We start from the raw sequence: 135,283 nt of genomic DNA on the forward strand, positions 1-135,283 counted from the left end.
AGCATTTCTGCCAGATATGAACAAAATCTTTAGACTTACACACTATAATCTTTATCGGGCCGTTTTTTTTAAATTGATCCTAATCGGATTTTTTAACAACATTAGTGTGAACCCTTCGGCGAAAATAAATGGTTCGAGTCCAGGGTTAGATTTATTTATATTTTTAATATTCCATTTATTAATATGTGCATAACAAGTAATGTTAAATTTAATTTATAATTTAAATTTTAAATGCTTAATTTAATCGCAGTCTTAATTAGAGGTCTTCATTGGGCGGGATTTTAACCCATAAGCCCGCCCGCCTTGCAGGCCATAGTTTTTAAAAATATACCCGCGGGCCTATTAGTTTAAAATTCTTTTAATTTTCAATATCCCAAAAAAGTTTTATTATATTACCATAAAAGGAAATTTTAATTTTTAATATACAAAAAAAAGTTCATAAGAAACAATTTTTTTTATTCATATTGGCTTAAACGATTTTAAATAACAAAAATTTTAAATATTTTTTACCCGCCCGCCTGCCGTTCTTAAAATTTAACCCGTCCATCAGCTCGCCCACTTAGATTGGCGGGCGGGCCGAAAACCTGCCCAATTAAGATCTCTAGTCTTAATATCATTTATAATAAATTATTATTACCTACACTGCAAAAACATAGAACAGGGGCGTCGCTAGCCTTTTCAAGGGGCTCAACTAAAAAAAAAATTATGGGGGGGGGCGTAGCCCCCCATATCCTCCATTTGCTGGCCGGGTTTTATACCCCCATAACCTCCATTTGCCGGCCGAGTTTTATACCCCCATAACCTCCATTTGCGGGCCGGGTTTTATATTAATATATTATACTTTTTAAAAATTCGCTAACTCTGAATAATTATTCTGAATTTCATATATTGTTATTTATTATATTATGCATACAAAATAAACTAGCATATAAATAATTAAAACAATATAAGACATTTCTAAAAATATTATTTTTTAATTCAAAATCTATTTATTAATGTATAAAATATTTTCGATTGCTAATACAAAAAAAATTTGCGTCTAAAGAATTACAAGTGATAAAAAAGGTTAATTAATACATACATTTACATATGCCTCAATTGATAATGGTTTTTAAAAACTACATATTATAAAATTAGAAACTTAAATTGACAAAATTTAAAAAAAATATAACATTCTGTTACCATTTTTAGACAATGTTTTATAGAATAGACTAATAAGAAAAAATTTAGGCCTAACCAAATCAACAATTCTTGGGAAAGAGAATATAAACGACCAATCTAAATTATAAAACTATATGGTGGTTAGAGATTCCTCTTAAATGACATGATAGAAGCTAGATAAGAAATTGAGAAAAAAATTGAGAGGTATTAAATTTCTAAGATTATCTTCCATTTTTAATGATATATAAATAAACAACTACACAGTTGACCATTATTGCTTATAAAATATGCTCTCAGCAGCTGTAATAATATTCTTAAATTACATAGCCACACAAATAATAGATGCTTGTTAATTTCCAGTCATCGCCATGACACTCACTACATTAACTTATATCAGAATTTATTATGCTAGATAAATTGATAAAACAAAAACACTATAAATCTTTAGAAAAAATTATGCAAATATATTGAAACCTTGAGTTATTTACACGGCAAGGATGTCATATTAGAAATGAGACATTTTGTAATTATAAAATAAGAACAAGAGTGATATCATGAAAGAAATTAAAATTTTATATATTATTGTCGCACCACCTCTAGTTGATATATTATATCTTAAAATAGTAGTAGTTTGTAAAAATATCAAAAATATACTAGTATTAAAAATTTAACTCAAAACTGTTTTTCAAATAATAAAAAAAAATATCTTACCTAAAAACACGTAATAAAGAGAAGAAAAGTTATCTAATTTATAACCTCCATTGTGGGATGAAATAATAAGACGTTTAATAATAAAATTATTTTAAATAAATAGATGGCTTTAAATATTTGAAAACAATTTATTACATATATTTATTATCAAAACCATTTATTAGTAAAATTTATTAAAATATTAACTGTAATATATTATATAACTGCCGTCTGTAAAAGTGGTATTTAACCTAATATTTTATAACCAATTATATCTTATAGAGGATTATAAACTATATGTTTACTTACTTTTTATATTAAATCTCTTATACTTATTTGGATTTGTATCTTGAAAATAATTTTAAGAAGAGGAATGGTAATTAAATTTAAATATCAATAATATAGTTGATTAGTGATTTTGAAATCGGCAAATTACAATATTAAATTTGTTAATTTTCAATTAATATTTATTTAATTAGGGTTATATATTAATTTAAATAATAAAAGTCTGTTGTAATTGTGGTAACATGCAAATTTACTAGATTAAGAAAAACTCCAGACAGGCAAATTACTTTTAAACAAAATTAAGAAGCCCAAATATATCATTGATGAGAGGTGTGTAGGGGGAAATTAATTCCTAATATTCACTTTCTAAAATTATGTATTCCTATCCTATTATATAGTATATTAATAAATTATCATTTATAATAAAATATTATTACCTTCCCTAAATTAAAACAAGATTACCAATAAAATGGAATTATAAAAAACCAAAAATTTTGAAAAATGGGAAGAGAAAAATAAAATTTTCTTTCTACTTTTTAAAAGGGTCCGGGTTTATGTTCAGCCAAAATACCAGGGATCGGGTCTGGGTACCCATTATAATAAAATGGTGCACAGTGGCTGCACATTATTATTAGGCTAATATTTTTTCAGTGAAGATTGATACCTATGTGTGAAAGAAATTGATATTTATTTTAATAACTTTTCCAAACATTTAAAAAAATTTGAGTATTTCTGTCCAGAGCACTTTTGTCATAGTCCTTAGGTTAGCAGAGACATAGTCAAACTGTGGCCTAATATTATATTTTCTTATGGGCCTGAGTTTTTGAAATTTTTTTACAATAGGCTTGGACTTTATTAATGGGCTTTAAATTTTTATAATTTAAATTTAGCCTATTTAAAACAGATGCTTACTAAACAAATATTGCAATTTTTCCTTCTAATGGTAAATTTTCAGTATTGTAAACTAAATGACTGCTAAAAATGCACTTAAATATTGTTTGTGTATAAATTAAATTTTTGGATATAGGCTTGGTTCAGTGGGAAAAATCTTTGAAACTTATTATTGGCTTTGGAATGTTTTCCAATATAAAATATGGGACGAGCCTGAAACTTAATTGTTTTTTTTACTGTGGGCCTAGTTTATGCTTAATCAAAAAATGCCATGAAGGTTTCTGATATCCAGGACACTTCTGACCAGTTACCACTTATTAGGCCTGGACTAAAGTTGGATTTGGCCTTTCTAGCCCTCATTAGACCAAATCTCATTTTTAAAAAATCCAAAACTGGACCCTATTTTATTTTTTTAATGAATTTGAATCTCAACTAAACTGAGCAAAAAAAAATTTTGGGTCTAGCTAGATCCCTAATTTTTATAAAGAATAAAAACTTGTTTATATATATAATATTTTTTTTCAATTTTAACAGATACATAATAGTCTTTATTTGAATTTTAACAAATATATATATTTTTTTTATTATATCAAAAAATGCTTTAATTACATTATTTTCCCAAAGAAACAAGAATAATAATATTTTAAAATAATAATTTCTATTTTTTTTTTCTGTTTGGAAACAACTTTGGATTCTGATGTAATGGATAATTTTGCAACCTAATTCTTTTTTTATTGTAAAGGTCCTCTTAACAAAGGAGATAATGATGTATAAAAATATAATTAGTTAATTTTGAATATTTTTTTTAATATCAATTGAAATAATATTTATTCAAATTTGTCAGGTATATAATAATTTATATTTAATTGCATTGACATAAAAATTACAATACTGAGATCTAATGATTGTATATATTATAAGTAATTATTTAATAAGAGGTCCATCTATATCCTAAATAATAAAGATTATGATAAATATAGGAATAAATAGTTTACAAAATTTATGTTCCTGAGATAACCAAATTTGAAGCGAATCAAATCACCCCAAAGCATTGATGTTTTACAGGAAGGACAACTTCCTTCAATAGGAATTATTTCAATCTCATTATTTTTTAAAAAATATGTTGACAAGCAAGTCAAATGGTTAACACAATCACAATCAGGTATGATACATTCAACTTTATTATCACTCTAAAATTTATATAAAATATATTGAATTTTAAAATTATACAGAAATTTTTTGTTTGCATAAAAAGCACAGAACCAAATCTGAATGGCTTGAAATATTTAGTGAATCTTTAAAATTTTGTTTATTTGATATCACAGGACCTTGAATTATGGGTATATGTAATGGAGGGGCAGAGTTTGAATCAAACTCAACCTGTAAACAAAAATTAAAACTTAATTAATATGAATAGTCACTTTATAATTTTCCTTAAGCCAGCAGACATTTAAGGGTAATCGTTTCCATGGAGGTTGATTTAACATATGACCAAAAACTCTTATATTATAATCATAAAGTTTTTCTCTTTTATTTTTAACTAGGTTAAGAACTTTTAAAGCTCGAGAATTCAAGGGATTTTGCCAGGCCCATTCAAATTTTAATGCAGAGATTTTATTTGGAAATCCAAATACAATTAGCACCATTTCCCATGGTCCTTTATTATTTGTTTTTTTGGCTCCACCAAAATCTATACCTTTATTATGTTGAATAATTCTCTTATTTGGATCATTTGTAAAGCCAATGTAAACTTTACCCTTATATTTGATATTTATATTATATAAAAGATAGCAACCAAAAAAATTTTCTATCACATTTTCCATATGGGTTTAATGTTTACATCTTTTTATAGAAATTATTATCGCGGAAATAGTGATAGAGAAGATTGCAAGCATGCATTATGGATGTGATGTGATTATCAAAATGTATTACTTTATTTAATATATTATATAATGATAGTTTATTTAGCATTAGATGACAATTGTTCTTCAGTGGCATGTCAAAGTTTGTATAAAAAATTCTGATATTTACCTTCATTTTATTATATAAATATTGCTTTTAACTAACATAATTTTTATAATTTATAATTTGGATAGAAAAGCAGTACCAATAAAATTAATTTTATTTTATTTTTAAAAAGTTTATTTTTATCACTCTGTTATATTTTCGTTGAGTTTATATACATTTATTATAATGATTAATATGAATGTACTAAATATGCAAAAGTATAAAAAAACTATACAAGGTTAAACATATTATTTTAAAGTAAAAGAAACTTTTAAACAAATTATTTTAAGGTAAATATTTTTACAAAAAATAAATTATTTTACACTTTGAATAACCTTTAGTGTTTAGTCAAAAAAGATAACCAAAATTTATATTATTTTTAGTTGTTGTCTATCCTAACATTTCCTTTTTTTTCCTCTACTCATAGTATTTGTTTATGCTTGTTCCTTGGATCGTCACTCATTGATTGCTGTTTGATCGTAATTGTTCTAAATTTCCATTATTCGTCAATTGCTATCTCATCATCTATTCGTCAATTTCTATCTTTGATCAGATTTCCAATATTTAGTCAAAATTTTCTTATATATATATTATGTAAGTATTTTATAAAAAAAAAATTATTTAATATTTATTTATAATTAAAAATTATAATATTTTCGATCTTAAACTTGATCTTGATTTTATATTTGCTCTTCACTTCTTCCCCCTCTAATAATTTGTCTACTCGGTCTAGAATTTTTATCTTTATTATAATGATTTATTGCATCCCCACCCTTTTGCCTTTTTGCCTATCTATCCAGTTACTAAATATTTTTTTTTTCGTTGTTGTTGACTAGTCATTATCTTCATCGTTGGTTTGTTCTAATCGCTAGCTTGTTATATCAAGTCATTATGATTATCGTCATATTTATCATCGTTTTTGTTGTTATCATTATTAATTATCATTTATTGTTATTATCATGGTTGTTAATTATTATCAGCATTAATTTATCTCGAATAATTAATTTTGGAATAATTGAAAAGATAATAATGGAATAAGCAATTAATATCGGAATTATGTATAGTATAAGAATAATAATAGTATATTGGTATTGAATCATGGAATATTTCGAATTGAATATCGAATATTAGAATAATTAATTTATATGGAATAATTAATATATATATAGGATCATACGAATTTCGAGTTTTACATCTATTAAATATTTAAGGTTTGAATTTCAATTCATTGTTTTTCAATTTAAAAAGTTTCTTAATATTATAATTCTTCTTCAAATTACGTTTTGTAAAGAAAATTTTAGACTCAAATTTTACGTGATACGTGATAAAACGCATTCGCCCTCTCAACGTTGTGGGAACAACAGAGCTACGCTAAGTTTTTCTCATTTCCATCTAACTGGATTATTAAAGTTATCGGGGAAGAAATTATGAAAAGCACTTTACACGTTTGTGGGCAAGCCGCACGTACTTGTACGCACAATAGTCCGAGGACTATCATTTAAACATCTGTGGGCTGATTAATAGGGAAAGGCCTAAAAAGACAGCTCACACCAATGGCCTCAAATTTTTATAAAATAATCTCCTTATCGCACCGCACTTCTAAATTTAAGATGTTTAATTTTGACATTGTCTCTCTTTATAATATTTTTATTCTTAAAAGTATCATCCTTTATGTATGATTTATTTAAGTTATGTTATCTTCAAAGTTATAGTTTCCTAATTTTTTTTGGTACTTTTAATTTAATTATATGATTTTCTTTAATATTTATATCATTATTTTATTCAATCACAAATATTTCTTTAAATTTTATCACATAATTTATATTTTTTAATTTATAAGAATCTATTTCATTTTGAACATTTGGTAATAAATTATATAATTCATTTTTGTTGAAATTTTTATTATTATGAGATTTATATTTATAATGATAATTTTTTTAATTGCTATATGTCTCTTTATAATATTTATTATTTAAATTTGTACTTTCATGATAATTTTTATTACTAAATTTATTATATTGACTTGTCATAATAATTGTCTGAATTCTTATCATGACAATTATTTGAATTTTTGTAACGATAATGATAATTATTATTTTTATAAGTTTTATATTGAAAATTAATATTAGAATAATTATATGAATTGATTTAGGTTTTCTATTATCTTTTTTAACGGTTTATATTTACATAATAATTTTAATCTAATTATAAGTTGATATTTTATCTCTATGTTCCGTAACTTCTATAGCCAAATATAAATTGTCTTGTAAACTTAATATTAAGTTTAAAATATTTTTACTACGTAATATGTCAAATATTCTTCTATTTAATCAAAAGATTTTTCATATTAATTAGATCCCGCTTTGGGTGATTTATTTTAATTAAATTATAGAATTTAAGTTACTAAATATGTTTTTAAATATTTTTACGACACATTTTTCATTTTTACGTGTTTTAGAATTAAATAAAGATAATCTTTCAGAATCATTTTTCATCTAGTTTTAACATGTTAGTTTCCATTTATGTATCAACTTCACTGCCCATATGATTGTATCCATAGTCATCACCAAATCATTTTGTTACTATATCTAAGAATTTTTATTTTTTATAGAAGAATTAAAAAAAAATTGAAAACATGATGCCACCATATAATTTGGATGGAAAATCACTACCAATAAAATTTAATTTAACACGTTTTATTTAAAAATTTATTTTTATATCACTCTTTTATAAATTTTTGTTGAGTTTATATACATTTTTATAATCATAAATATGAATGTACAAAATATACAAAAGTATAAAAAAACTATAGAAACTTTTAAACAAATTATTTTATGGTAAAACATTTTTACATAAACTAAATTATTTTACTCTTACCTTCAGTGTTTACTCAAAAAAAAGATAACCAAAATTTTATATTATTTTTATTTGTCGTCTATCTTAACATAATTAAACTAATTTACTTATACTAAGCTATACCACAGGTTTATTCAATCTTAAATATGAATGTGATTTTTTCGACAATATTTTATTTTTTCAAATTTAAATCATTTTTTGAGCGCGTTATAGTGTATTAAAATATATTCCTACAATACTACAATAATTATATTCGTAATTTTTATAAATGTGATATTAATTTAATAAATAAGCTATCGCGTGCATATTTGAGAAAAGGTTAAGATTATCAAATTTAAAAAAAAAAATCGAAATTAGAAAAAGGAACATCTAGATCTAAATTAACATTTACTACACCTTCAATTTAAATTATGATCTAGCGTCATACCCCTTCCAGAGTATTTATTTTAGTTAGTTATTAGATAATTAAATTTGAATCATTTAGATATATCACTTATTGATTTTAAAAGTTAAAATATATGAAAATGAAACATAAGGTTTTTATCTAAGTGAAAGAAATTTCCTCTACCATAGCCCATTTATTAAAATTTCTCCTGTCATATTTAACATTCTACGTATGATTGTATTTAATTGGTAGAGATTTTTGATCGTTGCCTTCTCATATCTCTGAACCTATTAATTAACCCTAACTCACATCTCTAACTTTAATTCTATTCTATTACTTAAATTAAATTACTTTGTTGTTTGTTTTTTTTATATTTTTATATAATCTTTCCAATATTAAAAATTCCCAGAAATGAACATCTATTGAGTTGAACTGTGTTAAATTAATGTCAAATATACACTCTTGCTCATGTGTCGCATTTCACATTGATTTAAGTGCAATATGTGGTATAATATGATAACGACATTCTTTTATTTCATTTATGAATTTTCACAAATATTTTTTTGTCTTTAATCATGATCTAATTCTTTTTTTTTTAATTTATATTATATTAATTTTTTGTATATAATACTAATTTCAATTAAAAGAAGGGTAATATAATTAAAAAACCTAACAATAAAATAAAAATTGTGTAATTTTCTAGTGTTTTTAAAAAGCCCGATTTGGGTAGATTTAAAAAAACGGCCAGATTAAGATTTTAGCCAAAATAATATTATGTAAGCCTCGAAATTTGGCGAATAGATGTCCAAACCTTTTTGATAACTATGAGCAAAATCTCCAAAATCACATAATATTATTTTGTTTATAACCTTAATCAGGCCGTTTTCAAAAATAGACTCGAATTGGGCTTTTTATAAACAATATAATTTTCCACATTCGTTCCGTGTATTAATGATTTATAAGTGATTATTTTTACAATAAAAAAGGTAGTCAAATAAAACAGTTTGAAATAGGCTATCCATCCCATAACCCATTTATAAAAAATTTAACGTAGATAGCTCCTCATATAATGTAAGCACCTAAGATTAAGCCAAATTTAAAATATTTAAACTTAAAATAAAAAAAAAATAGCATCTAAATATTTAATAATGTATTATTTTATATAAAGTAAATTATATTGTAAAAAAAATCTTGTGGATGAAGGGCATTGTTCATATGTTCAAATGTAAAAGCAAAAACATATTTAAAAGTAAATTAATAAATTTTTTTGATTTTTATATTTTTAATCAATTGTCTAAGATAAAACATAATTATAGATAAATAACAATAAAAATATTTAATAATATACTATATTCATTATATTTATGGGATTAATTTTCTAATAAAAAGTAAAAATAATATAATAATTAAAATTGATAATGTTATACAAGATATTAATCGTTATATTTACATAGCTAGTGTTGTAAACTAAAATACATTGCAGCCAAGTCAAGCTTTTTGGTCTAAAAATCGATTCAATTTTAGGAACGAGTCTATTCATCTGACTTCAAGTCATAATCGCGACTCGCGAATATTTCTGAGCTCGAGTTGTTGTGGACTCAAGTCATATTATATAATAATTGTTGTGACATTCAAATAAATACCTTTATAAAAAAATATATTTAATACAAATTAGAAGAATTATTACGATATTATATGGGATGTTGGTTAATTTCATATTATAGACTATGTAAATGAGGATGTTTCGAAGATGTTAATTTTAAAGAAAAATTATATATATATATAGTTTATAAAATTTTTACTTTTTAATTTTTTGTGAATAGAATTTTTGACTTTCACTTTCAATTTTTTTTAATTTTTAACATTAATTTTTTACTATAATCTTTTATAATGTTAATTTAATATATTTTTACTCTATAATTTATTATTTTATATTTAATGGAAATGAATAAAGGAAACCATAAATTATGTTATTAACATTTTTTTCATCCTTTATTCCCTTCATTATTCAATCAATCATTTTTTATTTGGATTCAACTATGCTTTTTACAATGATTTCTGTTTTACTTAGAGATAAGTAAAATATATGAAGACACTCAATTTTTTTATATAAAAATTAATCTCTCACAAATAAAAAAATATAATTTATTTTATTCAAAATTATGTAAAATATTGCAAACCTTAAAATTTAATAGTCATATATTGTGAGATTTATTCTAATCGACTCTCTGAATGATTTGATTACCAGCCCATGTTTATAATAATAAAAATGGGAGACCAATATATTAATTTTAGCTTTCTTAATAATATGTCTATAAAAATGTTGAACTGTCTCTTAAGAAGAATAGTTGCTAATATTAATTGTTACATCTCTATAGAACTTAGTCTTTTTAATTTGTTTTATAATCCAATTTTAACTATCTTCCAAAACAGCTTGATGAAATCAAGAACTAAACATTGATAAGATTTTTCAAATATTTTGTGGCTTATAAAATTTTTTATAAGTTGATTAATTATATTAAGACTAGATTGGATAAGAATTCACTGCTTTCTAAAAGGGGGAGCAGCTGTTAAATTACCAATGATGTTAGATTCTGTTTAATTTTTAAATGCATATAAAGGGTATCATAATTATTCGAAACAGAATTAACTGCTAGATGCCCATTGTAAATCAAGTACCTTTCAAACATATGTCCAATTTAGACACTATTTTATCTAAGGCCTCTTGAATTTTGCTAGAGGCTATATAAACTATATATCATGCTCTCTATATCGTACTGGCTTTATAGTGATAAACGCCAGTTTCACTTTTTAACGTTGTGGGTACGCAATTCCAAATGTTTTTTAATATTCGAGAGTATAATCGTTAATTATATTGCGCAAAGGCGCGTTGTCACACAATAAATCTTCCCAGTCATGGGATTGGCGCTAGTCTCTAAATGGCAAAATATTAAATGGAGGCAAACCTAATTACAAAATATATCACCCCTCCCCCTTATATGCTATAGTGAAATTAATAAAAAGAATCTTATAAATTTAGTTTCTTTCATGTCAATTTAGGCTAGGAAAAATAATCAAATATCTAATACTTGCTAATTATCAATCGGCAATTGTAATGGGCACTCCATTGGGATTGTTCAATGAATGAGATTAAAATATAATCTGGGAATTTTCAATAACTTTTAATGTTTGCTAATTATTATAAAGAATATAGTTGAAATTTGTTTACCTATCGAAAATATTATTTTTAATAATAATATTTAAAATATTTTCTAAAATTTTAAATGATTTATTTGAAATTTATTATTAAAATTATCCATACATGTTCTATACTTTTAGAAAATAAACAAATAAGAATAATAATAATATTTTAAGTGTGAAATTATAAAATATTATGGTAAAAAATTTAATAAAAACACTTAAAATTCGAGAAAAAAAAACTTATAGTTTTTTATTATTTGTTAATCAATAGGCATATCTCTTTTTAATTGATATTTATTAGAATAAAATAATCGATAAACATCATAATCATATCAATTATTGAATTTAAAAAGAATATAATTCAAGTCAAAAACTACCCCACAAAATCAATACCTAACCCCAAAAAATTAAAATTTACTTTCTCAAAAAAAATATCAAAAATCCATATTTACCCCCCAAAATGCCAAACAATTGTCTCCTACTCACCCCGGACATGTAGACGCTGACTGGCGCCATCGTTAACAAAATACAAACAATAATAGTGCAAATTTTTATAAGAAAAACCCAGGATTTAAGAATATTCAGTTTGCTGTGAATTTTCTCCTTTGCATCTTTTAATTCCAGTTTAATTAGGTCTAGAAATTCAAAAATAGCATCATGAAAAGACCACAATAATTATTTTACTTAAACAACTAAAGACTGATTTATTTTACAACGTAGTAGATCTAGGAGCTATTTTGGATTATAAATAAATAATATTACTTATAATTTTAATCTGCATTTCTTAATCAATGCTTTTAATTTATTGACAAAGCAAAAAATCTAGAATGCAAAATATGTATCTAAAACATTGTGCTCTTTAAATCTATTAAAAATACAAAATTTACAAATTTCATCTTTATTTAAAAACGTATATGCTTAGAAAACTGATATGACATTCCCGCAATTCAATTGGTCCTTTGTTTTAAGAATTAAAACAGGGAATAGTTAGTTTTAAAAATTAAAAATGTACAATATCATTATTATATTACTATTTTCTTTAAATCTATCTATTATACAAATTTAGCTAATAGTGTTCTTTTAAAACTATTTGTCCAATAAAAATCATCATACAAATGATAAGGTAATAGTAATTTCTATCATGTGATGCTAGATTTTATTATTTTTAATGATGATGATTTTATACACTACCCAAGATACCTCACCAGAAGACTTTAAAGATATTGATAATTTATGTTATACTTGATTTTATTTTAATAAATATTTATGTATACTCAAGGTCAAGATCCCTCAGATTTAGATAAATTAACAATAAATGAAATCTATCAAAATAAGAAATATAGCCTAGCCATTTCTTCAAAGGGTCTGGATTTAGACTTTCGCAGTATAAATGTTTAAATTATCAAATACATTTTGCTACAATAAAGATCTTGTTGAAGAATGGATCCATGTCATGAAAGTATGCAAACTTACTCGAAACTCTGGAGAACAATTTACCAGGAGGGCTTTGTGCCTTCCATTTTCAAAAAGCTTTAAGGAAGAATGCAATCCCACAATCTAATAAATATTTTAATCTTATATGAATATATAACTTCTAATAAGGTAATTTTTATGCATATAAATATTTGCATTTACATGAATACTTAGATGAATAAGATTGACAAGGAATTAGAATTTTCTCCTTAATTTGATGGTGGATGAATCAAAACTTATCTTATTGATGGACAAATAAGAAATAAGCCTAGATGAGGTGTGAATTATAAATTTACATATATTTTGAAGAAAGTTCAAAATTTTCATTATTCTTATTAAATATGTATAAAGTATATAACTTATTATCTTCATCATGAACAAATGATTGGAAAATGTGCGAATATGCCTTTTTCTATTTTTTAAAAAAATTTATTTACTCAATAAAAAATCAAACCTTTCTAGATGGGGGTTTTTAATATTAATTTTTTTTAAATACTAAGCTTAAACCAAAATATATATTGCAGAACACCAAAATAAACAACTATTATGCGAAATTATAAGTGAGAAGGATAAAAACCATCATGTCCGGATGTAAAAAAATTTTTAAAAAAATTGATAAATTGATATTTCTTTATTAGGTAAGACTCACAATAATTTTTATATTACATATTTTTCATAATATATTTGCTTTTCTCTAAATATTTATAGAAATCCTGGCAGAATGAACACAGATAATCTATTCCTCTTATTTGACTATTGATTAAAGAAAAGATTCTTTTAACTTTAGCATTATGAGCTGATATAGGAAAAAAATAAAACTTGCAATAATATAAGTTCATTAAATTGTTTAAGGATTGGAATATAAGAGAAATCTTTCGCTTATTCAACACATCAGATTTTATTTGTAATAAACAATTTAAAGTTACAAACTAGTTGAACAACTTGAAGCATTTGAAGAAACATTTTTATTTTTTTTTTAAATCTATAACTTTTCTAAATCAAACTACATGTGAAATAAATATAAAAAGAAAATATTATTTTATTTATTTAAAAAAACATAGGTTAAAATTATTTTAAAAAAAAATTTAGTCAAGGGGCTCATACACAAGAGGGGAGGGGATCAAGTTTGTGATTGTGATTAAAATTGAAGAATAAAAATTTAAATTTTATTTTCTGCTAATTTAATTCTTGGTAATGGGGTGAGAGAGTAGCTAAGGAAATATTGTCATTGGATTGGCCTATAGTAATGTTAAACGGCCCGATTTGGGTTGATATTTTAAAAAGGATCCGATTAAGTTAGTCAGTATATATTATTTTAGCCTGAATATTTTGCTCATAAGTGGTGAAAGGTTGGCCTCTATTTGTTAAATCACTAATATTATTTTAGTTAAAATCTTAATCGGGCTGTTTAAAACACTTGTACAGAAGTGTTTACACAGTTCCAATCAACACTTTGTAGAAAAATTATACGGGCTAAACACATAAATAAAAAGTAATAGGAGGGCTTAGCTCTTTTTATCCTCCTTACAAAATTATTGATGGGTGCTTATTTATCTATATTTGCTAGTGCTGTAAACATTTCTTCAAGTTCATGTTCAAAAAAAAGGAACGCGTTCACGTTCATAAAACCGTTCAAAATTTTATGATAAATTTTTTTGAAATTTAATTAAATATAAAAAAACTTATATTTTTTAATACAATATATTTTAGCCATGTTAAAAAATAATATATTTTTATTTTGATAATATAATATAATAAAGCGAATAAAAAGATATTTTTATTTATAAAAAATTTTTCTTATTAAATTTTAATAACAATTGTTTTCAAAATATTTATCTGATAGACAGGAACACTTGGCAGTTAATACGGAATTAGCTAAACTAAAAACGCGCTCTACAGGGGCAGATGAGGAGATTGCGGTATTATACTTAATAAACAACTCTTTTAACGTGGAGAATTAATTAAAAACATATTGTTTTGTTATTTGCAAAAAATTGAGATAAGTTATCCTCCTCCAATCCATTATCTACTCTCGACAAAATAAAGGATATCTCAAAATTAACAGTTCTCTAGGGTTTTCAAAGCATTTTTTTCTATAACGCTATAAGTTTATTTTTAATAGGTTCGTTCTGTGGAAGTTTTATCCATGGCCATAGAAGTTTGAATGCTGGATGTATAATTGCAGAAAGAACATATTCTTATATATATGTTCAAATCTTTAAAAAAAATAAAATATATGTAATTAATTAAGAGTGATAGGTTTAATACCTTTTATTAATCCCATTTAACACGGTGTCTAACAATGGTTGACCATATTTGAGGCCACTAATTTTTTTATTTTAAAATAGTATCGTTATTGTTGGGGTCAAATATCCCAAATGCATTATTTCTTCAAATTTAATAATTTAACTTATTTATATCATATAAAATCAAATAATTAATATTAAAATCAAATGTCGTTTTAAATTGGAACCTGAAGATTTTGACAATATAATACTTTTTGGCCATATTTTACAATTGGTAAGCATTGGATTAGTTCCTTCAATATAGGATGTTAATAAAAAACATTCATCATATCATATTTGGCCATAGTAATGATAATTCATCTGATTTTGTATTAAATAATATTCATGCTTATTCTAATCTATTAAATTAAAATATAAACAATAATATTCAAATTAATAATATGTGTTAAAAAAATAGAAATGTGAAAAGGAAATACACAGCCGATTAAAAAATATAAATAATACATTTTTAAAAAAAATTCGGCAATATTAAATTTTTCAAATAAATAAAAATAAAAATATTTTTAAAATTGAACGAACGTTAAATTCAAACGCGTTCGTCATAAAAAAGGAACGCGTTCACGTTCAAAGTTCGTCAAAAATAAAAAGAACTCCGTTCATCATTTTTTTCAAAAAAACGGAACGCATTCATTTTGAACTTGTTCGTTTAAAACACTAATATTTGCCTATCCCTGCTGATATACAATTTTATTAATATCTAACTTAAAATATTTATTTTACCAGTTATCCATTATACCTCATTTTTGAAAAAAGTAAGCATGTCTATAATATTTATTTTCTACATTTATTTTTTAATAGGGTAAAGAATATGCATCTTTATAATTTAACTCTTCAAAAGGCTTCAGGAATATGTATTGCTGTTCATGGCAATTTTTCTGGTTCAAAACAACAAGAAATAGCTATAAGTCGTGGCAAGATTTTGGAACTCTTAAAACCAGATTTAAATACTGGAAAGTTGCACACATTGCTAAGTGTTGAAGTATTTGGAGTTATAAGATCAATGACGCCATTTCGTTTGACAGGAGGCAATAAAGGTTACTTTTAAAAGTTATAAACATTATTTAATTAAATTTTGTTCAGATTACTTAGTGATTGGTTCTGATTCAGGAAGAATTGTAATTTTAGAATATAAGCAGCCTAAAAATGTTTTTGAAAAAGTTCATAGTGAATGTTTTGGCAAAACAGGCTGTAGAAGAATTGTTCCTGGTCAGTATTTAGCTATAGATCCCAAAGGAAGAGCACTTATGATTGGTTATTCATATTTTTTAAAAAAATATTGTATTCTTTTTTATAAATTATTTTATAACAAAATATAGAATTTAATATTTGAAACACCTAATTTTTAGGATTTTTACTACCTATATATAATATTAATAATTTAATACAATTTGATTAATAGGTGCTCTAGAAAAGCAAAAATTTGTGTACATTCTAAATAGGGATTCTCAAGCAAATTTAACAATTTCATCTCCACTTGAAGCCCACAAATCTTACAATTTATGTTATCATATGGTTGGTATAGATGTTGGCTTTGAGAATCCTATGTTTGCTTGTCTAGAACTGGATTATGAGGTTTTGATATAAAATTCAATTTGATAATTTAAAAAAAATATATTTTTTACATTTATGATAACTTTAAATGATGATTTTTTGTAATAAATTTAAAATAGTTTTGCAATTAAATTTTTCATTAACATTGCAAAATGTAAATTATCATTTTTTAACTTAAAGGAAGCTGATAATGATATAACTGGTAAAGCATTAAAAACTGCTCAACAAAATCTGACATATTATGAATTGGACTTGGGACTCAATCATGTGGTTAGAAAATATGCAGAACCATTGGAGGAAATGGGAAATTTTTTGATTCAAGGTAAATTATTCAAAATATAGTTATCTTGGGAAACAGTATTTTATTAATTAAATGAAATTATGAAAGCTGGGTTAGTTATATTAATTATATTACATTACCAATAACTGAAATGTTTAAGAAAAGGAAATATATCTTGATTTGATAATGTTGTCATGGAATTTCTTCAATAAATAAAGATGCAATTTTTATAAATAATCATGTATTTTTGAGCACCATTCTTTAAATTATTATATATATATTACAATCAATTTGTATAATCACAATCATTCAATACATGTATTGCCTATGTATAATGTGAAAATTATAGGATAGGTATTCTACACATGCTGGAACACATTTCCGAAAAATAGTTTATTAAATTTTATCTACATATATACTGACAATTCATGAATCGAATCACAAATTGTATAACATAAGATATGAAGTCCATAAGATTCATATACTCTTAATTATAAACTCATTTATTGAATGTGATATTTTAAATAAACTTGAGCATGTATTAGAGTACCTAAGCTTTATGAGTTTTAGACATGAGAAATCTATATTAAAAACGAATATAAATTTAAAATGGTTCAAAAGTTTATGATAAAATTGCACATGAGGATGACAGTTTCTGTCAAATCAAAATCTGCTAAATTTAAAAATTGCCCTCAGTAAATGATTGTAAAATTGAGAGACATATCCTAATATGGCATTCTAAATTATTTTTTTTTTCAAATTTTGGATAATATATTTTTATTGGTTTTTTAAAAAAATTAACCTCTCATTTAAGGGTTCTTTATATCTACTCCCATAATTAGAATTGATCGAGGTTCAGATATATTGGAACCTTATAATTTAAAAAAAACGACGTAGTAGATATACATACAATTATTTGGTTATCCCCTTTGTACATTATTAATGCTACAAATTAAATTTTCCTAATTTTTTTACTTTAAATGAAAGATTTTTAATTCAGAGGTTGGGGACTCAGACTAAACAAAAAAAAAGATTCTATTTCCTGTTCTTTGGAATCAACGAAAGACACTTTATTTCCAGATTTTATATTTTTGTACCATTATGTTCCTGTTACAGATCGACCAATTGTGAACTATTTATAATTATGTAGGAACGGATTTCGGTTCTATTTCCTACAGATTTTGAGAAACGTTTTAGTTCCGGTTTATAGTTCTGTCCCAGATACCCGGTTTGGATTTCGGTGCTTAATTTTGAACCGGTTTACGGGTTCCGGTTGCGAGCTTATTATATTTTTTATAAACATATTTTGTTTTTGATAATTTATAAATCAATAAAGTCCCCGGAGGAAACGAGGGTCCCGGTGGGGTGCTGATCTGTTGCGAAAATTACGTGATATACAAAAATTTGGGAGATCAACCCGACATCAAATTCCCGATCCCCAGGAGACGCAACGATTTGGACGATCCTGATCGGGGCATGCTGTTCGTTTGTAGCGCTACCCACAAAACGAAGGTTTAAATTTTTTTAGCGGTATTTTTTTATTTTTAAATTTTTAAAAATTGGGTACGAATTGGAGACCTGGAAAAGCCGTGCCTATTTTTTTGAAAACAAATCGAGTTCGGGCTGGGTTAGGCCTAATATTTTTTAAGGAAATTCGGGTGGGGTCAGGTTGGGCCTTAGAATTTTTTTTTAAAATATATCTAAATTTATCAATTTTATGTTGAATTTTTGTAAAATAAAAATATTTGATTTAATTTGATTTTATTTATGGAAACTGGACGGCATATAACCTGTATCGTTTATTTTGAGTAATTATAAAAATAAGTTTCTACATTTAAATAAATTTGGGTCGGGGCCGGTAATTTTTTTAAAAAAAAAATTTTTTTTTCAGGCCGGGCTTGAAAAATTAGGCCCGATGCAGATCACTAGTATGAGTTATGAATTGGATCGCTCAATTTTTTTAAGTGCCTCTCTAAATTCCCTAATTATTTTCACTATCAAGTCCGAGTTCTAGAAATAGATGTATTTAAATCTCTTTTTGTTATTAATCAATGGCTTAATTATTAAAAAAAAATGTTTTATAGCTTTTGGTATTCCAAATTATTTATATTCTAAAAAAAACAATAAGTTTATAAAAATATCCGAATAATGTCAAATGATACAGAAAAAGTCAGGTTTCGACTTGAAAAAAAAACTGATAATGGGACAACATATATTTGGCTTTAATATTAAATATTGGGATTTTGTTGCTAGTTAAATCAAGGGTGCTAAAACATTTTAAATATGTAATTTGACTTATTGGGATGTAAATGATTTTCATTCTAAAAAAAAGTTTTAAAAAGATGTCAAAATTATGTTAAATAATACAAAAAAGTCAAGTTTCGACTTGAGGAAAAAAAGTAATATCGTGAAAATATATTTGGCTTTAATATTAAATATTGGGATTTTATTGTTAGTTAAATCAAGGGTGCTAAAACATATTAAATATGTAATTTGACTTATTGGGATGTAAATGATTTATATTCTAAAAAGAAAGTTATAAAAAGATGTCATAATTATGTTAAATAATACAAAAAAGTCAAGTTTCGACTTGAGGAAAAAAAGTAATATCGTGAAAATATATTTGGCTTTAATATTAAATATTGGGATTTTGTTGTTAGTTAAATCAAGGGTGCTAAAACATATTAAATATGTAATTTGACTTATTGGGATGCAAATGATGCAAAAAAGTCAGGTTTCGACTTGAGAAAAAAAAAGTAATATTGGGGACATAGTTTTAACAAAATTCGAATACCAGTTTCTTTTGCAACTGAATGCTATAGATTTTTTTTTATTATCCAAGAATTTCCAATTATTTTAATTATTATTTTTAAAAATCATATTCGGCTTCTTGGGGTGGGGGGTGGGCTAAAACATATTAAATATGTTATTTCACTTGATTGGGATGTAAGTGATTTACATTCTAAAAAAAAGTTATAAGAAGATGTAATAATTATGTTGAATGATATAAAAAGTCATATTTTGACTTGGAAAATGTTTATATTTGTGTACCAATGACACATAATAATACCGAGGCCACTTCCATACACGACGTTTTTTCAAAACGTTTTCCGAAACACGTTTTTCGCAATATTTTTTACTTCCAAACAGCAACGATTTATATTTTACAGCTGATTTTTTTAAAAATGAATTTTATAACTAGATATTTTATTATGAGACATTATAAAAAAAACGAAAAGTAAGTATAATTTATAAAGAAATTAAATGAGAATTTAAATGATTCGCAATTCTTTCACTATCTTGGATTATCTAGGAATGTTTTTTATTATATACTTAACAAAATTGAAACTAAAATTATACATAAACAAACAAATGCAAAAACAACAATATCTCCTGAAAAGAGATTATTTGTTACTTTAAGGTAATATATTTAGTTATTAATATATATACAAACCATTTAATATACTTAAGAACGGGCCTTAATTATTCACAACTATCTTATAGTAGCAGAATAAGCAAAAGTTGCATTGCTACTATCATTCCAGAGGTATGTGATGCTATATGGAAAACTTTAAAAGATATTCATATGCCAATTCCAACTAGAGAACATTGGGAGAAGGTATTATAAATTTAGATATAAATATATTTTTAGATTGCCCAAGAATATTTTGAAAAACATGGATTTCCAAACTGCCTTGGCTCATTGGATGGTAAGCACATAAGAATAAAAAGTCCTGCAAAATCTGGAACCCTTTTTTATAATTATAAAGCTTTTAAATCTATAGTGTTACTTGGTTTAGCAGATAGTAATTGCAAATTTATATATATAGATGTAGGATCTTATGGAAAACAAAGTGATGGTGGCACTTTTAGAAATAGTAGTTTATATCAAATTAAATTTTTAATGTTAATAAATAAAATTTAGTAGATAATGTTATTATAATTTAGTAGATTATTCTCAATGACTTTATAATAATACTACCCAGAATAAATTCAATAGTAATATAATATCCTTTCACAAACATCAAAACCAGAAAAATATAAATATTAATGGTATTTATTTGATACAAAGTCACTTTTAAGTCTTTTGAACGTATAATCTAAAAAAAAATTTGCTCTGGGAGGGGTCCAAACCCGAAAACCACCCCCGTAGCTACGCCACTGTGTTCTAGAATGTGCATTGAATGCACATTTGGGATAGCTACTGCTAAATTTGCCCTACTTTCTAAAGCTATAGAGTGTTCAGTTGAAAATGCTGATAAAATTATATCTACAATTACTCTTTTACATAATATTATTATTGATTATGATAAAATAGAATATACACCTAATATTTTACCTATTACTGAAAATTTAGGGATCAGTAGATCTTTAAATGCTTCAAGTTCTAATTCAAGAGAAATTAGAGAATTATTTAAAGACTATTTTAATTCTTAAATATATGCTTAATTTAACATTTTATCATTATATATGAAATAAATAAATTACTTCTGTATGTGTATATAAATTAATAAATTACTTTTGTATGTGTATATTAATCACTTATGTATGTGTATATAAATCATTTATTTTAATTTGATCTTATAAAATAATACATAACTATTTAAACATCAACATTTTCTACTATAATATTATTTATATAATTATAAATAAGAGTTTGCACATTAATTTTCATGGCGTCCTTAACTTCATTTGGCACCTTCTTTACATTATCAACCAAAGACAGGCACCATAATCTATCTGGGTCATTATCAATTTCTAACATTTTGTCAAAATATCTTTCCATTGGGTCTTTTGTTACTCTAGCCCTTTTTACAGGTCTTTCATTCTCTATATTATCTGTGATATTATTTAGTGTCTTTATTGGGCCGATTCCAAACACGACGTTTTTTCAAAGCGATAAATAACAAATTAAGCTTAATAGATGTGTGCTTCCAAACCAAACGATTTTTTCATGCATACGATTTTGCGATTATTTTAATAACAAACTAGCTTGATTTTTTTTAACGATTAAATGGCGTCTGATACAATTGAAATGAATAAGTAATTTTTTTATATTCAATAAATGAAATGATTTTAGAGGAAATTTTGTATCTGAATTGATAAATTTTGTAGAAGATCATGACGATTTATGGAACCAATCTAATGATAATTATTCTAATAGATTATTAGTAGATAAACTATGGACTTTATGTGCTAAAAAGTAGAACAAGACTTTATATTGAAAATATTGACTTTTATAATAATAATTTTTAATTAACAGACTTTTTAATTAGATACTATTTATTAGTAAGCATGGAATATAAATTTTAATAATTTATATCTTTATTTAAATAAAATCATTTTTTATCCTTTATTATTTACCAGGCTTGATTCATCCCCAAATGTCTGTAAATTAAAATGGAAGAATTTGAGGGATTCATATTTAAAGGAAAAGAGAAAGAGAGAAGAAGTCCATTCAGGGGATGCTGCAAAAGCTAGCACTCCATGGAAATGGTATGATTCACTATCATTTCTTACTACTTCCACCACACCAAGAAAGACACTAAATAATATCAAAGATAATATAGAGAATGTAAGACCTGTAAAAAGGGCTAGAGTAACAAAAGACCCAATGGAAAGATATTTTGACAAAATATTAGAAATTGATAATGACCCAGATAGATTATGGTGCCTGTCTTTGGTTAATAATGTAAAGAAGGTGCCAAATGAAGTTAAGGACGCCATGAAAATTAATGTGCAAACTCTTATTTATAATTATATAAATAATATTATAGTAGAAAATGTTGATGTTTAAATAGTTATGTATTATTTTATAAGATCAAATTAAAATAAATGATTTATATACACATACATAAGTGATTAATATACACATACAAAAGTAATTTATTAATTTATATACACATACAGAAGTAATTTATTTATTTCATATATAATGATAAAATGTTAAATTAAGCATATATTTAAGAATTAAAATAGTCTTTAAATAATTCTCTAATTTCTCTTGAATTAGAACTTGAAGCATTTAAAGATCTACAGATCCCTAAATTTTCAGTAATAGGTAAAATATTAGATGTATATTCTATTTTATCATAAGCAATAATAATATTATGTAAAAGAGTAATTGTAGATATAATTTTATCAGCATTTTCAACTGAACACTCTATATCTTTAGAAAGGGCAAATTTAGCAGTAGCTATGCCAAATGTGCATTCAATGCACATTCTAGCACTACTTAATTTATAATTTTAATATTTTTCTTCTGGGCTGGTATTCTTCGTAGGATAAGGTTTCATTAAATAATTTTTTAGTGGGAAGATACTTACTTTTCGTTTTTTTAAATAATGTCTCATAATAAAATATCTAGTTATAAGATTCATTTTTAAAAAATCAGCTGTAAAATATAAATCGTTGGCTGTTTGTAAGTAAAAAATATTGCGAAAAACGTGCCTCGGAAAACGTTTTGAAAAAACGTCGTGTTTGGAAGTGGCCCGGAAGTAGTAAGAAATGATAGTGAATCATACCATTTCCATGGAGTGCTAGCTTTTGCAGCATCCCCTGAACGCACTTCTTCTCTCTTTCTCTTTTCCTTTAAATAAGAATCCCTCAAATTCTTCCATTTTAATTTACAGACATTTGGGGATGAATCAAGCCTGGTAAATAATAAAGGATAAAAAATAATTTTATTTAAATAAAGATATAAATTATTAAAATTCATATTCCATGCTTACTAATAAATAGTATCTAATTAAAAAGTCTGTTAATTAAAAATTATTATTATAAAATAGTCAATATTTTCAATATAAAGTCTTGTTCTACTTTTTAGCACATAAAGTCCATAGTTCATCTACTAATAATCTATTAGAATAATTATCATTAGATTGGTTCCATAAATCGTCATGATCTTCTACAAAATTTATCAATTCAGATACAAAATTTCCTCTAAAATCATTTCATTTATTGAATATAAAAAAATTACTTATTCATTTCAATTGTATCAGACGCCATTTAATCGTTAAAAAAAATCAAGCTAGTTTGTTATTAAAATAATCGCAAAATCGTATGCATGAAAAAATCGTTTGGTTTGGAAGCACACATCTATTAATCTTAATTTGTTATTTATCGCTTTGAAAAAACATCGTGTTTGGAAGTGGCCCTAGACTGACGTTGCATTGATAATAATGCGTTTGAAAGCGTCGTTGTATGAAAATCAGCTGAGCCCGCCATTTTGGTAACTAAAAACTACTATTAAATTGATAACTTGCTTCTTTATTATCTCGGATGATCAGACGATTCTTTTATAAAGTTTGCGTCGGATAAAGGAATAAATTGGCCTATCGTTTGAAATTTTTAAATAAGGATACGGGTAACCAAAATGGCGCCCCCAGCTGTTTTTCATTGTTTTACACTTTTAACGAATGCATCGTCAGTCTAGGTATTATTAAATGTCATTGATATGTATATAGAATGACATTTTTTTTACAACGAAATGCCATAGCTCTAGAATAGAGTTTTTTTTTATAACAACACTAGTGTTACGACAGGCGCATGTATGTTGAAAGGACATCTTTTTAAACTGTAGGAATGGTTTGTGACTGCGATGAGCCATAATTCCTTATACAGAATCGTTAATTTATTATGGTCGTAAAATTCCAAATTGCATTAAATGGTCATATCACACGATAATATTTCAGGATAATCAATTTTTTATGAGCTTAGAAGTATCGGGTAATAGAAGAATGAAACGATTCTATTAAAGAATTGATGAAATTATTGATTAATTATGTTAGAATGGGCATATGGCCAAAAGATTTTGATCTTGCGAATCGCGATGGATCTGGCTTGCATTTCATATCATTATTTCTCATATACATAATCTAAATTTAATATTAATTTAAAATATTGCCGTATTTTTTTTTGAGAATTTGCATGCTAATTTCTAACTGGGCTATAAAAGTATTATTTTTTAGATTTTTATGCAATCAAATTGTTGGATAAATAGATCCTATAATCCGGAAGGGGGTGGGGACTTAAATTAATGGGGAGGGGGTGGTGCATCCAAAAATGCTAAAGATCGCCGAATTAAGATGTGCACTTATTAAAATTTGGATGGAGCTTGAACCCCCCATTATTACCTCCCTCCTTCTCCATTTCACAAATGACGCCCACTAACTGAAAATACTTATGTCTATCATTTAAAATAAATAATCATTCATTTTTTTAAACCCCCCCCCCAACACAGTCCATGTTTTTCATCTTAGCTCAAACCGAACAGGGCGACGTTTTCAAAATTACGACCGTCACCAAAAAATCAAACTTAGACCCCTCCCAGCAAGTCCCGGAAGATGAGTCCGCTTCTATCGTGACCGAGATTCGCCTCAAATATTTGGATACCCTACCTTGCCCCGCGGCTAGTCTGTGCGTTCTTAAGACGGGGTTTTTGTTCGCCGCTTCCGAGTTCGGAAATCAGTAAATATATAATCTCAAATCAATATGTGGTCTAGGAAAAAGAAAGCAATTAGGAGAATTGTCTGATATAAGATGCCAATCATCTTTCTTTGGATTGAAAACGTTTTTATTTTCGACGAACTTGAACGTGAAACCCGTTCCTTTTATGTTCGTTCAATTTTTAGAAAAATCTTCTTATTCTTATTCATTAGATAATAAAAAAAAATATTAATCAAAATTTTTTTAAGAAAAAAAATGGTTATTTTATTAATCAGCTGTTTCCTTTATCACATATGAATTTTTTTTTAACCTGCCACTATTTTTGTCCTATAAGTATAGTTTATTAATTTGAATATTATTCATAGATTAGCGTAAGCATGGATGTGTTATTTTCATTATCATCATCTGATTCTGAATTACCATGGTCCAAACATAATAAATATCTTCAATAAACTAATTCGATCTTTACCAAATGTAAAATGTGTTCCAAAAAAGTATTAATATCAATTTAAAAATCTTCATGTTCTAATATAAAGAGATACTGAATTGTAGTATTTATTATTTTATATGATATAACTATATTTACAGTATCATCATATCTTCAGTAAACTAATTACATCCTTACCAAATACAAAATGTGTCCAAAAAATTATAATATCAGTTTCAAAATCTTTATGTTCTAAGTTAAAGTAGATACTTAATTGTAGTATTCATTATTTTATATGATATAACTATATTTACAGTATCATCATATCTTCAGTAAACCAATTACATCCTTACCAAATACAAAATGTGTTCAAAAAATTATAATATCTGTTTCAAAAATCTTAATGTTCTAAGTTAAAGGGGATACTTAATTGTAGTATTTATTATAACCTACCCTGATTAAAACATTATGAATTTATATATTTTTTATAAATAATTAAATTTTATATGATATATAAAAGTTTATAGTAATTTTTTATTCACTTAACGACTATTAATTTTAAACATAGCCAATATATCGTGTTAAAAAAATATATATGGTATTTATTTATATTAAATTTAATTTAATAATAAAAAAAATTTATTCTTAAAGTTTTGTACGAACGTAATGCGTTGCCTTTTTTTTTGAAGATGAACGTTGAATGTGAACGCGTTTCGATTTAAAAAAAAATGTTTACAGCCATTAGATTAAAATATTAATTTGGGAGATTAAAGGCATGGGGAAGTGGAAAACAAAGAGTATAAGAGAAGGAAAAAAATGATTCTGCAAACCTCGGGGGACTAAATTTGAAATTATACTAATTTTATTTTCTTTCCCCAAGTTATCTCTACCAAATAGCCCATCTCGGAGACGACGATGACGAACCCGAGTTCAGCAGCTTCATGCCTCTGGAAGAAGGGGACACTTTTTTTTTCGCTCCAAGGGGACTCAAAAATTTTGTCCTGGTCGACGAGATAGACAGCCTCAGCCCCGTTATGAATTGTCAGGTTAAAACTCTTTTTAAATTGGTAAAATGATGTAACGATTCATTTCATGTTCATTAACTCATATGGTAGACATTTTGAATATTAAAAAAAATTATTATTAATAGATTAAATATATGTATTTAGATCATTGACATATAATAATGCCTAGACTGATTGATGCATTCATTAAAAGTGTGCATCAATGAAAACAGCTGGGGACGCCATTTTGACTATCCATATCTTTGTTAAAAAATGTTTTTTTAAACGAGATGCCAATTTATTTCTTGGTCTGAACGCAAACTTTATTAAAGAATTGCCTGATCATCGAGATAATAAGGAGGAAGCAAGTTCTCAATTTAAATAGAAGTTTTTTAACACGAGAATAATTACTATATGGGTTTTACCAAAATGGCCGGTCCAGCTGATTTGCGTTTCAACGACGCTTTCAAATTGCATTATAATGAATGCATCGTCAATCTAGGTATTATTACATGTCATTGATTTATTTAGATACAGAAAGAATGAAAGAAAGGGAAGCGAAGATAGACTAATTATATATTATAATTATCAGAGTTGTTAAAAGATACTTTTTAAGTGGATCTAGATACAGATACCACATTTTTATATCTAGATACAGAAACTAGATACTTGTATCTAGATCCTTTGACAACTCTGATTAATTATAAAAATGAATACAAATACAAACTCATCGCTTGAAATATGGAATGCTCTATTTACATTTTCTTTTTTAAATTGAAAATTAAAAAAAAACAAATTTATGCAGATAAATATGGCCTAGGTGTCCAAAATCATTTTAAAAAATAATTCGAAAAGTTTCAAAACTTTCGCAAATTTTAAAAATTTGTCTTAAAGTTTCGAAAGCTTTGTGAATATAATTCGATGTTTTGGACCCAGCTTTAAAGCAAAAAGGCCTTGTCTTGGCGATCTTATTTTTGAAAATGGGTTAAACGAATTTATGAATTAGGACACCCTATTTTTGGTATGCTTTAGATTTGTATTAATAATTTTGGTTTTGGAAAGAGTCATAGAAATACGTTTATCTACGATACAATTAGTATAGAGAAAGATATATAAGACGCCTAAACAGACTACCCCTTAAAAATAAGATGAACTAGGACAGGGTTTTAATTATTTTTACCCGAAATTCGAGCTAGCATGCGGTTTAAACGGAGGGTTAAAAAAAACAAGAAAGGTTAATATTTACCCCAATGTTTTTTTTATATAAATTTTATCAGTAATAAAAAAAAATGAAATTAGATAGCGGATTTGACGAACGAAGACACTCCTCAATTGTACACGGCTTGCGGGCGGGGGCCTAGATCATCTTTGAAAATCTTGAGGCATGGATTGGAGGTTTTATTATAACAAATTATTATTCTTCATAAATTCTGTTTCAACTCTAGCTAAAATCTTATTATCTTATGTTGAAGATTTATATGCTAATTTATGTTAAAATTAATATTATTATTTAAATTAAATTAAAAGGTTTTTTTTAAAAAATAATAGTTAATTAGAATATAATAAGGTTGTAAATTTTTTAAATTATATTTAAGATGGTGAATTAACCCTTTAAGTTCCCTGATAAAATTAATATGATGCAACACGATATTTAGTAATTTTTTTATTGATTCATGTATAGAATAATATGAAACCCACAAAAAAAAAACTTATTTTAATTTAAAATGGCGGCTCTCTCTGGTGGTTTCAAATTCATATCATAGACACCTTATGAAAACTTTCGAAACAGTTTCTATTTTTATTTAGACTTGACCACTCCTTTGGTTGATAGATGCGGCTATTATCAATTCATTCATAATCTACAATATTCTTACAGATAATAAACTCTCATTGAACGAGTTCCAAAGACAAATAATTGCTAGCGAATTGGCACACTGCAAAAATGTTGATAGGGATGATAATATTCAGAATGATAATAATTATATATCAATGCAAAGAAAAAATATTAAGCCTTATATCCTTCCAGAAATTAGACTAAAAAACTCAGCTCATCAACCTTAGACAGGAACCTCCAGTAGGTGTACCCACTGTAGTACAAAGTTAAATCCCAGAAGAACAAGGTGGTCGTGCAAATCATGCAACGTACCACTATGTCTAAATGAAAATAGAAACTGTTTCGAAAGTTTTCACAAGGTGTCTATGATATGAATTTGAAACCACCAGAAGAGAGCCGCCATTTTAAATTAAAATAAGTTTTTTTTGTGGGTTTTATATTATACTATACATGAATCAATAAAATTTTTTACTAAATATCGTGTTGCATCATATAGATTTTATCAGGGAACTTAAAGGGTTAATATGATATAAATTTATCGTTGTTTTTTTAAAATTTAAAATTAATTATTATAAATTATAATTCGTTTTTTTAAAAAAAATATTTTGCGATTTTTAAAATTTGATTAAATTTTAATAAATCTTTTGGTCCTTCATTTAGCAACATTTATACAATATTACCAGAGTTGTTAAAGGATCTATATACATCTAGATTCTGTATCTAGATATAAAAATGTGGTATTTGTATCTAGATAGATTTTTGATTAAAATATCTGTAGCTAGATATTATTTTTAAAGATGTATCTGTATCTAGATCCATTTAAAAAGTATCTTTTAACAACTCTGATTATTACAGATTACACTTTTATATATATATATAAATAATAAGTATTTATCTAGAAACTCAAGTGAAATTTTAATCGAATAGCGTTACAAATTATTGAATTCATAACGTTATTATTGTTAAGGTATCCGAAATGGCCGTCTCCGAGTTGCCCGGTAATCCAACAGCTGTTTGGACCGTTAAGAAAAAAGCCGACGGTAATTTGGAATACTTTATAAAAATATCATTATTATTTTAACTTATATATATATATATTTAGTTTATAATATTTTTGGAGATTAATGGCGGAAGCTATAACCGAAACTTTTATCTTGAATTGGGGTGGGGAGGGAGAGGTGGGGCGTTTAACTTTTTTTTCAAATTGTCCATTTCGATCGTATTATTTTCTATTGTCTTTTTTTCCCCATGATTTTTGGAATGAGATTCGTGAATGAGCAGCTTTATACAATTTATTTATTAAAATAGGAATAATTTGCGATAAACGGCTAAATTAGGTAATTATAAGCATAATTTATTCCATATTTATCGCTTAAAACGCAAAAAAGCAAAGTTCAAGACCCCCCCCCCCCCCCCCCTGACCTCTTACCATGATTACGGCCCTGGTGGAGATAATTGATGTTAATTTAGAGGATTTAATACATATCTTTAGTAGGGAGTGATTTCTAGATACATTTAGACTAAGGCCATACCAGAGAACGCATAATGTTAAAAGATAGCGAGTCAAGAATCGAGACATTTTACAAAATGGTCTTTTTCAAAAATAATATTTTCGATATTTTGAGCATTAACACATTAATATTTTTTTTATCGTCTGCTATACCAGCTGTATAAATTAACATAATTTAAAAGTGAACAAGTATATTACAATATTATTTAAAACTGCATAATTTGTAATAACTATACGTAACGAAAACGTTATAGAATTGGGTTTTAGGCCTCATTAATAGTAAACGCGTTATCTCCAGGCGTCGCGTTATTTAACACCGCATTATTTACAAGAAAAAGCCATTAAATAGATATAGATTTATAAATAGAGAGCGTTTGATAAAATTTGATAAACATATGTTACGATGCGTTGATAAAAGATATGCCCGAATTCGATATAAAGGGTATATGATTTTTCCTCAAATATTGTATAAAATAAAATATCTTAATTCTTAGCTTTATCTCAAATTAGTTTTTAAAACTGAATCGGCTGTAATAACGTTGCGCTTTAAAGCAACGCGACGCTCTAAGATAACGCGATGAGGCCCTATTTACAAAATTAGGCCAATAAATAAGTATAAATTTTTTATTAATATGGAGCGGTATGATTGATAACATTACAATTAGTTGCGAACGTATATTTTAAAAATCAGCTGTGATTTCGATTAGCGTAAAATAGGGCACTGCTTGAACATAACGCGTTTACTCTAAATTCAGCATTAGACTTAAACATAAATCAAACTTAATTTTGATGAAGATGATTAAATATTTATTTAATTAATACAGTAAAATCGATTCTTTTAGTAAAAGATTCATTTTTTGGGGGGAGTTTTAATTGTATATGTATCGAAAGGTAAAATAATTAATTTAGAATGGATATTATGCTGATAATTTATATCGCCTGCTTCGCCATCAGAAAATCTAATTGCACATGTCTGTCTCACCCATTCCTCTTCATTTTCTTTCACAGCACCTCATAACTCTTATTTTAGTTGCTGCTTTACATCTCTTCATCTATTTTTTTTTCTAACGCTTTCCTAACTTCTTCCTTCCAGAATCTAATGGTTGGATCTCTTCTCTAACCTTATCACAGGAGCACCTTTATCTCGTATCAGGTCAATTCAGCGAAACCTTTTATCGCAAAAAGGTATTTAGCGAAACATTTATCGCTATAGGAATTTTATAGCGAATATAACATAGCGAAACCATTCTCGTGAATTTTTTAATCCGCGAAACATTTATGGCGAGGACAATATCGCGAATTTATTTCCCCGAAATCTTAAAGTTTTTTTAATACAATTTTCCCAATCTCTCATTGGTTTTCGGCGTTACGTAATGTCATTTCATTATATTTTTTAAAAAATATAATTAAATGTTTTATTAAACAGACGAGTTCGATTCGTACATAGTGGTATCCTTCGTGAACGCTACCTTGGTTCTATCTATAGGCGAGACGGTGGAGGAGGTAACGGATTCCGGGTTTCTGGGGACCACCATGACACTGGCCTGTTCCCAGTTGGGAACCGAAGCTCTTATTCAAGTTTTTCCTTTTTGCAAAAGATAAATCAGGGGAAGGTAAAGGGTGGCTTTTCATAAATTATAGAGTTTTACGGGTCTACAAAATTTTTACACCAATCCGATTTATATGTACATGTTAGCGTCAATGTGTTACTTTCGGCAATGTGCACATTGCCTGATTATTTTAGGCAATGTGTTACAGTGGTAGGCAGGGTGAATTAGTTATTTAGGCAATGTATTTTATTTTACAAATTAATAAATTTATTATTTAATTTGATATTAATTTAATATTTATTTGAGAGGAATTTATAAATTTATTATTTTTATAATTTATGGATTTTATTAGATATATTTTTTAAAATAATATTATTAAGATTGTTCAATGTTTTTTGTATATTTTTTTGTAATTTATTTTGATGTGTTAATAAAATTTATTTGAGATAATTTGTTATATTATTTTTTTTAAAATATATTTTTTGATTTGATAATTGTTTTTAAACATAAATTTTTTAAATGATTTTTTTATATATTATTTTTTTAGGTACTTTTTATCTGATACATCTTTTGATCGTAAATATTTTTGAATATATATATTTTTTAAAGGATTTTTAATAAATTTATTTTATATGTACTTTTTTTGTGATAAATCTTTTGATCGCTATTTTTAGGTAAAAATATGTTTTGTAAACATGTTATATTAAAATTTCAGTGAAGATGGTACCATAGAAAAGTGACAATTGTCATAATCGTTATTTTTGAACCTTTTTGAATTTTTTAAAATTAAATAGGTAAAAATATATATTGTAAACATGTTAAATTAAAATTTCAGTGAAGATGTACCATAGAAAAGTGACAATTGTCATAATCTATATTTTTGAAATGTTTTGAGTTTTTTTAAAGTAAACAGGTAAAAATATATATTGTAAATATGTTAAATAACAAAATTCCCTTTTAATTATTATAATCAAAATTAATGATGAGTTATTTTCCTGCAAATCGTTAATGCTTTGATTTTATAAAAACTCGAGATATAAAAATTTCGGTGAGATTTATTATGACTGTATTAATGACTTAAAATAATAAAAATTCCACTATTATAATTAAACTTTACTCTTCACAGCAATCAGAAAGGTTTTTAACATAATGTATAATAGTTCGCAGATGTATAATTAAGGCATATTTTAAAATTAATTTACTATTGCTATAAATGTTTACTAAATATATTGAAATAAAGAATCCTGCATCTTCTGTATATCAACTAACTATAATATCTTTGACATATTTATTTCTAATCTTATAAGTAAATATTATTTTAGATATTTATTCACTTTTATGAACTATCTAATTACAAGTTTATTGGAATATTATAGACAATAACTAAGATTATATGCCAAACACTATAAGTGTATCTAAGATTTTTGCGAGAGGTGAAAACCTTTGGGTAATTTTTTTTACATAATTTAATTGAATAATGTTAGACTCCCTCTTTTGAAGGCCTTTGGCCCATTTTATATTTTAAATTTTATTTTGGTTTATACTCCTTTTTAAAATTTTTAATACTTTCTTATTATTTTTATGACATCATATACACATTTTTTAGTTTTTTGATAAGTGATAAATACTTTATAATTTTTAAAATAATATTTACCAATATAGATTTGCCGTTTATACGCTAGAATTTTTTTTATGTCAAAATACATTTTTTACGTCATATTCTTACCAGAAATCCTGTGGCAAGTCTTCCCTATAAAATCTCGCAAGATTTTAGCTCTTGACAAATATAAAAAAAAATGTTTTTTTATTTTGAATATAATTCAACATAAATTAGTAAATAATCATTTTTTTTATTTTCACAATATAAATGTAAAATATTTACAGAATGACACTGAGAATTGCAAGACACATTAGACACCCTGCATTTACATCTATTTGTTATGCAATTTTGTTTACAACGACAGATTGTATTCATTATTTCTCTGACCCTGATTCTGAGTCTATTTCATCGATGGCACCTAAATATCATAAAAACATTTTTACAAAAATTTAATGTGTCTTGCAATTCTCAGTGTCATTCTATAAATATTTTATATTTTTTTAAATACAAGTAACATTGTTTATTAATGGATTTTGTATTGTAGAAGACTTAAAGCTTAGGACGATATATTATTTTAATATTAAATTGATGTTTTGAAGAGTTATACAATGATTTCTATTTTAATATTAAATTGATGTTAATTTTGTATATATACTTAAATGATCATACATCTATTTGTTATGCAATTTTGTTTACAATGACAGATTGTATTCATTACTTCTCTGACCTTGATTCTAAGTCTATTTCATCGATGGCACCTAAATATCATAAAAACATTTTTTGCAAAAATGAATTATGTAATAAATCGCCTGAATATTTATTTTTTATAAGTAAGTCATAATTTATTAATATTAAAAAGGGGTGAGAAATTAATTGACGGAAGTGAAATTTCAGCGCTGGGCTGATTGGATAACTCGAAGAAAAATATTCATGAAATTTTATATATTTTTTCTAAATTACCTTCATTATCAAATTTATTCGAATATATTAAATGTTTTTGCGCGCTTTCTATGAATTAAGAAATTAATTTTTTTTGCAATTTTGAACATAAATACCTGATAAATTGGGAAAATGACTCTGAGCACCCTTTAGTTGATCTCCTATAATTAAGGGGTTTACCTCTTGACAACCCAAATTATCTATAAAATTAAACAAATTATTTCACAAAATAATGTATTACGAAAAGGCATTGTATGATCCATTGATGGATAATATTTTTGAATTGAATTAGAAGAATTTTCATTGTCATCTATAAAATATTATATGTTAACTAATTTGTATAATTAAATAAAAATATATACCAGGATCTCTATTCAGCTTGCCGGTAATTTCTCCCCCATTATCTTTAGATTAACAAAATTAGTTTTCATAAAAAAAGTATTATATAAACTTGGGATATAATGATGTAGTGCATCAACACCTATTTGTTCATTCAGGCTAAGATTATTATCCAAAGCATTTGTAAAATAATTTTTGAAATGCATTAATAAATAAATTATAAACCAATAAGTAGTGAATCTGAATAATCAACCAGGTTCTCATCAAAACTCAAATCATCACCCAAATCAGCTGTAAGATATGATATTTTAATTAAAAGTATCTAAGTAAAAAAAAATATGTACCAGAATATTTTGATGTACTAGCTTCTAGCAGCGAATCCCTAATGTTTTCCCAAATTCTTTTCTAAATGTAATAATTTTACAAATGTATCTAAATAAACAATATAATATATACCAAAATATTGAAACGGTCTTGGTTTTTTGAGTAAATTACCGCTACTCATGTCAGCTGTAAATAATATTCTAACGTAATGTATAAACATAAATATGTACCTGGATCTTCTGATGGATTAGACTCTAGCAGCGAATTCGTAATGTTTTCCGAATGTGAAAAGGCATTGTATATACCTAGATCCATTGATGGAAAATATTCTTGAATTGAATTAGAAGAATTTTCATTGTCATCTGTAAAATATTATATGTTAACTAATTTGTATAATTAAATAAAAATATATACCAGGATCATTCGAATCTTCATAATCTACCAGATTTTGACAAAAGCTCTTATCATCATCCAAATAAGCTATAAAATATTATAAAGAAATTATCGTATTAAAAACCTGTATCTTCAGATTTATCTGGTTTAAGTGAATTTATAATTGCATAGATATAATTCAATTATACCTGGCATAGAGGAATCCCAGATGTTAGGTTTGTGTCCAAACATAACCTCATAGGGTGATGCCTTGATTCCTCTATGATACGATATATTCTTTTGGAATTATATCGTCCCTAAAGCATCAGCCCAACACGTTGTTTTCTTATTACGAAGAAAACAACGTAATTTATTCTAAAAAAAATTAAAACTAAATTAATTTACTTTGTATTAAGATAAATACCATAATATCTTTATCAGCACGCTCGACAACTGAGATTGGGAGTGCCTTCGGCCTTCCATCCACCATTTTACATCCTGGCCACGTGCCCACGATCTTTTGATTGGTCTAAAAACATATTGACTTACTTGTATAGTAATTATTACAATGGTATTGATCGGAGAGTCCAAACCGTTGGAAGCGAAGCGTGTTAATAAAGGATATTATGGTATTTATCTTAATTCAAAATAAATAAATTTAGTTTTATTTTTTTTTTAAAGAATAAATTACGTTGTTTTCTTCACGATAAGAAAACAACGTGTTGGGCTGACGCTTTGGGAACGAATTAAACTGTAATATTATTTAAATTTTTTAAAAATATTTGTATGCATGGCCTTGGCTCTTAAAATTATAATTGCAAAACCCACTGCGCATGTCGGGAAAACCTATTAAATTATCGTCTTATCTTTTATTTTAACCTATTGTAGATTTTATCTTTAATATTTTTTCCATATGGATAAAATTGTAAATTATTTCAAAAAGGTTCCAGAAAAAAAAATATCGTATCATAGAGGAAACAAGGCCTCACCCCTGTGAGATTATGTTTGGGCACAAACCTAACATCTGGGATTCCTCTATGCCAAGTATAAATTTACTTAAACCAGAAAAATCCGAAGATCCAGGAAAAGATAACATTTTTACTGAAATTTTAATTTAACATGCTTACAAATATATATTTTTACCTATTTAATTTAAAAAAACTCAAAAAAGTTCAAAAATAACGATTATGACATTTGTCACTTTTTCTATGGTACATTTTCACTGAAATTTTAATTTAACATGTTTATATTTTTACCTAAAAAATCACCGATCAAAAGATATATCAGGAAAAAATAGGTAAAATAAAATAATCTTATAAAATATTTGAAAATAATCTTAAAAATTATTCAAAAATAATCTTAAAAAATATTTGGAAAAAAATATTAAAAATTAGCGATCAAAAGATATAGCAGGAAAAATATGTAAAAAATAATATTAAAAAATATTAAAAAATCAGAAAAAAATATGTAAAAAATAATATTAAAAATATTAAAAATTAGCGATCAGAAGGTAAAAAATAATATTAAAAATTAGCGATCTAAAATCATTTTGTAAAAATATTATATTTTAAAACAAATTATATTATCTAAAAAAAAATTATAAATTAAGTAAAAATAATAATCTTAAAAAATTAATAATAATAAATTAAAATATTGTTAATAATATAATATTACAAAAATAATACATTGCCTAAATAACTAATTCAGCTTGCCTACCACCGTAACACATTGCCTAAAATAATCAATACAGTGTTGTGATGATTTAATGAAACATATTGACGATTAAATTAAAACCCATTCATATGAAATTATATTCTTACACTGAGATTTAGTCGAAATGAGAACGTGAATAAAGCCTTTATTTGGGAAAACTAAATTAAATTCTTCGTTTAAGTAAAGTTTTTATCTTTAAGAAAAAGAAAAAAAACTATTTATCTAGATAATATAAAAATTTATATGATCAAAATCTTTTTCTAAAAAAACATATATATATATCACGAATAACATTTAATATGTTCAATTTACATAATACTGTAATTCTACCTACCGAGAAGGGTTTAACTCTGTTGGCGGCTTCACTCAAAATAACACATTCGAAATCTATATAAAAAAAGATTGAAATATTTTTTTTTCTTTTAAAATAATTTTTATCTATAAACTGGACTGGAAGACTTTTCTGAATGAGTTATAAAATATATAAATTTTTAACTTATTTCTTCAATTGTTTATTTTATTTTCTATCAAATTTACCTTTCTTATATTAAAGTTTCGAAAATGACTTGTGAAATCTTTATTTAATGTAAATTTTATTTACATAATAAAAAAGATCAAAAAATATTTATTTTTTCTTTTGTATTGCACATAATATTACGAAAAAAATATATATTTATATTATATAATATCTAGTGTAATAATTTAATAAATTAATTGTTCAAAGGAATAGATCGGATTCCCTCTTCGATATATCGTATCTAATGTTGGTAGAAGGCTGTGAAATTGGAATTAGTGAAATTAAGCAATAGGCTAGTAATTGCTTCAATTATATGAATTCTGTTATTGGGTTTGGGATATCTAGAGCGATACTGATTTTTCGAAACGCCAAAAAGTTTCTCAATGGGGTTTAATCGAGGGGAATAGGGTGGAAGATATACTATATTTTGATAGTTTTCTGTTATTATATGAGCTCGGTGAATGGGTGCATCATCCATTATTATTAGCGAAATTCAACGGTAAAATGGATGATAATTCATCCAGGTAAGTTTTGAATTTTATTGATGTAAATGCCCCGTCTATAATCATGTATTTTTTGAGACCATTAATTCCTATGGTAGACAAAACCGATACGTTTTTCCCCTTTGAAGGAGGGAGCTTGACGGATGGCCTCTTACCCAGAGGTGCCCATCCATAGTGGGAAATGACGTGGGAATTGAAGCCTATTTTATCTAAATAGAATATATTTTGAAATGGCACGTTCATCATTTTTAGGCAATACTCTCCAATAATTATAACATCTGGGGAATTCCGTCTATCGGGTTATTTTCTAGCCCTTTTTCTGCTCCACCCCATTGATTTAATGCATCTAGATATTCCCGAATCACTCATTTTGAGATGAGGTGGTAAATTTTTCACTATATTTTTTATCGTCAATCCATTATTATGTTCTAGTAGCTGTATAATTTTAGATTTTAATTCTGAATCATCCTTTTTGTTCCTTCTTCTTTGATGGATTATGTAATCGGCCAAGTGGTCACCGTAGTATTCGGGGAATGTTATCCTTTTGAAACGGTATACCGAAGCAATGGATAAATTGAGATCATGGGCCATTGTCTTTGCGCTTGGCTGTTCAAATTTAGGTTTACTAAGCCATTTTTTTGCTATGGCTATTTTTTCCTGACTCCAATTGCCATATTTCTTCTGTGGTTTATGATAGGTATCAGAGTTTGTTGTAGAACCAATTATTTGATTAGATAAAGAAATATTTGTTATGTCAAATAAAGCTGAATGTGAAATATTTTGAGAATAAGTTGATTCTTCCTGTGAGTAAAAATCTAAAAAATTATACATAATAAAACAATATAATGTTAAATGTTAAAAACCTGTAGATCGTAGAAAAGGTCTAAGATACGGGAGATAGTGAAATTATTCATAATAAATAAGTTAAGAAAAGTTTAAAAAAATAATTTATAAGTTTTTAAAAAAAATTTTAAAGAAAAAGAATTGTTTTAATTTTTTTTATATATGTACATAAATACAAATGTGTTATTTTAATTATTTTTGCAAGCAATATACTTATACATGGATGGATTTTAATTTAATCCTCAATATGTTTCAAATCATCACACTGTATATCCCAAATGTATAATATATCTCAAATGCATTAGATAAAAATTAGCCTTGATTATATATCCAATCTTTATTGTCTCAAATTAATATATTCAAAATAATTTTTATATATGTACATAAATACAAATGTGTTATTTTAATTATTTCTGCAAGCAATATACTTATACATGGATGGATTTTAATTTAATCCTCAATATGTTTCATAAAATCATCACAACACTGTATATCCCAAATGTATAATATATCTCAAATGCATTAGATAAAAATTAACCTTGATTATTTATCCAATCTTTATTGTCTCAAATTAATATATTCAAATTAATTTATATATATGTACATAAATACAAATGTGTTATTTTAATTATTTCTGCAAGCAATATACTTATACATGGATGGATTTTAATTTAATCCTCAATATGTTTCATAAAATCATCACAACACTGTATATCCCAAATGTATAATATATCTCAAATGCATTAGATAAAAATTAACCTTGATTATTTATCCAATCTTTATTGTCTCAAATTAATATATTCAAATTAATTTATATATATGTACATAAATACAAATGTGTTATTTTAATTATTTCTGCAAGCAATATACTTATACATGGATGGGTTTTAATTTAATCCTCAATATGTTTCATTAAATCATCACAACACTGTATATCCCAAATGTATAATATATCTCAAATGCATTAGATAAAAATTAACCTCGACTATATATCCAATCTTTATTGTCTCAAATTAATATATTCAAATTAAATTCAATACAAACATAAAAAAATAAAAAAGAAAAAAAAAATATTCAAATTAAAAAAAATCATAATGAATGAATGTCTTCGATTTCCCTATTTCTTCTACCTATTTATCACGACATACATCTTCATATAATATTACACCGATATTTTCCGATATTCACCCAAATCCGACCCGATAACCGAAAAGTCGTGCTTAATTTTACGCCCAAAAAGCGTGACGTCATAGTTTTAATTTTGATCGCAAAATGGATCGAAGCTATTAATTAGTACTAAGTTTAATTACTAATTTATGGTACTAAAAATTGATAAAAATTTTTCAGAAAAAAATGGCTTTTAAGTCGCTTTTCGATCTGAAAGTTGGTCCGTACGCCTGTGTTAATTCCATTACTTTACTCTATTAAATTTGCAAATTTTAATTTTATTTCTTTTTTTATAGGTGTACCCCGATGGTATAAGGCATATAAGATCGGATAAAAGGGTCAACGAATGGAAAACCCCTCAAAGGAAACAGATAACTAAATGCGCCCTCAATAATAGGCAGGTGGTTATAGCTCTAACCGGCGGGGAAATCGTTTACTTCGAAATGGACCCGGTAATATACTCACTTTCATGGGGAACGTTCTTTTTATGTTTACATTAACACAGTACCAATTAAGACGTGGCATAATGTTTATTATATAAAAAAAACCGATATTATTAAATATTCGTTACAAAATAGTGTTGAGTGAACAAAAATTTACACCCACGAACAAGTTCCATATATAACAGGGTTTTTACTCCTTTTTTTATTACAATGTTAGAACTATAATTTAAATCAAGAAATCTCTGTTCTAGTGTTTGTTAAACGGCTCAGAAAAAAAAATATTTCCTAAGCCTCGAGGTTTCGATAATGTATGTTTATACCCTTTGTTCCTTCTATGAACAAAACCTTCGGGCTTACGTAATATTTTTATGGATGAAATATTGAGTTAGCCGTTTTTAAAAATCGGCTCAAAACGAGCCGTTTAACAACACTACTCTCTGTTCATCAAAAAAGTATTTTTTTAGAGGTTTTGTTTAGGATAAATTTGGGAATCGATTATAACAGTTATCCTAATTTTTTGCTCGAGGAAATTTTTTTAAAAATAAATTAAGCTGCTATATCCGATATTTATCATTCGATCATTAAAATCTTTTCACAAATGTCAACGGAATTATCCCACGTTTTTTTTGTTTCTTTTGAATTATGTATCACGGTATATGGAAATACTTTTTTTTTCATTTCATGAATGGCGTACAGTCAGGTCAACTTAACGAATACACGGAACGCAAAGAACTTCCATCCACCATTATATGTATGGGACTGGGTAACGTACCGCCAGGTGAACAGAGGTCCAAATTTTTGGCAGTCGGTCTGGCCGATAATACTGTCAGGATAATATCCCTCGATCCTATGGTAATAATTTTATTCTCGTTTAATTTGGTTATGATGACGAACCTTCAACTACATTTTCTCTAATTTATTTTATAGAACTATTAAGAGTAATTTTGGCAAATTATGTTCCTTAATATAGTTTCTTTTTCTTATATTTATTATGGCTAAAGAATGATTGATACCGAAATAAAATATTTATTTATTGTAACCCCCCCCTCCCTCTACATCGCTCTCCTTTCGTACCTCTCCCCAAAAAGACTTGTTTATCTCCGTTAAGTATGCAAGCTCTTCCGGCCACGCCCGAATCACTCTGTATCTCGGAAACCGGTAATATTATGGCTGACAGTAAGCAGCCCACGATCACGGAAGAAGGCGGGGAGGCTGGTTCTAACGCGAACGCGAACAAAAACCTTAACCTGGCCGGCAATTACTTTCTGAACATTGGATTGCAAGTTTAGAATTTTGTGTTTAGGAGATTTTTTTTATGTAAGGGGGGTGAGGTGTTAAAGAGTACTAATAATCTCTTGAAAACAATGCTTCATCTAAAAAAGAGTTAAACGTGTTTCCATTTCCATGATTATACAATTTCTGAATTTTATGATAAATTTGAGATAACTGAATTAAGCGAAAGATTTAATTGGGCGAATGAGCGAAAAAAAATCTTGGCCTGGGTCTTTCTGCAATTACCTTCTAAATACTGGATTCCAAGTGAAAATTTTGTGTTCAAGAGATCTTTTTTTTATAAAGGATGAAGTGTAAAAGACGGTTAAGATCTCTTCTCTTCTCTTCTCTTCTCTTCTCTTCTCTTCTCTTCTCTTCTCTTCTCTTCTCTTCTCTCTCTTCTCTTCTCTTCTCTTCTCTTCTCTTCTCTTCTCTTCTCTTCTCTTCTCTTCTCTTCTCTTCTCTTCTCTTCTTCTTCTCTTCTCTTCTCTTCTCTTCTTCTTCTTCTTCTCTCTTCTTCTTCTTCTTCTTCTTCTCTTCTCTTCTCTTCTCTTCTCTCTCTCTTCACGGCCAATTTCATAAGCAAATACGTATTATATTTCCTTTGAAATTTAGTGAAATATTCGAAAAATAAAATATTATTAAATAAACTCGTAGAATGGTGTATTACTGAGAACATCTCTAGATCAAGTTACGGGCGATCTTTCCGACACCAGAACGCGTTACCTGGGATCCAAAGCGGTTAAATTATTCAGGATCAGGATTCAGAAAACTGAAGCGGTATTTTATTATTTAAAATTATTTTTTTGTTTACTTATTATTCATTAATGTATACATGAATGAGAACGGCGGTGGTGAGAATAGGGCCCAAAAATATTTGGAGGAGTGCGGGGAGGTGGTAGACCACCGTGTGTTGCCTTCCATTCAAATTAACTGATGAATAATTTATCAGCAAAAAAAAATATACAATTTTGAATACCTTGATCATAAATTTTCTGAATCTAATTAAAATTCCAGCATTCTTTACGAGATTATAAGTATTTTTTTGATCAATAATCGGTTATAAATAATATAAATGTAAGCTATTAAGCATTGTCTATCCATTGGGTGTCCTAAGTGCGATATCCTTTTTTTTAAAATTTTTTTCATACTGATGGATATATAGAGAGGATTTAAGATTTGTCGAAGTCATGGGATAAAACATTTGAATGGAAGGGGGGGGGGGGTGGTAGACCACCGTGTGTTGCCTTCCATTCAAATTAACTGATGAATAATTTATCAGCAAAAAAAATATACAATTTTGAATACCTTGATCATAAATTTTTTGAATCTAATTAAAATTCCAGTATTCTTTACGAGATTATAAGTATTTTTTGATCAATAATCGGTTATAAATAATATAAATGTAAGCTATTAAGCATTGTCTATCCATTGGGTGTCCTAAGTGCGATATCCTTTTTTTTAAAATTTTTTTCATACTGATGGATATATAGAGAGGATTTAAGATTTGTCGAAGTCATGGGATAAAACATTTGAATGGGAGGGGGGGGGGTGGTGGTAAGATTGGTTAGAAGTTATGGATAAGGTTAATATATAGATCAATTAAAATGCCTAGGTAAAATACAAATTTCTAAAGGTTAAAAAAAATTATTTATATCTTAGTTTTAATTTCTCTTCATCCACTCTACATAAGTCTATAAAATTAAATTATCGGATACATTTAAATAAATTTAATAATTATATTTCGTCTCATTTAATCTAATAAATAATAGGTATTTTATTGTAGTTATTTTTATTAAAAATTATTAGAATAAGAAGAAAAAAAATCTATAAATAATATTTAATCTGCAAAGGTGAAGTAATAAATTTTTGAAAAATTAGACATTTTGTAGCAAATCATAATTTTCATTTCTATATCAAAAATCGTAAAAGTTCGATTATAATTTAATTTTATAATTAATGATATTTATTTTAATATTTAAATTTTAATATAATTAAAATAATGGAAAAAAAAATATTACGTTTACCGAAAAATCAATATAAAATGCTGGCAAAGAAAATGTAAATACTTGGCAAATCTGATTTAAAATAGTGAAAAAGATGGTATATTAATTAAAAATTTTATACGGCTTGCTTTTTACTAATATTATATTAATAACTTACTTATAATCCTAAAAAAAGGAATATTTAGAAATTAAAGAAATAAGAAGGCAGACGATAATATATTTTTCATAGACAAATCCTTTTTTTAGAACTTAAAATTTTGAATCGACGGATATTAATGGAAAAGAAAATGTAAATACTTGGCAAATCTGATTTAAAATAGCGAAAAAAGATGATATATTAATTAAAAATTTTATACTGTTCCCGAAAAATACTGACATAATAATTAATACTGGTAAAACGAATTAAGTAGTAATTTTATTATTAGGAAAAATATTTTTTTGTAATAGCGCGCACGAATTGAGCATTTCAAACGCTGCGTTGCTAGCACAAATAATGCATTTCAATTGGCCTCATTCAAATTTGGTAAGATTACCGTTTGGTTTGGCGTTAGCAACCATTTAAAAAAAACGCAAAATAGGCTTGCCTTTTTCTAATATTATATTAATAACTTACTTATAATCCTAAAAAAAGGAATATTTAGAAATTAAAGAAATAAGAAGGCAGACGATAATATAATTTTCAAAGACCAAATCCTTTTTTTTAGAACTTAAAATTTTGAATCGATATTGGCTTGTTTTTTCTAATATTATATTAATAACTTACTTATAATCCTAAAAAAAGGAATATTTAGAAATTAAAGAAATAAGAAGGCAGACGATAATATAATTTTCAAAGACAAATCCTTTTTTTAGAACTTAAAATTTTGAATCGATATTGGCTTGCTTTTTCTAATATTATATTTAATAACTTACTTATATCCTAAAAAAAGGAATATTTAGAAATTAAAGAAATAAGAAGGCAGACGATAATATAATTTTCAAAGACAAATCCTTTTTTTTAGAACTCAAAATTTTGAATCGACGGATATTAATAAAAAAGGCAACCTCAATTAAAACGAGGGATGCGTTACGTTTTTTTTAATTAAAAGATTACGGCAAAACGTAAACGCTCAATTTGTGTGCACTTTAATTTCGAATAAATACTGAAGAAATAAATAAAAAACCCTTTATTTTAAAAAAAATAAGTTGTCATGTAATTGTTATTTTTTTTTAAAAAAAAAGGTACTCGCCATTTCTAGCCGAAGCTGGCTGAGTTACGGGTACGAATCGCGTTTTCACTTGACGCCCCTCTCCATATTCGATAGCTCCAACCCGTCCTCTCAGTCCGCTTCCGGTGCGGCAGCAGCTGGATCCTCAGCTTTGCTTCACGCCTCTTCGTTTTCGTCGGAACAATGCCCGGAAGGCGTAGTGGCTATATCTAGCAATAGTCTGAGGTTAAATCATAATGTATTTATCGAGATAATGTTACTTTTTAGCCTAATTGATCCTAATCCGACTATTTGCTTAGGCGCCTCGAAAAAAAGAGCTGAACCCCTGAGGATTTAACCAATGAAAATATCGGCCCGCGTTTGATTTTAGCATATTATTTTGCAAGTCTAGTACTTGGCATAACAAATAGTTATCCAGATAATTTGAATCTGAACCACATATTGACACTGACAAATTATATTCGTATATTTCTATATAAATTTTTAAAAAATATTAGAATTTTAGCCCTGGAAAAGCTTGGAGGCGTTTTCAATCAAACTCCGCTCCCGTTAAAATACACTCCCAGGAAGTTCGTCATCCACCACGAAACGGGCAGTTTGATCATCATCGAAACCGATCATAACGCTTACACCCAGGAGAGCCAACAGATCAGGAAACAGCAGATGGCCGAAGTTTTGTTTATATTATGATTATTTAATACTAATTGAAGTTTCCATACTTCCTTGTAATTGAGAACTTTGCATACAGGTATACCGCTTTCTAAATATCGTAACGCCGAAGTTGATCATTCGTGTTTTAAAACGAAAATATGTTAATTAACCGATCCTATCCGATATAGCAAAATGGGATAGATAAGCTAGAGTAACCTCGTAACTTCAAGTCCACTAACCTCCCCGGCCACTAAATTGGGCCTCCCGATTTGTTTCTAATTTCTTATAAATATTGGCTCCCCAAGTAAACTGTTGACCTCCCTCAACTGAAACTTGTTTGCTATGGGCCTGGATATTAATTTTTTTACAAGAATATTGAATTATTTTTCAAAATTTCAGATCATATTAGTTTCATATTTTTTTTTAAAATAACTACTAGGAAATGGTAAAATCGGCGGGAGACGAGGAGAAAGAGATGGCGGCCGAGATGGCGGCAGCGTTTCTCAACGAGAACTTGCCGGAAACCGGATTCGGTTCCGCCAAAGCCGGACCCGGAATGTGGGCCTCGCTGATTCGGATCATCCAGCCATCATCCATCGTGGGCAAGATTGGGGACAATATCGACTCCTTTTGCTCATTCGTGTCCCCCCTACCCCAGAACGAGGCCGCCATTAGGTTAGAAAAAATAAAATTTGTTCAGGATCGAAGATCCATGGTAGAGAGTAGCTGTATTAAGGTCCCACTTAATCGGGTACAAATAGTGATCCGTTTTTTTTGCAGCACGAACTTTTTAATGTCATCGATCGAATACATCTGATACGTATACGTCAGTCAATTGTAAATCTTTTTTTTTTAAACCATCTTTATCCAACTTCCCTTAGGTTTCTTACCATCTATATTCGTACTTAATCCAATTCACATCTATGTCGCGGACATGGCCTACCCACCTTTGGCGAAAACTATTTTTGTGTTTAGATAAAATATGGATATTTTGCCAATTTCTCTATGCGCAGGCGCTCATTGACTGGGGAAGGGCGGGGAGGAGGAAGGCCATGCATCGCGAGACAGAGAAGATTGGTTTTAAAAAATGACAACGTTGAAAATAGTTTGGTAAAGATGGCGAAGCGAGATGTGCAACTTACTGCCTTGAGAATATCGGATGCATAAAAAAACAAAGACTAACACTTTGTAAATAGGGGGAAAAAGTCTTAAATTCGACGACGATGTGTTAATTAGGGATAAAAAAAATGAAATTTAATATAAATTAATAGCAGTTTTAAGTAATAAAAAATTTTTTTGAGTTTTTTTTTCTCTAAAAAAACAGGATTTTAATCTCGAAAAAAACATTATCCTCGTAAAAGACAGGTTTTTTATTCTGAAAAAAAAACGTTTTTTATTGATAAATAAATGATTTGTTGTTTGTTTAAAGCATTGCCATGACGAATTTCAACAACCGACCTCCTTACGAACAATACGTGGTCATAGGTGTGGTCAGAGATCTCAATTTGCAAACCAAACAAAACACGGGCGGTTTCTTATACACTTATCTCTGGAAAGGTCATTTTTACAATTTAAAAAAAATAAACGTAGTCAGCTGTTTACCCCATTTTTTTATGGTCTTTGCAACGTTGATTAAATGACATTCGAAGAAAAAATATATCCTAATTTTAGAAATTAAATTTTTTTGAAAAAGAAAACAATATAATTATTTTTTCAACTTTGAAATCATTTTTTGAGCTAGTGTTATCGGATTTTACCGGAAATGTAATTCCATCATGTTTGGATTACCTACTCTATGAATTTCAGACAATTTTGCTCTGGAAATGTATATGAATTTCAGACAATTTTTCTCTGGAAATGTAATTCCATCATGTTTGGATTACCTACTCTATGAATTTTCAGACAATTTTTCTCTGGAAATGTAATTCCATTATGTTTGGATTACCTACTCTATTGAATTTCAGACAATTTTTCCACGAACTCTTGAGCTCAATATAATTTATATATCGTTTTTCCGTAGATTTTTATATGTAAATTATAAAGGACTCTAAGGTTAGCGGCAAAATTTTCTTCAATTCATAAGATTTGGTAATCTAAACATGCTGGAATACATTTCCGGTTAATATCCGATTTTTAAATTTAAAAAAAAACGCGCAAAAAAATGATTCAAAGTTGAAAATAAAATAACACGTTGCCCTGAAAAAAAGGACCCTAACATATATATATTTATATATATCATTGTTTCAAAATATTCTTGCTATTCATAAATTATAATTTAAACTTTTTGTGTTAAATTGCTAAGTACAAAATTTTTTTTTTTTAAAAGTAGTATTAATAATAAATATTTTGATAATAATAAGAGGCCTCTGCGTGCCCAGACCGAAGCTCGGCCCGGGTAAACGGGTTGAACCGGTTTATCTAAAAAAATTATGAACCCGTGTCAAACCCAACTAATTTTGTATACTTAACCACAAATTCTCGCTAACTGTGAATACAGGGTTACAAAAAATTGAAAGTCTATGATAAAGTGAGCTTTGGGTTATTGTCTAGGAAAATAGGAAGTTTTGAAATTAATCCAAAGAATAAATAACACAATTGAGGGTAGGGGAAAATATATATATTGTATAAGTTTATTTGAAGATTATTTTCTAAGGATTTGTGGCAACATGTAATCAGCTTCTAAGATAATAATTATATTAATGTAGGCATATTAAGTTTCATTTTGATTAGTTATTCAGGTCAGGAGTTTTATGAAGTGATTGATTACTGGGCCCTTTTCTATAGGAAATAATTATAACGTTATATAAATATATTCCTTAATTTATCAATTCAAATCTTATAACCGAACCCTAATTTAGACGCCAAGTTAGAATTCGTTCACAAAACGATGGTAGAGGATATTCCAGGGGCCTTAGCTCCTTTTCAGGGTAGACTTTTGATAGGAGTAGGCAGGTACCTTCGGGTGTACGAGATGGGCAAAAAGAAGTTGCTGAGGAAATGCGAAAATAAGGTTTTTGTTTATGAAATTGTTCTACAAAAAAAAACAAAAAGTTAAAAAAGTCATAATAATTAAAAAAGCTCGTCCCTTTTATACTTATTTTTGGGACAAAGAAATCACGTGTTCTACACGTAATATAAAATCACGCCACTATTTATAAATATGATAAATATTAAACAAAATAATTTTAAATAATAATATGACAAATATTACACCGCGAAATTAATATTTATCTTTTATATAACCAACATATACCTATTTTTAAGTTTTAAAACTTTTGATTAACTCCCCCCCCCCTTCAGAACTGATATTTAAAATGTAAAAAAAAACATTTATTTCGCCTTTTATCGCACTCTCTTTTTTTACAGTATAATTTGTAATACCCTCATGTAGGGTTGTTAAGAAGCCAAAACCAACCCCATAAATATTTTAGCCCTAAGTAATATTAATGTAATCTTCGAGATTTTTGCTCATAGTTGGCAGAATGGACCCCTGTTTGCCAAAACTTCGAGATGCAATATTAGTTTGGATAAAATTTTTTTAATAGTGTCACTGACAAATTTAATGCCACAAAAGGGAGATGTGGGATTGGTAGTTTTAATAAAATCGGTTTAGAGTTTTTATTTCCCTTTTTTTTAATTACTTTGGTTAAGAGGTTACCTTTTTTTTTAAACCTGTTCTTACTTAATTTTATTCTTATACCGAAAATATTACACAAATATTAAATTTTTTTAAAAACTACATTTTATTTTATTTCTATTTTCAAAAAAAAAAAAAAATTTTTTTAACAAATTTTTTTCAAAAAAAAACAAAATTTATTTATTTTTTTACAAAAGCCCGAAAAATTTTCAATATATTAAAATTAAGAATAATAATTTATTTTTTATAATGCTATTATATATATTTCCAATATATTACAATAAAAATTATTATTATTTATTATTTTTTTACAAATGCCGATGACGACTATTTTATATAACAAAAATAAACTAAAAATCCATATTAACTCACTGCCTACAGCAGTTTATAATAATCTATACAAATTTGTCATTTTAACAACTCTACCTTCATACATCTTTTCAAATTTTACATTAGAGGTCTGCAACGGGCTTTTTTCTAGCCAAAAAAACGTTTTTTGAAAATTTTGTTAAACCTGCTCGCCCGCCTAATGTTTAAAAAAAATTATTTTAATGGGTTGGTTTGGCTTTTTATCCGTTTATTTTCATGTATTTTTTAGTTAAACATGTACGATATTGCGATTAAAGCTATTATTTTTTTTAAATAAAATGAACTCTGTTCTGCTCATTTCCCCCCGACAAATATTTAAAATTCACCCGTCCACGCCGCCCATTACTTAGCGAATGTTTTAACGCCCACCATCCGTCTAATGATGAAAATATTTTGGAAATCCCGACCACGCCCGGAAAATATTTTGGAAACCCCGACCACACCCGTCCGAAGCATAGGCGAGCGTGGGCTGGCTAAAAACCCGCCCAATGCTGACCTCCATTTTAAATGTTGCATATTCCTTCGTCTCATAATATATTCCTAACGCTAAAGTTCGTAATGCACTCTTGCAAGTTACACATGTGTCTCACTTTTATTAAGATGTAACATAGCAGTCTATTTTGTTAGAAAGTTAAATATTATTATTATTTAGACAAATATTTTAAATCTTCATTTGCTATACTAATATCAATTTCTTTACTGAATGATGATTATTATTTTTTTTCGATACCACTTTTCGCAGTCGATTCCCAACACGATAGTCAAGATAGACGCCCTGGGTTCCAGGATTTACGCGTGCGATTTGCAGGACGGGGTCCATTTCGTCAGGTACAAGGCTAGGGAGAATCTGCTACTCATATTCGCCGATATCACGATCCCCTTTTGGACATCCACATCTCTCCTACTCGATTATAACACCGTGGCGTTAGCCGACAAATTTGGAACCGTGACTGTCGTAAGCAAATTATTAAACTATTATGAATATATATCCGGGACGCCAGAAAGCCCCACGGACTAGGCCAAACAATTTGTGAAGAAGGCCTAAAAAATTTTTTTTTCTTCGTAAAATATTATTGTGGGCCGATCAGTACAACTTGGCATAAAATTATTATATTATATGGGCCGAACTTTAAAGAGTAATCACGTTTAACAAGATCGGATGAACAATAATTTTTTATTTTTCTCCACCCCATCATTCAATATTTATAATATATTCCCGAACCATATTTTTTTTGCTGTCTTTTTTAGAGTATGAAAAAAATATAAATTACGATATTGGAGGTTGATTTTGTAATTTCAGCATTTCGGAAATTTTTTCTCTTCCTATGCCTGTATTTTGGAGATTTGTAGTTGTTCAATTGATGATGCATAAATCAAATACATGCAGAGGTGCCATTTGCACGGCTCGGCCCGAATTTTTTTTAAAATATATTGCAGCTAACAAATGGCGATTTAAAATATTTAACGGACCTGGCTTGTGTACCGAGGATTAGGGCTGGGCCCCCAGGTCTATGATATTTAAATATTCTTAAACCCGTTTTAACTTATTAAAAACAATATTATAAATAACACTTAGCTTGGTATATTACATACTTTGTATTCGCGTGTAGGTCAGATTACCTCCCAGCACTAACGACAATATCGAGGAAGACCCAACGGCTAATAGATCCCTATGGGAAAGGGGTTTGATGAATGGATCGTCGCAAAAGGTGATTAATATATATTTTTTTCTTATCACCTCCCCGCCATTTAGCTCGTGGAAAAACTAACTGGTCGTAGATTTCTATCTTTATTTCATGTTCATCCGCGTTCCTCATAATCGATCGATTAATATGATAATACGAAAATATACCATTTTTTTTTAAAACAAAAGGCCGAAGAACTATGCTATTTTTACGTTGGAGAAACCGTAACGTCTATGCAAAAGGCTACCTTGATTCCCGGTGGATTCGAATGTATCGTTTATACTACTCTCTCCGGCACGGTGGGGATGTTACTACCTTTCACCTCTCATGAGGTAATTATCCCTTTCTCTTTTTCTTTTCTTTCTTTCTTTCTTTCATTCCTTTAATTTTATCTTTTCTTTCCTTCTTTAATTTTTTTTATAAAATTTATCTATACATCAGGATTACGACTTTTTCCAACATTTGGAGATGCACATGAGGTCCGAGAATTCGAGTCTTCTAGGAAGAGACCATTTATCCTTTCGTTCTTATCATTTTCCCGTCAAAGTAAGCTTTTATTTTCTTTTCAAATTGAATAAATAACAATATGGATCGTTTTGATCATTGGAGTTATCTAATCCAGGGTTCTGGATTCGAATTCGGGTTCAGGAATTTTAGCTCTATTCAGCGGAAATGTGATAACTGGAACTTAATCGAAAACCGATTTTCTAAAAGGGGTCGAACCCGCCCCGGTGCTCTTTATATAATTTTTTTTTTTAATAGTTGGATAAGTTTTTTCCCAACTAATTTAATAATGTTCAATTGTTATTGTTATGTTATAACTTGATCTGAATTTTAAAAAAATTGAAATCAAATTGATGATTTTATTGTATTTTTTTTATACGCTTATATATATATATATCTAGAAAATTTATATAACTAAAATTCATAAAACATAACTATTATAATTATAAGGCGTTTGTACAATGATAAAACTTAGATAAAATATTTTAACTTTAAGCTAAAAATATAGCTTGAATATAGTTTATTCAAAGCATGATAAAATGTTTACAATGTAAACATAATATTTTAATTCTAATGTCTAACATGAATTTACTTTATTTAAATATAACAGTTATCAACAAAATAAAATGTGACAAAGAAATAAATAAATTTTAGATTAAATGTGTGATTTTAAATAATTAGCCGAAAACGTCAATTGGATACTAAAAAGCAATCATTTTTTTAAAAAATTATAAAAATATTTAGATTCCACCAATCAGGGCTGACCAGTTCGGAAATTTCTGGAGGTGAGGAATGGCGTATTTTACGGTTAAAAAAATAATTTAAAAAGGTAATTGTTTTAACCCGTAATTACCTTCATATAGGCACGGGACATTGTTATCTTTAGCCTCTCCTCCAGGATTTCCGAAACGAGTCGGGCCCTTAAGCGGTATACAACCAAATAGAAGAGAACTGTAAGGTATTATTTTTATCTTGTATATCCATATTTCACTCAAAGTTATAATGGTGAACCGACAAAGCTTTTTAGGGGGATGATCAATGACATATAATAATACCTAGACTGACGATACATTTATTAAAAAGTGTACATCAATGAAAACAGCTGGGGACGCCGTTTTGATTACCCTTATCATTATTAAAATTTTTAAACGATTGGCCAATTTATTCCTATGTCTGAAGCTTTATAAAAGAATTGCATCATCGAGATAATAAGGAAGTAAGTTATGAATATAGTATTAGTTTTTAACATGAGAATAATTACTATATGGGTTACCAAAATGGCGGGTCCAGCTGATTTGCATTCAACGATGCTTTCAATTGCATTATTATGAATGCATCGCCAGTCTAGGTATTATTATACGTCATTGGGGAAGATATCTGATTTTTTTGCCTATATCAGCTGTTCTTGATAAAAAAAATATTAATGAAGGAAATCTTTTAAAAGAATGGAATAAAAACAAAAAAAAATAATACTTATATATAGGTTGATGGGACTAATTCCTTCCCCCCCCCATAAATTATTTTTTATCCGCCATTTTTATAAATATCAGATCGGCTAATTTAACGAGATTGGCCGAATACCGGTTTTCTTTAAAATCCGAATAAATGGGCCGACCCGGTAAATCGATAATATCCCAAATGATTTGTGATTAAAATTTTTTCTAAAGTAATAATGTAAAACAAAAAATTATTTTTTTTTGTGGGCGTAAAAGGAGTTAGGTTGAAAAGGAAAAAAAATTAATGACATCTTTTATATCTTCTTCCTTTTTTTTTCCAGAACGTTATCGATGGGGACTTGTGCGAGCAATTTAATTCTCTCGAATATTCGAAACAGAGAAGCATATCCGACGAATTGGATCGAACACCTAACGAAGTATTTATAAATATATTTATAAGATACTTTAAAAAAAAAATGGTGGCTTGACAGAGTGAATACAAATTACGAAAATTTTAAATATATTATATACGCGAAACAAACCACATGCCCATATTTTATTATCATAAAATCGTTGATAAGATGATCAATTTAAAAGTTTATTAACACACAAGTGCTTTAGAACTAAATTGCAGTTTCTAGTGTTGTTGAAACGGCTAGATTTTTAAGAAATGGCTAACCCAATATGCTCGTAAGTTTTGACATCTTATGGCTAAAATATTTGGGCTAACCCTTTTTACAAATTGAAAAAGTTTAAACACACACACACCATTAGTTTTCAAGTTTAATTACAATTTTAGGATATAATATAATAAAACTTTGTGTTTAATCTTTCATGTAAAGTGTTTTATGATTTAATTTTATCCATAATATCAACTATAACGATAAACAATTTTCAACCTTAGCTAAATTAAAATATATAGTAACATATAATAAACATTTTTTGATTAAATATCTTTTAGCCCGAAATATGTTGGCAATATAAATGCAAAAAACAGATTATTTAAGGTAGGCTCTGTTAAAGATTTTTCTTTTTGATCATGCCAAATTTTATATCATTATCTTCATTTATAATAAAAATAACGTAGGTTCATTTGATTTAATGTAAACTTAAATATTGTTTTTTTTAAAATTCTTTTTAAAACTTTATGAAATAATTTATAAATATTATTATATTAGAAAATTATTTATATTAATGATATAAATTTAATATTATATATTTTTATTTTTTAAAAGGTATCAAAGAAATTGGAAGATATAAGGACACGATACGCGTTTTAAGAATTTTTGGCGAATATTTTAAATTTTTTTATATAACCATATTGTAAAATAAAAAAAAATAAGCATATTTTTATGCACCCCCCTTCCCCACTCTTTATTAGTGTAAATAATTTTTTTATAATAGCATAGAGATTTCATGTAATATACTCTTAAATAATTATATATAATCGTATTATTATTATTACAAAATAGTGATTTCATTAATAAAAAAAATGTTGACTTAATATTATAATCTTTTTATATATTATTTATTATATTCTTCAAAATTTAATTTTTTTTAAAGATCGTTTTTGTTAATTCAAATTTTAAGAACCTTTTCCAAATAAATGGTCGGTCTAAAATTGGGGTGCTCCACTCGACATTTTCAAAATTTTTGAGTTATAAGTGGATAATAACTAATTTATTACCAATCTACATAAAAATAAAAACTAGATTTAAAAAAAATATTAATACGGATACATCGTCTAGATACTTACCTAAATACAGATACATAGTATCTATAAACTTTTCTAAATGCAGATAGATCATAAAATATTTTAGGAAGTAGTGTAGTAAAGAATTAATATCAACTCAACAAATTTTTTTTTTAGCTTACTTCAAAATTATAAGTTCAAGCATTATAAAAAATTTATTAATCATATTAGGCCTGTCCCCAATATTCACCCACCTATTTTTTTATATGTCCAAATTTTAAGTTTTCTTTTTATTTTGAAAATTTGAAAAAAATTACTTGTATATATTTTAATATAAATGATATTTATAGCATATTCCACACTTTATACTAATATAACATTCTTAAGATATAATCACAATAATTTTATGATATTTTTAAACAATATAAATCAAATTTTAGCAATATTAATAATAGAGATTATACAAATAAAAATCTATATGATAAAGGTAAATAAATTAAAATATTATTTATATATGATATATTATTTTTATTATTCATATTAATTGAGGCCAACACAAAGTTCATATATGAAAAAAAAAGTTCCAAATCAAATCATATAAAGGTGAAATATAGTGTAAAATGATAAAATAAGGAAAAAAAGTGATTATATCGAAGATCTGTGGAGAGAGGACTGCCATTGAAATTTTGAACGCTTTATAGCAGCATCTACATAAACAGAAAAAGGGGGAACAGTTTGCACCCTATTTTTTTTGAGGGAGGTAGAGGGGGGGGTAGGTGGCTTTAATGGGGGTAGGATAAATTTTTTGGGGGGTTTTCTATTAAATTTTGAGATCAAATAGAACATAATTTATTGCAGTAAAAATTATATAGATCTATTATACAATTCATCAACCAAATCTATATATTGCAAACAATCATATACATTATTTTCTAAATAAAACTTTATCCTTTCAAATGTAATTTAAAAGATTTCGACATTTTCAGCAAGCTCATTAATAATAAATTCATTGTAAATGATAGGGGTTTTAATTGAATTTATTATCTAAAAAATAACTCCTTTATATTAACAAATTGTCAATAATTGGTATTAGATATAAAATAATTTAAGATATTCTTTTTAAATTTTCTGGAAAAGTATTAATATAATTAAAAAGGTTAAATTAAAAATAGGGAAACATCGCCGCAAAAGGTGGTAAATTTTTTTAATAGGTTAGGCATAGGTTTTTGAAGGGGGTTTGCATCCAGTGAAAATCCTGTCATGTAGACGCTGCTTTATAGCTATAACCGGTTCTGCCTGAGGAAGAATAACAATTTTTATATTACTTATTTTTAAAGTGTATTAACTCTTGACAAAGTACTTGTCCCAGTTTAAGATTTAGTACAAATATTAGAAAGTAAAAGAAAAAAATAGGATTAATTTTTATTTTATAGCCATTTCCGGTTTTGGGTATTATTTTCAATAAAATATATTTTATAAAAAATTAAAATTATGTTTCTAGCTTAATTATATTTTAAATCAAATATAGTGCATTTTGGAATTTTCGTTTTTCTAAAGATGGCCCATATCTCATGAAAGTCGATTTGAAAAGTAAAATTTGACATTTTTATTAGTTAGTGTATTATATACTGCCAACATACAAATTTTTAATAAAATTAAAGGGGGTAGGGTTTAGAATCGAGTTTTTGGTTAATTTAATATGGAATACAACATATTTTTTTATTACTAATTAATGAATTTTCAAATATATCCATGGATAAATATTTATATTTTTTTGTAAGAGGTATTTCAGTTGTTTATCACATTTATTTCAAAATAGACAATTTTGTTAACTTAAATATATTTCGTTACCTAACCTAACGCCATTATATGTATTAAAAAAAATAAACTTTAAATTATTCTTGTGCTTCATGAATCAAATTAAACGATAACGTTAAAATTTATCTTAAGATTAAAATTTTATTCATAGTTTATTTTTTGTAAAGTTTTAAAGCCACCCTTATTTTTTTGGTTTAGTTCTACAACTGACATTGCTCTTTTTAGCATTTCTTATAACTCAAAACTTAACTGACATTAATCCTATAACATAAGCACGTGACACAGACGTATTCAAAAATCACTTATTCATATCTAACAGGATGACAATCGCTTTGTTCGACTATATTTAAATAAAGACCTAAATTATTTTAGCGGTTTTTATGAAATTATTGAGATATTCGCTATCAGAATCTAGTTCATTCTTTGAAGATCAAATTGAAAAGGAGAAAACTACCATAAATAGCTATAACCTGAGATCTCACAATGATCTTACCACAAGTTAGACTTAATATTTAATGCATTTAATTTTAATATTCAAGTAAAGTCACTAAGAAAGAAATTTATATTCATTCTATTTTATACTATAATTATGCCTTATAATTTCTCTATAATTTTAAATATTATTGATAATTTTATTAATATTTTTTAGGGCATATAAAAAATAGATTTTAATGCTATTTATAGTTTAAGATTTCTTACATAATGTTAATAAAAATGTGTCAAAAAGTGATTCTCTAAAATAAAATATATCTTGTTAAAATGCTTATATACTAGTTAATTTTAAAATCATGACCTAATCATAAAATTTTAGTTATAGAATTTTATATTATGTTCTTAAGATGGGTGGGGTGCCTTTTGTCTATAGCCAAATATATAGCCTATATCCCCTAAAAAGCCAAAATATTTCACTCATTTACTTTAAATATACTATTACAATTTCTCATTTATTAAATAATTAAGTCCTTTGCTGCTTAGCCAAAACAAAATTTCTCTAATTTGCAACACTTTTTTAAAAACTATTATTTTCTAATATACTATTATATTTTCTTATTTGTTATTAGATTTGACACTTTTAGGCAAAATGGATAAAGGCGAAACACCATTCAAAGATATTAGAAGATGTTTGCCAAATTTAATTTGCAAAACTTGTTTACATATATATATATATATATATCAGAGATCTACAGGCCCCCAGCCCCGAGTACACAGGCTGGGCCGTATTTTAATTTTTTTAAATATACCCTGGCTGTGCCTAAAAAATTTTTTTAAAAAAATATCTGGGCTGAAAAAATCTGGGCTGTGCCGTACAAATGGTACCTCTGCAGGTCTTTGATATATATACAATTAAACATTAGTAATAAGAAAAATCCCACATTATTCTCTATTGTAATTTTTTTTTCTGAAATTATACTGGAACCCTTAGAACACTGGAATTCAACAAACCAAAACCTCTACAAATATTCACAACTTTCTTAGATTCAATTTTATTTAGTTGGAATATCTTATTCTTAATTTCTTTAGCTTAGTAATTAATTAGACTAATTTCTTTTTCGATCAATGATTAATTTTTAATTTATTTAATTAAAGTCATAATTTTCCTAAGTTTACAATAAATTTCATAAGTAAATATATTTTGTAATTTTCGCAATTATATCGATATTATTCTGTGTTATTATTTTAACATCATTTACAAGTTTTGAAAATAATGATTGACTGACATGTTGAAATAAAAAAAATCTTTATTATATTATAATACAAGTCGAAATTCTGTGACATGACACTCCTTTATGGGACCAGAACACAGATTAATATATTATAAACAAATCTATATTAAAAATAAATACTAGGTTATAAAAAGGTTCAAAAATTTTTTATATAAGTTTTTAATTCAAGGTGATATCTTCTACCACAAATACATTATTATAGTTACAGATCTTCCCACAACATGTCTCTAGTTAATATGGAGTGGAGTGATTGCCACCATTAGTGGTTGTCCCCTTTTCTTACCGATCCACCAATGAAGATTTTGTCGGGACATGCTCTTTGATATAAGATTGGAATGTAGAGGGCCCTAGCATATTCTCCACAAATTCAAGAGCTAAGAGTTTGTGGGATCTTTGGATATCATGATCTATAAGACACCTGCATATCACTTTGTTGTTTTTTTTTCCACTTTTTTTTGGGAAGACGGTCACATTGCCTCATCATATGCTCATCTGATTGGCAATTATAGCATTTCCTTTTCTCCCCAACATTAGGTGTAGCCTCCTTTCGAAATGGTTCGATTTTTATCCCCATATTTTTTGGGCTCCTGGTCATGGCACCAGGATTTTTTTTTCTTTTAAGGTGGATAAGTGATACAACTAGTGTTGTGTTGTTAAACGGCTCTTGAGCCAGCCAACTCAATATTTTATCCAGAAAAATACTATAAGCAAGCCTGAAGATTTTGATCACAGAAATCACAAATGGTCTAGGCATATATTAGTGAAATTTTGAGGTTTGGGCAATATTTTTCTGGTCAAAGCATTGAGTTAGCCGTTTTTAAAAATCGGCTCAAAACGAGCCGTTTAACAACACCAAGCTACAACTATTAATTTTTTTTTCTAGCCTAGTCTGGATATATCAATGACATATATAATACCTAGACTGACGATTCATTCCTTAAAAGTGTACATCAATGCAAATCAGCTGGAGACGCCATCTTGGTTACACTAATAATTATTAAAATTTTAAACGAGAGCCTAATTCATTCCTATATCTGATGCAAACTTTATTAAGGAATTTGCCGGATCATCGAGATAATTAGGAAGCAAGTTATCAATTTTATAGTAGTTTTTTAACATGAGAATAATTACTATATGTGTTACCAAAATGGCGGGTTCAGCTGATTTGCTTTTAACGACGCTTAAAAAATGCATTTTAATGAATGAATCGTCAGTCTCTGGTATTACATATGTCATTGATTTTCAATGATTTTTTCAAAGGGGAAAGATTGACATTAACGGACAGTAAATGACGTTTCTATTATATCGATTTTCTAACTTGAATTTCATAGAATTTTTTTTGTTGATCGCGAGATACCGATTTTTTTGATTTTTTTTCTTCCTATTTTTAAAAATGAAATTATACCAATTGACCTGATCTGGGCAGGTCTCCCTAATAAATTGCATAATGAGAAAAAAAAAATATATCTGATGACTGACGATATATTCATTATAAATAAGTGTACATCAATTAAAACAGCTGAGGACGCCATTTTGGTTACCCGTATCTTTGTTAAAAAAATTTTTAAACGAGAGGCCAATTTATTCCTATGTCTGACGCTAACTTTTATTAAAGAATTGCCTGATCGTCGAGTTAATAAGGAAGCAATTACTATATATGGGTTACCAAAATGGCGGGTCAAGCTGATTTCCATTCAACGACGCTTCCCAAGCTATGTCCGCTCCTTCGCGTAACTATTATCTCAAAATTCGATCTTGATTTTGTACCATATACGAATTCTCTACAATGCTTTTATCGATGATAATTCTTTTACGATGGGTGCATCGAACAATTCCACATACATGACCGAATTCGTCAAGCTGGGTTTCCCTAAATTTAATGGCGATGACAGCGCTTGTATAGGGAAATTACAATATAACATATAATTACCAGAATTGTTAAAAGATTATTTTTAAATGGATCTAGATACAGATACATCGTCTAAAATAATATTCTAGATACCGATATTTTAATCAAAAATCTATCTAGATACAGATACCACATTTTTATATCTAGATTTAGGATCTAGATACAAAACAACTTTGATAATTACAATTACATATTTCAAATATTTAATATACCCAATTCGTAAAGACGCTTTCACCCCTATCCGATCCCAAAAATTATCGATTAATTCGAAAAAACTCGACTCGAACCACACAAAGAAGACCATCGCCTTAGATACGAATAACCCAATTGTCCAGGTGGTCTTAGACAAATTGCCGACTCGTATTGATACATCCGAAAATATTCGCGCGACGAATTACGGTAATTTTTTGATGTTTTTTTTAAAAGCAAATAACTAGTTACTTTTTTTTAAAGTATGTTAAATATATATCCTCCCGGGTCGGTTGTATTAAATTTTTTTTGACATATACACGGGCCGGGTCGAGCCTGAAATATCCGCAGGGCCTGATATATTTTTTTACCAAAAAATTCGGACCGAGCCACAAAAGGTACCACTGCAAGTCTCTGATATATATGTTAGCATCAACGTGTTTTTTCAACTTTAAATCATTTTTTGAGCGCTTTTTTTAAAAAATTTATAGATATGATTCTACCGGAAATTTATTTTAGCATGTTTATGAATACCAGAGTTGTTAAAAGATACTTTTTAAAGGGATCTAGATACAGATACATCGTCTAAAATAATATCTAGATACAGATACCACATTTTTATATCTAGACAAGGTATCTAGATCCTTTAACAACTCTGATGAATACCAATCACACGAAATTATAGACAATTTTTGCTGTTAACCTTTGAGTCATTCCTAATCTATATTTTTCTAAAAAAAAACTGATATTGATTATTATTTAAGTTCAAAAGTTCGTAGTGAAATTGTCTGAAACTTATAGTATAGGTATTTCGAACATGATAGAATACTACATTTCCAGTAAAATCAGACTTTTAAAATTTAAAAAAAAAAGGGCTCAAAAAGTGATTTAAAGTTAATAAAATTAAGACATTACCGGAAAAAACACGTTGACGCTAACATATATATACAATGACATATATAACACCTAGACTGACGATTCATTCATTAAAATGCATTTCTAAGCGTCGTTAAAGCAAATCAGCTGGACCCGCCATTTTGGTAACACGTATAGTAATTATTCTAATGTTAAAAAACTGTTATTAAATCGATAACTTGCTTCCTTATCATCTCGATGATTAGACAATTCTTTAATAAAATTTGCGTTCTTACATAGGAATAAATTAGGCTCTCGTTTAAAATTTTAATAAGGATTAGAGTAACCGATGGCGTCTCCAGCTGATTTGCATTGATGTACACTATTAAATGAATGAATCATCAGTCTAGATCAAATATAAAGTCTCACCTACAATAGGCCGCTCCAAGAACACTTTTTTTATAGTCTGGGTAAGCATATTTCTGGTGAAAAAAATAAAACTAGAACACCTTTAAACACAAATTTTTGAAATTAGTTTTTATTATTGAAGTCAAATAAAAAATTTTTATGAAAAAAATAAATAAATTATGTGTTATTTATATATTTATCGGAGACCTGTGCAGGGGTGCCCATTTACACGACCGGACCGGATTTATTTTCAAAAATTTTTTTCGGCTTTGCCCGGGTTTTATATTTTCAAAACCGGCCCGGCCCTGATTTTTTTAAAAAAATTACATTTATTCGCAATTTTTATTAGATAAAAATGGCGATTTAAGATATTCGGTTTTAAAAACTACGACCAAGCCCGTGTGGCCAGACTTAGGTCCGGGCCTGCACGCTGCAACATATTATTTATTTTTTACCAAAACAAATAATCATGTGATATATTTTTTTTTGATAATAACCCAACTCAAGGAATGTGCAACTCATGGAAATTTTTTTAATTGGATGAAATATATGTAGTTAAACAAGTAGGATATTAAAGGTTAGAAAAAATATGGGTTTGGGTTAATTAAAGTAGGGGTAAGATATATAGAAAAGGGGTTTTAAGAAAATATAAAAACAAATCTGACAGGTCACGTGATTAAAAATTATTTCCCCTGAGTTGGACCATAATAATTTTTTTAGCATATTTTTATTTGAAATTCCATTGACTACAATTTGTATAATATTAATTTTTTTTTTAATATTAAAAATGATATTTTTTTTGAGAATGTAACGAGTAACGGTATCTTATAAAGATACTTCTATTAACACTAATAATTATAATCGATCAACTTAGGTAACGATAACCACGAGAGCGTCGAAATCCAGAAGAAAAGTCAGGGAAAAATGGATAAAGGGAACAAAAGATCCAAGAAAAAGGGACTATCCGAGTTGGATAGACTCGCGATCCGAAGTTTTAGACCTGAGTGGGCCTCTACTAATAGTCACATTCGAGGAGTGGATCCAGGTACGATGTCATGTTAGCATGCACCGTTATTCTACAATTTTATTAGGAGACGCGATGTACTCCCAGGGGTCATAACCGTAGCGAATATCGGTTTAGGCTTATATAAAAATAACGGATTAGAGTTCAGATTCAGTTCAAGAAAAATAGTAATAATATAGTAACCGGAACTTTTAACAACCCGAAACATTTTTTTAAAAATTAAGGTTCCCGGATAGTGTTGTTAATCGGCTCAATCTGAGCCGATTTTTTTTAAAAACGGTTAATTCAATATATTATCCGGAAAAATATTACGCAACCCCGTTAATTTTTGCTCATAGATGGAAGTGAGGCTTGGACATCTATGAACGAAATCTCGAGACTTAGTCAACATCTTTCTGGCTAGAATACTGAGTAAGCCTTTTTTAAGAATCGGCTTAGTTCGGGGTTCAATAGAAAAAAAAATTTAAATTTATTTTAGGCAATGTCCAAAATATTTTTTTAAAAAAATTCACAATAATTTGAAATTTGTATAATTTTGTTAGAAATGTTTTGGACACGTTTTTATTTTTTATATTTAAAATAGCTTATTTATATTTATTTTCATTAATGTTTGCAAAGTTTGTGAATTTTAATTTTACGATATTTTGGACTCAGCCTTATAAAAACTTATATTAAAATTTAATATAGAAAAAAAACATGCAAATTATTTAATAATTTATTTTTTGCTTGGAATTATTTTAATTTTACGATATTTTGGACTCAGCCTTATAAAAACTTATATTAAAATTTAATATAGAAAAAAAACATGCAAATTATTTAATAATTTATTTTTTGCTTGGAATTTTTTTTATTATATTTTTTTTAGAGTATACACCATTTTTATGTAAAAATTTTATCGAGCATATTGTAACTTTTTTTTTGTTAATAATAGATAATAATAAATCTATAGTTTAGGAATATCAATTTTTTGTTTGTTTGTTGGATCATTAAATTATATAAGTTAGACCAAAAGAAGATGAAAATAATCACGGGGTAAATAGCTTTATTAAATGCAAGTTGCAAATGCACTGTCAAATTTCGGCATTAAAAAAATTTTCGGTTATTTTAATTTTAACCTCTCCGATTTGGAAGATATCATGGATAATTCGCTTTTCTAATTTATAAATGATAAATTATTTTTATGGAGTAAGGCCTGAATATAGTAAAATAAAATTTTATTTAAAAGAATCTAACTAAATTTTATAAGTCTTTATATTTCTACAACCCCAAACCCTGAAACTCTTTTTAGAAGGAGGGTTCACAGCTAGTGTTGTTAAATGGCTCGTTTTGAGCCAATTTTTAAAAACGGCTAACTCAATATTTCGTCCAGAAAAATATTACGCAAGCCTCAAGATTTTGCTCATAGAAGGAACAAAGGTCTAGGCATATATTATCGAAATCTCAAGACTTAGGCAATATTTTTTCTGACTAAAATATTGAGTTAGCAGTTTTAAAAAATCGGCTCAAAATGAGCTGTTTAACAACACTATTCACAGCCTTGTAATTGTGGGTTCGGTTCGCACTTTTTAAAAACTGTTTCGAACCTTTTCGTATATCACTAAATCCCAAATTTAAAAGAAAAATAAACTATAAGTAGTGATGTAAAACGGCCCGATTTGAGCCGATATTTTAGCCAGTAAGATATTGCTTAAGGCCGCATTCATAGTGGATCCGATCCCACACGATTTAACAGCTGGTCGATTTTTAAAATCGGTTTATGAGAATCAATTTTTCTTTATTAAAACCAATATTTCTTAGGTTATTATCATGTATAGAATTAAAGATAAAATAAATGTTATTTAAAAAAAAAATTGATCTCATAAACATATTTTAAAAATCGATCAGCTGTTAAATCGTGTCGCATCGGATCCACTATGAATGCTACCTAAGCCTCGAGATTTAGCTAATAGATGTCCAAACCTCTGTGCCGTTTACGAGCAAAATCTTTAGGATTGAAGTAATATTTTTCTCTGGATAAAATATCGAGTTAGCCGTTTTTTTTTAAAAAAAAGGCTCTTATACCACACTAACTATTGGTATAGCGCTATTTAATTTATAAATTATAAATAAATAAACGGTATATATATACAATTATTTGTTCAACCAATCAAAAATTGATAAATAATATTTCAAGACAAGTTTTATGGATATCCAAAAGATCAAAACCGATTTTTTTTTGTGTGTATTTCTTAATTTATATTCAGTCCCAAAAGTTTATGGCAAAATTGTCTGAAGTGTTATAGGTTAGGTAGGTAGTCCGCTTATGCCGATATGTATTTCCGGTCAAATAAGATCTTTTAAATTTAAAAACGATCCTCATTTAAATGATTCAGAACGTAAAAATTTGGATAAAACTAATCAACAATCGAAGCATTTATCATGTTTATTCCTGGAACCTGAACCAACCAATATACAAAAAAGTGGAAACCTTAAGCTATTATCGATATCGGCCGCTACCTTCAATTTTAATTTGTAGTGTCGGTTTTGTTGCCAACCGATACACTATTAGTATCGGGTTCTATGTCAATCGATACAATATTAGTTTCGGAAATTGGTATAATGCCTCTATTCTTTTCTCTTTTTTGTTAAATCTAAAGAATCACGCTATTCTATTCAGCCAAGCGAAAGGGGAGAAAAAGAAGGAGAAAAAAAAATGAACCAAACCCCAGAACTTTTCTCCTTTTGAAATCATCAGAACTATTTACGACAAATTTATTAATAATTTTTTTGTTGTTTGTTTTTTTAGACAAAACTTTGACAAATACCTGTAGATCTTCAACGAGAGTTCGAACCTTGCGCTTCCAACAACTCAACTTGGACAAGATCTGCGCTCAGCAGCCTCCCGCGGTTATTTTAAAAAGTGAAGAGCCAAATAGAATCATAAATCTAGTTTCATAATAATTAATTTTTTTTGGGGAGCGGTTTTTGGTACGAAATAAGTGGGGAAATTTTTTTTAAATTAACCCTATTCCATACCCTGGCGGCATTTAAATCACCCTAACTTGGCCCAAATGGCTACCTAATCGGGGGAAATTTTTAAAAATAATCGGCATCGATCCGATATTTAATATCTTACAAAATCAAACTTGAATATTAATTACTCATAATTATAGAATCGAATCAATTTAAATTAAAACAATTATCCAAATTTTGTTTCGCCCTTTACATATACCCAAATCCATAGTATAAAAATAGTTAAAGGTTTGGGCTGGATAAGCAAAACAACGTGAAAACTTCCTAATTCCTTCATTAGGAACATATTAGCAAAATATAAATCAAACCAAATATGTTATAAACTTACTCGATGAATAATGTACTCTATAATGTTGACACGCCAATCAATTTTGCTTTTTGAAAAAAACTATTAGTTTAAATAATACAAAAAAAAAATTATACTTAATTCATTAATAGGTTTTCTATACATTTTTCATAATTCATGATCCTATTAGGAAATTTTAATTACGAAATTTTATAACCACGATTTTTATTTTCCTGGTGGATTTTAAAATAGTGATTTTAAGAATATTCATAAAAAGAGATGTAAAATATTTTTATTGTTAAATCACTTTTATATTTTAAGTAATAATCTATATACACATAATAAGTAATAAACAAATTTATTTGAAATTTGAAATAAATATTTAAAATAATATTTAACATTTATATATCGAAGATTTCTTTTTAGAGATACCAAAATTTCCAATTTATTAGAGGTCAGCCTGCGGCGATGGTCAATATCACCAGTTTCACTAAAAACTGATTCTGAAGAGATTATCGCACACTTTTATAAACAGAATGCCCCAAAAAATGACAATATGGCAGAATGTTAATTAATTAATTATTATTAAAAAAATATTACATAAAAATGGATTTCGATTTTATTTATAAAAATAAATGATTTTAAAAAAATTTTATAACATTTTATTTTTGTTAAAGACGCCATTTTATATCGGATCAGAAAATTTTATAATATTGGCCGATAACCGATATTTTAAAATGGGCGAAATATCGGCCCGATCCGATAAAAATATCGGTATATCCCTAATGAAAAATGTTCACTAGGAATTTGACAAAATTTACAGATAACATCTGACCGGGTTGAAGTGCCATCAAATCCTCTTTGTTTTCCATCTCAATTTCCTGATAATAAATGATTACTTGGTTTATTTGTTAATAAAATCATCATCTCTCGGCATTAACATTCCAGAGTTTTCTAACGTGGCCTGTCGTGCTTGGTTTCAGACTTCAGTAGATGATCCGAAGATACCTAACTACCCTCTCTCATGTTTATAAGGATTTATTTTTGTGTAAGGCCATGGTTTGGAAATGGAATAGGTTCTATACTATTTCGACCAGAATAATTGTCTCCCTCGGAAAATAGTGATTCCTTAAAAAAAAAACTAAATTCATTTTTGATTTGCGTAAATGAAATGGTTAACTATAAAAGAAGATGCGAATTATTATGAATGGTCTCATACTCACACCCGCTTATTTTCTCTGGGGAGGGAGGGGGAGTAGGATTTCATAAAAATAGGAAATTAATTCAAAAATAGAATACGAAGGTTTAGAGATAATGGTCCATATTTAATTTTTTTTTTGCTAATTATTAACGAAGTCATTGGTAACAGATGTTTGATTATTTTTATTTGTCGTAGATACCTTACAAAACGGTTTGGACCGACTTATAGGCACGGACGAAGAGTCGGCAATTTGGTCAATCAGGAATAAAATTCCTGAAAGTAAAAAAAGGAAGAAGAAGAAAAATGTTGAAAATGTGGGCGAGGGCCTTCTCCCAACCCCCAAAAATTTCGTCGGGGTGATGGAAAAAAATGTCAATTACGTTTTCGATTTTAAAAATCAACAGACCCGACGCGAACTCGTGCCAGATACAGATGATCCCCTATTAAATCATCTCAATATGGGTATGGGTGATGAATATATCCGCAACGTGCCCTCGACGTCTTACGACTTTTCCGTCACCTCCAGTCTCAAAATTTCGCAGCAGAAAGCGCCTAAAAAGCCTCGCGAGAAACAGAACAAGCCCATAAATCTCATCTCCACTCCCCACACCGCCAAAGCCGTTCTCAAAATTAGCCAAAAAAGAAAGGTTTTCGATTCGAATATTTTTTTATCCAAAGATCCGAACCGTAACGAATATCGATTTCGGTTTGTAAAAAAAATCGTAATACCCGCTCGTTCGAATGTTTTTTTTTATACACAAGAAGGGAAATCATATATTCAGATATTTCATCCTTATTTCCTAAAAAAAAGAATAATAATATTGGGTTGGTATTTTATTCTGTAAAAATTTATCCTTTTGAGAACACTTTTTTCGGGTAGTTGGCACCGTCGAATAGCGATACAATAATACATAAGATACCTGAAAAATAGTTCCTTTTTTTAGAGGTCAGGGTCGGGTACAAGTTTTTTTAACGGTTTCTATCGGTTTATAATAACGAGTAACCGTGTATTCACAGCTAGCGCGAATAAAATTGACGGAGCAAATATTGACAAAAGTCTATCGCCCCGCAAATTCGCGCCAACTCTCAATGCGGAGTAATATCGATTTAAATGGTTTGATCTCAGGTTCCTTATACGTTGGTCGGAGATCTCCCCAGCTTCATTTTTCTTGTCTAGGCCGAAAAAAAAAGAGCTCCATTTCTTGTTCCTTTTCCGGTCGAATTTGTTTTTTTTAAATTTGTGCAAATTCTTGAGACATGGTTTCCTTTTTTATTGTTGAATACGACTCCAAGAAAGACAGGTGTTGCTAGATATCGATGAAACAAGTTTAGAAAGAGTGGATGGCAGTTAATAGTCAAATTTTTTTTTAAAGCTGGATTATTATCATTTATTGCTTTAAATGTGGTTCCTTGAGATAATTTTTCAATTTCGAGGGAATGCCGGCAATTTTCCATGGTATTGATAATTAAATCAGCATAAGATCCTCACAAACAAATATGCAAGTTGAATTGGTAGCACTGATATTGTTGGGATTTCTCCCATATCCATAATTTGATTTTCTATACTATATAAATAATATTTAAAAAAAAACAATATTTAAATAAATTTAATTTTTTTTACGTACACTAAGTGAATTAATTTATTCCACATACATTCTAGAATTATCTTTTCTCTATAAAGTTTCGATTGAATTGAAGGAAAAAGGTTGTTTTAACTCGTGGATCCAAAATCTCATCCTTCATAGTCTGGACATCTTTACCATGCTCATCATGATTGGCTAGTTTTTTTTAAAGTAAATCTAGGAATGCAATAACATGCTGATTGATACATTTTCTCCACTAATTTCTTTTGTGGATGCGACGAATTAAATAATAATGAAGCCAACTGGAAATTTATTTTTTTAAAATGAAGACGCCATTTTATCGGATCATGTCGGCCGTTAACCGAGATGCTTAAAGAGATGAATAATCGGCCCGATTCGATCAAAAATATAGGTTAATCTCTACTAATGATCCTTCTTCTATTCGATGCCGATAATGTTCTCAAATAACTCCGATAAACTCGTATATTTATAAACTAATTCGATTATTAAATTTATTTAAAATGTTATAAAAAATCAGAAGAACGCGCCTATTATCGAGATGCGGAACGAAGCCGGTGTCGATATCTCAGACATCAGTCATTCGTCTCAGCCATCACTCCACCTGGATCCGGTTTTCATGGCAACGCGGATAACCCCCGAAAATAAACGCAGGGCCGTTCTGCGAGCACAAAAAAATCATAAAGACGAGCCCCCTGAGGCGAAAACTAGTAAACAAAAATACCTTATCTATCTAAAACAAAAAATATCCATTTAAATTTTATTAATTATCACGCCAAATAGATCTCTAGAAATCTCATTTTGTAGGCACCCATGTTTTCTGACCCGGTTTTGTTATCCGTACGGGTTACGGTCCGGGTTTGCAGATCTCTGATATAATTAATGACGTATAATAATGCCTGGACTGACGATGCATTCATAATAACGCATTTGAAAGCGTCGTTGAATGCAAATCAGCTGGACCCGTTATTTTGGTAACCCATATTGTAATCATTCTTATGTTAAAAACTACTATTAAATTGATAACTTGCTTCCTTATTATCTCGATGAGGCAATTCATTAATAAAATTTGCCTCAGACATAGGAATAAATTGGCCTCTCGTTTAAAATTTTTAATAATGACATGGGTAATCAAAATGGCGTCCCCAGCTGTTTTCATTGATGTACACTTTTATGAATGCACAGTCAGTCTAGGTATTATTATATGTCACTCATTGGATTGTACTTAGCCAATATACCACCTAGAGGTCTGCAATGAGCGAGTTATTAAGCCAACCGCCCATGTTTTTTTAAAGAAAATACACCCGTCCGCTTATTTATTTAAAAAAAATGTTTGTTTAGCCCGCCCTTCCCCACAATGTTTAAATTTTTCGGATAAGCTAAAACTTACACCCCTCTCCTCGTTGTTTCGATATAAAAAAATGGCTACTTTAATTTTTTTTCTTCTTTCTATGACTCCATTTTAAATTCATTAATAATAATAATAATAATAATAAATATTCTCATATTTTCGTTTTAATTTTATTTATTTTTTTCACAAGTATGGTATAAAATAATCGTTGCATAAGTTTTGCTTTTAAATAGAGAGAGAGAGCTGTACTACATCCGTATTTTTCACCAGTGACAATCCCGGATTCTCACTTTTATAATTATCCTGCCGGGTTCGGTAACGGGTCTTATAAAATGGTGTTGTTAAACGGACCGATTTAGCCGATTTTAGATTAGGATTTTAGCTCCAAATAATATTATACGAGCAGGGAGATTTCGTTAATAGACGTCCAAACCTCTCCGCCATTTATGAGCAAAATCTCCAGGCTTACATAATATTATTTTGGCTAAAATCTTGATCAGACATTTTTTTAAAAATTGGAAGTTTTTTAGTTTGGGATCTAAATTTTTTTTACCGATTTTTTTCAAGAGAAAAAAAAACCCAAGTATTACCTTCTCTAGGTTATCTTGTTAATATTATTTCGAAGATTTCCCTAGAAATGTATATAATAGTGCGCACAAAATTGTGCGTTTCAAAACGCTGCGTTGCAAGCGCAAATTAATGCATTTCAAATGGCCTCGTGCGAATCGGTAAAATTTACCGTTTGGCGTTAGCAACCATTTTTAAAAAAAGGCGAATAGGTTTGCCTTTTTCATTACTTTTTTTTTAATTATTCGCTTTGTAATATTATATAAAAATGTAAATATAAATAACTTACTTATATCCTTAAAAAAAGGATATTTATAAATTAAGAGAAATGTAGAAGGCAGACGATAATATAATTTTCAAAGACAAATCCTTTTTTTTTTAGAACTTATTTAAAATTTTGAATAGACGGATATTAATTTTTTTCACTTTCATTTTCGAGGTATTATAATTAAAGCCTATATTAATTATAACAAAACAAAAAAAAATTGATTATTATTCCTCTAGGGAGTGTTTTAGGTTCGAAATTTATCGAGGAACAATTCAAAAGTCCCAATCATAACAGCTACATTTCGAACAGTGATGTAGATGATGCCCTGACTGACGATTTTTCGGTAGCGGGTTCGAGTGACAGGGAAAGTGTCATCAGCCGACTTACATCGAAGTTTTTGACTAGTGATAGGCCTACGGTGAACCATATTGCCCCACCTATTCAGCCACCCGATTATAATTACGATCGTAAAATTATTTATTATAAATAAACAAAAATCACCTAATAATCTTAGGATGCCTAAATCATTTTAATATAACAATTTCTATCAGAAGACCGTTAGATATTTTTGTTGTTGTTGTCTCAGCTCGTTTTATTTTTCATCATTTTACGGGCCCGGTTCCAAATTATTTCTAAAATATTTACACTATTTTCCAGCTGATTAATAATTGATATTTAAATATTCATTTTTGAAATCTTACCATATTTTTTCCTTATTTCCGGGACACGTCTGCAGGTTTCTGATATCCCTAATCATCTTGAAATGTTGACTAAAAATTTAGCGATGACTTGGTAAGGCAAAAAAAGGTTTTGTATAACCAGCCTCATAAAAACTATTGGGTAATGATCGTCTAAGCGAATTATATCTTGCTCTAATAAATTATTACTCGTGACGTTATAGGTATTTCGATAATTTTTCCGCGGATTAATTTTATAACGCAATTGAGCTTGTAAAGAGGAATTTAGTAAATTATATGCATGTTTTGGTATTCTTAATTGACTCAATTGAGGGGGGGGGGTGGTTATTGTTTTATTACTGTCATATGTAAGGCTAGTTGCCTAGTGTTTAAAAAAATGTAAAATAATATTATTTAAGAATTTAGATATTTAAGCGTTTGTGCATTAGAGTTTTATCGTCTGCTTAGTAGTTATATTTAATTTTGAAGAATTCTCATGAATTTTGAAGTTATAGGTTTTGTATATATTATATTTAAAACTACTTGCTGTGTAATATATAACTTAATATATATAGTTTCAATTTTTTTTTGTAATTAAACTTTCAAACTCGATATCATTTGGTGTGCCAAATTTAAGAGGTTGAGGAGGGGGGGATTACTCCTTTAAAGTGCATTCTATGTTTCATGTACAAGCATTCTAAAATATAATTATGTTATAAGAAAATTATATTAATTTATAAGTGAAATTATTACATTTTAAATAATTATTGACTGTATGAGATAGGTTAAGCTGTTATTAAAAAAATAAATAACAAGTGAGTGACAAGCAACACAACATTTTTTTACCTCTCTCTTTTAAGCGTAGCAAATAAGCATGCTTGGATGGCTTCACTTAGCTGTGAACTTTATCCTTTTGCACCTTATATATATATATATATATTTATTTATAACCATCCAAAGAACAAAGTGCTATGATCAACATTAACCTTCAAACGTCTACTGGTGTGCGACTAGTACCATTAAGTGAGTAAACTTTGATTTTAAATAAAATTTATTCGTTATCAAAAAAAAAGAGTTTATGTAGAATAGCGAAAATTAAAAACCGTATCATGCTTTTATTTGTACCGGATCGAAACCCGGGTTTTGAAAATTAATAACCTGGCATTTTACGTTTTGTCTTATCAAATTAGGGCCATTCTCATCTGTATTCTACTAATTTAATAATTTAGGCCAAAATATAAAACCGTATAAGGCTTTATTTGTACAAGATCGAAAACCGGGATGGCGATAATAAAAAACCATATCAGAATTTTATTTGTACCGGATCGAAAACCGGGTTTTGAAAAACAATAACCTGCCATTTTAAGTTTTTTTTTCTTTCATCAAATTAGTGCCATTCTCATCTGTATTCTACTAATTTAATAATTTAGAATGGCAAAAATCAAAAACCGTATCCGGCTTTATTTGCACCAGATCGAAAGTCGGGTTTTGAAAATCAATAACCTACCATTTTAAGTTTTGTTCTTATCATCAAATTAAGGGTCATTTTTATCTGGATTCTATTAATTTAATAATTTGAAATCTATTAATAAATTCAGAAATGAAACGATAAGATTTTCGATATAAATTTCAAAATTGGAACAGACCGACAATAATCGGAATGGAAATACCCTAGTCAAAGTTGAATTCGAACCGTTATAACTTCGAAACCCCCTGTTTTAGAGTAGCTTGAAAGATAACTTTTCAAATGAATCTAGATACAAATACTTTGTATAAAAAATTGGATCTAGATACTTTAACAACTCTGCCATATTCATTAAAAACAATTTTTTTTCATTGCAAAAATTTTCATTAAAAAAGAAAAATCAATTTTATAATAATAATAATAGAATTAGTGTAAAACTAAAATTATTTTTTTAAAAAATACGTAACCCGACGAATGTCCTGCAATTAGCGGGCCTAAAAACCCTCCGCTAAAATTCATGGCAGTAGTACCTGATAGATTTTTCCATCCACTCCCTTTGGTATAATCCTGGCTTCGCCTATGACCCTACACTTTTTTAAAAAAGAAGCATCAACTAAAAATTTGCTTAGAACCAGTACACCCTCAGGAACAGAACATGGGAGCCCTCATTAAGATTATAAGAACCCGAACCCATAACCGATCTTGAAATTTAAAGAAAACGGTTATGGAACCTGAAATGCAAGATATTTGGTTCTACATGATTCATTTTTGGAAAGGGATTTATTGTTTTTAGATTGCTTCTAACACTCGGAATAGAACCCTCGGAAACCTTTTACCAAATTTAGGAACTAGAACTCACTTTTCAAAATCAGTAACCGTAATCAGGACCCGTTTTTTAGGTTTCCCAAAACCCCCTGCTTCATAATCTGTATAAATGGCGGATCAGATTAATATCTTGATCATTTTTTTTTTAAATTTTACACTTTTAGAATGCGTTTATTTTGACAAGGACAAAGATTCTTTACCCAAATTAGGACCCTCTCTGGAGCGCACGGTGGCGGACGACGATTATTACATTAATCGCATTTTCGATCTAACCAATTTTACTAACGGTCGGATTATATTGAAGCCATTAAAAACCAAACCGTCTTCCTTGACCGACATGAATATAGTATATATATATCAAAAATATATTCCACCATTTTTTTTGCTTTACTCCCCCCCCCCCCATCAACGGACCCTCTTTGGTTTAGTCGGCTCTTTTTATATTATATAGACAATTGGTTTCTATTTTTATCTTATATCATGGACATTAATGGCTAAAAAATTGGCTAATTCCACTCTATCTTTTATGCGAACCCCCAAAAAATATCCGCTATGCATTGAAAGCTTATTTATTTTTTTAACTTTATTCCTCATAGTTGAGGCTATAAAAATTTATCTAGTTTGAGGTGATCGTTTTTAGTTAAAAACGAGGTTTATTTTTGAATTTTGAACTTTCTTCAAAAGAAACTCGAGTCGGAGGTGATAAACCCTAGCCGGCTAGAAATGGGGTGACACAAACCTTAACAATGATCCCCAGCCTTAAAATAATCTAAACTTGCTCTTGAAGATCTCCTAACTTATGCCATCTTTGTGAGCAAAATCTCTAGGTCGCCTTTAATTTTTTTTTTTGGATAAAATAATGGGGTCGACGTTTTTTTAAAAAATCACAACACTGGTTAAGACTAGACCGAACCCTTTAGTGCGCTTAATGTTAAAACATGACAAGCCACTTGAAAAAAATATCGTTTCCATAAAACGACTATCAAAACGTTTTGGAATGGTCATACCGTTAGACACTATTTACTAAAACTTTTTTAAAAAAAAGTTATAATAAATCCCATATATGTTGGTTTAGTTGATGGAGTAGACGTGGTACTTTTTCTTTTAAACGAATTTAGAAGTTGTTTGCTTTTGAATAGCATGACCTGTCAACTTCAGGAAATCCCCTAATCCAAAAAAAAATGTTGCTTGAAGCGTATTTAATGTACAATTTTTTCTACAAAAAAACATTATGGATTTAATTAGATCAAAAGATCGTTTATAAATGATAAGCTTATTTTCCCCGAATATGTGGCAATTTTTTTTATATGACAATTTATTTTGGAACTGCTCACCAGTGTTGTACATACGGTTATGATGGATGATTTCTTTTCTAAATTCTCGTATAAACCTTTGCCCGTGAAAAATATGGATTATCCATATTTATTTTTCGTTCAAATATATTATCTCCGAAATTTGATGATAAGTATATCTAGATTTTTAAAAATATTAGTTATTATATTATTATTAATAAAAATGAGTGTATAATTATTATCTACTGAGTAAATTATTTATTATATTTTCTACTCAAAAATTCGATACAGTACATTCGAGTTGATGCCGGGAAAGTTTCAATGTTGATCAATGGCGCCAAATTATTCCTCCACGAAAATGATCACATCATTATTCCCCCAAGTTTCTATCATAAAAAAGAATTTATTTCACAAAGAGAATAATTATTGATTTTTTTTGGGCGGTGGGAAGGAGGGTTAAACTATCATTTAGATTTTTTTTTATTATCTGATTTAAATAAAAGTTTGCATATTTGGTTAAATCATCGTAAATGATAGGGGAAGTGGAAGCAAAATGGAATTATATTCTCCACTCCCCCCCCCCCTCCTCCTACGAAAATAATTCCTTGAAATTATACTCTTACCCCCCTTCATGTTTAATTTTTTTTATAACCATTTTACCTTAAAGCGTCATGACAAGTCAGAATTCGAAAGGCTTTTCTATAGAATAAATCTGAAATTTTTTTGAGAATGCTCAAACAAGATTTCAAATTTTACCTAAAGTTTCCAAAACTTTTGTGTTTTTATACATTAAATCTTTCATTATGAAATCACAATTTTTTTTTTAAAAAAAAATATACTTATTTTGGCTATTTAAGGAAAAATTTTGTGATCCAAAGATAAGATTTATCTTTTCAAAAATTTGCTTCGAAATTTTAAAGTATCTCATTTCAAACGGTGCATCATATATAACTCGTGGAGTAGAAGGTCGGAGTTACCCGCCAAACAGACCCGTGGTTTGAAACGGAATTTGGACCTGGCCCGTAAAATAATTTTATAAGACCGACCAGGCCGTAGTATTTTTTTTATGAAAGGAAAAGACAGCTTAAAAAAATTGCGAACTTCTAGCATGGCTTTTTAATATTTATTTGGCCCAGGATTTTTTTCGCGCCGACATATCATTTCAAATTTAAAATAATGCTTAAATGCAATTTTATAAAATTAAATAATCGATTGTGGTGGTAAATTTATTCTCGACCGAGGGTTACCTACTCCTTGCAGATTTTAATCTAGTTACATTGTTGATTAGCTTATCTTCTAATTTTTATTTAAATTAGGAAATCCAAATATTGCTATTAAATTAAATCTAATCATTAGATTATAAATATAATATTTTATTACTTATAATAATTTGATTATTTTATAATTATTATATTTTTTTTTCTTTTCTAGAGAATTCCTACTCACTTACAAATTTGCTATCAACAGAAACCGTATTAATGTACCTTGTATTCTGAAATAACTGAGACAAACGTTGGGATATCTTAACTAAACAATTTATTAATTAATATAGGAAATATATATACTTATAATATAAATATCGTACATGACATGTACAATGTGAATGCATTTAAATTGTGTGATAGATATATAATTAGTATTAGATAAATTTAAATTATATTTATTTTTTAAAATATAATAAATTATCAATGGACAAACTTTTAACTGAGGCCCTTGACCAGAATGTAACAATTTTTTTTTATTTTTAGCTTTCACCTTTTCTGGTGGTAAGCTCCTTCAATGTCTCTCTCCACTTTATGTTAATTCTTGCTATCTCTTTTATCTAATTTATACTTCTTCATATTGGCTCTAACTTTATGGCCCCATTGAAGTTTTGGCCTTCCTCTTTTACGTTTGCCCATCACTTCGAAACTCTCAACCTTATTTCCTATATAGTTCATAGGCCTTCTCATTGTGTGCCCATACCACCTAAGTCTGTTCACCATTAACTTATTCTTAATAGGCACAAACTTTAAACTTCCTAGTATAGGAATGTAACAATTATCCCTCAAATAATAAATCTTAGGTTAAAATTGTTTTGCTATTTTATAAAAAAATTTAATCCATTCGCAATCTTAATTGGCTCCTTGTGATAGTTGAAAACCAGCTACTCCCAAATGAATCTTAATTTTATTTATCCTGTTTGCTAGCATTTTTTTTGGGTATTGAAGGGTTTAATAGTTTTCTTGCTCCCTGTCTTATCTAACCTCATATAAACAGGGGGGTGTTGGCATCAATGAATATATATTGGAAATCTGCAAAGGTATGACTTTAATACTAACCTAGGCAATGATTCAATAAGCATTAATTAATAAGTGTAAACATTTTTCAAATAAGCCATTAAAAGAAATTTCAAAAGCATTTAGAGTAAATGCCTTTTAATGGTGCTTACTAAAGTTGACTTCTATGTATGTGCACCTTTGTCTAGAGTAGTATTCATATACTGTTAAACTTGTCTATTTTGGCTTCGATAAGACACCGATTTTTGCCCAACTTATCAAGCCTTTTTTACTTTTATAGTTAAACAAAAAGGAAAATTATGTTCAACCATTTTCAAAGATTCTCAGTTGTTTTAATTTTTATATAGATAAGAGGACATGATAAAACATTTACTTGATTTGATATATTGTGCTAAAAACTTATTTAAGTAATTTAAGTACCCATCCATTTTTTTTGCTTTTGATCAGCATTAACTAGCATTAGAAAACTCGAAAGTCATGGACAGGTTTTCAGTTTTTGTACATCAAAATTTGTAAGTATAAGACACCAGATTTAAAAAGAACACATAATCCTACAAGGTTATCGATGTTAACATCGACTAAAAATGATTATCAAATACAATCGATATAAAAACCTATAAAAGGACAGTAGTGTTGGTGCATCAGCATGTTTTTTTAAAACTTTGTTTAAAAAACGTAAACTATATTTTGTGAATAATATTTATTTTATAAATTAAGCCTGTTAATAATAAATTAAATAGTAATTACCTATTACAGTAAGCAAATGCTGTGTGCTTCTTTATTTCAGGTCCTCAACCACATTAATTCACCCAGGGACACCAATTAAATTGACTTGTGTTACCTATAAGTTAGGTCTCCTATTCCTCAGTCTACCGCGGGTAAAGTTAGTCGATAAAATTTTTAACCCTAAGTTAATTAGCACACCAAATTTTATGACTGCTCTCTTCCCTAACTCTTAATGATCCTACGACTTCGAACTTAATACATTTGTAGCAAGCTGCCCACCTAAACAGCCAATGCTGTTGATATGTCCGAATCTTATTTTTGCAAAAAATCAAAAATATTATGTTTTCTCATTCTTTGATGTAAGTTCTTGTTGAATTGAATCAGCCATTGAAACTAAAATAGGCAAAGGCAATTTTCAAAGATTATAAAAGTCAAATTTGTTAAATAGCTTTCATACTTTATTAAAAAATATAATAATTAAATAAAATGTAAACCAAAATTTTTTCATAATCTATATTTAAAAATATACTAAAATTATTTAATATTTATTAAATTAACTATTTATATATATAATATAAATTAACTAATTATATATATAGTATAAATTATTATTTATTAAAATAACAAAATATGAAATTATTATCAAAATAATCTAACAATTAAAAAAATTTAATACTCTTATAATAAACAGATAATATAGTTATAATCAGAATTTCAAATGCCCACATAAATTAATATAAATTTTAATACCACGTTTTAATAAAACACTATGGCCATAGATTTGTGGTGTGGGGAGATGTTTATCTCCTAGTCCTATTTTGACTTCTCGTTTAAGGACTACTCTTTATACCTTATACTTTATGAATAAACAAATTTTATTCAATGTTATCTTTTGAATTAGGCAATATATATTTAATAATTAAACAACTTTAACATGCACCAAATAAATTAAGTTTGATATGAAATTTCAGCTAACTCAATTTCTACATATAGAGTATATTTATTTGAATTGATCAAACGATAAAGTGTGAAATAAAATTATATAGATAATAAGCATTTTTTTACAATAGATATCTAAAGAATAATTTAAAAATAATAGAAGAGACAATTATATATTTATTTGAATTCAATAGAACATTTTTATGGGATTTGCAGACCTTAAAGCCTTTTTACTTTTTCTGGAGTTATATGTAGAGCCTGTATAATAAGGGGTTGTTCATAATTTTTACACAGCAATCTTTAATTATGTACAGTACAAGACAAGAACTAATAAAAATAAATTAATTTAAAAAATTATAAAATAAACTGATTTTTAAATATTATGCTAATATAAATTTACATGCTTTCCTAGTTAATTATATTTCCTTTATGCTAAATAAATAAAAATATAGATGGTATTAGTTTTTGTAAAGGTTATATTTGAGTATAATAAGAATTATAATCAGAATCATAACTGCTTCTTAAAATATTTTAAATAAAAAACGAATATTTTTAAGTTACAAATTAACTTACGAATTTGATTATTCATTGTAAGTTTCCCTCTCTTAAAATTTTTTTAAAGCAACTAGATATAAGAGTAAAATAAAAGTTCTAATGTTTGAGAGCAGTTTCCGAAAAATGTATCGCTTCTCGGCCTCTTGGCTAAGATCAAAGTGTAGTATCTGTTCTTATCAGCTTAATGTCTGGTACGTCCCCTAATGGGGACCAGTATATTAAACTCATTTTTGGAGATTTTGGGGAGGTGCTCTGGGCTTGCTCATCCCTCCCCTAAGGGTCAACCTGGTATTGCAGTTCTTCCAGGAGTGGCCCAAACAATAATTAAATAAATTTAGAACATATTTTTTATAAAATTGTAAGTACTTTCAAAATCTGCTCCCAACAGTTTTAATATTTATAATAATATAGGTTTGATAAGATTAAAATATTTAACAATGATTGGTAAAATATTTATCTGTTTGATAAAATTTTAAAATATTTAATAATTGGTAAATTTCAAATATTTAACAATATCTGTTTGATAAAATTTTAAAATATTTAACTATGTTTGATAAAATTTATAATATTTAACAATGATTGATGAAATTGTAAAATATTTAACAATGTTTGGTAAAATATTTATCTGTGTGATAAAATTTTAAAATATTTAACAATGATTTAAAATATTTAACAATGATTTAAAATATTTAACAATGATTTAAAATATTTAACAATGATTGGTAAATTATTAAATATTTAACTATGTTTGTAAAATTTATAATATTTAACATTGAATGATTGATGAAATTGTAAAATATTTAACAATGTTTGGTAAAATATTTATCTGTTTGATAAAATTTTAAAATATTTAACAATGATTGATAAAATTATAAAATATTTAACAATGATTGATAAAATTATAAAATATTTAACAATGATTGATAAAATTGTAAAATATTTAACAATGATTGATAAAATTTTAACAATGTTTGGTAAAATATTTATCTGTTTGATAAAATTTTAAAATATTTAACAATGATTGGTTAACAATGATTGATAAAATTGTAAGTACTTTCAAAATCTGCTCCCAACAGTTTTAATATTTATAATAATATAGGTTTGATAAGATTAAAATATTTAACAATGATTGGTAAAATATTTATCTGTTTGATAAAATTTTAAAATATTTAATAATTGGTAAATTTCAAATATTTAACAATATCTGTTTGATAAAATTTTAAAATATTTAACTATGTTTGATAAAATTTATAATATTTAACAATGATTGATGAAATTGTAAAATATTTAACAATGTTTGGTAAAATATTTATCTGTGTGATAAAATTTTAAAATATTTAACAATGATTTAAAATATTTAACAATGATTTAAAATATTTAACAATGATTTAAAATATTTAACAATGATTTAAAATATTTAACAATGATTGGTAAATTATTAAATATTTAACTTGTAAAATTTATAATATTTAACATTGAATGATTGATGAAATTGTAAAATATTTAACAATGTTTGGTAAAATATTTATCTGTTTGATAAAATTTTAAAATATTTAACAATGATTGATAAAATTGTAAAATATTTAACAATGATTGATAAAATTTTAACAATGTTTGGTAAAATATTTATCTGTTTGATAAAATTTTAAAATATTTAACAATGATTGGTTAACAATGATTGATAAAATTGTAAAATATTTATCTGTTTGATAAAATTTTAAAATATTTAACAATGATTGGTAAAATATTTGACAAAAAATTATGATTGAAGCATAAATTGATATATATTATATAAATCAAAAAATTATTCATAAATATTACATATTTGTAACAAATTGTGTTCTATATTAACTTTTATCTTTATTATTACTCAATTTATATTACTTTTAAATTGTTAATATGAGTTTGCAGCTATAATTTATAACCATAATTGATTAACATTTTATAAAAAAAGATATATTTTTGTATAATGAGAAAATTACATTTGAATGATTTATTTTTACAACATAAAAATTTGTTTATAATAAAAGAAATCATTTACTTTTGATAATTTTTTAAATATTATTTTATTATATAAAGAAACTTTTTCTCACTTTGCTGATTGCTTGATTATTTTATTTAACTTAAATTGTTATTATAGCCTTAAAATTGTTTTTTTTATAAAACACATATATATATATACTAGTTGATAGCCCGTCAAGAATGAGGGGAATTAATGTTCTTAAATATTGGATATTAAAATTGTACCTTATATTGTTTAAATTTTAGTAGAAAAAGAGGTAAATTTGTAAATCATACCTCATAAAATATTCTTAATCTCTGATTTAAATATTGGGGAAAATATTATTACCCGCCTTTCTCGAAGGGCATAATAATAACTAATAACACCAGAGCTCCCGTTAGTTAGCATTGCTGTTCGCTCCCCACCGTGTGAAGGTGGGAGATGGGTTTGGGGAGCAAGGAGATGAGCAAAGAATGAATAAAAGAAGGCAGAAAAATAGGAAAAAGAGACTAAAATGTGAAAAAAAAATTTAAAATAATTTACAACCATATACTATAAGCGTGGAATTAACGCCGCGTGCCGGTATCGGTTCTAAATCGCTAAATGCTAGTTCCCAATTTTGTTATCAGTAAAAATCCCAAAAATGGCTATTAATGTTTTATTTAAAATAGAAGGTCCAAACCGTAGCAAAAAACATAAATAAATTACTTAAGTATAGGAAAATTAAGTATTTGAACTAAATTTGTAGTGTCTGTTTAATAAAATGCTTTCTTAATAATATAATTTTTAATTATATACTAAAATTTTTTACAATTTCACATATAGATATGTAATATATTCGTATTAAGTATTTAATATAACTATTGAAGAAATTTTTTATTGCCATTAAAAATACTTATTAAATTTGTAAAACGTTTTCTTAATAATAATGAAAAAAAATAAATATTGATTAAATTTAGTTAATTTTAAAAAATCAAATATAAATAATTTTATAACAAAATATAAAGCTTAAAGGGGCTGAACGGTAAGAACGTTTGCCTTTGACTTTGAAATTAAGGCGCGATTTCGAATCCCAGAGTAAGAAAAAAAAATTTTTTAATTTTTTTTAACATTACCGAGATAATAAAAGCTCTCGATTTATTTAACATTAAGAAGATAGGAAAGTTGATAGAAAAAATAAAAATTAACGTTATGAAGATATGAAAGTTGATATCAAAAAAAGTTAACGTTATAAAGATAGGAAAACGTTCATTTCTTGAATACGGCTATTATATATATAGATATATACCTTATTTTATATTTATTTTTAGTATCATTTTAGAATAAAATAATTATAACTTAAAACCGTTTTTCTTACCATCATTATTGTTATATAACACACTTGATTAATTAAATTCTTATATTTAAATTGAGCTAAATCCCTACTACTAATATCCATTCTACAAAGCAATTCCTCGTAATAGAGACTTCCAATTTTCCATTCTTCTTTACCAATAAACATGGTGAAAGTTTGTATATTCTTTATTTTGAAAAAATAACTTAATATAATATATTTATAAGTTATACTAAATAATCTTACATATTATATCAATACAAATATTTTTTTTAAAAACCAATTTTTTAAAAAATTACTAATTCATAATAATAATTAAGTATGCATCAATTGGCTATGAATGTTTAAAAACAATGTTATTTGACTAGTAGCAATGAGGGTATTGCTATTGAATTTGATGAGAAGATAAACAATAATAAAATAATTTTTTATGAAAGTATATAAAATGCATTATATTAAAATCAGGGCTTAGAACCCAAACCCTTTTTCAAAATTTAGGATTGAAGGTTTAAGCTTTTTTTTTAAATTGTGAAAGTCTTAATAATAATATTTTATTAGATACTATGATAATTAGCCCTAAATAATTTTTTTTATAAATAGGAATATAATATTATTTTTAAAATTGTATTGTAGTAATTAAAAAGAATTTCCTTTTTTAAATATGAAATATTTACATTTTGCCCAAATAAATTGATTATTTTAAAATCTCGACAAGGCGCTGATAATTTTTTCTCAAAAAAAATATAAAAAAAAGTGTATTATATTTTCTATTGTAAAATATAAATTGATTTTAAAATTTTATGGCCAGGGGATGGTTCAAAAAAAATTATTTAAAAATTTTTCAAGTGCCTGTGAATTACAAAATCTTCAAATCAGGGCCCGGCCCGCACCTTTCTAAAAATAATTTCAGTTTCGGGTCGTTATTTTTTTTGAAAAATTTAGAGCCATGCGCGGTCATATTTTTAAATATAATATCATTACAATTTTTCAAATAAATTGATATACTTTAAAATTCTTGCGAGAAATAATGTTCTAATATTTTCCAATTTGTACAATATTTTCTTTTATAATCAAAAAAAAAATTAATTTTTTTTTCTATATTTAACTAAATTCGAGCCAGGCCTAACAAATAATCTATATTTCGAATGGAGCTTTTCGGCATAAATAAGATTTTTTCCAAAAAATTTTAGGTCAGGCAGGTATTGAAACATCAAGGTATAAAATATTAGCCTGAATTATCTAACCAATTATTTAAACAACAAAAATAATCGATATAAAAATATTCAGAATGGCAAAATTTGAAAAGAGATGATATTTTCCGTGATTAAAGAACCGTGATTTATGAAACTAAAGGTTGTCAGAGCTAGGTCGATACTACTTAGACTCGGTATTAGTCTTGTTAAACTGCTCGTTTTGAGCCGATTTTTAAAAATAGCTAACTCAATATTTCAGCCGGAAAAATTATGCCTAAGCCTCGAAATTTTGTTAATATATGTCTAGACCTTTGTTCCTTCTATGAGCAAAATCTTCAGGCTTGAGTAATATTTTTTCTGGACGAAATATTGAGTTAGCATAAAAATCGGCTCAAAATGAGCCGCTTATCAACACTTGTCGATACTACTTAGACTCGGGATCTGGGTGGGAAAAAACCAACCATTTAACAACACTACTAATTTAAAGATATAAATATTTAATCTTATTCTAAACCCAAATTTATTACTCTTATTCTGGATATCCTTATTTCTAAACGTAAATTTAGATTTTTGTTATATACAAATATTTATTTATTCGATTATAAAAATAATTTACATAAATATTGGATATATATATAAATTTATTGTTTCTACTTAAAAATATTTATTGTTGCTATTGTAAATAAATTACATTGTAACCAATCTAATCCAGTTTTTAGATTGTGCCCCAACAATAATAGGTGAACGTCTAATTGATTGGTGCTCTCCCATTCTGGGTGTTGTCATAACTTCAATTAAAGCTTCCTCTGGCTTCTAATGTCTATTCCAGTGGCTAAATATTGACTTCTTTCAGCTGAATCATTCGTTTTGGGATGGTAAGGTGTTGAATAAATTTAATATTTCTATAAACAGAATTTTCGAAATTCTCCAGAAAGAAACTCTGGGCCATTATCTGACACAATTTGTCTTGGCGTTCCAAAACGTGCGAACCATTTTCTTAGCGCCCTGATCATTATAATAGACGTGGTCTCTCTCATCAACCTCCCTGAACTCATTTAGAATGTACCTTAACTCCAACTAACCATGAATCGATAGGTCCCGCGAAATCCAGATGAATGCGTTCTCATGGCATATTAAAGATGTTTCGCGAATATAAAGGAACCTCCATTATATTCAACTGGTTACTTTGACATGGCATACATTGACGAACATGTTGTTCAATGTCTTATCTCAATTAGGCCACCAATAATACACTAAAAATTGATTTCATAGCATTTATTCCTGGATGCCCTCTATGTATAATAGTAAATATCGATTTCCTCAACACCGTTGGAATTACAAACTTTCCATTCCATTTAATGACATCACCATCTACTGACAATTCCACCCAACGATTATTAAAACAAACTAATTCTGCAACATTTTTCGCACCAAACCCCAGCCATCCTCGAAATAATTCTATTTAATATATCTCTAAGTAGTCAAAATTTCCAGAGTGTATGAAATATTCGGATATCCAGAGAGGCAGAATTTGCTAAATGTAAATAATTCTGAGGACTTCTTTGTTTTACAAGAAAGAAAAATGAACATTTTTCTGCATGGGAATGTATTAATAAATTATTTTATGCAACATTTAAAATAAATATATATATGTTTGGCTGAGGTTATGAAAATCGCAAATATAAATATCGACTAAATTTCACGAGATATATATGATTGTGTGTAGACGAAAACGAAATTATTTATTTTGAAATTCGCAAGCCTCGAATTATACATAGACAAAAAAATTGTCCAAAATTAATGAGGACTTAAATAAGGATTTACTATCTTATAATCGTTTTTTTTCACTTTTAGATACATTTATGATTCAAATTGTTAAATATGGATTTATATTTATAATGTTTCTATTTATCTATGTGTTGTTTAGCATAAATAGCAATTGGTTTTTCATTCATTCGTTGTATTTTATAATTATCTATTAACATTTAACACAATTATATTATTTCATTCACATGACACAAGATTAAGAACTTAATTGATTGTAAAAGTATAATAATTTATAGTTGTATAGTGATATTTTTTAGATAAATTAAATTAATAAATATTCTTTTTGACAATTCCCTGCTCACTTTTACACAAATGAACGATTTGTAAATTAATAAAATGACTATCCATATCCAATTTACAAATACTATTATCTTATGTAGTAATCCTATACTACACATATATTAAATCTTGATTTTGAAAAAAAAATTAACTTACAAATACAGCGTCTACATGAGCGGGAGGGGTAGGAACAGTTTGCATCCTATTTTTTTAAGGGGGTAGGGGGTAAGCTGCTTTAATGGGGTAGGATAATTTTTTTGGGAGGTTATCTATTAAATTTTCAGATGAAATAGGACAATTATTGCTGTAAAAATTAATCAATTCATCGACCAAATCTATATATTACAAACAATCATACACATTGTTTTCCAAAAAAACTATCCTTTTAATGTAATTTAAAAGGTTAAGATATTTCAGCAAGCTCATAATGCCATAATTAACATTGTAAATAATGGAGGTTTTATTGGATTTATTATCTAAAAAATAAATTCTTTATATTCACAAAATATCGATAGCTGGTAGTAGAAATAGATTAATTTAAGTATCCTTTATAAATTCTTTGAAAAGAGTATCAATAAATAAATAGGTGAAAATAATGATAAAGAGGCGGGAATTTTTAAGGGGGGTAGGCAAAGGTTTTTGAAGGGGGTTTGCATCCAGTGAAAGTCCTGTCATGTAGACGCTGTACACATATATTAATTTGATTTTGGAGAAAAAATTAACTATTATTTATCTCAATTTTATATATGAAACTATAGATGTTTTTGACTGCCAATATTTCAGGATTTAAATTATAACATGGAAAAATAATTTTGTTATACAATCTCCCAGAAATACAATGAAAGCATTGCTTACTTTATATATAATATATTTAGGCCTTTCCAAATATATTAAAATTACTGTATATTTTGGCAATATTAATTAGGACAAGCACAGATGAGAAGACATTTTCTTCATAACGGAGAATACAAACCTATCTGAAGTAGAGTCAAAAAATCTATTGAATTAGATCTACTTAATTTAAATCGAAATATAATCCCCAAAGAATAATAAATTACAATTTGCATGGTAGATTAAATTAAATTTATGAACCGATATTTTGAATTAAATTTTTAAATCTTCATAAGTTTAATTCTATATTTTATTGTGATTTACATATATACTTTATTTGTCTATAATTTTAACAATATTATGTACACTCATATTTTGTATTATTTTCCATTTTGTGTTGAAAATTCTCATTTTATAAAAAATGATTGGCTATAATAAATTTTATGATAATTAAATCTTAATATATATCGCCTCCTCCTGTAAAAAATTCCTTGCTAAGCGCTTGATAGACATGATCATTTCCCGTTCCCCTTGTGTATGTGCCAACATATTCTAGAAAGATACAAGAATTCTTAACATTTACTTTATAGTTATACATGTTATTAAACTATTTTATAATAAATAGCAGATTTTACTAAATATGTCAGACTAAAAATATTTTTAAGAATTGGTATACTATCGGATTGATTTATTTAATTTCTGTTTTATTATATCTTTAAATATTTTTAAATCTTACATTATTGAAAAATACTAAATTTATAGAGAGTAAAACTTACGAAGATATTATATTAATAATTCATAATTATTGATATCTATCATGTTAAAATTAACTGATAAGTTGTCCTTCAATGTGGCTTCATTATAAATACAAACTACCTTTTAAAATATTTTATCCAGCTATAGCTAGAATTTTAAGTGACTGTAGTTCGGCTATATTATTTAATTTTGGTTTTCGCCAAAAAACTTTGATACTAAATAGAAATACATCATTTCTTGATATTAAATACATCATTTCTAGATATTAAATACATCATTTCTAGTTTGAGCTATTTTTTAAAAAGACTTATTAACAATATATGAAGTAACACCGCACTTTTTATTTATAATGATTTAGATAACGTTACGCTTATTTTATTTTAAATATAAAATACAGATTAAATATTAATTAAAATAAATACATTATATTCTAAAAACCAATCATTAAATATTTAAAACAATACATAAAAACAATACATTAAATATTAAAAACTATACATTAAATATTTAAAACAATACATTAAATACTAAAAATTATATATTAAATATTTAAAACAATACATTAATTAATAAAAACCATACATTAAATATTTAAAACAATACATTAAATATTAAAAACTTTATATTAAATGACAAATATTAGAAACAATACATTACAATACAATAAATATTAAAAACTATACATTAAATAACAAATATTAGAAACAATACATTAAATATTAGAAACAATACAATAAATATTAAGAACTATGCATTAAATATTAAAAATTAGAAATCATACATTATATTGTTCAATTTAACTATTTATACTAAAAAATTAATTCCCATGAAAAATGATGTACTTCGTGATAGCGGGTGAATTCATGCTAGGCTATTTGTCCTCCATAATATTTAAACTATAACCTTTTGGAGTTATCTCCTTATATGATGGTATACATTGTATGAAGCCTTACTGTTTTTAGGCATGTATCTGGTATAATGCTCTGGAGACAGTATGGGCGAAAGAATGCATCAATTGGTAGGACAGTCCATGTGCAAATTGTGATGTTGAAAAGAAACAAACGAATTTCCTCACTAGAATTAATTTTAACGGATATCGATATTTCAGAATTATGTTGGAAACTTGTGATAAATTACTGATGTATTTGTAGGATCCATCGCTTTGGGAAAGATCTATAGCGGAGAGCAGATATAAATAAGCTGGGCTTGCTAGATATGACGGTAGCTTGTAATAATTAGGGCACGATAAAGTTATTTAAAATTTATTAACACTTCACTTAAGGAGACTTGAAAATATTATAAAATCTCAATTAAATTATTAATAATAGGCTCCGTTGTTTCCTTAATATATACGAACCTTTATCCATAATCGGCTAACGTATTGGAATTATATCTGCAACTCACAAGTTTCCAACAATATTCTAAAATATCGATATCCGTTAAAATCAATTCCACTGATGTCTACAATTCTACAGAAGGCTATTTTAGCTTGCAAAATTCGTATTAATTTAGCCTTCTTCTTCATTCCTTTATCCATCATTTTTCATGGGAATTAATTTTTTAGTATGAATTAGTTAAATTGAACAATATAATGTATGATTTCTAATTTTTAATATTTAATGCATAGTTCTTAATATTTATTGTATTGTTTCTAATATTTAATGTATTGTTTCTAATATTTGTTATTTAATGTATAGTTTTTAATATTTATTGTATTGTAATGTATTGTTCCTAATATTTGTCATTTAATAAATAGTTTTTAATATTTAATGTATTGTTTTAAATATTTAATGTATGGTTTTTATTAATTAATGTATTGTTTTAAATATTTAAAGTATAATTTTTAATTTTTAATATTTAATGTATTGTTTTAAATATTTAATGTATAGATTTTAATATTTAATGTATTGTTTTAAATATTTAATATTTGGTTTTTAGAATATAATTTATGGTTTTTAATTAATATTTAATCTGTATTTTATATTTAAAATAAAATAAGCGTAACGTTATCTAAATCATTATAAGTAAAAAGTGCGGTGTTACTTCATATATTGTTAATAAATTTTTTAAAAAAAATAGCTCAAACTAGAAATGATGTATTTAATATCAAGAAATGATGTATTTAGTATCAAAGTTTTTTGGCGAAAACCATAATTAAATAATATAGCCGAACTACAGTCACTTATAATTCTAGCTATAGCTGGACAAAATATTTTAAAAGGTAGTTTATATTTATCATGAAGTCACATTTTTGAAAGACAACTTATCAGTTAATTTTAACATGATAGATATCAATAATTATGAATCATTAATATAATATCTTCGTAAGTTTAACTCTATAAATTTAGTATATTAAAACAGAAATTAAATAAATCAATCCGATAGTATACCAATTCTTAAAAATATTTTTAGTCTGACATATTTAGTAAAATCTGCTATTTATTAATAAAATAGTTTAATAACGTGATAACTATAAACTAAATATTAAGAATTCTTGTATCTTTCTAGAATATGTTGGCAGCACAAGGGGAACGGGAAATGATAATGTCTATCAAGCGCTTAGCAAGGAATCTTCTACAGGAGGAGGCGATAGATAAAAAAATTTTAAGATTTAATTTTCATAAAATTAATTATAGCCAATCATTTTTTATAAAATGAGAATTTTCAACACAAAATAGAAAATAATACAAAATATGAGTGTACATAATATTGTTAAAATTATAGGCAAATAAACCAATATATGTAAATCACAATAAAATATAGAATTAAACATATGAAGATTTAAAATTTTATCAATCATTGTTAAATATTTTATAATTTTATCAATCATTGTTAAATATTTTATAATTTTATCAATCATTGTTAAATATTTTAAAATTTTATCAAACAGATAAATATTTTACCAAACATTGTTAAATATTTTACAATTTCATCAATCATTCAATGTTAAATATTATAAATTTTAAAGCTAAATATTTAATAAAGTACCAATCATTGTTAAATATTTTAAATATTGTTAAATATTTTAAATCATAGTTCAATATTTTAAATCATTGTTAAATATTTTAAATCATTGTTAAATGTTTTAAAATTTTTCACACAAATAAAAACTTTTACCAAAAATTGTTATATTATTTTACATATTTTATAATCATTGTTAAATATTTTAAAATTTATAAACATAGTTAAATATTTTAAAATTTTATCACACAGATATTGTTAAATATTAAAATTTACCAATTACTAAATATTTTAAAATCATTATTAAACGATAATTATCTTATCAATCATTGTTAAATATTTTAAATTTTATCAAACGGATAGTTATTAAAATATTTAAAACTGTTTGTAAACAGATATTGAAATTATTAATATTTTAGCAATAATTGTTAACCAATCATAGTTAAATATTTTAAAATTTTATCAAACAGATAAATATTTTACCAATCATTGTTAAATATTTTATCAATCATTATTCAAATCATTTATATATATTATATAATCATATAAAATTGTTGGGAGCAGATTTTGATAGTACTTATAATTTTATCAATCATTGTTAACCAATCATTGTTAAATATTTTATCAATTATTATCAAACAGTATAAATATTTTACCAAACATTGTTAAAATTTTATCAATCATTGTTAAATATTTTACAATTTTATCAATCATTAATGTTAAATATTATATAATTTTATCAATCATTGTTAAATATTTATATAATTTTATCAATCATTGTTAAATATTTTAAAATTTTATCAAACATGTATAAATATTTTACCAAATCATTGTTAAATATTTTACAATTTCATCAATCATTCAATGTTAAATATTATTAAATTTTACATACATAGTTAAATATTTAATAATTTACCAATCATTGTTAAATATTTTAAATCATTGTTAAATATTTTAAATCATTGTTAAATATTTTAAATCATTGTTAAATATTTTACATCATTGATAAATATTTTAAATCATTGTCAAACATTTTAAAATTTTATCACACAGATAAATATTTTACCAAACATTGTTAAATATTTTACAATTTCATCAATCATTGTTAAATATTATAAATTTTATCAAACATAGTTAAATATTTTAAAATTTTATCAAACAGATATTGTTAAATATTTGAAATTTACCAATTATTAAATATTTTAAAATTTTATCAAACAGATAAATATTTTACCAATCATTGTTAAATATTTTAATCTTATCAAACCTATATTATTATAAATATTAAAACTGTTGGGAGCAGATTTTGAAAGTACTTACAATTTTATCAATCATTGTTAACCAATCATTGTTAAATATTTTAAAATTTTATCAAACAGATAAATATTTTACCAAACATTGTTAAAATTTTATCAATCATTGTTAAATATTTTACAATTTTATCAATCATTGTTAAATATTTTATAATTTTATCAATCATTGTTAAATATTTTATAATTTTATCAATCATTGTTAAATATTTTAAAATTTTATCAAACAGATAAATATTTTACCAAACATTGTTAAATATTTTACAATTTCATCAATCATTCAATGTTAAATATTATAAATTTTATAAACATAGTTAAATATTTAATAATTTACCAATCATTGTTAAATATTTTAAATCATTGTTAAATATTTTAAATCATTGTTAAATATTTTAAATCATTGTTAAATATTTTAAATCATTGTTAAATATTTTAAAATTTTATCACACAGATAAATATTTTACCAAACATTGTTAAATATTTTACAATTTCATCAATCATTGTTAAATATTATAAATTTTATCAAACATAGTTAAATATTTTAAAATTTTATCAAACAGATATTGTTAAATATTTGAAATTTACCAATTATTAAATATTTTAAAATTTTATCAAACAGATAAATATTTTACCAATCATTGTTAAATATTTTAATCTTATCAAACCTATATTATTATAAATATTAAAACTGTTGGGAGCAGATTTTGAAAGTACTTACAATTTTATCAATCATTGTTAACCAATCATTGTTAAATATTTTAAAATTTTATCAAACAGATAAATATTTTACCAAACATTGTTAAAATTTTATCAATCATTGTTAAATATTTTACAATTTTATCAATCATTGTTAAATATTTTATAATTTTATCAATCATTGTTAAATATTTTATAATTTTATCAATCATTGTTAAATATTTTAAAATTTTATCAAACAGATAAATATTTTACCAAACATTGTTAAATATTTTACAATTTCATCAATCATTCAATGTTAAATATTATAAATTTTACAAGTTAAATATTTAATAATTTACCAATCATTGTTAAATATTTTAAATCATTGTTAAATATTTTAAATCATTGTTAAATATTTTAAATCATTGTTAAATATTTTAAATCATTGTTAAATATTTTAAAATTTTATCACACAGATAAATATTTTACCAAACATTGTTAAATATTTTACAATTTCATCAATCATTGTTAAATATTATAAATTTTATCAAACATAGTTAAATATTTTAAAATTTTATCAAACAGATATTGTTAAATATTTGAAATTTACCAATTATTAAATATTTTAAAATTTTATCAAACAGATAAATATTTTACCAATCATTGTTAAATATTTTAATCTTATCAAACCTATATTATTATAAATATTAAAACTGTTGGGAGCAGATTTTGAAAGTACTTACAATTTTATAAAAAATATGTTCTAAATTTATTTAATTATTGTTTGGGCCACTCCTGGAAGAACTGCAATACCAGGTTGACCCTTAGGGGAGGGATGAGCAAGCCCAGAGCACCTCCCCAAAATCTCCAAAAATGAGTTTAATATACTGGTCCCCATTAGGGGACGTACCAGACATTAAGCTGATAAGAACAGATACTACACTTTGATCTTAGCCAAGAGGCCGAGAAGCGATACATTTTTCGGAAACTGCTCTCAAACATTAGAACTTTTATTTTACTCTTATATCTAGTTGCTTTAAAAAAATTTTAAGAGAGGGAAACTTACAATGAATAATCAAATTCGTAAGTTAATTTGTAACTTAAAAATATTCGTTTTTTATTTAAAATATTTTAAGAAGCAGTTATGATTCTGATTATAATTCTTATTATACTCAAATATAACCTTTACAAAAACTAATACCATCTATATTTTTATTTATTTAGCATAAAGGAAATATAATTAACTAGGAAAGCATGTAAATTTATATTAGCATAATATTTAAAAATCAGTTTATTTTATAATTTTTTAAATTAATTTATTTTTATTAGTTCTTGTCTTGTACTGTACATAATTAAAGATTGCTGTGTAAAAATTATGAACAACCCCTTATTATACAGGCTCTACATATAACTCCAGAAAAAGTAAAAAGGCTTTAAGGTCTGCAAATCCCATAAAAATGTTCTATTGAATTCAAATAAATATATAATTGTCTCTTCTATTATTTTTAAATTATTCTTTAGATATCTATTGTAAAAAAATGCTTATTATCTATATAATTTTATTTCACACTTTATCGTTTGATCAATTCAAATAAATATACTCTATATGTAGAAATTGAGTTAGCTGAAATTTCATATCAAACTTAATTTATTTGGTGCATGTTAAAGTTGTTTAATTATTAAATATATATTGCCTAATTCAAAAGATAACATTGAATAAAATTTGTTTATTCATAAAGTATAAGGTATAAAGAGTAGTCCTTAAACGAGAAGTCAAAATAGGACTAGGAGATAAACATCTCCCCACACCACAAATCTATGGCCATAGTGTTTTATTAAAACGTGGTATTAAAATTTATATTAATTTATGTGGGCATTTGAAATTCTGATTATAACTATATTATCTGTTTATTATAAGAGTATTAAATTTTTTTAATTGTTAGATTATTTTGATAATAATTTCATATTTTGTTATTTTAATAAATAATAATTTATACTATATATATAATTAGTTAATTTATATTATATATATAAATAGTTAATTTAATAAATATTAAATAATTTTAGTATATTTTTAAATATAGATTATGAAAAAATTTTGGTTTACATTTTATTTAATTATTATATTTTTTAATAAAGTATGAAAGCTATTTAACAAATTTGACTTTTATAATCTTTGAAAATTGCCTTTGCCTATTTTAGTTTCAATGGCTGATTCAATTCAACAAGAACTTACATCAAAGAATGAGAAAACATAATATTTTTGATTTTTTGCAAAAATAAGATTCGGACATATCAACAGCATTGGCTGTTTAGGTGGGCAGCTTGCTACAAATGTATTAAGTTCGAAGTCGTAGGATCATTAAGAGTTAGGGAAGAGAGCAGTCATAAAATTTGGTGTGCTAATTAACTTAGGGTTAAAAATTTTATCGACTAACTTTACCCGCGGTAGACTGAGGAATAGGAGACCTAACTTATAGGTAACACAAGTCAATTTAATTGGTGTCCCTGGGTGAATTAATGTGGTTGAGGACCTGAAATAAAGAAGCACACAGCATTTGCTTACTGTAATAGGTAATTACTATTTAATTTATTATTAACAGGCTTAATTTATAAAATAAATATTATTCACAAAATATAGTTTACGTTTTTTAAACAAAGTTTTAAAAAAACATGCTGATCCACCAACACTACTGTCCTTTTATAGGTTTTTATATCGATTGTATTTGATAATCATTTTTAGTCGATGTTAACACCGATAACCTTGTAGGATTATGTGTTCTATTTAAGCAATCAATCTGGTGTCTTATACTTACAAATTTTGATGTGGTTATATATATTATTCTACAAAAACTGAAAACATTTTCATGACTTTCGAGTTTTCTAATGCTAGTTAATGCTGGTCAAAAGCAAAAATTACTTAAATAAGTTTTTAGCACAACATATCAAATCTTAGAGCATCAAGTAAATGTTTTATCATGTCCTCTTATTTATATAAAAATTAAAACAACTGAGAATCTCAGGCATAATTTTTTTTTTTTAAATTTGGATAAATATATTTTAAAAATTTTAAAAACCTTTGTAACATTTAGAATGAAGTTACAAAAGAAATAGAAATGAAGATGCAAAACAATAATTGTTAAATATTAGTAATAGGATTAATAAATATTTTTAGAATTTAGAATCATTAAATTTATATCTGATGAATTTAATAAAAACAAATAAATTATTTGAAAAAAACAAATAAATTATTTGAAAAACCTAATAAAATTATTGAGTTAGACGTTTGACAACACTACTCTTGCTAACATAATTTCCCTTTGCGCTAAACTATAAAAGTAAAAAAGGCTTGATAAGTTGGGCAAAAAATCAGTGTCTTATCGGAACCAAATTAGACAGGTTTAACATTATATGAATAATTTTTTTAAAAAACTATACTAAATACTTTACTAAACAGAGTTTTTTTAAATATAAAATGAAAACGCGCACAATAAATAAACTAAATTAGACACAATATTATCAACATCTATAATTTTTCCTATAGACTTTATATATATAATATCGAGTATTTGCCTATATTTTTTAAAAAATTAACTAGACATAGTGCCTTAATTATTATCCCAAAATTTACTTTTATATCGTCAAATTGTCCCTCTCATATACATGTCTTTAAAATAATAGGAACTAGAGTTGAACGCAAGTTTTATAAAATTGAATGATGATTTGCTCACGATTTGAACAAAAAAAAGAAAAAAAAAGTGTACTCTTTAATTTAGTCCGTATCTATTATTAATTTTATATTTTTTTAAAAAAAATGTAATATAAATTATATTTTATTTAGCCAAATTCTTAAGTGCAAGATCCAGATGATCCAAAATTTTTAGCATATTATCGTATAATAGAAATTAAAGGTAAAATAAAAAACAATAGGAAAAAAGTATTTTCATAATTCGTCTTAGCTCTACTAAATTAGTTCACTATAACTAATTTATTCGAGTTAGGATGAGGTATAATTAATAGATTTTGAAATAAATATTCTCAATTTAATTTCATGTAAAAAATTTCAAAAAAGCCGACATCGTATTTGGCACGATATATCGGGGACCATCGATTCCCCATATACCCAAATACCTGTTATATACAGATGGAGAGAACAATTGAAAGTAATTCTTATTATTTTAAATCGAATATATAATTAAGTATAACCAAACAATTAAATAGTTGTAAGATGCTAATTATAATTTAGTTGAGTTAGGATGAGGTATAATTAATAGATTTTATAAAGTTTATCGGTTGTTAAATTGTGACTGATAGCACTCAATAATTAATTCTTCGTTGAACATCTTTATCATTATATTAGCATCTTATAACTATTAAATTATTTGGTTATACTTGATTATATATTCGATTTAAAATAATAAGAATTACTTTCAATTGTTCTCTCCATCTGTATATAACAGGTATTTGGGTATATGGGGAATCGATGGTCCCCGATATATCGTGCCAAATACGATGTCGGATCTTCTGAAATTTATTACATGAAATTGAATTGAGAATATATATTTTATAAATATACATATATCATAGATATGTATTAAGTATATAATTTTCTTGCCCTATTTGAAGTTGACTAGGATAGAAATAAATCCCAAAGATCACTTCTTTCTATTTAAAGAGTTTTAAAAAGTTTTACATCAGGAATTTATACCCTATTCAGAAATATTCACATTTTCCTAATCTAATAAATATTTAATCTAATATTAATCCCGAATTTTACTTTACTTTAATTAGCGAATTACGCAAAAATATATTACTTAATTCCTTCTCACAAATGTTTAATTATAAGGAACTTTTTAGATTCAATTTAAAATGCTTAATTACCCACAGAAACTGGATTTATATAAGGATGCCCTCTTTGAGGGTTTGGTCTAGGAATTGAGCTATTGTGAATGGAGGCTGTTTGTATAAAAAAATTTTTAAAATGCGATATAATTAAAATGTTAATTAATTTTTCATTTAACATAATGGTATCTAAATAAATAAAATTTACCTTTAGAAACTGTATTATTCTTTTTTCGTGTATTCTTAAAAGGCTGAAAAGCTTAGTTAGTATAGAATTTAAAAAAATCATTAATATAACAAACTAAAAATTAAAAAATGACTTAATTTTCAAATTTTTATGCGTGATTCGATTGTTACATCATTTTTCATAACTTTTACGTCGTTTTTATGCTTTTTGTAAACTATGTTTTTGCATGATTTTGTCATTTTGTGTGGTTTAGAATGAGACGTAGAGGTGACGAGACAATAATAAGATTTGGTGCACAAGCATGATTAACGATAGCATAGCGGTATGATCTAACATGATGTATTTTCAATTAAAGCAGAGCGATGCCATATCGCGTTAACTATAAAGAAGACCTAATAATATTTGATAGAAAAAACATATTTTTAAAATTTTTTAATAATTTTCACCATTTATCCAACTTACCTGAAAGACTAAATTATAATTCATTTGCTTAATTAATATTAGTCAAATCTATATCTCTGAGTTATGGCTCTTATTACAAAGTAACATTTTAAATTTTAATCTTATCTTATCTAGCACGTTGGTCTTAGGCCCAAAGTGACCGTGAATTATATGGGCACCCACCCTCCATATAATTTTGCCGATTTTTTTCTCAACAAACCTTGTAACTCAGATGTCTATATCAAAATGAGTGGAACTACTCTCTATCCAGTTTGTAGTATTAGAGTAAGGTATAGTTTTGAGTGTGAAGGAGAAAAAGCTGAGAAAGGAAAATAGAAATTATTTCTTCTAAATACAAAATAGAGTTATTATTTAATTAGTTAAAATTTTGCGTTTAGGTATTGTTGTATTTTATAAACATTCAGTAAATATTATGTATTCAGTAAAAAGACGTCATAAAAATAGCTATCATTTAATTTTTTGAACTTTCTGTTTTTGGGTATTGTAAGTAATTTATAAATATTTAAGAAAATATTATGTAATAATCAGTAAAAGACATAAAATGGCGTAATAGGTTATCTTACTTTATATTTTATTTTAATTTGTAATCGGGGAAATTTATTTATAAAGTTTCGTTTGCCTTCTCATAGTTTATTTATAACTAATAATCAATTTGAATCTCTTTTATCTACTTTATTTGGGCCTATAAGATCTCTAGTCATGATTAATTTTAATCTTATACTACAGATGAAAAATATTTTCTTAAAAATCTTTTTTTTGAGTAAAATAGAGCAGATTAGGTTTTTAATTAAAATTATTCTAGTATTGATTTTACAAGTTTCAAACCTTTTTACTTTTATAAGAATTATATCTTACAATCATTATCCCATCATTTATATTACCATTTGGATGAAAAACAATTTAATCAATGCAAATCTAATTACAACCACTTCGAACCTATATTGGAACCGTCTTGTGTAGAATGGTCTTCAAATTGTCAGACTTACTGTCAGCGATATTAATCTTTTCTTTGTTATAATCCTTAAACGTCTCAGACATATATCTGATTATTGATATTTATCTTAGTTATTATTCAAACATTGATATTCAGATTAAAAATATGGCCGCGCGGCTGCCAATGTTTTAGAAAGCGGGAATGATTACTGGGAGTTTTTTTTAAATTGCATTTATTTTGATCTCATTTATTTTCAAACGATAAACATGTTCGCCTACATATTTTATAACCCTGGTTTTGAGATACTCTTTTATTTTCCAAAATTCAAACTTTTATTTTCTTTTAAAAACCAATAAAAAAAATTAATAATATATTTAATACATTAAAAAAATCAATAATATTTTAATAATAATAAATAAACAAACATATGCCTAGAACACCTGGGTCCATAAATTTTATTTTCTGTATTTTTAAAACTTCCAATAAGGATAAGATTAACTAGCTCGAATTAATTCAATTATTATTAAAGCCTGCTTTAATATTCAAATAACCCTCAGAGTAATCGCACAAGTTAGCATACAATGTATAAAATTTATTAATGGCAAAAAAAAAATTAAAATCTTTTTGTTAAAAAAAGATGAAACTTCTTATTTATAACCTAAATCTTAAAATGAAAAATTATTAATATCATATATATAATTTTATTCTTCATTAAAACAAATACATTATATCTGAAGACAAATGTTACCACCAACATGTGATCATTTTATATCATAATATCCACTGACAAAAGCTAAATTAAAAGATCACATTTGATGACATTTCATACATATCATAACACTTTTATCATTGTAATAATCTATGTCTTTATAAATATTTTAAAATAAAATTAGTTACTATTATTAAGCACTATAGCATTTATGATATTGTCTTTGCGATTTGTGATAATGATATGGTTATAAAATTTTCATTATGTGTTCTTATCTCTAAAGAGTTAGCGGTAAGGGTTGTGTTGTAAAAAAAACTAATATAATAAAAGAGTTCTGTACTTGGCGATTTCCTACCAAGATAGAGTCTTTGTGAAATTTATTCTAAAAATATGAAATTTAAAAAAAAAAATTAAATGTGCTTAACATATTTGAGAGTATTTTTGACACAATCTTCATATTTTAAACCATAATAATTATTTAGTATTTATTAAGATAACCAAATATGTATATAAATTATTGTTTATTAAAATAACAAAATATGTAGATAAATATGAAAATTATTTTCAATAATATATAACCTAATTGATTTAAAAAAAATTTGATACTCTTAGAAGAAATAGATTATATAGTTATAATCAGAATTTTAAATACCCATATAAATTAATATAAATTTTAGCACCACAAATGTTCTAGCAAAAACAACTATGAACATAAAGTCGTAGTGTGGAAAGATTTTAATCTCCCAGTCCTTTTTTGACTTCTCATTTAAGGATCATGACTCTTCTCTATACCATATACTAAAAATTATAAGTAATTTTTTGAATAATCATAAATTTTATTCAATGTTCTCTATATAAATAAGCAACACACATTTAATAATTAAACAGTTTAAAAGGGGGTATATTCATTAAATTATTTTTCTGGCATCCCCTTCCTTTAGGCCCTGGCATAATTTCCATATGCAGGTATGTTACGCCGACCTTAATGCCTTTTTAGGGTTAGTTTGTGTACATATTAAATGACAAAATATGAATCAGGATAATTTGTTCAAAGTTTGCAAATTTCAAATTAAAAAAGTATAATATATTATATAAAACCCGGCGCGGGCCTAGGACACGGCCTTCGTGTTTTACGTTCAATATAAAACAATTTGAGAAATCACAAGAATCAGTAAAATCAATGATATTGTAAAATTGCGTTACGTTACTCTACCTAAGGTTTTATATAAATAGTAAAATTTATATGTATTAACTAAAAATTTATTTAGTTATGTCAACCAATCCACTAATTATCTTTATCTTTATTTAATAAATAATTGTATTTATTTTTATCGCAAAATGTTAATTAAAATTTTAATTGAATTTGCGTTTATATTTATTATTTAGTTAATTATATTTTCCACTATGGTAAAAAAAATAAAATAATTTAATTAAAATCTAAATAACACAAGAATCAAATGATGTGTCCTAATTTAAAAAATATCCTCTTTTTGTTGCTTAGGAATAAAAAAATCTTTGATTTCTATCTGCAGTATTTATTTAGGAATCCTCTTCTCATCTTATTTTTTGGAATTACAAAAAATGATAAAAATCTACAATCTGATTTTTATGTCAGGAGCCAAAATTGACAAGAAACTTTTATTCGGAACTGGGTTTTCATTCCTATGGAAAAACTAATGGATAAAAAAAATATAATAGAGAGAAATATTATTAGCGAAGATTTGGCATCACTTGATCACAAGGCGGGAAATATAAGCACTGAACACTTTAAGTTATTTTTTAAAAAAGAGCTATTTAAACTTGTATTATATTATAACTATTTTCCCACCACGTCATCATATGGTCCTAAAGAACAAAGTTTTGACTCATAGATATATTTTTGAACACTCAACAATTTAGGCGGCCATAAGATTATATTTTATTTTTGCCACTTTAATTTTAATTCGATTGCTTTGAAAACAGTCAGACTGTGTCCTAGGGTCCCTTAATTTGGATACTGAATTGCTCTTTAGAATAGGCTAAAAACGTTTTTTTTAAATAGGATACCCTATTTTGGGTTGTTTTAAAATTTGGTGACATTGCTATTTTTTTTATTTTATTCTCGTTTTTTTTGTTTTTTAATTATGTTTTTTTTGTTTTATTCGTTTTTTTTTAAAAATAATTTCTTTTTCTTTTTTTTGGTGATTTAGTATTTAGCCGATCTAGGAAACGGCATAAGTCTTTTATTAAATCTAAATAATAATGAAAAAAATGTAAAATATTGAATGAAAATTATATTTAATACAATGAATAATATCTGTTTAAACATCTGGTAAATTCTACCAGAGGCGGACTGGCGACGCTATGGCCTCGTGGGCATTTATTTTATAGCGGCCTCATTTTTATGGGGCTTTACCCCCATACCACCATTTTGCGGGCCTTCGGCCCGCTTTCCTCCGATCTTCGACAGCGATTTACATTATTTTTACTACTTATTATTTTTTAAAATAAGTTTAGATGATTTACATTTTTAGTAAATGCGTATATTTTAATTTAAAAAATGCACATTTAAAATCATATTTATTACCTATATAAAATAATATTCATTGCACATATATATTTGATAATAGATTTACAACGATATTGCACTATAAAATTAAATCATACATCACATGTTAAATATAAAAAAATACATATTCAATATATCAAATCAATTAATTATACATATAAAATTATTTCAGTTATACAATATTGCAGAAAATAAAATTGCTGCACTTACAAAATCAGGCACCGATCATATTGTAAATAGATATTAATAAGATTCAAATAAAAAAAAGAAAATATATAATTTTTAAGTTAATAAATCTCTTAACTTTCGAACCTTTGTGCAAATATACAAGATTATCTTCTAGTTAAATCTGCGCTAACAGTACTCGTTCAACTGACATCATTAAAAACGCTTCTAGTTTTTCCTGATCGATATTAGCTCTCAGCTTATTTTTATAATTTTTAATTTACTACATGTTTACTCGCAATTAAGCTACGTAAATGACAAAGTCAAAAAGTATTCATATGCCAAAAATAATTAGGTGTCACTGGTGTGCATATTGTATCTTTTAAGAATTTCATACACGCATATTAAACACTTGTTACATTTATTATCACACACTGAGTTATTATCATATTTGTAATATTTCATCTTCTTCATTTGACTCCACACTTGTGCATACGATATCATCGTACTTTTCATTTTATACTGCTACCAAATCTTTGAATACACTGGCAAATGAACATAATTCGTTACGTAATTTAACAGTCAATATATATGCCAATTGCGCCAGTTTTTCCAAGGCCTTTTCAGAAATACCTTTACTATTTATTCATCAAAATGTCTTGGATGCAAATATTGCACATTTAAAATATGCTCTCAATTCGCAGAAAGCCGTTCTCACAAGCTGTTTATAATTTGATCAATTATAGGACTAAATACCGAACCTATAAAGGGCAATCGATTCTTGAGGACGTTCATCTTGGCATTTGACACTATATATATTCTCTTCGCTCATCCTATTTTATTTTTTTTGCAGAGCATTCTGTACCCTGATACTCTCTGGGAGCTTTAAATATGAAAGTGTTTCATTTCATTTAGAAGCCATTTTATTGCTTTATTTTGAATACTTAGCATCTTCTATCATTTTCCATGTTGACAAAGCACCTAATTTCTTAGTTTGAAAATATGACAGTAGCCCCATTATTTCAAAAATTTCCAAATATGTTATAGCTGTACGTAGAGTCTTCATTTTACATAAATTATCAAGTTTTTATCTCAAATGATTTATTATCTATTATAAAATGAAGTGAATTTATCGTTATTCAGAGCAAGCTCTCTTTACCATATTCCCATCTAAGGGCTTTTTCACGTGCCCACCACCTTATCTCACTTATTTTTTGCAGCCTTCTCAACTTATTTTGGTCAGATGAACTATTCTATTTTACCCAAGCATCCATCTCTTTATCTGATTCACCGACCTGGATTTTATTTGATTCCAATGAATTTAGAACAAGAAATGTTGGCTATATTATTTCTACAATAAATCAATGTATAAAAATATAATATAATAAATTAATCAAAACTTAGCTTTCACTCTACTCAAAAGGAGAGTTTCCACTTCAATTGAAAAAAAGAGACGTTATTGATATTTTATGCATTAAAATATAGTAAAACGACATGAAAATTCTCAAGAAATGTGATATTCAAATCGTAGAGATATCATTAAATATAAATAAATGATAAGAGAAAATAATGTGAACATAATAATATTTTTTTTTTCTAATCGGCCTCTTTTTGGATATTTTCCTCTGAACGGCCTCAAAAATGGACATTTTCTTGCAGCCTCGTGGGCAAAATGCCCACCTGGTCTTATAGCCAGTCCGCCCCTGAATTCTACCAAACTAATATTATAATAATACTAGAATCTTAGGATATCAGAATAGAATCAAAGATATTTTGAAAATTGCTAAGCAATAGGCCCTCTATCCTTTTTATATGTATATTTTAATTTTTGAATGATGTTTTCATATTAAGCCTTATCAGGGATAATGATTCTAAAAAAATTTAATATATTATAACTTTATTTACCTTTCAGAAGAAATGTATATAAGTAGCCGCTTATGTATTATAACGCATACAATTTTTGGATTACTTTAAATATATATGTTTAAATTAGTTTTATTTTTACGAAAATATTTTAAGTGTAAAAAAAATATCAAAAAGTTGGAATAATAACTTAGATATTTGAGATCACAATAAATAAAAAATAAAAATAAAAATAATGTCAGCAAATTTTCAGAATATATATTTATTACCACAAATTGATAAAGAACATATTCGGAATGTATAGAATATAATATAAAAACTTTCTATAATTTATAAATTTGTTCTTTTAAATCACACCTAATTTTTACAAATGATTTTGATGTTATACAAATGAAAGTACTCTCTTAAAAACTACCATTTTTAAAAGGAGAAATACCTCTATAACTAAAGGAAATTTGTAAATTTTCTATTTCATCGTTATAGGTAATCCCTATCTTAATTTATAATATAAATGCGATATTGAGGCTAAGAAAGCTGAATTCGATTCTCAATTAAATGATATTTAAAAAATTCGCATTCTTTCTGCAAGTCATTTAAAATGGCGTTCATTATTTTACCTTCCTACCATTTCTGCTTTTTTTTTTAAAATTATTTAAAAAAGAAAAATAAAAGGGAACAATTTAATTTTAATATATAACTATCTAATAAAATTATTATTTTCTAAAAAAAGAAAGAAAAAAAATCTAATAAAAATTCAAATAAAAATTCAAATAAATTTAATATTGATTAAAAAAGATGATTAGTTGATTCGTGCCAAGGCTAAAAGAATTTGTTGTTAGCTTAATTTATTTTTAATTTTTAATGAATTCTTGGGTGAACTTAAACGTATCGCAAACTTACCCTGTCTTTAATTTCTATCATGACTGTTTAAATCGGATAATATTGACCAAGCAACAGGAACAAATCAAATATTTGTTTGAAGTCATAGTGGTAATTTTATGGGTCTTTGGGACGACTGGAAATATAATAGGATTAATGGTAGCCTTTGACGAAAGTCCTTATCCGTCAGTGATACTGACAAGAATTTATTATGGCGTTTGTCTCCTCAATTGCTTAGTCATGCTCCTTTATCCAATCATGAATTTATACGGTGAATTTAATAATTTACCGTTTTTTTTCCGGGCCACATGGAAACATTATATAGCTGATTATCATTTCCCAATAGTAAGGGCACTAATACATCTAGCACTCGGTGTATACGTAATACACATATTATCGCAGGGCATAGCCATCTTGTATCCATTTTTATACCGTAAATATTTTACTGCCCATAGAATAGTCATCATCATTCTAATTTATTACGCGTATGTGCAGATTTGGTTTTACCCTGCTAGATATTGGCTTACAGTTGTAGAAGTTACAAATATATGCGGATCTGATATTAATTCATCTATTAAAATATTTATGACTACCAGAGAGATAAATTCGACAAATTGGAAGATTTACTCAATCGTAAAAGAGTGTTTTACCAATTACATTCCTGTATTAAGCATTCTAGTCTTAAAGTTATGCCTCTTAAAAAGGAAGAAAAAAATAATGAGTCGTATTCAAGGATATTCCTCTATGATAGCATCGTCGACGAAAAAAACCAATGACTATTATAGGAAAATTAAAACATTAACCAAATTAGATAGTATATTCAAATCCAAAATTAACCGTGATGGCAATGTAAATAACATAAATAACGAGGTAGAAATTGACCGCTCTTCAAATCTATCTAAACTACGAGTACCAGTTGAACCTATAAACCTATATCAAATTAATAAAATTGCCCAAAGAAGACGAGATTATAAGATGGATGTACGAATGCTAACCATAATGACCCTCCAATATATCATATTTTTATTACCTACAACCCTTTTTATTTTGACCATTGATTATTTAACATTACCACTTCCTAAAGCTATTAGCATAGTACTGGGTATATCTATTTTTCTAGAATATTTGTACATTTCCCTGACATTTTACCTCAACTTAATATTTAATCCGAAATATAGAGTGATAGTCAAAATGAGCATGAATAAGTTTGTTAGGAAGATACTAAAATAATACCAGAAGAACCCTTATAATATACAATTATTTAGTTACTATTTTAAAGTTTTTTTTTCCCATCCGTTATTTAATATATACCTTCATTTTCAAAATTTGGTGATCAAGTTTTTTTTTGAATACAATGTTCAATATTTTTCATACAATTCCCCAAATGACGATTCGTTTGATATATAATGGCTCATCATATACCGTAAATTATATTGTGGTAATATAGCTAACAATTATTTTTTATAAAAAAACAACAATTTATGTTTTTTTTAAATATCTTTTTTAAAATTTCCCTAAATGACTAGTAAGGATCAACGAATTCCATAAATTATATGAATATCAAATACCCTACATTTCCAATTAGCGCGAATTGGTGGCTTAAGTATACAGAAAACTGCAAACTTTAAGGTATATTTAAGAAAACCGTTTGTTATTTAAGCATCTTTCATATATTCTTAAATGACTAGTTAGGATTCGTTTTATAATAAGAATGTGTAACTTATAGGGGAAGTGATCCAAAATGGCTCCATTTATGCCGATTTTTAAAAACGGCTAACTCAATATATTGGCCAGTAAAATATTGCCTAAGCTTCAAGATTTCGCGAATAAATGTCCAAACCTTTGTGCTACTCTATGAGCAAAATCTTCAGGTTTCCATAATATTTTTTCTATCGATATACTAAATTAGTCGTAAATCGTTTTTATGAAGCGATTTTTCCATAACCAATTGTGGAGAAAGAGCAAACAAATGTAAAAAAAAACACTTTATATTACTTTTAACTTTTTTTTTTATAACGTGACTTTGTTTGAATTCGTTTGTTACACAACTTGTACTATAAAATTGTATTGTAGGAATAGAGCAAACTATTGTAAAATAAAAAACAATTTATGTTTTTTAAGACTTTTTCAAATCATACCTTATTTATAAAAATTTTTCATTATTCCATTATAAATCTCGATTTATTTTGTAATGAGACGATTAGTAATTATAAACATCTTATATTTTAGATTGATAGTTTTCCAAAAAATATTATAATTTAAACTATGATTTTATTTACTTATTTAAGTTTACTATATTTAGTAGTATACCATTTATAATCAATTTGAAATAAAGATGTAGTCTTAATCATTTATTATACATTTAAATATTACGTGTAATAAATAAATTGTCTTAATATTTTACAGATTTTTTATTATTCATTTATCTTTAAAAAATGAATATATATATATTAAAAGTGAATGTATATTTTAAAAATATCGATGGCCTCTAAAAAGAGCTTATAGTAAAAATGTTCCTAAAAAACAGGTATAATTATGTTTAAAAATTTTTAATTGGAGTTTTTGTTTAGGAAAAATTTAATTTATTAAGCGCATTCGGAGATTCGGAATTTTTCAATATTTTAAATTATTTATCCAAGTATTCATTTAAAAATCTTTAAAAATATGTGATTTAACCAATTAAATAGCATCATGTAATCTGTATTTTTTTTGTTAAAATAATCGTTAATAAAAAAAATTATTTTAGATTCATTAAGAGTAAGTTTAAAAAGGGCGGCAAAATTTGCCTAAAATTTATTGGGATGAATACAACCATACAAGTGCCGAAATAAACCTCCGGTCGAATCGGGTATTTTCAAATTCTCATAATCACACGCAGTTTTATTCCATAAATACAATACTTTCTATAAATATATGTTAAATATTTTTAAATTGTGCCCATAAACCAATGACATAATATAATACCTAGACTGACCATCCATTCATTAAAATGCATTTTTTAAGCGTCGTTAAAAGCAAATCAGCTGGACCCGCCATTTTGGTAACACGTATAGTAATTATTCTCATGTTAAAAACTACTATTGAATTGATAACTTGCTTCCTTATTATCTCGATGATCCGGTAATTCTTTAATAAAGTTTGCATCAGATATAAGGAATAAATTAGGCGCTCTCGTTTAAAATTTCAATAATGATTAGTTGTAACCAAGATGGCGCCTCCAGCTGATTTGCATTTGATGTACACTTTTAATGAATGAATCGTCAGTTTAGGTGTTATATATGTCATTGCTATACACGTAATCGATAAATATTTTATCAAGATAACAAGATTAATATTTGTTTATATTAATAATTTTACATTGCTAAACAATTATTTAAAAAATTATATGAGAGTTTAAGAGACTAATAGATGGGAAAAAATTATCACAGCGTAAATTTACAAATTATATTATTGCTTTCGTCTATTTTTTTTTAATAGTTTCTTATCAGTTTATTCTGTGGCCGAAATGAGGGTGCGACAAAAATTTTAACACTGATTTTCATCACTTTAAAATTTGTGGTAACCAAACAATACTAATATTATGTAACTAATTTATAACACTTTTTTTTTTAAAGAATTATTATCAAAAATAGGGCAAAATGAAATTGATTAGTTAGCATCATGTAAGAGTTTTCGATAAACATACATTATATAGGGCTATCATATTTCAAAAAATTTAATTTAGTTTCATTCGCCCATATCCTGGTCAGCTTAATTTGGATCATATACTTAATTTTAGTATAGGCTAAAATATATTTGTTCGAGGACACACTATTTTGGTTAAGTATTTAGCGGCGTTGCTAAAATTGGTATTTTCCTCTCTTTTATATGTTTTCTATTCTTTTTGTTTTTTTTTGGCTATTTTGCCTATAATTAAGGGACGATTAAATAACCCACTATTATGTCTTGCGCCGGCATACGATACGGGCCTTCGTTTTTAAAATTCAATATTAAACAATTTGAGAACTGACAAGAATTATAAAAAAATCAATGATATTGTATAATTGCGTGTCTACCAAAGGTTTTATATAAAATAGTTATTTATTTATAGATAATATACGTTAATGAACAATTATTTAGCTTTGTCACTCATACACTAACTTTATCTTTATCTTAATATGATTGTTTTGTTTCTTTGGAATAATGTTAATTAAAATTTTAATTGAATTTGCGTTATATTTCGTTTTAGTTAAATTATATTTACCATTATGACAAAAAAAATAATAATCAAAATAAAATTTATAAAACACAGAATCAAATGATGGTGTCCTAAATTAAAAATAAACCTTCTTTTTGTTGCTTAGGAAAAAAAAAATCTTTGAGGTTGGGGAACTGACATTTCAGGATTTCTATCTGCAGAATTTGTAGAAATCTACTTCTCTTCTTTTTTGTTCGGAATACAAATGATAAAAATTTGTAAATCCGAATTTTATTACAGGCACCAATATCGACAAGGAACTGTTATTCGAAAACTGGATTATTTCCCTATAGAGAACTCATGGAAACCAAAATTAAAAATAATATGGAGAAATATAATATGCAGAAACATAATTAGCGAATATTTGGCGTCATTTGATCGCAAGACCAGAAATATGAGCGGTTAACACTTTAAGATTTTTTTTAAAAAGCTATTAAAGCTTGCATTATATTTATAACTATTTTCTAACTATATCAGCATTAGGTCATAAAGAGCGGAGATATAATTGACTCAAAGATACAGTTTTGAACACCCCCCCCCCCCCTCACTCACCAACACCTCCCCCATAAAAAACACTTATTCTATCTAATGCGGCGATATTATTATATTTGATTATTTTTCCCACTATAATTTTAATTAGATTGTGTTTAAAGAAGTCAGTGTCCCAGGTCGGCTTAATTGGGATACTGAATTGCTTTTTAGTAATTTTTATTTGTTTTAACTATTTAATGACATTGTTATTTTATTCTTGTTTTTTTTTATAAATTCTTTGGCTTTTTTTGGCTATTTAGTGTTAAGACTATCTAGGACACGACATCATTCCCTATCTTAATTTATAATATAAAAGCGATAATGAGGTTAAGAAAGCTGAATTCGAGTTTTAATTAAATATTTAAGAAAAATCGCATTCTTTTCGAGTCATTTATGCCGTTCATTTTTTTTTACTCTCAGCATTTCAGCATATTTTAAATATATTTTTTTTAAAAAAGAAAAATAAAAGGCAATGTTAAAATTTAATAATAAAACTATCTAATTAAATTTAACATTATATCAAAAATAAAGGAAAAATCTAATAAATATTCAAATAAATTTAATATTGATTATAAAAATATGATTAGTTGATTCACGAGATAATCTTTAATATTTAAAGAATTTAACGCAAAATTACAGTGTATCGTTAATTAATATCCTTATCAATGTTTTAGTCGGACCAATCAACGAGAAAATATTTGCTTGAAGTCATAGCGCCTATATTATGGGTCGTTAGAACGGCTGGGAATATAGTAGGATCAATAGTGTCCTAGCGAAAGCCCTTATCCGGCAGTGATACTGACAAGAATTTATTATGACATTGGTATCCTTAATTGTGCAGTCATGCTCTTGTACCCAGTCGTAGATTTCCTCAAATTAATATTTAATCCGAATTATTGAGTGGTAGTTAAAATGGGCATGAAGAAGTTGGTCAGTAAGATATTATAATAACACCAGAAGAACCCTCATATTATACAATTACTTAGCGAATATCTTAAAGTTCACCCCCCCCCCCCTATTTTAATATACCTCCATTTTCAAAATTTGGTGGCGAAAATTTTTTTGTAAAACAATGTGGAGTATTTTGACTACAATTTTCCAAATGATAGTTTTAGGATTCGTTTAATATAGCAAACAATTTTTTTTTTTTTAAATTTATATGACTATAGGATCCATTTAAAAATATGGTTTTAGCATTACAATGAATTCCATGAATTATATGAATAACATTTTGCCCTGAATTCACAATTTACGTGAATAAGCGGCGAAAGTATACAAAAATGAATGAAAAAATAATTATATTTTATTTTGTATACTTTCGCCACGAATTCGCGTTAATTAAGAATGCAAGGTTGAGCAAAAAATTATTTTTAAAAAAACAGTTTTTTATATTTTAGCCTCTTTCAAAATTTCCCAGATGACTAGTTGGCGTTCGTTTAATATAAAGTTGTACAACTTCATATTACAGTATCTATATCTTAAATGAGATGGTTTAACGTTTTAGGGAATAGAAAATTAAATAAATTAATTATTTGTTGCATAAAATAAATAAAGATGAATTAAACAAAGTATATTTGTTTTCTCATTCCATGGGGTAAGTAATTGTCAAAGCCATTGTAACTAAAAAGGCAATTTTTGAAGATAAATGATTAAACAAAATGTAAAAAAATTGACACAATTTTCATATTTTTAAAACATAATAATTATTCAAGCATTTATTTTAAATAAATAAATATATATAAATTCAAATATTTTCAAAAAAATATCTAACCTAATTTATTTACAAAATATTAATATTCTTAGAAGAAATAGATGATATAGTTATAATTAGAATTTAAATGCCCACATAAATTAACATAAATGATTATTTATTAAAATAACAAAATATATAGAAAAATATGCAATTTTAATCTAAATAAATTGATTTTACAAAATTTAATACTCTTATAGATATAGATGATATTGTTTTAATTAGAATTTTTAAATGCCAATATAAATTTATATAAATTTTAAAACCAATGCTTTATTAAAACTATGGTTATAAAATTGAGGAGATTATAATCTCCTGGTCCTATTTTGAATTGTCATTTCATGTCTCTTCTGTACACTTTATACTTAAAATATAATAGAATAAACATAAATTTTAATCATTGCTCTATTTAAAAGTTAGCAACATCTATTTAACCATAAAACAACTAACATACATCAAATGATGATATTAGTTGATTATTGAGTTTGATATTAAATTTCATAACTCTATTTCTATATGTTATTAGATATTATATAAATTGACCAATGAGACACGAATAAACGAATATGGTGTATGAAGTAAAATAACATAGATAATTAGGATTTTTTTAACTATCTGGATAATTTAAAGATAAATTGTATATATATTTGAAGTTAATGGAACAATTTTCTGGGATTTGGATTCATATGCAGCTATATTAGGCTGACCTTAATGTTTTTTTACTTGCTCTTAAGTAATATGTAGAGCCTGGATAATAAAGAGTTAACCTGTTCTTACGTAGCAATCTTTAATTATTCATAAGAATAAATAGTTGTACCAGAGCTCGCTAAATATATCAATTAAAAAAAAATTATTATATAAACTTATTTTTATAGATTATGCCAATAAAGGTATACATGTTTTCCTAGTTAATTATACTTCTTTTTTGATAAATAGATAATAATTAGATGGCATTAGTTTTTGAAAGGTTATATTTGAGTATAATAAGAATTATTATCGCACAGTCATATCTGTTTCTTGAAATATTTTAAATAATAAACATATTATTTATAGGTTGCAAATTAACTCATGAATTTAAATATTCATTATAAATTTCCCTCTCTTATAGATTATCAAAGCAACTAGATACAAGATAATAAAGGTCGATATATTTAAACTAATGTTATAGCATGTAAAATAACAACTAAATAATGTTGAAATAGGCTTAAATACTTTTTTACCAACTTCAATTATCTCCTCATAATTGAGTTCTTTCAAAATTTTTAGATATAAGACCTTATCTCTGCCAAATTACTACTCCCCATATAAGCATAATATTTTTTTCTTGGTTTCATTATTTATTAATATACCTCCAACACATCATCTATAATAATCTTGAAAGTTGTTTTGTTTATCATAATTTCCAAATTTCATTTGCATAATATTATTTACTTGATTAATATTATTCGTTTCATTTGATATATTCAATTCTCCACTAGTAATTGGATTGTCTTCTTTATTCATAATAAAATGTCGCCAATATACAATTTCTTTATTTAATATGCATATGTAAATCAAGTATTCTATCACATAACAATTGGTATATGTTTGTAATCCATCAAATCAACTGAAGATTCAACCCGACCCCCTTCGATTTTTTTTAAAATTTGTATGATGGTAGTATATACACTAATTAGTAAAAATATAAAATTTTAATTCTCAACTCAGCTTACTTCATGAGATATGGCCATCTTTAGAAACGCGGAAATTCCAAAATACCATATTTAATTTTAAATATCTCAAAAAGTAATTATTTTTAAAAAAGTGGGCAATATATGTGAATAATAGCATTATAACTAAAATCCTAAAAAATCTGATTATTTTGCATTTATTAAATGTTAAAAAACTCAAAACAAAATTTACCAAATTGTATTGTATTATTTTAAATATACGCATAAAACCAAGTAGAATAAATCCAAATGACGTTGCAAATAAAATAATAGAATTTTATAATTCTGATGAAAACAGAAGACTTATGCCAGGTATGAATAATTTAATATCAATGAAAATTAATGGAAAAAAGAACCAAGTGCAAAAGAGATTAGTTCTATGTAAAATAAAATAATTATTTACAAATTTTAAAATAAACAGTAATATAAAGACATGTTTTAGCAAGTTTATATCACGAGACCAAAAAACTGTATTTTAGCAGGCGGGTCTGGAACTCATACAATGTGCATCTGCACATTTCATCAAAATTTTAAGTTAATTATAAATGGTGGTAAATTAGATAAGTTATGCATAATTTTCCATTTCCTAAACACTACATTGCAAAGTCTATGCAATGCGGCCCAAGCCCAGCCTTGCTGTTACTTAATGCCAAATGTGTCCCGGCACTTTGGAACTTAGAGAAAGTCTACACTTATTGTTTAATAATAATACCATAGATTATATAACATTTAAATAATGGTTGGCATCTGACCGTACTACACTCGCAACTTTAACAAAGTCCGCCAAAGAATTTGTGGGCATTATTTATACGGAACAATCTTCATTTTTTAAGTCATTAGAATTGAATTTGAAGGATGGGGAATATCTAATAATATCCGATTTTACAGAGAATTATGCTTTTGTTCAAGATCACTCTCAAGGTTTCCAATGGACTAATAAGACGCTTCATCCATTTATGATTTATTACCGCGAAGGCGATATCATCAAACATTTAAGTTACGTGATTATATTGTCTCAAACACAATACTTGTTCCTTTCATTTATTTCAAATAAAATTAAATCTATTTTTGAAAAAAATATTTGATAAGATTTCAATAATATTTTATTTTTCCGGGAGCTGTTACCCAGTATCTAAAATCATTATAACGATTTTGGGATCAAGGCAGAATGACATTTTTTTGCAACTGCACATGGCAAAACTCCTTGCGATAATTACTAAGAGGTTGGCGAGCAAGCCTGCAATGTCCTCATGAAAATCATATAACTCCTATTAACTTATATAATTAAGCGAGAATCAATATCCCGGGAATTAATTATATATTTGTTAGCAACCTAGAATATTTAAGAATGGAAATCAATCTTGAAAATAGATTTTTAATGGCCAAACGAATTTCCGGGATACAAAAATATCCTTCATTTATTCCAATGGAAGAAAAATGAAAGTCAAATTTTATTCTAATTCATTAGATTATTTAATGTACGATATTATTTAATTAATATGTTTATTAGTATATTAAATTTCGCATTAATTAGCTAAATAAAGTTATAAATATTTTTACAATTATTTCCCGTCTAAAATAAAATAGCTAAACATAGGTGCTAAATATGACACAATGTCTACTAGTGATCTGCATAGGGCCTAATTTTTCTAACACGGCCAGAAAGATTTATATAAAAAATATATCGGCCCGATCCCAAACGAATTTTCTTTTTATTTGTATATAAATTACCATACATTTGGTATAGATTTAAGCCATACTACTTATATTTAAATTGTAATAATTTTGGCCCGGTACTCGTCCCAATCTAGGATTTTGTACAAATATTAAGAAGTATAATGTCTATCTGTAAAAAAAATTTAAAAGAAAAAAAAGAAAAATATTTATTTTATAGCCATTTCCGGTTTTCTATTCCGGTTTTTGGTAATAGACTTTTTTTCAATAAAATAAATTTTATGTCATATTAAAGAGTATTCTAGAGCTATTTAATAAAATTTAAATCATGTCTTCAGCTTAATTACTTTTTGAGATATTTAAAATTAAATATAGTGTATTTTGGAATTTCCTCGTTTCTAAAGATGGCCATATCTCATGAAGTAAGGCGATTTGAAGTAAAATTTTACATTTTTATTAGTCAGTGAATATACTACCAACATGCAAATTTTTAAGGTCGGGTTGAGAATCGACTTTGGTTGATTTAATATGGAATACAACATATTTTTTATACAAAATTAGAATATAAAAAAAAACTAACTTACAAAAAGTTAATAATCAAGGCGAAATAAAATAAAAGGTACTTATTGAAAGTACTAGTTAAATAAGTATTTTTTACAAAATAAAATAAAGAATAATCATTATACAACATTCTTCTTCTGCTAAAAAAAAACCTTCACATAAAATCTTCTAAGCTGTCATAGAAAGTTAGTCTTTCCAAAAGTTTATCGTTTTAGTTAATCAAGTTGTTTCATAAGTCATCGTAATCGTTGGCTTATCCCAAGCTTTGATTTTTTTAAATTGAGTTTGCACGGTAAATTGTAAGCTTGATATCCTTATCGTAAGTTGTCATCATAAATCATGTTTTTGTCATATAGCTTGCTTATACTACTCAGTCGTTATTATTATCAATTTTCAAAATTGTTATTATCATCAGTCAGTCACGAATAATTGGAAATAATAATTCATCAAATTGTATATAAGAAAACACGAAGAATGGTAAATTAATAAGATTGTTATATCATATTTTTCCGTTTTCATCTTCCCGTTTTAGTGTAAGCGTTTTAGTATTTAATTTACTTTCTGCGTTTTAATATTTAATTTATTTTTATATTTTAAGTAATGTAGTCTTTTAAATAAGCAGGTTTTTGTTTAATTCGCATCGGTCTAGAAATCGGTGTTACGTTATTTTTATCAGTACATTTTATATTTTGGTCCAGACTTTCCTCCTTAAAAGAATCCTTAGAGTCAGAAACAATAAGTGTGTAAAAACAATTTCTTATTATTAATTGATCTAAGTGTCTCCTTAAAATACCTTTATCTGCCTTAATTTGGAACATCATGACACTCTCTTTGTGTGTGACCATGCCTTTACACCATTTGTCATCACCTTGTACTTTATACTAAACAAAATCTCCTACGTTAAAGGTTCTATTTCGTGGTAAAGTAACGTTGATTTTGTTCTCCTTCTCTTCTAACGGTTTTAATAAGTCCCATTTAACTTTAATATCTCGATTAAACATTCTCTTGGAAGGTGTAACTCCTGTAGTGTCATTACGCGTGTTTCTGTAATTAAATTATGTGTTTTGAAGGTTCTCACCATGCGTTCTACCAGGCCATTGGATTGCTGGTATATGCGGAAATGAGCACATCTTTGATATTATAATCATTGCAAAATTTTCTTAAAATCATTACTTGTGAAGTTAGTGCCATTATCAGTAACTATAGTTTCAGGTATTCCATATAGCGAAATTGTTTTGAAAATTTCTTTTAAAGTAATATCGGTCGTAATATTTTTAACAGGAACAATAATTGGAAATTTGCTATAGGTATCGACTATTATCAACCAATTTTTTGTGAAAAACGGACCCGCATAATCTATGTGTTTCCTTTCAAATGGTTTGGTTGCCGAAGCCTATGATTTTTGTATCTTTTTAGGATTGTCATGATCAGAGTTGTTAAAAGATACTTTTTAAATGGATCTAGATACAGATACAGATACATAGTCTCAAAAGTTATCTAGATACAGATACAGCGTCTAAAAAGTTATCAAGATACAGATACATTTTTTATGCTCTTATAGATTTGCATAAACCTAAATTAATATTATATTGTGAAAATTCATGAAATGAGCTAAAAATTTATTGACGCGATATAACATTTATCAGAATATAACTAAAATTATAATTTTAATATAATATATGAAAATATATGATTAAATAATTATTAGATTTCAGTAATAAAATATTTTCAAAATTTTGATCATTTAGGCATCCTCGTTTATCTGTGAAGACATTTTTAGCAACACTAGTCTTTCCACAGGGGCGCTTGAAGGAATTGTAGTGTTATATTTAATAAATAACAATTTTATATCAGTTCTTTAAAAATGCTAAAATCTCTACATTTATTTTTGAAAAAGTTATTTAAAATTTGTTGATTATCAAAATTTAAATCATTATTAGAAATTATATCTGCTGTAGGGTACTGAAAAAAATCTGAAATTAAATTATTTGTTTTTTTTGGCAGGTTATTTGCTTGCAGTCAGTTGATGACTTTGATAATTCACCAGCTAATCTTTGTATCAATTGTTTTCTTTTATAATGGCTGCATGCCATCTATAATAAAAGCAATAATTAAATCATCTAAAGTGCTTTGAGTTAAAGTCAAAGGTCTTTTAGCAAAAATATTATTGGAAGATGAGCCTTGCCAATATTTTCTTTAGTATTTTATTTTCCTTCCCCTTTTTTATTTTTGTTAACAAGGTTGGATATTTTCTCTTAAAATTTTAATTAGAATTTTAAATATATAATATCTATACCCTTATGTGCTTCACGATATTGCACGTTGAAGTCATACAGACGGATATTTTTTATTTTTAGGTAGACACGGCAAACCTTTTACCATCAGTAATTGTTTTCTTTGTTTTGAGATATTATTTTAAATTATGCTCAATTTGGCCATGGTAAAGCAATAGAACTTGTTTTGTTGCTTCCTCTTCTTCATCGATATAGATCTAAATAAATATATAAACTTAAAAATTTAGTTATAAAATAAAATTTACCATTTCCATATTGTAATATTAAAATTTGTATGGTTTATTGATAAACTCGGACATAATATTTAAATTTATGAATATTTATATATATTTTTTATATATAAGTTTTAATATTTTATGTATATATAATTCTTTATTATAGTATTAATAAATATTAATATATAATATATATATATTTATTTATTTCATAAGCTCATATGAAATAAAATAAATTTTACAGTCAAATATTTTTATTTATATTAAAAAAAGGGGTATATAAAATGTATCTTAAAAAGTATCTAAAAACAGATACAGATACCTCTAAAAAAATATCTAGATACAGATACCTTTCTAAAAAATCTATCTTGATACAGATACAGATACTACATTTTTATATCTAGATACTTGTATATAGATACTTTAACAACTCTGGTCATGATATATGTTACAATCGTCACAACTTTTCACATCCACGTCTATGTCATTATTTATACCAGACCACCATATATAATCTTTGGCCAAGGATTTGATTTTTCCTTCTCCCAAGTGACCTTCATATAACGACTGTAGTACATTTTTTCTCATAGAAAACGCAATTATGATTTTGTTGCTTTTGTAAAGACAATCCTTAATTATACTTAATTCCAATTCAATGTTTTTATAGATATTGTTCTTTATAGGCACGTTGTTCTTAATATCATTTATGACTTGTTTTAATTCAATATCTTTGAAAGTTTCATCACGTATTTGATTAAAATTGATAGGTAAATCCACAAAGTCATTTATTATTGTGATATTTTCTACAACTTCATCGTGACATTCTTGTGGAAATCTCAAGAGACAATCAGGAACAATATTATATTTCACGGCTTTATACTTTATATTAAAATCATATCCTCCTAATGTTATATTCCACTTCTGTAGTCTTAAGGACATAGTACTATTGTCCTTAAGACCCTTGGTGAAAGTGGTGTATGGTCAGTAATAATTGTAAATTTTGTGCCGATTAAGTATTCCTGGAACCTCTTTATAGCGAACATAAATAGCGAGAGCCTCACGTTCAATATTGGTATAGTTCATTTCGGATTTTAATAAGGTTTTCGACGGAAAAGCTATTGGTTTTTCTTTGCCGTCTTTTTCAGTATGAGATAATACAGTTCCTAAACCACATTTAGTAGCGTCAGTGGCAGTTCCTATAGGTAATTTAAAATAGGTCAAGGCAGGAAGAAGACTAATCAACTTCCTAAGATCATTAAAAGTGTTCTAAGTTCCAAGCCCATTTTTCTTTGTTGTCAATTTTATATAGAGAATCGTCTATTTCTGCAAAATTATTCAAAAATTTTCTATAGTAGCCAGCCATTACCAGAAATGTTGATAATTCAGCAGCTGATTTTGGTTCTGGCATTTTAATTATTGCTTCAATTTTGTCGTGATTAACATGAATCGATGACCCAGGAACCTCACTTTATTTTTAAAGAACACATTTTGTTGAAGTTAGGTACTAGCCCAAACGATGATATTCTATCAAACACTTTTTTTCATGTTATTTAGGTGAGCTTCATCGTTTTTTCCGGTTATAAGTAAATCATCAATATAAAATATGACGTCTTTCATGTCACCGAAGATTTGATCCATCATCTGTTGGAAGATTGCAGATGAGGTCTTTAGCCCAAATGGAAGTCTAGTAAATCGATAATATCCCTTGTGAGTAGATATAGTTAAAATATTTCTGCAACTTTTATCAATTGGAACCTGTAAGAAAGCATTTTAAAAGTCGATCTTCGTAAATTTCTTTCCTTATGAAAGTTTAGCTATTAGATCATTAATTCGTGGAAGTGGGTATATGAAATCTTCTAGAGCTCGGATTTACGGTGTCCTTAAAATCAGCGCAAAGCCTAATGCTCCCATAATTTTTGTAGACGGTGGTAATAGGACTTGCCCATCGAACATCATTCACCCCGGCTCAATAATTTCATCATCGTATCCATTTTTAAGTTCTTTGCTCACAAGATCAATTTTTGAATAAGGTATACGTCTAGATGGTATAATTTTAGGTTGGGCATCTCTTCTTAAATGTAACTTGACAATTGTGTTGTTGATTGGTCCGTTAGTCAATTTGGATTCGCACTCTTTAATCAATTTTTTTATTTCATCTTCGTAATTTGTGTCAATATTTGCTATAAATTTATTTAAAATATTTTTGAAAGCGTTGATCCATGTACGTCCCACTCCCAACAAGGCATTTTTTCTTGACTCTACGACTACCGCTTGTAAATATTTTGAGATACCTTCATAAGTCACTTTAACTTGAGTAATGCCAATGATCTTAATTAAATTTTTGTCATAGGCGGTAAGTTGTAACTCGGATCTTTTAACATCTCTAATACCAAGTTTTTTAGCCAAATCATGAGGTATTATGGTGTATTCGGAACCCGTGTCGACTTGCATAGTTGTTATAATATCATTTACTTTAGTAGTCATAAATGCCTTATCTTTATCATTAAGCATGTCACCAGGTAAATTGTTAATGTTAAAATCGTTATCAACTTTGTTTTTTGTAGAGTCGACTTTCTTCAACAATTTCTTCAAATTCATATTATGGTCGTTGTTGTTATATTATATTTGCTTTCTCTATTATTGTCGCGACCTCTATAATTATTTGAATTGTTACTATAATATTGGTAATTATTACGATTTCGATCACCATATTGGATCTGTTTTCTCTGAATCATGTTATGTATCAAATCTACCGTAATTAGATTGATTATTTTATTATTATTGTAGCGATAGTTTGTAGTTATAATTATTATAATTATCATGGTATCTAGAATTATTATTACCGTAATTCCTATCATAGTATCTAAAATTATTATTGTCGTAATCCCTATTTCTATACCTATTATAATTATTATCTCTATTATCATAATTTTTTCTAAATTATATATAAAATTATTATTAGGTCTAAAATAATTATCATTGTCATTCCTGCAATAATATCTAGGAAATTATCGGAAGAGCTTTGGTTAACTAAACTTCTGTGCTCATTATTTTTTGTTAAAGTTTTTATCTTTATCGGAATTTGTATCATAATTCACATAACTTATTATCGATATCTGATTCATTATTAATGCTATCTAATCCACTTCCTATATCCACCATTTTATTTAAGGTTAAATTAATATTTTTACTTAATTAATATTTTATTTTATCGTTTAATGTAGAGGCATCTTAACTTTTCTTTTATTACTATCATCTGAAAATGACATTTTTTATTCAATTTAGATAACGTTCCATTCTAAAATATTTTCATTAAAATTTTGTGTTAAGTTAAATTTGTTAATTGAAATATTTTTATCCTTTGGGAAAAGGTATCCTAATTTCTTAATCACTATATTAAGATCTAAAATCTCAGTATTTGAACAAAGAGATTTAATATTGTAAAACACATCATCAGATAAATTAGCAAGTAAAGTATTTATTTTAACGGAGTCCGATGATGTGCTGGTCGAATAGTAGTCAAGTACCCTTTCTATGTAAACCTCAGTCAGTGCTCCAATAAGCTTCGGAAACTTATAAGGTGTGTAATTAGGCAATTTTATATCCATTTATTTGTTATCTTTTATAAAATATTATATTAACATAATATATCTTAAACAAAAATGTTTGTTTTTTCGTAATATAAAAATGATGATGTTTAAATCTTCACAAATGTGCATCTTATTTGCACGAACTCTGAATCATTGTATGCAAAAAACTTGCTATTTAAGGCCTCTTAGTAACGTAGCATCTCCTTCAAGTTATAAAACTCGAAGAAGATGTCTCCCTATATTGTACATTACAATTATCGGTAAGCTCTCACAAAATATCATATACCGAGACCGCGGATTGAATATTAGTTATTTTAAATGAATACATCAAAATTTTATAATAATTTGTTGTTAAAAGTTTTTATATAGGAATTATAGAAATTTTTTTTTAAAAAATTTATTTAATGTTTTTGCATGTTAAATATTAAATCTCACCATTAAAAAAAAATGGAAGAGAAAAAAATTCAAAAAAAATAAAATATATAGGGTTATGGTGAGTTTTTTTTTACCATATCACCCCGGGGTACCATGTAAAATATATATTTTTATTTTAGTATAACTATCTTTTTCAGAACAATTACAACATATATATGTTTCAGTCCACTTTATTTAATAATATCTAATTAAGATCATCTTTATTTAATAATATTAACATTCATGTTTATACATTAATAATTATCAAAAAAATATACAAACTACGCTTCGGAAATCCATATAAAAATCCCCCAACCAAAAGGACATGTTCCCTTCTTAACAAAAGAACATGTGATCCCTTTCTTTAAGTTAATCCCCAAGGAAAAATTAATTATTCATATCAGAAAATGACTGACATTTAGTATCTTATATTAAATTTATTTCTTCTTTTTTTAACGGCTACAACAATATATATTTTTTATACAAAAATTAGAATATAAAAAAAAACTAACTTACAAAAAGTTATCAATCAAGGCGAAATAAAAGAAAAAGTACATATTAAAAGAACCAGTTAAATAATTATTTTTTTACAAAATTAAATTGAATAATCCTTATTCAACAAAAAGATTAAAATCTTTAACTTGGTTTGTTTATATTGATATAAATAATTTTTTACAACCTTGGATAATTAAACCATAAAAAAGTTAATTAATTTAGTTAAAATCCCTTCCTTCCTTCCTTCCTTCCTTCCTTCCTTCCTTCCTTCCTTCCTTCCTTCCTTCCTTCCTTCCTTCCTTCCTTCCTTCCTTCCTTCCTTCCTTCCTTCCTTCCTTCCTTCCTTCCTTCCTTCCTTCCTTCCTTCCTTCCTTCCTTCCTTCCTTCCTTCCTTCCTTCCTTCCTTCCTTCCTTCCTTCCTTCCTTCCTTCCTTCCTTCCTTCCACATATGTAATTTAAATATTAATTAATGTTAATAGAAGATGGTGTTAGATGTCTATGATGTTTTAAGAATATGTTTATGATGTGTAAAATTTAATGATCGCAAGTGCATGAATGTTTGAATTTGGTATGTGATATATTATATTTATTTTATTTTTCCAACAGCTGCAACACGCCCACCCTTATAAGACCAGTGTAGGTCTCCTCATTGTAACCTATGAAGTTGAAATTTTATCGATCTTCAGATTCATTCAATTATCGTATTTCTGGTATTGGCCATTTATTTTAATATTTATCAGATCGCCGCTCCTTCGAATTTTATCGTCCATGGTATTTATCGAATGGTACAGTACAGTTGAAATTTCCTGATTCAAAATATATACTTTCCTTAATGAAGTTTGACATATTCATATTAAATATAACTTAAAATTATATACATATATGCGGAATTGATAAAAAATAAACAATTCCAAATTTTTCACTTAGTATGAATTTTAGGGTATATATTTTCATGAATTATTGGTAATAATTATAATTGATCGATTCACTTATTTACGGAATACTAGGAGATAAATCATATGAAAGTTATACTCTTTAAGTAGTGCTGTTATATTACCTAACTTTGATCATCTCTATTGTGGCTTAGTCAAGCTTTTAGCCTAAAAAAATATTTGAATTGAGCCTCTAAGTTAAATATCAACTTGAAGATTTATACGAATATTTTTGGATAAAAATATGGCTTTACGCTGCTTTATAGCTGACTAAAGTCAGGTGGTTTAACAGCACTACTCTTAATTATATATTCATATTGAGACTATAATTTATCTGATGGTATTATTTTCTATGCCAAATAACACGCGATATATAATTTTCGATCATCTGTTTTTTATTGAAATGATTTCATGATGAATGTACACTCATAATATAAACTCATAAAAATATATAAAAATATTCCAAATGAACGTTAACTGATTACATATAGGGAGTTTATCCTCACCGAGGTTTCAATGTATGATATTTTTTTTGATTTTCATTAAACTTTTTCTAATTTCGTCTTGATTCGCAAATAAAAATTTTTTTTATAGTCGCAGAAAGTTTGGCATCTAGAAAATGTTTATTTCATTTAGCCAGAGGAACATAACTGACATTCTTAATATATAATTTTGACTTATAAATGTGCAAGTGGTGAATTCTTTACCACGTAAAATGTTCTTTTTTAAACATATTCAAGTGGTCATATTTATAATAAAACAATATTAAAAAATATATAAACAATTTCCATTAAACAAAATATAAAAATAAGTATATAAAAATTATAATATTACTTAAAATTAAAATCAATGTTATTAAATACAAATTAAATTTTCACTTTATAATTTGTTAACAAATGTGTGATGTACTCAACTTCTTTTATATACATTATAATAAAATTATTGATAATACATATTAAAAAAAAAATATACAAAAATATATATGTCTATGGGGATTCGGAAACTCTTGATATTAAATCCTTTACTAAAGGCGATCTTTAGATTTTGAAAATTTGATTTAACCGAGATTATATTCTAGCATGTGTAGAGCATTTACCCTATAAATTTTAGCCAATTTAAGTCATAAAAATTATTGAGCCTATATAAATCTTAATTAAATCAAGTGGTATTTTAATTATCAGAGTAATATATATAAATTATATTTTTCACTATGATAACAATACAAAAATTCTGTGTCAAAAATAGAATATCAAGATCCCTCATAATGTCTAAATATTAATCAAGCATTAATAGTTGAAGTTTAATTGATTTAAAATTATTCAAGTTATTTTATAATTTAATTAATTTAAATATAATCATTTATTAATTGAAAATTAAATTAATCCAATTTAAAATGTCAAATGTGTTAGTCATGTTCAAAATCAATAATCAACTAAATTATTCATTTGTTTAATTTTACTATGCCTCTTCCTTAGAAAATTTCTAAAATCTAAACCATACTGTTAAATCTTATATATATTACTTCAAATTTAAGATTTTATATTCTAATATGGTATTCCATATTATTGGCGACAATCGCTAACATCCATAAATATTATTTAACTCACATTTTTAATTTTTTTTCGCTTCAGATATGATCCATTTTATTCGGTTGACCACTAAATAGAATTGCTCAAAGTGGTGAATAAGTTTTAAAGCGTCTTCAAAATTACATATACTTAATATGCAACAAAAGGTGATATAAATTGATTGTTGTGTTTGTTATTCAATTCAGCTAACTCAATTTCTATATGTTAGTTATGGCATATTATTATTATTGACGTAAAGCGAAACGAATAAACGAAATAGAAGTATGAAGTAAAATAATAAAAAGGATTTTTTTTAATAATAATTATCTAAAAGATAATTTTAAGATTATGATTGATTTAGATCAATTATGTATATATTTGAACATAATAGAACAATTTTTATGAGATTTGGATTCATATGCAGCTATGTTTGGCGGAGCCTTTGCCCTTTTACTTGCTTTGAAGTAGTATGTAGAGCCTGCATAATAAGGCGGTTAACCTGTTCATAATTTTTTACGTAGCAATCTTTAATTATTCATAAGAGTAAGTAGTATACGAGAACTAATAAAAATAAATTAATTTATAAAAATTATAAAATAAACTGATTCATAAAATATTATGCTAATATAAATTAACATGCTTTCCTAGTTAATTATACTTCTTTATTTTTGCTAAATAAATAAAAATATAGATGGTATTAATTTTTGTAAGGGTTATATTTGAGTATAATGAGAGTTATAATCAGAATTATAACTGCTTCTTAAAATATTTTAAATAATAATCTGTTTAATTTTAGGTTACAAAATTAACTCATGAATTTGAATAATCTTTGTAAGTTTCCCTCATTTCCAGAATCTTCAAAGCAATTATATACATTGACAAAATAAAGGTCGATATATTTTGAAAGGCCGGGATATAGGAGTAAATAAGTGCTTTTCTATAGTTAGAGATGTTATTTAAAATAGGTTGCATTAAGCTAACCTACGTGAATTTTTCTAAATAGAGATAAGATAGAATTATAATATAATAAATTTTTTTTATTAGTAAAATAACATTAGAAAATATATAATTGATTTTCTTAATTCGCATGTGGGAAATTTTGGGGTTAGTTTTTTAAAAAAAAATAATTCAAACTTTTTTCCATACTGAATTGGAACAACTATCAGATTCGTTGTATTCATTGCATAATTATAAAAATGAGATCAATGTATAATTAAAAAATTATGATGGAAAAAATGTAAATGCATGAATCTGAAAAGGAATATTTTGCTAAGTTTTCTAAAATATTTTAGAAGTAACCAAATATGGTAGATTATTTATTTTTGGAAGCAATTGATAGACTAAAGGGAAAAAGATAAAATGCATTTTTTTGATTACTTGTAAATTATAGGGTGTTTAACCAAACTAATCGCGAAATTTAAATGTCACTAATTGATCAATGGTAAAACGAGATGTTTGCCGCTGCTCTAGTTCCGTTTTGGTGTGCCGCCATATTTTTTGTTTATTTTTTAAATAACCTTTTTATTTAAATTTCGGTTTGTAAACTGATTAAAGCACTAACCTCGACTAAGGAAGCCCTAAGGAGTAATATAAATTTCATCGTTTAGTGCTTTCTTGCCAAAATTTGACATTCAAACATTTCTTTAGCTTATAACAATTTTTTCATGACAGTTGACCAAATTAATAACGGATCTCAAATTTAATAATTAAGCACTAAATAATGTAGAAAACCGGATATTTATAGACTATAGTTTTTGTGGTTGGCCGTCATTTATTGTTTCTTTTCGCAAATAACATTAAATTCGGCTACAAAAGTGATTGTAGCACTAACTTCTACTAACGAGCATTAAAGAAAGATATATATTTTATCATTAGTGCTTCCAATCGACTTTTAAGCGTGAAGTTGGTCCAAGTTTTTATATTTGCTTATAATTATATAACACGCGATGAATATAAACGCGATTTCGTTTGAATTATTGCCTACTATATACCATTCTATAAATTTATTGTAAAATTCGATATTCTTGGGATTGAGCTAATTTTTCAATGATTTCATCAGTGCTCGCAATGCAACTGTCTGTATATTAAGAACTACTTGCCATTCAATCTATTTTCAGATATAGTACTCCTCAAGTAATTATGTAAACGGCTCGATTTGGGCCGATTTTAAAAACGGCTAACTCAATATATTATTTAGGAAAATATTATGCAATCATGAAAATTATCACAGATGTTTGAACATTTATTAGTGAAATCTCTAGGCTTAGGCAATATTTTTCTGGTTTTTATAAAATCGGCTCAAATAGAGCCAACACTGCTTCTTTATTACGTTTTTATTCTTGAAGAAGAAAATATTCCTTCACTGGTAAAAAAATGTATAATAATTTTTGAACATTCTTACAATAATAATCTGCCAAATATTTATCTCTGACAAGATTTTAAATTGTTTCGGAAGGGATTCTGCGGTAATAATATTTGCAGATTCGTAAGTGCTGCCTGATTAATCAAGAACCTCTCATTCATTTTAGTTGTAAAATTATCCAAGAGGGAGAATTATGACATTTATCCTATAGTATTCTTCGACCGACCCTATATTTAATTTTGGAAAGATGGGTTTGCTCTTGCTGAGAGTCGAGGTAGACAAATATTAAATTCACATAAATCTGTTTTCGACTCAACGATTACATATGATTTATGAAAGTCGTCATCTCCATTTGCCCTAATTTCTCTTAATGCTTTCAGTTAAACTCATTATCTTAATCATATCGATGGTACATCACTCTGACAGGCCTTGAGCACTGCATATCTAATAGCCCCATTTAAACACACATGAATCTTTTAAAATCCCCAAAACATTTCTTATTTCTCTTATAGATTAGCATAATTAAACAATGATTAAATTTATGACAATATGATCAAATAAACGCCGCATTTGGGGACTCGTCTCTGATCAAAGCCTGTACTCCGTTTATTCTTCCACTCAGGTCTGAATAACTTTGCTTGGGCAAAAATTCGAGGGGTAGACTCATGGAATTAAGTTTGCATATTATATTTTTTGAAAATTTCAACACCAGTCGTGTTACCTGAACAATATATATCAATAAATCTTTCATCTGATTTTGGTGTTTCATCATTTCCAATATATCATCTTACTATCAACGCTATTGCCTCTGATTTAGAAATACAATATATACCATCAACTATTTATATTATTATACTATAAAATACTTTTTTTTAATAAATCGATTCAGTATTAATTTTAATGTAAGCCCGGTTCAGATTTTAAAAATCGTTAAATTTTTTTGCCGCGTTTTCGGGGAAGTTCTTTTTGATGTCATTAGTGATATTGAAATGTTGATCAAAATTTAATATCTAACTAGTATAAAATAAACAATAATTTTGGATTTTGTATAGCCATCCTCATAAAAGTATAGTCACATAATTTTTAGAAGCTTTATATTAAAAAAAAAATTTTTTTTGATTAAGTTTGGATGGGTAATTATGGTCTACGCGAATTATATTGTCCTTAATTTATTTGCGACGTTAGGGTTTTCGTAATTTTATGCGGATTAATTTTATAGGTCTCTTGGGATAGGCAATTTTAGCCTCTCCAACCTGATCCACTATGATATGATGCTATCAGGACTCAGGGCCATCGGGGCTAACGGAAAGGTTGCGCACTGTCTGGCATATTATTTTATATGACCATGGATCCACTGCTGCAAATACGAGAGCCTGAGCCTGTTGCATATTTCTTTTGGCCAGCTGTTCGGACGACTTTCAGCGAAATTTTGACATAATCGCTTCTGACTGTGAAAGGATTTCGACTAACCCCGAATGCAACAAAGTTCTCGGTGATGCACTTCAGCGGTCAAATTACCGGCGAGCGTTCCCCAAATCGAATTCGTATGCAATAAGTTTTCGATAAAAATTTATTTATCATTTTTAAAGGAAATTATGAATGAATAGAAATAAAGAGATGTTTCTTTCTTCGTACATTGCCCTTATCCATTTCACTGCTTTTACTATAGGAATACCAAATAAAATTGGCTTTCCTACCTAAAACTTAACTTTCCCCATTTCCATTTAAACTCAAATTTTACGAGAACGAGACCACATTTTCTTAGCGATCTTAAAATTTAGCACTGCCAATCCATTCTGAGCAGCCAACGCTTCACCGCGAATCTCTTAATAATCAATAAAGTTTCTCATCTTCTCGATAGAAACTATTGGTGTTGTTAAACGACCGATAGGCGTCTAGACCTTTGTGCCATCTATGAGCAAACTCTTCTGGCTCGTGCAACCTTATTCTGGATAAAATATCGAGTTGGCCGTTTCTAAGGATCGACTCAAATCGAGCCGTTTAACAACACTAGAAACGATTATAGAATATATCGGATTTTTTTCTATTATTATATGTAAATTGAAAATGCTGATTTTTTTTTTCTCGCAAAAAGTGTTCTAAATTGCTAAGTAAAAATACCCGGGAAATCCCTTGATGCCACTCTCCAGCTGCTGCGTTGAGGCAGGATTTTTGGGTGAGAAAATTGGAATTATATATCTCTTGTAAAAAAATAAATAAATGTATTTACCCAAGTAATATAATTTTTATTTTTTAAAAAAAATATACAAAAAAAAATCACTTTTTATCCTTGTTTAAGTAATTAAAATTAAAGTCTTGGGGGGGGGGGGCTGGTATTGAACTTTTTATTCGATGTTTAAAAGTCAATAAAAATTTTTAAAAATGTATTTTTTTAATTTTAATTTTTAATTATTAATTAATTAGTATTATACCGAATATAACATTATAATAAATAAATTTATCGAAAAAATATCCTTTAATTTTGAATAAAAATCTTTTTTTTTTAAGATTTATATATTGATTTTATTTTTATTATTTATTTAATATGGAATTTCAATTTTTGACATGGAAAATCGCAAAACTTTATTATTGAAATATTTATTGTATTTCTTCGCGGTGCAAATCGTTGTCAATCGAATCGAAGGTCAAAATGAAAAATTTATAATAATAATAAAAAAAAAACAATTATGTAAATGTATTTGTATTTTTTGCTGTTATTGTAAAAATTATGAATAAAACTTTCAATTATTATACTTCATTATCATGATTTGTAATTTGGCAGTAAATAGCTTCCTGCTATCGTTTTTCTCCTTCTCATCACACTTTATACTCAGGCTAATACTTCAATTTGGTAGGGTAGGGTGCAGTTCCACTCTTAATTTTGACTATTAAATCCGCGCAGTGTTGTTAAACGGCACTCGATTCGAGCCGATTTTTAAAAACGGCTAACTCAATATTTAAGCTAGTAAGATGTTAGCTAAACCCGGTATTTGCTATTCGATGTTCGAACCTTTGTGCCAATGAGCAAAATCTTCAGGTCTTACGTAACATTTCACTGGAGAAAATATTGAGTTGACCAACAACACTGCATCTGTGTTACAAGGTTTGTCGGAATCTTCGAGAAAAAAAAAACTGGCATAATTGTTATTGAGGTTGGGATTCCATGTGAATCACGTTCGCTCACTTTGGGCCGGTCTGTGACAACGTGATATATTATGAGAAGATAATATTATTAAATATGTTTTTTTTTCCCAGTTAATTTATATAATAGAATAATATTTGAACTAGAGAAGATTTTTTTCTTGAAATGTATATAAAACTAAACAAGTATCTGAAGTAAGAAGCAGGATGGTTGTAGATATATGATTTAGGTAGAGGTAATAAAAGGCTTGAGAGATATGGGTAAGGTAAGATGGAGATCTGCAAATCGCGGCCAGGCCCAGGGTATATTTTAGGATAATTTTAGGTTCGGGGTAGGTCGGACCTATTATTTTTTAAAACTACGGGCCGGGCCGCGGAAATTTATTCGGGTCGGGATTTTCGGGACAAATATTTTTAAAAAGAATTTCGGGCCGGGTTCGAAAAATTAGGAGGATCACTAAGGTGAGGGTTAGGTTTAAGATAGATTAATTATGGTTTTTAATATGATTTAATCATTTCGATTAATAACCTGTCAAATCTTACAGGTCATGTGATCATAAATGGAAGAATAGAGATTTAAATAAATCAGCTGTTGTAACTGCAATTTCCTTGAGTCGGATCATAATCTTACTATTATGAAAGAGATATGTAAAAGAGGCTCACATTTTCAGATTCGATCCAGCTCACGTTTTTTTCTTATAAAAAAGTTAAACCAGGTTTTTAAAAATTCGGTGAATCAATGTAATTTTAAATTATCACGTGATTTTTTCTAAAATTGTTAATTGATATAATAGTGTCAATTTAATATATTACGTCAATAGTCGGTTTAAATACATCAGGTCCGGCCCGGGTTTCCAATTTTTATTTAAAAACCCGGATTTAGGACACTTGAGGTCGGAGTTTCCGATAAAGGTACAGTTAAAACTTGCCTATTCGGACAACTCCCTAATTTGACCCAAAATTTTGAGTCCCAATCTAATTTTCCTATTAACTACTAGGTATTTGGCAGGTCTAAAGTTGGGGCAAAAAATCTTGATTCACAGTGGTGTCCAAATTATACAGGTTTTACTGTATTAAAATAAAGCAATTTAGACTTAATTGAATATTGATTTATTAATATTATGATATTGCTTCCATTTTGTGATTTTTATTTATTTATTTAATATCATGGAATATTGGGTAAATGGGTAAATGCTGGGAGAGAGGGGTAAGGTGGGTTGCCAATACCTGTCCGATTTGAGCACCAAAGTGCCATCATACGATAATGGCTACGATTAGAGTTAGTGCATAACAATGAATGATGAATATTAGTTTAATTTGTTCGTTCATACATATTAGATAAACATATAATAATAACGTGAAATGTAATTTAATTTTTTTTTAAAAAAAAACATATTTTAAATTATCCCACCTCAATTGGCTAAAATAAAAATTTTAAATTGTTTAAATTTTTTTTTCAAATTTTGACAATATTAATAAGACCTAAAAAGATTATAATAAGTTTTTTAAACATCTACAATAAAAAAATATGTATATATATATGCTTTTAAGCCTTTCTATTCTTGGATCGAAACTTTATTTAAAAAATAATATAAATAATTAATGTATTTTTATTTTGACTGGCCACTATCTTACAAAATTAAAATATATGATTTCCGAGTGGAAAGAAAGAAAGAAATTTATAACAAATATCGAGATTAGAAAGAAAATTTAAAAGGTAATGGGAAAGTTTATTATAAATGGGGAGAGGGGGCTTTTAATTACCCAGGTTAACAGGAATTTTAGAAAGCAATTACCGATATGGCACATAATTAAAATTTAATAATTTAAATATGGTATAGCCGATTCTTTTTATATCATAAAAAGAAATTATCTTGCTTGATCTGCATTGTTGGAAGATAGATCCTTATCCAAAAAAAAAAAATCTGGCTCTGGGTATGAGTTTAGTCATAATATAAAACCTTCTACAAAAACCGAGGTTCAGATTCATTTAAAAAATTAATGGTTTTGGTTCGAGTAGGTTCGTAATAAATAAATAATATATCCAGTTTAAAAACCTATAAAAATAAAAATCATATTAAAATATGTGTAAAGGAACAATATTTTTCTAAAAAATTATTTTGTCTCAATTTTTGAACGCTTTTTAAGAATCAATAGGTTCCAAAAAAATTAAATATATCCTATAAAATCTTAAAAGGAGATGTACCGAGCTTTATGACCCCCTTTGCTCTTTGGAGCCAGACTCATCGCACTCCAAAAACCCAACAAGGACATCCATCCCATCTCCATTGGTTCAACTTGTCGAAGACTGCTAGCAAAATTAATTTCCTCAAGAATCAATCACGAAGCATCACACATCCTCAGCCCTTTTCAATTAGGTGTTGGCGTACCTGGTGGATGTGAAGCTGCAATACACTTAACAAGAATTCATCTTGAAAATAACCCAACTAACGAAGCTTTAGTGAAAATCGACTTTTCCAACGCATACAACACTCTTTCCCGCAACACCTTCTTACATTCCACTTGTTCCTGTTTCCCCGCTTACACCAAATTTCTTTTCTCTTGTTACCAATCCCCTAAGTTGATGGTATTCAACAAGGAGACTCCCTTGGATCTCTTCGATTTAGTCTAGGAATCAATGAAATTATTAAATCAATAAACGCTTCTTGTACTTTATCGCTTCATGCTTAGTACATCGATGACGGAATCTTAAGTGGCTCCCACAGTAAAATTGACAAAGCAGTCAACATAATTCATGAAATGGGAACTGCCATTGGACTCTCTCTTAACCCGAGCAAATCCGAATTCATCCAATTGAATTCAAAAGCTCCAAACTCACATAATTTCAAATTCACTGTTATTGATGAATTAACACACTTAGGATCTCCCGTAGGAGGACATAAGGCTATTCGTACCTTCCTTCATTCCACCCTTGAAATCATTCTTAAACTTGAGGACATCTTCACTCATCTTCCCTCACACAAGTCTTTTTTCTTACTTAAAAATTTCTTTTTCATACCAAGGATTCTTTAAGCACTTCGCGCAACACCCATATTTAAATATCCTTCTCCATTAAAAACATACGAAAACGGAATAAAAGACCTAACCGAAAAAATAATAAATCTAAGATTCAACGACGCTTGCGCGCAAGCTTCGCTCCCCACAAAATCCGGTGGAGATTTAGAATTAGATCTCTTTATGATCTAGCAATAACTTCTTTCATATCTAGTTCTTGTCATAGCAAATAACAAACGCCCATCATTCTAAAGAAGATCTTTCCTTAATTGAGGCCATAAACACTTGGAAAACTCGAATCAATGTTGATTCTCATCCCCCCACAACCCATAGACAGAAAGACTAGGATGCTCCGGTAGTTGCTCGCTGCGTTGAAACTCTCTTATCTAACATGCAATTAACTGACCGCACCATATTCTCTTCCCTTCTCATTGGTACTGGGCCAAAGTTTCTCGAGGCCATTCCTTCTATCAATCTTCAACTTCAACTTTCGAATAACGAACTTACCCACGCCATCGGTATTCGTATAAATTGCTCAATCACCCACCCTCACATCTGTTCAGGCTGTAACTCGCCCGTCGACACGAATGGAAGACATAGTTTACACGCTACTGCAATGATCCATTCATTAGACACAGGCAATGCAATCATCCAACACGCCTTGAAATCAGCACAAATCCCATTCATACTTGAACCTCAGGGTCTTTTCAGATCTGATGGTAAACGTTCAGACAGCATCACTCAAATTCCGTGGAGGAGAGGCCAATTATTAGTATGAGACTTTTCTTGTATTGACCCCCTTGCCTCATTTAACCAGATACTCAACATCATAGACCAGAAGGAACAGCTTAAAACCTCGAAATGAACAGAAATTACTAATGACCATTGTCATTTCAATTATTTCAACCACACTTTCCACCTTCGGCAAACTTGCCTTAGCTTTTTTCAAAAATTTAGGATCTCAAATCAGTAAACATTCAGAAGA

General features: G+C 26.9%; 3 protein-coding genes and 2 non-coding genes across 5 annotated transcripts; 3 read left to right on the forward strand and 2 right to left on the reverse strand.

Annotated features, from left to right (window-relative positions):
- Positions 1 to 3,804: 3,804 nt before the first annotated feature.
- LOC135924677 (structure-specific endonuclease subunit slx1-like) lies at positions 3,805 to 4,860 on the reverse strand. Its single transcript, XM_065459771.1, has 4 exons — positions 4,449 to 4,860; positions 4,258 to 4,407; positions 4,023 to 4,217; positions 3,805 to 3,978 (listed from the first exon to the last, which is right to left on the reverse strand). The coding sequence occupies exons 1-4, from the start codon at positions 4,848 to 4,850 to the stop codon at positions 3,952 to 3,954; spliced, it is 774 nt and encodes a 257-aa protein (XP_065315843.1). The 5' UTR covers positions 4,851 to 4,860; the 3' UTR covers positions 3,805 to 3,951.
- An 11,122-nt stretch (positions 4,861 to 15,982) lies between these two features.
- LOC135925094 (splicing factor 3B subunit 3-like) lies at positions 15,983 to 54,793 on the forward strand. The gene is made up of 26 exons (XM_065460272.1): positions 15,983 to 16,007; positions 16,054 to 16,289; positions 16,336 to 16,506; positions 16,655 to 16,827; positions 16,987 to 17,128; positions 18,423 to 18,598; positions 25,329 to 25,555; positions 26,842 to 27,007; positions 28,265 to 28,360; positions 29,767 to 29,839; positions 31,736 to 31,887; positions 40,473 to 40,628; positions 41,316 to 41,471; positions 41,708 to 41,902; positions 42,549 to 42,671; positions 45,119 to 45,330; positions 45,603 to 45,777; positions 46,196 to 46,431; positions 47,186 to 47,313; positions 48,615 to 48,766; positions 50,505 to 50,717; positions 51,373 to 51,471; positions 51,636 to 51,779; positions 51,889 to 51,993; positions 53,729 to 53,824; positions 54,623 to 54,793. Exons 2-26 carry the CDS (start codon positions 16,064 to 16,066, stop codon positions 54,665 to 54,667), a joined length of 3,837 nt encoding a protein of 1,278 aa, XP_065316344.1. The 5' UTR covers positions 15,983 to 16,007; positions 16,054 to 16,063; the 3' UTR covers positions 54,668 to 54,793.
- Positions 54,794 to 57,244: 2,451 nt separating this feature from the next.
- Positions 57,245 to 77,124, forward strand: LOC135923908 (uncharacterized). Its single transcript, XM_065458913.1, has 11 exons — positions 57,245 to 57,396; positions 60,757 to 60,930; positions 62,858 to 63,028; positions 65,793 to 65,906; positions 67,702 to 68,153; positions 69,628 to 69,817; positions 71,530 to 71,760; positions 72,931 to 72,993; positions 74,425 to 74,606; positions 75,844 to 75,934; positions 76,984 to 77,124. Exons 1-11 carry the CDS (start codon positions 57,279 to 57,281, stop codon positions 77,046 to 77,048), a joined length of 1,851 nt encoding a protein of 616 aa, XP_065314985.1. The 5' UTR covers positions 57,245 to 57,278; the 3' UTR covers positions 77,049 to 77,124.
- Positions 77,125 to 80,178: 3,054 nt separating this feature from the next.
- On the forward strand, positions 80,179 to 80,373 carry LOC135925599 (U2 spliceosomal RNA). Its single transcript, XR_010571684.1, has one exon. It is a non-coding gene; the product is annotated as a U2 spliceosomal RNA (small nuclear RNA).
- Positions 80,374 to 94,000: 13,627 nt separating this feature from the next.
- On the reverse strand, positions 94,001 to 94,195 carry LOC135925600 (U2 spliceosomal RNA). The gene has a single exon (XR_010571685.1). It is a non-coding gene; the product is annotated as a U2 spliceosomal RNA (small nuclear RNA).
- Between the last annotated feature and the right edge of the window lie 41,088 nt (positions 94,196 to 135,283).

The sequence above is a fragment of the Gordionus sp. m RMFG-2023 genome, chromosome 2 (assembly GCF_954871325.1).
Source record: "Gordionus sp. m RMFG-2023 chromosome 2, tfGorSpeb1-WG-v2, whole genome shotgun sequence".
Lineage (NCBI taxonomy): Eukaryota > Metazoa > Nematomorpha > Gordioida > Chordodea > Parachordodidae > Gordionus > Gordionus sp. m RMFG-2023.

Excerpts from the sequence above, each read along its gene's own strand:
- LOC135925094 (XM_065460272.1), top strand. The coding sequence starts at position 16,064 with ATGCATCTTTATAATTTAACTCTTCAAAAGGCTTCAGGAATATGTATT. Across the intron at positions 27,008-28,264 it reads GCCCCGTTATGAATTGTCAG|ATAGCGGATTTGACGAACGA; the intron begins GTTAAAACTCTT and ends AAATGAAATTAG. Across the intron at positions 45,331-45,602 it reads ATATCTAGCAATAGTCTGAG|AATTTTAGCCCTGGAAAAGC; the intron begins GTTAAATCATAA and ends AAAAAATATTAG.
- LOC135924677 (XM_065459771.1), bottom strand. The coding sequence starts at position 4,850 with ATGGAAAATGTGATAGAAAATTTTTTTGGTTGCTATCTTTTATATAAT. Across the intron at positions 4,408-4,448 it reads GGCTTAAGGAAAATTATAAA|GTTGAGTTTGATTCAAACTC; the intron begins GTGACTATTCAT and ends TTTTGTTTACAG. Across the intron at positions 3,979-4,022 it reads ATCTCAGGAACATAAATTTT|GATATAGATGGACCTCTTAT; the intron begins GTAAACTATTTA and ends TTTATTATTTAG.
- LOC135923908 (XM_065458913.1), top strand. The coding sequence starts at position 57,279 with ATGAAATTATTGAGATATTCGCTATCAGAATCTAGTTCATTCTTTGAA. Across the intron at positions 71,761-72,930 it reads ACCCGATTATAATTACGATC|AACAAAGTGCTATGATCAAC; the intron begins GTAAAATTATTT and ends AACCATCCAAAG. Across the intron at positions 74,607-75,843 it reads CCTTGACCGACATGAATATA|TACATTCGAGTTGATGCCGG; the intron begins GTATATATATAT and ends AATTCGATACAG.